The sequence below is a fragment of the Cryptomeria japonica genome, chromosome 3 (assembly GCF_030272615.1).
Source record: "Cryptomeria japonica chromosome 3, Sugi_1.0, whole genome shotgun sequence".
In the NCBI taxonomy this organism is placed as follows: Eukaryota; Viridiplantae; Streptophyta; class Pinopsida; order Cupressales; family Cupressaceae; genus Cryptomeria; species Cryptomeria japonica.
The window spans coordinates 584,920,213-585,055,212 of NC_081407.1; the positions used below are offsets into that span (position 1 = coordinate 584,920,213).

Sequence of the window (135,000 nt, forward strand, 5' to 3'; positions counted from 1 at the left end):
AAAGAGAATCCAAAAACAGACAAAGACAAGGCAATTGTTGTTGTAATCGATCAAGAAGAAAGAGAATTCTCTAAAGAGAATGTTGATATGGATAGAGGAAACATAAATATACTCTCCAATTAAGCCTAAAAAAACAAAGGAGATTCCTATGATCATGTGAAAGGAGGAAGATGAATTATACATTCTTGAACCAAGATCCATTAGCTAGACAGTGGCAAATTCATCCAAAGAAGTACTTGCAAAAACTAGAATAGGGAGAAAAACTACTAATAAGAAGAGAGAAGAGGATGGTCTACTTCCAGACCGGACATCAATTAAAACATATCTTTTGAGATCCAGGGGAGGCAAATCCTCCTTTGGAGGGCAATGAAGATTCTCATTTGGAATGTTAGGGGCCTAAACACCCCTAACAGAAGGCGTATGGTAAAGCGCCAAATAGATAGTTAGTTAATTAACATAATAATATTGCAAGATACAAAAATATCTACAGAAAATGCAGAGGCTTTTGTGAAGTATTGTTATGAATGGTTGGGATATGTTCATGGTGCAGTGGGTGCTTCAGAGGTTTATGTATACTATGGAAGCCCAATAAGTTATAAATTTTGATATTGTCCTCAAATCAAAATTAAATAAAATGTGAGGTCAAAAGCTTTCTCTCTAAATTAAGATTTATACTATATAATGTATATGGTCTGTCTAAAACATTAGAGAAACAAGAATTGTGGAGAACATTGAGTTTGGATCTACAAAATCTCCAGTTTAAAGCAATTTTGGTAGGCGATTTCAATGCCATTTTTCATCCTAGTGAAAAAGTGGTTGGTTTAGGAAAAAGATTGCTAGCACAAGTTGATTTATATCAACTTGTTACCTCGGCTAGCTTGTCGGATATTATTCCTCCAAATGGAAAGTTCACATGGACCAATAGGAGGTCAGGCTTTTCCAAAATTGTGGAAAGACTAGACAGGTTCTTCATGACAAATGAATGGATGGGAGATGATATGGTTCCAAGCACTTTGATCAGGCCAATCCCTATATCAGATTACCTTTTGGTAGAATTGAATATAACTGAAGAAGTGCCATGGGAGAAGTCGATTTAAGTTTGAAAGGATGTGGTTCAGATGGCCCAGTTTAACAAATATTATTGCTAGTTGGTGGATGGAGTTGAACAAAGTTAGAGGCACAAAGATGTTCCAATTTTGTAAGAAATTACAATTATTAAAAGAAAATTTCAAAACCTGGAACAAAACAACCTTTAAAAATGTGTTTGAGGAATAAAAGAGCATTGAAGGAGAATTGGGGCAATCGAGTGAGAATGTCATACATCAAGGAATGTCCCAAGAGCAATTCGTTAGAGAGAAAGAATTAATGGAGAATGAAGAAATATTAACAAGGGAAGAATGTTATTGGAGATCCAAACTGCGGGAGACTTGGCTAAAGGAAGGAGATCGAAATGCAATTTTTTTTCTCAATTCCACGAAGATGAAAGGAGGATGGAATAGAATCACACAAATTGTGAAGAATGATGGGGAGATTATCATGGAGGAGGCAAGTAAACAGGAAGAATGGTTTAAATTTTTCAATAACCTTCTTGGCAGAGAGGGAAAGGCAGACGTACTGAATAACAATTTCATAAATGAAATTCCAACGCTAGTGTTAGAAGATGATAATCAAATGTTAATGGCACCAACCTCTATAGAAGAAGTCAAAGATGCTACATTAGGCTCCATGGCCTGATGGGTTTACTACATTGGTCTTTCAAAAATGCTAGACAATTATGAGCAAAGACATTGTTGCGGTGGTTGAAGAGTCCAAAAAGCGAAGATTGATGCTGATAGAGATGAATAACACCAACATTGCTTTGATTCCAAAGAAACAAGAGGCACATGATTTCTCTAATTATCGCCCCATTTATTTACGTAGTACTATTTATAAGATAGTAGCAAAGGTATGGCTAATAGATTAAAAAGTATACTCCCTATTATAATATCGCTCGAGCAAAGTGGGTTTGTTCCAAATAGAAACACAACAAATAGGGTAATTAGTGCACATGAGATTCTTCATTCAATTAAGACAAGGGATATGAGGAGCATGATACTAAAATTGGATGTAAAGAAAGCATATGATCATGTGCAATGGAGATTTTTGGTGTTAGTAATGAAAGAATTTGGCTTCTACAATCATTGGATGGAGTGGGTTTTTAGTCGTATTTTAATGCCAAGGTACTCTATTCTCATTAATGGTCTTCCATGTGGGTTCTTTCATGGAGGGTGGGGACTATGCCAAGAAGACCCTTTCTCTCCATTTTTGTTTGTGATAATGGTTTATGCACTCAATTTGGAAAATAGTAGCTCTAAGGAGATCATAAATCTGGGAAAGCATTAATGTAGTTTCGTTGATGATACGATCATGTATGGGAAGGCTTCATAAGATTAAGTGACAATTACTAGCAAAGTATTAGAAGAAAATTGCATAATGTTTGGTCAACCGATAAACAAGGATAAATCTAGGATATATTTCTTCAATACGAGCAAGAATGCGCAAAGGATAGCTTCAATCTTGGGTTTCGAGGTGGAGAAACTACCTAACACTTACTTAGGGGTGCCATTTTTTGATGGGGTTGTCAAGAGAAGATTATGGAAGGAGGTGGTGGAGAAGTGTGGGAAAAAGGCTGGAATTTGGAAGGGCAGATGGCTTACTCTGGTAGGCAGGATAAAAATGATAAAAACAGTTTTAATAGCAATCCCCATTTATATGTTGTCTACTTTGAAGATTACCAATTGATGCTCTGCAAAAAGGATTAGAAAATCTGTTTGATGGCAACACACACAAGAGCACAAGAAACAAACGTTAGTGTTAGCAACAAAAGATTATCCTAAACAGGCATATCAAGAGAGATATTAAGCATGAAATAGAAAGCATATAAACATAAAATGAAATAGCTAATCAAGATGCTCATAGTTGCTCCTCCCTTGTTCCTCTCCTCTCCAAGTCCCAAATGAGTGTAGCTCTCAGCAGCTTTTTGCACTATGGATGCTTATGGAGGATTGAGATTTAATACTAAGCTTCAAATATGAAATGAAAAGCTAAATACTATGCTAGAGTAGATAGTGATGCTATGAAAAAGCTCTATGCTAATGCCAGTATAACAACAATACTCTAAAATGCTTTTTCCTTTGCTTGAGGAGAAGGGTTCTATTTATAGAAGAAATAGGGAAATGAAGGGTTAAGATTGAGAAATCTTAACAAGGGTTAGGATTGAAAGTTGGGGATCCATGTGCACAATTGGCACCAATAAAATGGTGACAAGTTTCAACATAGGATTGGGTTGAGAGAAGAGGTTGGAGGCATTAAAGGCCTGAGAAGACCTCATGGTTATCTAGAAGGTAAGGGTCAAGTCTAAATTAAGATTACCCATTGGATTAAGAGTTAATCCAAGGATAAACCTTTGTGCAAATGTTTAAGAGATAATCATGGTCAAAGCATTAAAGGCTTGATGAGACCTTTGGGTTGGGTAGAGGTTGAGTCAAAACAAATGTTTTAACCATGTGGGAGGGTTTGAGGTAACCATTAATGGTTATTGGAGACTTTGGGGATTAAGTGGTTGAGGGTTGAAAGCCTTCAATGGTTATCAAAGACTTTGAGCCATTTAGTGGTTGAAGGTTGGAAGCTTTCAAAGGTTATCCAAGACTTTGAGGGTTAATTTGTTGAACACACAAAGCATTAATTGCTTTTCAAAGACTTTGGAGTCTTTGAGAAGTGACTCCAATTTGCTTAGGAATGTGACAATATTTAGGGGATGGATTAGGCTAATTAGGAAGGGTTTAGAAGAATCTAGAAGGGGTTTAGGCATACAAGTGGATTTTGTAGGAAAATGCAAGTGGGAGAAATTTTGGTATTTTCAATTAAAATAAAATCATTTATTTCAATTAAATGGTGTAAGTTGAATTTGGATAAATATTTAAATAAATATTAATTTATTTAAAGGAGAAAAAGAAGATAAAGCATTTAAAATGCTTGAAGACTTTGAGGGAAACCATTAAAGGCTTGAAGACTTTAAGGAAAACCATTAAAGTCTTAAGAAGACTATAGAAGGAAGCCATCAAGTTTGAAGACTTTAAAGCCATCAAGTTTGACTACTTTAAGGGAAACCATTAAAGGTTTCAAGTGGGTGAGGATAAATAGGATTTTAAATAAATAATTTATTTAAAATAGTTGTGCAACTTGCTTTTGTAGGAAAATACAAGTGGGTGGAGGATAAAGGTGATTTAAATAAATTATTTATTTAAAATAATTGTGCAACTTGCTTTTGTAGGAAAATACAAGTGGGTGGAGGATAAAGGTGATTTAAATAAATTATTTATTTAAAATAATTGTGCAAGGTGGGATTTTGGGGGTTTTAAATAAATATTAATTTATTTAAATGTGAGAGAAGATTTAATTAAACAAATATGATTTATTTATTTAATTAATGGTCTGAATTTGGTTAAGTGAATTAAATCAAATAAATTGAATAATTTATTTAATTAATAGGAGAAGAGGGTTAAGATGAATTAATTAAATATTAATTTAATTAATTATTAATTGATGGTTAAATAATCAAATAAATACTAAGTATTCATTTAATTAAGTGGACAGATTTATGTGACTACACCAATAAATCTACCAATGATATAAAAAAACAATGTAGAAACTTTCTATGGGTTTGTGCTAATGATCATAAGATACCACTCATGGCATGGGACCTAGTTAAGAGACCAAAACAAGAAGGGGGAGCAGGTATAAGGGACTTGAGAATCCAAAATAAAGTGCTAGTGGCTAAGCTAGTTTGGTGCATGTTCAAAGAACCAAAAGCTCTTTGGAGTAGAATCCTCAAGAAAAAACACTTAGATGAGGATTCACAGGAAAGAATATTCACAGAAGCAATTCCCCCATGGATCTTCTTTTTGGAATTATATGATTATATGTAGGAATGTAAGTATGGATCATCTATCTTGGAGAATTAAAGATGGAGGTAAAGCAAATTTCTGGTTAGACTCTTGGAACGGTTGCAAACCAATCATAGATATACCCTAGTATGGTAAGATCCCAAGAAGTATTATCTCCAATATGGGGGAATAAAGTTAAGGAGTATATGATCACATCAGAGGACTACGATCTTATTTCCTTCAAATGGAAAGAATTTGGAATGTTAGGAGAGATAAAGGTTATTCTAGAAGAAGAGTTAGCAAAAGGACATATTATTTTGGCTAAAGGAGAAGATGAAATCTTTTAGTGTGCTGCAAAATCGGGAAGCTACACTCCAAATTCGGGATATAGTGTTATTTGGGGTGATAGGGAACAATATGAGTGGAATCTAGGTTTATGCTAGAACTCTAATATTCTCCCGACAGTCAGAGCCTTTGCGTGGCTAGCAATCTAGGGTAAGATCTTGTCAGGCGATAGATTGATGAAAATGGGGTTTGCAAGCCCATTTAGATGCCCAATGTGCTCCAATCATGAAGAAACTCTAGACCGTTTGTTTGTGCAGTGCAAAATAGCACAGGTTTGTTGGCAACATATTTTAGGGAAAATAAAATATCACACTCCATTGGCAGCAACACTTAAGGAGATTTTTGTGAGTTGGCCACTTTTAAATAAAGGAGCGATTTGGGGGGGATTGTGGTACGCCATTTCGGCAACCATAAACCGGAATTTGTGGAAAGAGAAATCAACACATATTTAATAACATGGACTTAAGCATGGGTGCACTGCTAAATAAAATAGAAATTGCTATATGCGAACATTTAAATGTGGCTATGAAAGGTATAGTTCACAATCTATATTGCATGGGACGACAACATTATTCTTGATTGGCCTCATCTAATTCCTCGAAAGGTGGAGAACATAAAAAATGGAGTTCAAACGAATGTCCATTGGATGTTTCCACTGAAAGGCCGACTAAAATTGAATTTTGACGATGTAGCCCAAGGGAATCTGAGACTTTCGGGAGCCGGGTTTATTGTTAGAGATGATTTTGGGAGACTTGTCTAGGCGAGTTCAGTCAAATTGTCAGTGGGTACCAACAATGACTCAAAATTTGCTGCCCTGTTGAAGGGTCTATTGTTGAGCAGAGAGAAATGATTAAATAAGTTAGATATAGAAGGTGATTCCTTGAATGTTGTCCATGTTATTATTACGGGTAAGGTTCCTAGCTAGAAGTCAAAAATGTGGGTAGAGGTGATATGGAAGATTTTGAAAGATTGCGAAGAGTACTCCATCAAACATGTTAATAGAGAGGCAAATTCGGTGGTGGATTTCCTTTCAAACCACGCTATTGATCAAAGTGAAGAGATGATTATAGCTAATGATTTGTGAAAGTGGCAAGGATTAGATAAGCTTATGCAAATAAAGAGATAAGGTTGAAGTAATATTTTCGAAACAAGAGATGGCAAGAGATTCCGAGGAAGATTAGACACATTTTCTTGTTTTTAGAAAACCGTAGATAAAATTGAATGATCTGGTTCTTTCAAATTTATAAATCTCACCAAATCAGATATCGAAAGCAGTTTCTGAAGAAGAGTAATGATGGCGAGAGAGTGGGTTACTATACAGAGAGTGGAGTGTCGTTGTGATCGAGATTCAATGGAAGAATAGTTGAAAATGTTGTTTGCATTAGAAGGAGATTTGCGGAGGGAGTTGTCAAGGATATCATAGGGGAAGGAGCGCTGCGAGGACAACATGACCATAATGCAACCTTGTTGGAGCGATTCATATATAGTATTGCTAGGACTATGGCGAAGGCCATTAATCTCTTGGTAGTAGATCAGTTTAAGGAGCAAGCACTAACAGCCCTGGGGGAGTTGAATTCGGCAACATTTACAGGTTTAGTTGGGGATGCCTTCAATGTTGAGGAAGAATGGGCACATGTATGACACCATAATGGTGTTGAGAGATGGATTGGAGAGGAACAAACCTGAAGACTTATGAGTATATGATGTCTAAGAATGGACATTTGTTCCCCCTTAAACAAATTGAGAGAGCTTAGGTGGTCATTGATACTATCAAGATCTCGCTGTTCTCTCTTTGTGGCTAAAATATAATCTTTTTCTCTAAATTAATAGAAAGATAGCTACCCCTAGGTAGTAATTTGCTGAAAAAAAATAAAATTGCCACATGTAAAAGATGTTAATCACCTAGCTATATTTTACATAAAATAAATGTAAAAATGGCATGACAAATGAAAATTATACTTTACAACCTAATAGATCACATTATCACCATAATTAATCCTCTCATGATGAATCAAATTTAGAGGAATGGAGTTGTACGTTGTTACTGTTATATAGATAGATAGGCAGAAAAGCAAATTCTTCATTGCAAGAACCTATAAAGCCTGTCCTTAAAAGTTATCACGAAATATAACAAATCGTCTGATACAAATTTTACAAATAATATCAGTTAAAGTAATTTACATGTGAAAATATGAAACATATATTAATCGGTAATGATTGGAAAGAAGGTATAAGATGTTAAGACTAATAACCTATATTTATTTATATTTTCTCTTGTGCACCTACTACCCGAAACATAACAAAATTGTGCAGAGTTATGCAGATAGGCCTATAAATTGAGGTGTCCAGGAGTCTTTTGTATAGCTGTAGATGTTTCTGTTACAACAATCAAATTGCCATTGAAAAATGTGTAAAACTAAGGGTTGTGCCAAAAATAAAAAAATGAAATGGATTTTGGGCATACTATGGAAGCTTCCTTACCAATAGAATCACCAGAAATGACATCACTTCTTAGAATTTTAGTCTAAAATAGATCTTGTCCTCCAAAAAGAGAACATGCACGTGGTGAGCAAGTTTTTATTTTGCATCATAAATGATTTTATCACTTACAAAGACAAAAGACATATTGATGCGAGTAAAGCAGATAAACGAGATGCATTATGAACATGGTGTTTATGACAAAATTTAAGAGTTCCGTTCTGGAGAAAAACATATAACCTCAAAAGCTTACTAAATATGAATTCAGTAACATATGACACTCAATGCAACCATCCTTTTCCAGCTGTATTTTATATTTTACATCAATGTAATATGAATAATCATATAACTCAAGTTCTCTGATGTTCGCAACCCAATTGAGGAGAACAAGTTATCATTGGATGTTTGAGGACTTGGAGCTTTCTCACTATGCACGTTCATAAACACTAGAAAGGTCAGCATTTTGGACTATCCATGGATGTTGAAGAAGGCCTGTTAAGGGAAGACGCTGCCAAGAATATTTAACCAACAGCTGCAGCATAAATTGGTCACCAAGTTACTTTCAACTATTCATATATGTGGATGGGTACATCAATGCCATGGGAATTCATACTCACCTTAGAAATAAGGTCCTTGGCTGCATCAGAGACTATTGGGTTGGGAGGAAAATTCAGATCCACTTTCATAATCCTGCACAAAAGTTTACTAGCTTTAATACAATCCAAAAACAACAAATCACATTCAATATCATGAAATGTCTAGCTCTCAAATTATTGCATGCAACGTATATTGATCATATTGTTCTATACAGTGATTTCCCTTGACCTTGGTTGCAATCATATAAGACATTTTAGTAAACATTTCCAAGATGTAGAGGAAAAGCAAGATTTCTGCCCTTATGTGAATACCATGGGCTTAGAAACTCTAAGATAATTTGTACCTATGTATAAGGTATAAGAAACAAAATTATTCAAACAGTTGAAAGAATATAAGAAAGTTTCATACAGCACGTTAAACTAACATTGTTAATAACAAAAAAATGAAAAATTGTTCTCAAACTATACCTACATTCTATACTGATAATTATAAACAGTGATTCTCTGCCTTTGGTCAGAATCAGATCTCAGAAATTTTTAGTAACATTTCCATGATGTGGGAAAAAGGATATATATCCAACCTTAACACTTGGCATTTAGAAACATTAAAATTGACTTAGAGTGGAATGTGAGGGTTTATGGGCCTAAGCGCTTAAGATTTGGGAGGATTTATTGCTGGCTTGGAGGCATCCAGGGATGCTAGATGCAAGGGGAGCATTTGCTGATGGAAAAAGTGCAGATTTGAAGGGGATTGGAGCCATTTCAGAACCCTAGCTTGTTCAGAATTTGCTTCAGACCTGTTATGTTTGTATTATCATTTAGAAGCTATTTGACCATCTGGGTATTGTTAGTTTCATTGTTATTTTGCTGTCCAAACTTTATAATAAACCTGAAAGCTATTTCCAGCTTGTGGGTGTGTGAATGTCAAATATTAAGTATTTGGGTGTTTATTTTCTTTCAACATTATTGCAAAAATATCTATTGTTCCATCATTGTATTATCTTCAAAACCCTCACATTCAGCATTCAGAAAACAAACAAAACCCCCCCAAAAAAGGTTGCTTACAAGTACCACCATCCATGAGCATCACCCTCCAAGTGCAAAGTGGTATGCTTGATGTCTTTGATTTCAAACACGAGCTTTAATGAAAGATAGGCATCAAATTTCTGAGACCAAGACCTAGCAGCACATTTGTAAGCATCAAAAGTGGGGACGGATAGTTTTACCCAATTTCTTCTGTAAATCCTAATTATATGGACCCCTATCCCTTCTAGGTCAATTTATCAGTTTAAGTTGATAGAAATCTGGTAGAGACATGGCAACATGAAATTTCTCACCAAAAAGTTGATACTTATGTAACCAGTCCAGATACCCCTCTTCTGCATTTTGCTGATTTCCTCCTGCTACAACTTCATTCTGCAAAAATGTAGGCATCAAAGGTCTTGATGTTGCTTCCCTAGCTGCCCTCAAATTGTTATTGGCAGGTCTGTTTGTGTTACTAGATTCCCCATTATCTCCTTGGTTGTCATTATTGCATCCATTGTTCTAATTTGCACTCATATTTTGCATCATCTGTGTCATCAACTAAACTAACTGCTGTTGTCCCCTAGCAAGATCATTAGGAATTTGGCACATGTTATTACCTTCTTGAGAATCCCTTCTTTCTAACGTGACTTCTTGAGCTTGTCCTTCAACTAGAAAATCAATTAGGACTCCTTGTACAGTATTATCTAGAGGGTTTAGAGGTCTTCTTCTCAAATAATACCTATACAATCCTTCACCTGGCTGCATATGAACCTGTTGATTGCATAAAACTATTCAAAACCCACTGGCTGGCAGGATACATGGCTCTGATAGCACTGTAGTATTCTGCCTAACTTACTCTACATGATGTTTGTATTCCTCGTGACTCATTTCACCAAATGTTTGCAATGGTTTTCATTATGTAATAAATATTCCATTACAATAGAACATAATTCGAAGCACTCAATATGTAGTGACAGTATTGTTCTAACCTCAAATGCTAATTGGAGAATGATACAAAGATCACTACACAATCAAATGCAAGCGGCTAAGAACTTCCATCACTGGATATTAAGATAGATGTGGTGGTGCCTCCAATGTCTTATGGAATTGATTTCTGCAAGCTAATAAGACTCTATAGATGTCTCATGGCCTTATTGGATTGCTGGTGTGTTCCCTAGATTTGTTGCAACGCCTTCCTCTCTTACTTCTTGGTCCTAACACTTTCATTTAGGGCACTTTGCTCTATTTATGGCTACACTAGGGGTTTAAACAACCCATTCCCAAACAAGGGCTGCAACTAGTGTTAGAGATGGTGGCTTGCCCTTCCACGAGCCCCTACAAATTTCCCTTTATTTGGTGACTATGATATCAGGGCCTTCCTCAATGCAGAAACTCATTTGAAAAGGATTTCCCAACAAAACACAAGATAAATATTGCAATATTGAGCAGTTTCTTGGGATTGAATTGCACCTACCATTAAATATCAACTCCATTGTTGTTCTCCTTCATGTTAAGCAAACTATATTACCATATAATGATTTTTATTGTAACTAGCCTTGTAGCTTTTCAATAACTATAAAGTCTTGCAAATTCATCCAACTCCCAAAATTGAAATCTCCAATTACAATTTTTAAATTGCTAACTTGTTTATGCACATTTGTGAATTTCATTTGAATCCACCTCTGCAATTGGCTAGGGAAGATCTTTCACTCCCAAAACCAACTTTCACCTTAGGGTTTTCGTCCTAGGTTGGTAAAGTCTATTCAAATCCACAATTGAGGTTTCAATAAAATTTCAATTACCAAGAATGAGCTTCTTCCTCCGAATCCCCTTTTATTAGCACTTTTTGGAGTAATAAATATTATTATTTGAGTCCTCTTAACTTTGCTTCCAAAATTGACTTGAGACTCTATTCTAATAATTAACAGAAGTTGTCTTTTAATTTTTACCTTTTTGATAACTTAATATTTAATTATTTACTTATTGAATTATTTACGCACATCTAGCCAAACTTATGGAAAATATTAATAGGGACCAAATATGAATTCCAAACATTCCAAAATAATCTTAAGTTCTCAAGAAATCAAATCTTATGAAAATTGGTATTTTCTAAAAATAGAAAACTTCTCCAAGAAATGTAGAATGCTCCCTGAATGTCCAAATGACATTCAGAAAGTATCATGAAACTCACCTTGATTTTTAGAACTCCTTGCCACTATTGAAATTCCACTCTAAAGAGACTAGCACTCTCCAAGAAAGTCGAAGTGCTTGAAGATACTGGAAAGTCCATAAAAAGGGACATTACAGTGAGTACCCATTTATAATTCCTTCTTATTTATTGCTTCTTGTAGTTACAAAGAAGGGAACTTTATTGTGTGGTTTAACCGCTGATTTCTTATATTTAACATCCAAAATTCATGTGTTGTTGTTATAACTTAACATCAAAGCAAGTTACACAACTCTTATATAAAATTAAGAAGAGCATGCAAAATGAGTATATCAATGTCCTCATTTGTCTCTCATCTACTTTTAGAATATCATTCGAAAACAAGTAGAAGCCAAACTCTCATATGGTATTTATGACACTAAATGATTAACAAATTTAGAAAGATTGAACCCGTCATTCACTCAAGTATCAAATATTGGCTTACAAAGATTATTTGGTTGAATCTAGCTTGCAGGACTCATTGGGTCCAACAAGGGACTTGCCGAGCCTTGGTGATTTCAAGGAAGTCTTATAACACTGATATCAATCAACATCTTAGCTATACAATTGATCAAAATTGGTTGGACAATCTGGTGCAATACCCTGAGGTCATGCAAGAGATACATAGCAGATGTAGTGTGGGGTTTGGATTGATGCTATACAATTGATCAAAATTGGTTGGACAATCTGGTGCAATTGGTTTAATTGCCCCGGTCAAGTCAAAGCGTGACAGTTGATGTCAGTTGGTCGCTTGAACATGATAAAGTCTGAGTAAGTGAATCAAAGTGACCTGATGTGACTTAGACAATTGATATAATTGCCCGATGAATTGTGTTTGATTGGTTGATCAATTGATAGTGTGTGCGTGTGATGGATGGTTGTCGGGAATCATGGCAGCCCCGTTGAGACTAGGTCATTATGATAAATGCCTGATGTAGTCTAGGATTACCATAATCGATTACCTGTTGAGACCCGAAGATACTTGATCAGAGTATCTGTTGATAGTCTAGGTGTGTGGGAGTCGATGTATCTGTGTAGAAAGAGCAACTTGCTTGATTGTGTGGATGAATGAGGATGGGAAACACAATCCCTCCTATTAGAGATGGATGGTGATGAACGTGGCTTGATTGGGTTGATGGGAAATGATGAAGGATATGTGATGCTGATTATCGAGATGGGGAGGGTGGGGGGGTTCAATGTTAAATAGAAGAAATGGAGGACCTATTACATTCCTATGGAAGAAGAGGAAAATAGAGTATCCATTGTCATTACTATGTATGAATGATATGCAGCTATTTATGAATGTATGGATGGATGGAATGCAATGAAATGCAATATATACAGATGAGATGAAATGACGATCCATGGTGCATTATTTTTCATCATTGAGCTTTAAAATGTTGTAAGAAAATACAAGCAACTTGACATAAAGATTCAAGATGACCAGAGTATTTCTTACATGGATTTTGATATAGCAAGTTAATACAAGCAACTTGATATAATGGATCAAGTTGACCTGAGTATTGCTTGCGGAACAGACAAGGATTATCTCCTTTCATGCATGACTTGGATCGTCCTCCTTGATCTTAGACTGATCATATCCTGAGACAAGTGCATACCGTACAAAGAAATAAAACCTTTATCCAGTTTGGACGAGGTAGGAGGAACCAAAGGAAGAGCATTGTACCTGCAAACAAATAGTATATACATAAAGAATAAAGAATATGGATCCTTGGTAATGGTTCATGCTCATATGGTAGAGGTATACGCTGTAGTCAGCAAGTCGTAGTGATCTATGACTGCATTTTGCATAAGATCACGTAGCTTGGTGAACTTCCCACGTAGACACCATTAGTACATGTCCCAGAACTTCATCGGAAATAATGCGCAAACGATACAAAACAATGCTGAAAGATCCCGATACAGATAAACAAATGAATTACTCACGAATCAACCAAGCATTTGATAGCTTAACATAATTTTCTTGTCAAAGAAAACGTCACTTTTGTCTTTGTTTTGGTAAGGAAGGATGCATCCTTGTTTTTAAAGACAGTTTCTGATTTGTTGGATGTGGATTGTGTGGTCGATTGATAAATGGTCATTGTGTGAGTACTGTGTTAATGTTGGATTTTGTATCTGATCGGATAAATATGTACAAGGTGTTGCCATGTTTTTGTGTGATTTTTGATGGTTTCTCGATGTTTTTTTGGATTTTGTGAAACAATTTTGAATGTTTTTGGTATTTTGAGAGTCATTTTTGAATGTTTTTGGATTTTTGATGATTGTTTGAATGAAGAGCGTAATGAATCATATGAGACAATGTAGAATCCACTTCCTTCACGAGGGTAAGGGTATTGCCCCCAGTTTGTAGACCTGACTATGAAAAGGTGGGATGCTAGACGCATGGAGTACTTTCTTAATTGTAGATCAAATAACAAGCCATGGTTGGGATGGATGGATGTATGTGTGCATGAATGTGATCACAACGAGCCTGAAAGATACTGGAGCCATTGCCTTTACGAGTGGCGCCTGTTTGCCAGGTTTTCACCATCGCACTTACCCAAGGTGCCACTGGAGTGGTTGTTCACCGTTTGGATGCATGATTTTTCTTTACTTTTTTGAATGTTTTTGTATTTTCTTCAGGACATTTTCTGAATGTTTTTGATATTTTCTGATATGTAGGGGAGCCTGATGCTCTGTATACCTTAGGTATAAAACCGTTTGAGGTGCATGCTATTGATTGGATCTGCGAGCGGTTCTCCTTCTGAAGTAGCCAACTGATATGCCCCGGACCCGAACACAGCAGTGACAACATATGGGCCCAGCCAGTTTGATTCAAACTTACCCTGATGTTCTCTGTTTGGTTGGTTGCGAGGATTCTCTCGTAGAACAAGATCACCTACCTCAAATGTACGAGGTCTAACTCGGTGATTGTAGCTTCTACTCATGCGCTGCTGATAGGCTTTGAGATGGTTGTATGCAGCTTGTCGCTTCTCATCAAGTAGCTCCAAGTCCTGAAGGCGTGAGACTCTGTATGCTTCATCATCAATGAGATTGTGCAAGGAAACCCGTAGTGACGGTATCTCGACCTCAATAGGCAAGATAGCTTCTGCACCATAGACCAATGAATAAGGAGTTGCACCTGTAGGGGTTCGAATGCTAGTTCGATATGCCCATAGCGCTGGATTCAATTGAACATGCCAATCACGACCGGCATCATTGACTGTCTTCTTTAGGATCCTCAATATGTTTTTATTGGATGTTTCGGCCTGACCATTGCCTTGTGGGTAATAGGGAGTGGAAAAGCGGTGTTGGATATGAAATTTCTCACAAAGCTCACGAACATCCTGATTTTTGAAAGGAAGACCGTTATCTGTGACGATGGACATGGGTACACCATACCGGCAGATGATGTAATTGAGGATGAATGAGGCGATCTGCTTGCCGGTGACTTGGGTAAGTGGAACAGCTTCGATCCACTTGGTGAAATATTCGGTGGCGGTAATAATGAATTTATGGCCATTGGATGAAGATGGATGGATTTTACCCACAAGGTCAAGGCCCCATTGACAAAAAGGCCATGGTGTTGTGATTGGTTGCAGTTCTTGAGCTGGTGCATGTATTAGGTCGCCATGAACTTGACATTTTTTGCATTTCCTGACAAAGTAGTAGGAATCCTTTTCCATAGATGGCCAATAGTATCCAGCTCGCATGATCTTCTTGGCTAGTGATGGACCACTTGAGTGAGTCCCGCAAATTCCTTCATGTACCTCTTCCAAAGCCTTTGTTATCTCACCTTGTTCTAGACATCGAAGGAGAGTACCATCAAGACTGCGTCGGTATAGGGTTTCGGCAATAATGGTATATCGAGCAGTTTGGCGAATGAAGGTTTTACGTTGGTTATTTGATTGGTTGGGAGGAAGGGTGTGATCGCGGAGATAGGTGTAGAACTCACCGTACCATGGGGATTCAGAACCAACAAGGCAATATATCATTTCAGATTCGGGGATATCATAAGCAGGAATCCAAAGTTGTTCTACCAAGAACTCGTAGCGTGTTGAATTCTGTGGAAGATCTAGTAGAGATGCGATGGTAGCCATGGCGTCAGCAGCTCGATTCTGATCTCTTGGTATCTGCTCAAAAGTGATAGTAGTAAATGATGTCTTTAGAGTGTCCACCATTTGCTTATATGGCATGAGTTTATCATCTTTGGTCTGATATTCATCTGTTGCTTGTCGAATGACTAGTTGGGAATCACCATATACTTGTAGTTCTTGTAATTTCCATTGTACGGCTAACCTGAGTCCTGTGATCAAGGCCTCATACTCTGCTATGTTGTTTGTGCATGGAAATGTGAGCCTGTAAGACTTCGGGATGCTATCACCTTGAGGTGTGATAAACAGAATGCCTGCCCCCGAGCCATGCCTAGTGTATGAACCATCAAAATATAGCTTCCATGGTTGTACTTCTGTGAGCATGAATATCTCTTCATCTGGAAAATTGGAAATGAGAGGATGATCGCCTAGGAGAGGTGCATCAGCCAACTGATCTGCAATAACTTGACCTTTGATAGCTTTACGGTCCACATACTCAATGTCAAATTCACTTAGAATCATTACCCATTTGGCCAAGCGACCTGTCAATGCTGCTTTGCTGAGTAAATACTTGAGTGGATCAATCTTTGCAATGAGTTGTACCTTGTGTGTTAATAGATAGTGCTGCAATTTAGTGGCTGCCAGGATTACTGCTAGGCAAGCTCGCTCAATAGGTGTGTAATTGAGTTCATAGCCAACCAGTGTACGAGAGATGTAGTATACAACACACTCTTTTCCTTCTGCATTATGTTGTGCCAGTAATACACCTAATGCTGTACTTGTCGCTGAGATATAAAGTAACAACGGTCTACTTGGATCTGGTGGCATCAGCAATGGTGGATTTATGAGATAGTCTTTAAGCGCCTGAAATGCTTGCTGGCATCTGTCATCCCACTGAAAGCGGATGTTCTTGTGTAGCAGGTGTGTGAATGGGTGACACTTATCAGCCAATTGTGCAATGAATCTGCGGATAGATTGAAGCCGTCCTTGTAGTGTTCTTAGCTGACTGATATTCTTTGGAGGTGGCATGTCCATGATTGCTTTAACCTTTGCTGGATCGACCTCAATGCCTTTGCTTGAGACAATGTATCCTAGAAGCTTCCCGGAGGTCACTCCGAAGACACATTTCTTTGGGTTGAGTCGAACATGGTATTGTTCCAGTCTATCAAAGATTTTATCTAAGATGTGAAGATGTCCTTCTCTAGTAAGTGATTTTGCTAGTAAATCATCCACATAATCTTCCATTATAGTATGCATCATGTCATGGAAGATGGTGGTCATTGCTCTTTGATAGGTCGCTCCTGCATTCTTTAGACCAAAAGGCATTACATTCCAGCAGTATGTGCCCCATGGACATGTGAAGGCTGTCTTATGTTGGTCCTCTGGTGCGATCTTTATTTGATTGTATCCTGAAAAGCCATCCATGAGTGAAAGCATGGCATGTCCTGCTGTCAAATCTACTATGATGTCGATATTTGGTAGAGGGAAGTCATCCTTAGGACATGCTTTATTTAGATCTCTGAAGTCTGTACAAATGCGGATGCCCCCTTTTGGTTTGCCAACTGGCACAATGTTGGAGATCCATTCTGCATAATCAATTGGTCTAATGAAACCAACATCCAGGAGTTTCTTGAGTTCTGTTTTGACTAGCACGGCAATCTGAGGATGCATCTTACGAAGCTTCTGCTTGACAGGTTTGGCTCCTTTTGCTACTGTGAGATGATGCATGACTAAATCCGGATCAAGCCCAGGCATGTCTGCATATGACCATGCAAAGTTGATCTGACGATGCTGGAAGAACTTGATAAACTTAGGCTGTTCCTCTGGAGTGAGAAGAGATGCCAGATGTATGATATGAGGGTTTTCAGGAGTCCCCACATTGTATTCTTTAGTCTCCTCAATGAGAATCGTCGATCGTTCCTGTTGTGTACTAGCAGGGAGAATGTCAAACCCTTCATCCTCAAGTGCCTCAGAGAGGTTTTCACCGTTGGATACGCTCTTTCTTTTTACTTTTGTTGGATCAAATAGTGCCACAGTGTGGTTTTCACTGGAAGATCCATGTTTTAATGTTATATTTTTGCAGCTGAAGGGTTTGGCATCCGCTCCGAAGTATGCTGTGCTATTAAGTTCAATGGCGAATCCAGCTTTGTGATCCCCGCTTGGTAGATTATCCCTTAATTCCAAAAAGTCAATGATAGCCTCATCATTTTGGAAGAGGTCAAGACATGGGCGATTTGGTTGGTTCCATTCGATGAGTTCAGGGTGGATAATGGGCATTACTTCATCGATTAGGTTAAGTGCAGGAGATGTATCCGTGAGGGTTAAGACAGTGTGGTGAAGGTCGTTGATGGTACTCTCCCTGTCAGAATCAGGCGTAGGATGAGACGTAGGGTCTGTGGAAGATGTTTCCAGCTCAGGTACCCAAGTGGTCTTTATCTGTGCTTCTCCGTAAACAGGGATGTCTTTGCGTGGCGGAGGTGGTGATGTGTCTTCCTCATCTGAAGTGTTAAGCTGTACAGAATCAAATTCCCACTCATGTGAGTCGGTCTCTGAATCACTTTCCAGCATCCGATTGCTATACCATACTGGGATGTCTTTGGAGTTGAACACGGCAGGTGTGATTGGTTTATGTATCTTTGTGGTGATCGGTGCTGCAGGAACCGTGATGGGATTTAAAGGATTGGTTACTGGAAGTATCGGTAATGGTGACTCAGTGGCTTTTGCTGGAATTACTGGCGCCATAGATGTTGCTGCGGGTTCTGATACAGTTGCTGCTGCTATTGGTGTTATTGATGGGATTACTGGTTCGTTTGGTGGGATGATTGGCATTGTAGATGGTTGTGGTGGGTTTGTGAGCCTCGATGGGGCAGTGGGGATAGTGTTTGATGGTGCTTTGATTATGAAAGGTGTCCTCTTTGCAGTAGGTGGGCAAAATGGTTTGCTAGGTTTTCCTTTGAATCTGAGTTTAGGAAGGATCTCTTTTTCAAAACCTAGGCCTGTATTACCTTTGGGCTTGAATTCCGGCAGCAGCGGTTCGTGTCGTCCTTGTTTGCAGTATCCCAAAGCACTCTGACCATCATATCCCATTCTTTGCATAATGAGGAGGCCTTTGCCATACTGGTCCGTAGGAAGTGTAACTTGCGGTTTGTCAGTGGTGATGGGATCTTTATAGATCCAGTCTGCTAGGTCCTCATCTTGTGTCTCTTCCTCTTGACTCTTTCCAAGAATGAAAGGCATTAAGGCACATGCAGGCGTGATTAGTGGTTGCTGGAGCAACTGCTGTGGTTTACCATGTGTTCTAGGAGAAGTGGGCATTTGTCCCACACAAAAGAGTTGACTTAAGTTATATTCCCCGGGACCTTCCTCTGCGACTTTCATCTTAAGCTTTTCTTGCTTGGGTATAGGGGTGTTCGAACTGGCAAGAGAGGTGGGATTTACATATGATGTGGAGGAAATGGCTTCCCTATTATTAGGAACAGTAATCTCTGGTTGATGGCTGATATTATGGCAAAATGCAAAGGGATTTGCATCACCCAGGATTGTGATCTCTGCACCATTATGTGGGAACTTGATACATTGATGGTAGGTAGATGGAACAGCTTGCATGGCATGTATCCAAGGTCTCCCTAATAATAGATTATATGGCAGAGGAAGGTCCAGAACCTGACAAATGATATGCTTTACCACAGGGCCCACTCGGATTGGTAGTACCACAGCTCCTTTGGATGAACGCTCTGCATCATCATAGGCTTTGATGGTGATCTTCTTGCGAGGATCCACTGATTCTATTGCATATCCCAATGCTGTGACCAACTGTAGTGTACAAATGTTTAGGCCTGCTCCATTATCTATCAAGACTCGCTTGATCCTGTGTTGGTTGACAAAGCCTTCAATGTGTAGCGAAGCATTATGAGGTTGTTGGAAAGAAGAGTTGTCACTTTCGGAAAAAGTGAGACAAGGTGATGACTTTAGATTTCCAACCATGGCTTGAAACTGGTCCGTATTCAAGTTTGCAGGGACTGACGCCTCTTGGAGTGCTTGATCCAAGATAGTTTTATGAGATGGTGATAGGCGCAATAGTTCTAAAATGGATATGAGCGCAGGTGTTTTGTCTAATTGTTCCACAAGATTGTACTGCTTTGGGATGGAGGTGGTGCCTTGTGGAGCTGCCTTGATGGTAACTTTGCCGCGACGCGTAACAACATTGCAATTTGAGGTGGGATTTTTGAAGGTGATAGTTGCAATTTGTTCACTGGCATCATACAGGTGATTGACAGTGTAATTATACGTAGCCTGCGTATAATCAGTGGTATCAGGACCTCGTCTGGAAGTGGAAGGACCCCTTTGATCTTGTGATGGAAGTGGATTCTTGAACATCTGATGATCATTATTGGTTGTTTTTGGGTCATGTCCTTCAATTTCAATTTCTCCTCGGTCAATAAGATCCTGAATGAGATCTTTCAATCGATGACAATTACTTGTCTTATGTCCTCTTCCTTGATGGAACTCACAATGTTCAGTATCTCTCCACCATGCCGGTTTGACTTGAGGCTCATAATTTGATAACTTAGGTAAAGTGATCAAATTCTGAGAAATGAGTTGTTGCATCACTGTTTCAATGGGTTCCCCTAAGGGAGTGTATGTGCGTTTTTGTTTTTGTGGACGAAGTCTTGGTTCATCATGATATGTGATGCGACCTTGATTAAGAGGAACATTTGTGTTATTTTGAGATGGAGGATTTTGTCCTGCAAACCGAACCACAGGTTGTGCATTTTGGACAGTCCGAGCATCCACAACCCCATCGTTGACGATATTTTTATTCTTGTTCCAGAAGTTTGGTTTGTCACTATTGAAGCGCGGGCGAGGACCATCTTTTGGTTCATTAAAGATTTTGATGAGCCCTTTCTTGATGAGTGCCCTTTCACATTTTATACCCTTGGTGATCATATCGTTAAAGGAGTCTGTATCTTTGACATCCAGGTGAAATTCCATTTCTTCATTTAAGTTGGAAATGAAAATTTCCACTAGTTCTCGTTCAGGTAACTGAAGAGAACGTCTGCTAGACATTTGGCGCCATCATTGCAGGAATACTGCGAATAATTCACCTGGTTTTTGTTTGGTGTTGCATAGATCAGCCATGGTGATGTCGCGTTCAATATTATAAGAGTAATGAGATAGGAACTTCTGGATGAGTTCCTCAAATGTTCTAATGCCACCTGGAAGTCGGGAAAACCATGATGTGGTTGTTCCTCCCAAGCTTTGGGGAAAAAGGCGCATTAGGTATGTGTCCTCATAAGCTACTTCAAGACAAGCAGAATGAAATTCTCGGACATGATCACGGGGATCCCCCTTTCCTCTATATTTTTCAAATTTGGGTGTTTCAAACCCGCGTGGAAAGGGTGGCATATAAAGATTCCTATCAAACGGATAGGGACAGATGTCGTTAAGTGAAAATTGATTGGTCTTAACACCACTATGAAGTTGTTGGGCGAGATTCTCGACTTGTTGCCGCAACATCTCCATTTCATTTGGAGGAGGAGGTGGTGGGTTACCTCGAGGGATGTTATATCTGATGTGATTTCTACCTCTTTCCTCCTCATGGCGACTTTGTCTTTCTGATGCTTGTCTTAATTGGGCAAGATCAAAGTCTGAGGGGAGTTTGGCTCCTTCTTGAGCGAGTCTTAAAAAGTGAGCATCCGCATTGCTCCTTAATATTTCATCAAATAATCTATTAAAATGAGGGTTATGCTGAACCCTTTCGATTGTTGAAGGAGTGGGAGTACTTGGGTTTTCGTCATTCACATTTCCTCCAAGTGCTTCTTGAAATTCATTGAGGTTGTCCTCTTCTTCCTCAATTTCTATTTCTCGTTGCCTTGATCGCGATCGGGTTTGAGCCATTTTGTTTGCAAGTTTGTGTTGAAGTTGATTGAAGATGATGATGAGTTGTTCGATGAAAGGTGGATGATTAGTGGATTGTAGATCTCTAGCACTCTAAAGGTAAATGTAACCAGAATTGTTTCTTTGAATTGCTTGTTTGTTTTGATGAGTTTGGATGTGATAAGGTGTAGAGAAATCTGAGATGTGTTACAGATTTTGACTACCTAGCAATGAGAGGATTCACTCATGAACTAGTTTTAACCTGCGTAGATGTGTCTCTTAGGATGAGCTTATCCTAGATGTAGAAACAATCTAAAAAGTGATGTGATGTGTTTGATTTCAAGCAATATCTAAAAAGAGAATTTGGGACAAGAACCTCTTAATGCTTTGAGAATTTTTGGAATGGATTGATGATGGAATAATGATGTATGAATGAGATGATGGATGTTTTTGTTTTCAACTTTCAATCTTTCAATAAAAACTTTGTGTCACAAATGGAACAAACTCTTCTTCTTCCCTTTCAGGTGTTGGTGGCACTTCTCAAGCTGTGTTGTAGGTGATACAAATGTTTGGGAAGAATTTGGGATTAATCTTTCCTCCTTGATTTTTGTGATAACTCAGAGCTCTATATTGCATAAAAGCTCTGTGGTTCAATGATTTGGAATCAAACTCGTTTGTTTTACCTTGAAGATAGAGACGCATGCGATGTAGAAAGACTCTATGGGAGACAAAGATTTGTCGATTGATATAGAAGAATTTCCTCCTTTTGATCAAAGCCTTTGAGCTTAGTGGTCTCCTTTTCAAGGTGATATTCTGATGACACTTCTTCTTTCGCAAGATGTGAAGAATGGTCATAAATTTTTGATTCTTTGTTTGTTTGTACCTTGTTTTTGATGTTTTTGGTTGTGTTGACAGATGTTGGATGAATACTTTGTTTTTGGGATTGATTTTCTGATTTTTCTTTGACAAGAAAACAAAGCAAGCACACAAACACAAGAATGTTGCCTCAAAAGGCACAAATGAGTATGGGTCTAGATCAACCCAATCCTTGGACTTGTATATGACCCTTCCTTTAGATTTATTTTAAAGTGTATTTCCAAAGCTTGAAGTCGGCTCAATTTGCACTAGGTCTGTAAAATGAACACACTTCAAACATTTTTTATCCCTAAGGTCAAATGGCCAGTTGTGATAAATTTAGCCCACATCTTGATATTTCTTCGACTTTGGTACTACATACCTTATGAATCCCGCCGTGGCAGGTAAGGATGTGATATACTAAGTCTTGCACGAGCATAACAAATAGATGATCCCTATGATGGGGGAGTCACCACTTTTATCAAGCCACAAGTGACCTTTCAAAAAGCTATGTTTCTACTCAAGGAAATATGTATGGTGAGTATCTTGGGAGCAAAACCATCTATGCTCTTGCACTAAATTATACCTCAAATATCCTCAATCAATAGAACGGGTGGGCTACTACTTAAAGGTGTTTAGTCATGTTCGATGTTTTTGGACATAAGTTCATTCTGCAGTGACTCACTTAAGAGCCTTGTAACTGGTGGTGGGGCCCATTTGTCCTTTCAGCCAGTTACACTGTAGGAACAGCTATACCCAAGGCTACAGCTTTCGCTCACACCTGATTTCTATAGCGGCTCGAAGGATTTACCGCTCAAGGTCGTTCCCAAGAGTGATGTGTCTCTTGGCAGGCCTCTCTTAAAAAGATAAAATTTTGAGTGTTACTAACACTTTTCTCTTGCACCTAGGACCACGAAAGCCAAGGGAGAGGATAGTGTGTGTTAGAAGTAGGACCACTCGACCAACTCTTTGCACAAGTGTGCCAAGCACGAAAAACACTTGTTCTTTTTAATCTGTCATTGCAATGTGATCTAACTATTTGGAGATGTTGCTCCAACAATCATGGTGTTCTTTTTAATTTTCAAAGGCAATTGTTTGAGTAAACTAGAATTTGAAATCCTGGTCAACTTAATGAAAAACACGTTTGCATGAAGTAAAATTGCTTTGAAAATGAGACAAGTTGATTGTGAATTTTATTTGCACCAAAAATGGAAGTGTGGATTGTGAGTTTTATCTTGATGCAAGAAATAAAATTTGCCTTGTTGATTTTAAGCACCAAAACGAAGTTTGTTTCCTAACTTGCAAAAAAAAAAAATAAAGTTGTTTTTGTATAAGTTTGTGGTTCTTTTTACCTTTGAACAATGAAATTCTTTTTAAGAGCCCCAAACAAATGTGTGATTCTTTTTCAAAAGCCCAAATTTGAAATGTGAAGTTAATTTTAAACCAAAATAAAAAGTGAATTCATTTTTAAAACCAACTTCAAAAACAAGTTAGTAAAAAATATAAATCTACTCTTTAATCTAATTTAAATCTGCACAAAAGAGAAAAATAGTTAGTAAAATCTGCCTATTTGGTGGGCTTCTACAAGCCTAAATTTTTTATTTTTTTTTGGTTACAAGGTGATTTGTACAACGTTTTGTTACAATAGCGCTAGTCTGCGTTTGAACAGAGGCACTATTTAACACAAACGTATTAAAAGAAAGGGAAAGACAGAGAAGGGAAAAGCACTGAAACAGGGGGAATAGCGCCAAAATAATGTCAAACGCACCAAAACAGTGTCAAAATCGCAACCTGTGTGACATTTTCAACATTCAAACATGTTATTGGTTAAAAAAAAAATGATCTTTTTGGTGTTTGGATTCACGTCGGGTTCACCAAATGATGCTCTGCAAAAAGGATTAGAAAATCTGTTTGATGGCAACACACACAAGAGCACAAGAAACAAACGTTAGTGTTAGCAACAAAAGATTATCCTAAACAGGCATATCAAGAGAGATATTAAGCATGAAATAGAAAGCATATAAACATAAAATGAAATAGCTAATCAAGATGCTCATAGTTGCTCCTCCCTTGTTCCTCTCCTCTCCAAGTCCCAAATGAGTGTAGCTCTCAGCAGCTTTTTGCACTATGGATGCTTATGGAGGATTGAGATTTAATACTAAGCTTCAAATATGAAATGAAAAGCTAAATACTATGCTAGAGTAGATAGTGATGCTATGAAAAAGCTCTATGCTAATGCCAGTATAACAACAATACTCTAAAATGCTTTTTCCTTTGCTTGAGGAGAAGGGTTCTATTTATAGAAGAAATAGGGAAATGAAGGGTTAAGATTGAGAAATCTTAACAAGGGTTAGGATTGAAAGTTGGGGATCCATGTGCACAATTGGCACCAATAAAATGGTGACAAGTTTCAACATAGGATTGAGTTGAGAGAAGAGGTTGGAGGCATTAAAGGCCTGAGAAGACCTCATGGTTATCTAGAAGGTAAGGGTCAAGTCTAAATTAAGATTACCCATTGGATTAAGAGTTAATCCAAGGATAAACCTTTGTGCAAATGTTTAAGAGATAATCATGGTCAAAGCATTAAAGGCTTGATGAGACCTTTGGGTTGGGTAGAGGTTGAGTCAAAACAAATGTTTTAACCATGTGGGAGGGTTTGAGGTAACCATTAATGGTTATTGGAGACTTTGGGGATTAAGTGGTTGAGGGTTGAAAGCCTTCAATGGTTATCAAAGACTTTGAGCCATTTAGTGGTTGAAGGTTGGAAGCTTTCAAAGGTTATCCAAGACTTTGAGGGTTAATTTGTTGAACACACAAAGCATTAATTGCTTTTCAAAGACTTTGGAGTCTTTGAGAAGTGACTCCAATTTGCTTAGGAATGTGACAATATTTAGGGGATGGATTAGGCTAATTAGGAAGGGTTTAGAAGAATCTAGAAGGGGTTTAGGCATACAAGTGGATTTTGTAGGAAAATGCAAGTGGGAGAAATTTTGGTATTTTCAATTAAAATAAAATCATTTATTTCAATTAAATGGTGTAAGTTGAATTTGGATAAATATTTAAATAAATATTAATTTATTTAAAGGAGAAAAAGAAGATAAAGCATTTAAAATGCTTGAAGACTTTGAGGGAAACCATTAAAGGCTTGAAGACTTTAAGGAAAACCATTAAAGTCTTAAGAAGACTATAGAAGGAAGCCATCAAGTTTGAAGACTTTAAAGCCATCAAGTTTGACTACTTTAAGGGAAACCATTAAAGGTTTCAAGTGGGTGAGGATAAATAGGATTTTAAATAAATAATTTATTTAAAATAGTTGTGCAACTTGCTTTTGTAGGAAAATACAAGTGGGTGGAGGATAAAGGTGATTTAAATAAATTATTTATTTAAAATAATTGTGCAACTTGCTTTTGTAGGAAAATACAAGTGGGTGGAGGATAAAGGTGATTTAAATAAATTATTTATTTAAAATAATTGTGCAAGGTGGGATTTTGGGGGTTTTAAATAAATATTAATTTATTTAAATGTGAGAGAAGATTTAATTAAACAAATATGATTTATTTATTTAATTAATGGTCTGAATTTGGTTAAGTGAATTAAATCAAATAAATTGAATAATTTATTTAATTAATAGGAGAAGAGGGTTAAGATGAATTAATTAAATATTAATTTAATTAATTATTAATTGATGGTTAAATAATCAAATAAATACTAAGTATTCATTTAATTAAGTGGACAGATTTATGTGACTACACCAATAAATCTACCAATGATATAAAAAAACAATGTAGAAACTTTCTATGGGTTTGTGCTAATGATCATAAGATACCACTCATGGCATGGGACCTAGTTAAGAGACCAAAACAAGAAGGGGGAGCAGGTATAAGGGACTTGAGAATCCAAAATAAAGTGCTAGTGGCTAAGCTAGTTTGGTGCATGTTCAAAGAACCAAAAGCTCTTTGGAGTAGAATCCTCAAGAAAAAACACTTAGATGAGGATTCACAGGAAAGAATATTCACAGAAGCAATTCCCCCATGGATCTTCTTTTTGGAATTATATGATTATATGTAGGAATGTAAGTATGGATCATCTATCTTGGAGAATTAAAGATGGAGGTAAAGCAAATTTCTGGTTAGACTCTTGGAACGGTTGCAAACCAATCATAGATATACCCTAGTATGGTAAGATCCCAAGAAGTATTATCTCCAATATGGGGGAATAAAGTTAAGGAGTATATGATCACATCAGAGGACTACGATCTTATTTCCTTCAAATGGAAAGAATTTGGAATGTTAGGAGAGATAAAGGTTATTCTAGAAGAAGAGTTAGCAAAAGGACATATTATTTTGGCTAAAGGAGAAGATGAAATCTTTTAGTGTGCTGCAAAATCGGGAAGCTACACTCCAAATTCGGGATATAGTGTTATTTGGGGTGATAGGGAACAATATGAGTGGAATCTAGGTTTATGCTAGAACTCTAATATTCTCCCGACAGTCAGAGCCTTTGCGTGGCTAGCAATCTAGGGTAAGATCTTGTCAGGCGATAGATTGATGAAAATGGGGTTTGCAAGCCCATTTAGATGCCCAATGTGCTCCAATCATGAAGAAACTCTAGACCGTTTGTTTGTGCAGTGCAAAATAGCACAGGTTTGTTGGCAACATATTTTAGGGAAAATAAAATATCACACTCCATTGGCAGCAACACTTAAGGAGATTTTTGTGAGTTGGCCACTTTTAAATAAAGGAGCGATTTGGGGGGGATTGTGGTACGCCATTTCGGCAACCATAAACCGGAATTTGTGGAAAGAGAAATCAACACATATTTAATAACATGGACTTAAGCATGGGTGCACTGCTAAATAAAATAGAAATTGCTATATGCGAACATTTAAATGTGGCTATGAAAGGTATAGTTCACAATCTATATTGCATGGGACGACAACATTATTCTTGATTGGCCTCATCTAATTCCTCGAAAGGTGGAGAACATAAAAAATGGAGTTCAAACGAATGTCCATTGGATGTTTCCACTGAAAGGCCGACTAAAATTGAATTTTGACGATGTAGCCCAAGGGAATCTGAGACTTTCGGGAGCCGGGTTTATTGTTAGAGATGATTTTGGGAGACTTGTCTAGGCGAGTTCAGTCAAATTGTCAGTGGGTACCAACAATGACTCAAAATTTGCTGCCCTGTTGAAGGGTCTATTGTTGAGCAGAGAGAAATGATTAAATAAGTTAGATATAGAAGGTGATTCCTTGAATGTTGTCCATGTTATTATTACGGGTAAGGTTCCTAGCTAGAAGTCAAAAATGTGGGTAGAGGTGATATGGAAGATTTTGAAAGATTGCGAAGAGTACTCCATCAAACATGTTAATAGAGAGGCAAATTCGGTGGTGGATTTCCTTTCAAACCACGCTATTGATCAAAGTGAAGAGATGATTATAGCTAATGATTTGTGAAAGTGGCAAGGATTAGATAAGCTTATGCAAATAAAGAGATAAGGTTGAAGTAATATTTTCGAAACAAGAGATGGCAAGAGATTCCGAGGAAGATTAGACACATTTTCTTGTTTTTAGAAAACCGTAGATAAAATTGAATGATCTGGTTCTTTCAAATTTATAAATCTCACCAAATCAGATATCGAAAGCAGTTTCTGAAGAAGAGTAATGATGGCGAGAGAGTGGGTTACTATACAGAGAGTGGAGTGTCGTTGTGATCGAGATTCAATGGAAGAATAGTTGAAAATGTTGTTTGCATTAGAAGGAGATTTGCGGAGGGAGTTGTCAAGGATATCATAGGGGAAGGAGCGCTGCGAGGACAACATGACCATAATGCAACCTTGTTGGAGCGATTCATATATAGTATTGCTAGGACTATGGCGAAGGCCATTAATCTCTTGGTAGTAGATCAGTTTAAGGAGCAAGCACTAACAGCCCTGGGGGAGTTGAATTCGGCAACATTTACAGGTTTAGTTGGGGATGCCTTCAATGTTGAGGAAGAATGGGCACATGTATGACACCATAATGGTGTTGAGAGATGGATTGGAGAGGAACAAACCTGAAGACTTATGAGTATATGATGTCTAAGAATGGACATTTGTTCCCCCTTAAACAAATTGAGAGAGCTTAGGTGGTCATTGATACTATCAAGATCTCGCTGTTCTCTCTTTGTGGCTAAAATATAATCTTTTTCTCTAAATTAATAGAAAGATAGCTACCCCTAGGTAGTAATTTGCTGAAAAAAAATAAAATTGCCACATGTAAAAGATGTTAATCACCTAGCTATATTTTACATAAAATAAATGTAAAAATGGCATGACAAATGAAAATTATACTTTACAACCTAATAGATCACATTATCACCATAATTAATCCTCTCATGATGAATCAAATTTAGAGGAATGGAGTTGTACGTTGTTACTGTTATATAGATAGATAGGCAGAAAAGCAAATTCTTCATTGCAAGAACCTATAAAGCCTGTCCTTAAAAGTTATCACGAAATATAACAAATCGTCTGATACAAATTTTACAAATAATATCAGTTAAAGTAATTTACATGTGAAAATATGAAACATATATTAATCGGTAATGATTGGAAAGAAGGTATAAGATGTTAAGACTAATAACCTATATTTATTTATATTTTCTCTTGTGCACCTACTACCCGAAACATAACAAAATTGTGCAGAGTTATGCAGATAGGCCTATAAATTGAGGTGTCCAGGAGTCTTTTGTATAGCTGTAGATGTTTCTGTTACAACAATCAAATTGCCATTGAAAAATGTGTAAAACTAAGGGTTGTGCCAAAAATAAAAAAATGAAATGGATTTTGGGCATACTATGGAAGCTTCCTTACCAATAGAATCACCAGAAATGACATCACTTCTTAGAATTTTAGTCTAAAATAGATCTTGTCCTCCAAAAAGAGAACATGCACGTGGTGAGCAAGTTTTTATTTTGCATCATAAATGATTTTATCACTTACAAAGACAAAAGACATATTGATGCGAGTAAAGCAGATAAACGAGATGCATTATGAACATGGTGTTTATGACAAAATTTAAGAGTTCCGTTCTGGAGAAAAACATATAACCTCAAAAGCTTACTAAATATGAATTCAGTAACATATGACACTCAATGCAACCATCCTTTTCCAGCTGTATTTTATATTTTACATCAATGTAATATGAATAATCATATAACTCAAGTTCTCTGATGTTCGCAACCCAATTGAGGAGAACAAGTTATCATTGGATGTTTGAGGACTTGGAGCTTTCTCACTATGCACGTTCATAAACACTAGAAAGGTCAGCATTTTGGACTATCCATGGATGTTGAAGAAGGCCTGTTAAGGGAAGACGCTGCCAAGAATATTTAACCAACAGCTGCAGCATAAATTGGTCACCAAGTTACTTTCAACTATTCATATATGTGGATGGGTACATCAATGCCATGGGAATTCATACTCACCTTAGAAATAAGGTCCTTGGCTGCATCAGAGACTATTGGGTTGGGAGGAAAATTCAGATCCACTTTCATAATCCTGCACAAAAGTTTACTAGCTTTAATACAATCCAAAAACAACAAATCACATTCAATATCATGAAATGTCTAGCTCTCAAATTATTGCATGCAACGTATATTGATCATATTGTTCTATACAGTGATTTCCCTTGACCTTGGTTGCAATCATATAAGACATTTTAGTAAACATTTCCAAGATGTAGAGGAAAAGCAAGATTTCTGCCCTTATGTGAATACCATGGGCTTAGAAACTCTAAGATAATTTGTACCTATGTATAAGGTATAAGAAACAAAATTATTCAAACAGTTGAAAGAATATAAGAAAGTTTCATACAGCACGTTAAACTAACATTGTTAATAACAAAAAAATGAAAAATTGTTCTCAAACTATACCTACATTCTATACTGATAATTATAAACAGTGATTCTCTGCCTTTGGTCAGAATCAGATCTCAGAAATTTTTAGTAACATTTCCATGATGTGGGAAAAAGGATATATATCCAACCTTAACACTTGGCATTTAGAAACATTAAAATTGACTTAGAGTGGAATGTGAGGGTTTATGGGCCTAAGCGCTTAAGATTTGGGAGGATTTATTGCTGGCTTGGAGGCATCCAGGGATGCTAGATGCAAGGGGAGCATTTGCTGATGGAAAAAGTGCAGATTTGAAGGGGATTGGAGCCATTTCAGAACCCTAGCTTGTTCAGAATTTGCTTCAGACCTGTTATGTTTGTATTATCATTTAGAAGCTATTTGACCATCTGGGTATTGTTAGTTTCATTGTTATTTTGCTGTCCAAACTTTATAATAAACCTGAAAGCTATTTCCAGCTTGTGGGTGTGTGAATGTCAAATATTAAGTATTTGGGTGTTTATTTTCTTTCAACATTATTGCAAAAATATCTATTGTTCCATCATTGTATTATCTTCAAAACCCTCACATTCAGCATTCAGAAAACAAACAAAACCCCCCCAAAAAAGGTTGCTTACAAGTACCACCATCCATGAGCATCACCCTCCAAGTGCAAAGTGGTATGCTTGATGTCTTTGATTTCAAACACGAGCTTTAATGAAAGATAGGCATCAAATTTCTGAGACCAAGACCTAGCAGCACATTTGTAAGCATCAAAAGTGGGGACGGATAGTTTTACCCAATTTCTTCTGTAAATCCTAATTATATGGACCCCTATCCCTTCTAGGTCAATTTATCAGTTTAAGTTGATAGAAATCTGGTAGAGACATGGCAACATGAAATTTCTCACCAAAAAGTTGATACTTATGTAACCAGTCCAGATACCCCTCTTCTGCATTTTGCTGATTTCCTCCTGCTACAACTTCATTCTGCAAAAATGTAGGCATCAAAGGTCTTGATGTTGCTTCCCTAGCTGCCCTCAAATTGTTATTGGCAGGTCTGTTTGTGTTACTAGATTCCCCATTATCTCCTTGGTTGTCATTATTGCATCCATTGTTCTAATTTGCACTCATATTTTGCATCATCTGTGTCATCAACTAAACTAACTGCTGTTGTCCCCTAGCAAGATCATTAGGAATTTGGCACATGTTATTACCTTCTTGAGAATCCCTTCTTTCTAACGTGACTTCTTGAGCTTGTCCTTCAACTAGAAAATCAATTAGGACTCCTTGTACAGTATTATCTAGAGGGTTTAGAGGTCTTCTTCTCAAATAATACCTATACAATCCTTCACCTGGCTGCATATGAACCTGTTGATTGCATAAAACTATTCAAAACCCACTGGCTGGCAGGATACATGGCTCTGATAGCACTGTAGTATTCTGCCTAACTTACTCTACATGATGTTTGTATTCCTCGTGACTCATTTCACCAAATGTTTGCAATGGTTTTCATTATGTAATAAATATTCCATTACAATAGAACATAATTCGAAGCACTCAATATGTAGTGACAGTATTGTTCTAACCTCAAATGCTAATTGGAGAATGATACAAAGATCACTACACAATCAAATGCAAGCGGCTAAGAACTTCCATCACTGGATATTAAGATAGATGTGGTGGTGCCTCCAATGTCTTATGGAATTGATTTCTGCAAGCTAATAAGACTCTATAGATGTCTCATGGCCTTATTGGATTGCTGGTGTGTTCCCTAGATTTGTTGCAACGCCTTCCTCTCTTACTTCTTGGTCCTAACACTTTCATTTAGGGCACTTTGCTCTATTTATGGCTACACTAGGGGTTTAAACAACCCATTCCCAAACAAGGGCTGCAACTAGTGTTAGAGATGGTGGCTTGCCCTTCCACGAGCCCCTACAAATTTCCCTTTATTTGGTGACTATGATATCAGGGCCTTCCTCAATGCAGAAACTCATTTGAAAAGGATTTCCCAACAAAACACAAGATAAATATTGCAATATTGAGCAGTTTCTTGGGATTGAATTGCACCTACCATTAAATATCAACTCCATTGTTGTTCTCCTTCATGTTAAGCAAACTATATTACCATATAATGATTTTTATTGTAACTAGCCTTGTAGCTTTTCAATAACTATAAAGTCTTGCAAATTCATCCAACTCCCAAAATTGAAATCTCCAATTACAATTTTTAAATTGCTAACTTGTTTATGCACATTTGTGAATTTCATTTGAATCCACCTCTGCAATTGGCTAGGGAAGATCTTTCACTCCCAAAACCAACTTTCACCTTAGGGTTTTCGTCCTAGGTTGGTAAAGTCTATTCAAATCCACAATTGAGGTTTCAATAAAATTTCAATTACCAAGAATGAGCTTCTTCCTCCGAATCCCCTTTTATTAGCACTTTTTGGAGTAATAAATATTATTATTTGAGTCCTCTTAACTTTGCTTCCAAAATTGACTTGAGACTCTATTCTAATAATTAACAGAAGTTGTCTTTTAATTTTTACCTTTTTGATAACTTAATATTTAATTATTTACTTATTGAATTATTTACGCACATCTAGCCAAACTTATGGAAAATATTAATAGGGACCAAATATGAATTCCAAACATTCCAAAATAATCTTAAGTTCTCAAGAAATCAAATCTTATGAAAATTGGTATTTTCTAAAAATAGAAAACTTCTCCAAGAAATGTAGAATGCTCCCTGAATGTCCAAATGACATTCAGAAAGTATCATGAAACTCACCTTGATTTTTAGAACTCCTTGCCACTATTGAAATTCCACTCTAAAGAGACTAGCACTCTCCAAGAAAGTCGAAGTGCTTGAAGATACTGGAAAGTCCATAAAAAGGGACATTACAGTGAGTACCCATTTATAATTCCTTCTTATTTATTGCTTCTTGTAGTTACAAAGAAGGGAACTTTATTGTGTGGTTTAACCGCTGATTTCTTATATTTAACATCCAAAATTCATGTGTTGTTGTTATAACTTAACATCAAAGCAAGTTACACAACTCTTATATAAAATTAAGAAGAGCATGCAAAATGAGTATATCAATGTCCTCATTTGTCTCTCATCTACTTTTAGAATATCATTCGAAAACAAGTAGAAGCCAAACTCTCATATGGTATTTATGACACTAAATGATTAACAAATTTAGAAAGATTGAACCCGTCATTCACTCAAGTATCAAATATTGGCTTACAAAGATTATTTGGTTGAATCTAGCTTGCAGGACTCATTGGGTCCAACAAGGGACTTGCCGAGCCTTGGTGATTTCAAGGAAGTCTTATAACACTGATATCAATCAACATCTTAGCTTTGCAAATATTCTCGTTGGCATTGTGTTGTCATTGATGTCAACCGGTATAGCCTGTCACTAGTAAGATGAGGATGTCAACCGACATTGTGGTCATTGGAGTCACTGGTACACAAGTTAGTGTTGGCTTGTGGTTGAGACATAATTTGAGATGTTGACCGGTGAACAAGTATTGAAGACAGTTGGCATTATGGTAATGCCAACCGGTAAGCATGTGATCGGTAACAAAGCAAGGAGGATCCATAAAGAATGTGCAGACAATTGGCATGTAGTTGGATGTTTGGATGTGAAACAACAAGACTCCCAACGGATAAATATGGTGTCATAGGATGAAGAGAAGACTGACAGAGAGTGCGCCCAACCGGATCATATGTCAGGTTGAAGTTGTGTCCGCTCAAACAGGGAAGTCATATTGGTGTAACACCGGAAGCAGACTGAGCACAATGTAATGACAACTGGTTCTCACCAGTCATTGGTCAGCGGGTGACAAGGATCCACTTCCACTGGTAAGTGGTCATACTAAGCTTATCTCTCAACATGCATGGAATGCATCATAATCCTCTGAGATAAGACAGTCAGAGAAGTTGAAGGCATGATGAGTTACCGGTACAGAAAAGGAAGGATAAGTTTGTCACTTTGACAAACCAGTTGAGAGGAGAATCGGTCTAATGAAGAAAAGGAAAGATTCAACATTGCAGACAGAGAGTGCAACCGGAATGTTGATGGAGACAGTTGAAGATTGATGGCATGGTGTCATCAAGGTGGTTGCCGGAAGTGTATCAACCGGTAAGCGAGCAAAGTGCAAAAGTGAAAGGCTCCTATCTGATGAAGATGACCATGCTGTGAGAAGCAAGATTGGTGACCGGTTAGTGTATAATCGTCAAGGTAAGATGAACCAGTAGATGAACACCGGTAGTATGTTGGTCGATGGCTAAGCCTAAACCGACATAGTGGCCTGAGCTGAGTTGGATGCCGACAATGATGACACATAGACTCTAGGTGTCAAACATGTTGTGGTTGGTGAGGTAGTTGCCGACTGAGTTTGTATTTATGGTTGACCCCAAAAATCACAGGTGAGTTGTAGAGGTTTGCGGCTCGATACAGACTGAAGGTCTAAATGATGCACTGATCGATGAGGTTGTGCAAGTGCATATCAGATTTGGTGAAGGGGACCACAAACTCATTCATCGTGATTGACAAGTGCAGGCCGACATACAGGCCGTGTTTGCTAAAGATAGCAAACGTGTTTTGGACGCAACGGGATTGGCGGAGTTGAGTGATCCGTTGCAGGTGGTCAATCTCTGGGACAAGATCTGATTGGGTTTGTTACGCCTCGTGGTCGATGAAGAAACCCTAGACATGTGAAGTTTGAATGTCGGTCATGGCGGGAAAACTCCCATATAAATATGCCGATTAAAGACCAAAGTTGATTGATGCTCCCAGATGATTAAGAGCTGGATATTGAAGAGCAAAGTGTGAAAGTGTTAGAAATTAGGATTTTAGGATACTAATCATTATAAACAAGATCATAAAGAAAATGAAATGAGAATCATACATGCATAAATGTACACATTACACAAGATATACATGGGGAAAACCCTTTCGGGTAAAAAATCCCATAAAGCATCATTTTATTAAAACACTTACAAATATAGTCTATCATAAAATAGACTCGAACCTGGGGACACTCCTCCAATACTTCCACATGGCCAATAATACCTCATATGTATAGTGATACAACTCACCATAAAGCTCCAAATTCTCACACCTCCCAAATGAGAGAGGACCTCCTTAAATATAGGAGGAAGGGTGGTTTCACTAGTCACACCTTTTCAATAGCCCCCACTCAAATAATTAATAATCTAATAGTTATTAGATTATAATTATTTCAAATGGGATATGCTTATAAAGCATATAATATATAAGATTTTATAACCTTATATTAGAACATTATATATAAATATTATAAGGATGTGATCCCTAATAACATTATGTTCTAACACTCCCTCTTAATGTTAATAGGGGATCACGTGTCAATTTCTATAAAAGAAAAAAATGAAGTACCCCAGTAATGTAGGTCTTCTTTGATAGTGATAAATAGGGACACAAATATATGCCAACATGAAGATCATGCATTCCGGACTACATGAAAGTCATCTTGTCATAATTTATAATCCAGTATTTTAAAAATGATGCTATGAGGTCTTAAAAAATTATATTGGAGCCGCGGTCTCTTCAAATTAGCCTCTCCCCAGGTTCATTACATGGTGCCTGTAGGACTTAATACAATGCCTTCACGAGTGGAAGATTTACAATATGCCCGTAGGACTTAAACACAAATGTGCCTATAGGACTTACTAATGCCTATATAGGTCTTATTTCATACCTATTAGGACATATGCCTACCCGTAGGATTTAAAACTAGGATTTAGCCACTAGGTGGTGTCATTGACATGCACACTCCCCCTCAATGGCATCACCTAAGGCCAATCATTACTTGAATTTGGAGCATATAATGCCTAAAGGTCTTATGCCTATTAGGTCTTACATCTAGGATTTAGCCACTAGGTGGTGTCATGTACACTCCCCCTTAATGGCATCACCTAAAGCCAACCACTGCATAGAGGATTTCAAAGTGATGGCTAAAATTTCAATATATAGCATGTGCCCATGATCTTCAAAGTTTCTTTATTATAGAATGATTTCACTTGAGTGAGGTACCCATGATCTTCAAGGTGCCTTTATTATAAAATGCTTTCACTTGAGTGAGGTGCCCATGATCTTCAATGTTCATTTTGATCTTTAGAAATGATATTCTCTAGAAAGAGTAAAGTAACTTCAAGTAATATGGTATTTTCATATGTATTCAAATGGAACTCTTCCATAAATCTTAAAGGCCATAATGATTCTTCAAGAGCTACATTCATATTTTGTCCATTTGATTCAAAGACACATAGAAGATAGTCTTCTTATTAAAGTATTGCACCATATGTTTTGAAGGCATAAACTCGCCATAGAAGAAACAATATAGTTAGTAACATAGTAATCAACTTCATTTTTGTTGCAAAGAAAGAACATAATATTATTTTTTTGTCATTTGCCAAAGATCATTTAATATTCCTCATAAATGTAAAATATAGTCCAATAATTCGTAGCAAGGAGATCAACATATATTTTCATGAGAATAAGCATGAATAATTAGTTGTCTTGTTTAAAAAATAGACATGCTACTACATATGGTAATGATCCTTAAAAAAAAATTAGGCAACGGGTGAGCTATCCTTTCCAGGTTTGCTCCCCAGACAGTTTATAAGGGCGATAGCCACCCATTATAATAAGGTCCATTAAACTCAAGAAGTATTAGAGGGTTTTTTCAATACATGATATTATGTATAAGAAAAATGTGAAATATAGGTAAATATTTTACCCCTTATCATATTTAATCTTATAGTCGATTAACAATTAATGAGATATCATGTTATCTTTTTTATTTAATGTGGTTACAAATTTTGAGAAACTTTCACACTCCAATAGTAAAATGGGGGCAAGCTTAAGTCTTTTGTTATATTTAGCACTTTCAGATTAATCTAAACTCAGAAAATCAGAATTTAATTACTAATTAAATTGATTAGATGAAGGGTTTGTTATTTTCCAGATTTAAGCATAACAAAGAAAGGAACAAATAAACACAAGACAAGGTTACCCTGGGAAAAACTCCTAGGAGGAAAAACGCAGCCAAAAGATCCTCAAATCTGATTATGAATTATGTTCATATGAGGGTTACAACACTTATCTCAAGTACTTGAAGGTGTTTGATAATGTCTTCCACAAGACTGGACTTTCACACGTATCAAGGAGTCACATCTGCACCTTTAACCCTTCAAACAGCAATCAGGTCCAAACCCTAGGTTGGTAATGTATGAAGTATGTTCTTTGATTGACTGCAACTTCAATTTGCCCTCCTTCACATCAGTTCGCTCTTCACATGAATGAATTTTACACTTTAATTGGCAGAAGTAGTTCGCTTATGTAACTGAGGTATTTCGCTGTGATGGCAGATCTAATATACTTCCTTTAGCTTGCATTGGCAGACATATGATTATTCCTCCTTAACTCGCAATGGCAGACATATATTTCTTCCTCCTTAACTCGCAACTGGCAGACATATATTTCACATAGGATCAAATGAATAATGAATGTGTAATTTGTGTTTTGCAATTGATCTTTATTTATATGAGCATTTAACCCATATAACCCCAAGTCGGCCTTGATAGAATATATGCATTTTGGCGCCAAGTTAATTTAGTGTGGCGTGGAGTTATGGGGCTGGTCCTATCTTGGGGGCACGTCACCCTTTTAGGATAGGACCCAGTCCTATATGGGTTCGGATGTTGCCTTGGGGCAATCCGAACCCTCTTACCTAGTTATAAACAACATCTTTAACTTTTTCCTTTTGAAGAATATTTCATGGATTTTTAAGTTGTAAGATTAAGAGACTTTCTCATGCAATTTGGCCTCTTCTTATTTCCCATATATTGACCATAAGCCTTGCCTTATTAGGTATGTGATAGTCATCAATAGTGCAATTTTCTCTAGATTCATGGGGCAAAATCAATGTGATTAAAGTGCCTTTTTACCCACATATTGCAATAATTTCATATTTACTATATACAAGTAGATACTTCTTAAGGCTTGCACACACAAGAATACTAGTTCCTTGAAAATAATTTACAATCATATTTAATAGCATGAAGTTGGAACTTAAGTTTATTACCAACTATGTTTATATAATCCATATTGTAAACATTCTCTTGTAGGTGCTATCTAAGATCATGCTCCAATTTAAATTACCAAGTAACCTCACATGTTCATATATCATGATTAGGAGTGTAGACCAATATTTTATTGAACATGAAGTTAAAAAGTATTTAAAAATTTATAAAATTTTGAAATGAAAAATATTGTCACTTCTCATTAAGGAGGTACATGACCAGCTATCAAAGATGAGAAATTATTTTGATGTGGTGAGAGTGCGAGAATGATCTCAATATATTACCCATTCATTGTATCCATTGCCACATGGCCACTATGGTCCTTATTGTCACCCTTGTCCTCGTGCTTCTCCAAAAAACTGTTATAGAAAAATGATCCCTTGCCAGCCAAAGGTCTAATACACATTTTAAACTAGATATTACTCAAACAATAAATTGATCTTATCTAATATTTTAGGAAGGTAATGATCAAAAGTTTTGTTGTTTATGGATGGGTTGGTTGTCTTTAGCTCCCTAGTCTTAGGAATCGTTTCCATTGCTTCAACATGGTGATGTATTCAAAATATTAAAATAGCAACATGATCATGTTAGAGAGGCATACGATTGGGGAAGGATTCAAAATGAGACATACCCAGTCATCTTAACACGAATTGTTCTTGATTATGACATGGTCAAGGCATAAATCATTGAATGATTTTCGACTTTGTTTGTAGTTCCATAGGCAACAATTTTTCCATAAATCTGATTTTTTTTATAGAGATAGTGTTACCATCCGATCTGAAAGGAATGTGTTTGTCTTGAAACAAGATGAACAAAAACTTAATAAAGGTTATTAGCACCCAAAATGTAGAACTTTTTTATATTAGTTACTGGCGGCTCGATAAGATTCTTGAGCAACAAAGCGTGGATGAGCACAAAATTTGAAATACATGTGCATGGATAAGAATATCTATGCAATAACCTTTTTTAACACTACACATTGTACTATAAAAAAAGTGCAAATCCATGCAGATTGACAAACAAATGAAGTTTCCTACCCAATATATGTGTGCATTACTTGGTGCTTCTAGGATTATCATAAAACTGTAAAAGATAATCATTCACCATAAACAATAATAGCCTTCGGGAAAATGGTAGCGTGAAGGAGGACATAGAGAGCATGGTCGGGGTGTTTCTCAGATAGAAGACTTTGACAGAGGCAAGCATTAATAAGTGGAAGTCGGCTGATATAAGTAGAGGTTTGATCGAGCTTCTTTCACCTTAGCGTGTATTTCCTTGTTGTATTGACATCTTTGCAAGCATTGTATACTATTGGCATGAATATCTAAAGAGTATCATGGGCCTACATGAGCGTTTTCTGTCATTGCTTCATATTCTAGATGCAAAGGGTGAATGTTATCTCTTCTTCCAGCGATATTATTGGCCATTAGATTTGCATGGTAGAATAGTGGAATTGCTTTCAAAGTTGCTTTTTCTCAGCGATCCCTTCCATAGAATTGGTGATATAATTGAGAGGTTTGAAGTGCAAATGTTAAATCCACATTTTTCAACATCATGCAAAAGGTAAGCGAACTGTTTGAAAGAATTCCTCAAATGGATTATATCTCACGGACTGCGATGATATCTCGATAGGTACAAAATAAATGAATTTGATTTCCCTATATAGGGAGTGTGAGAAAGGAGATGTCAGTTGGGAAGATAGCCACATGGGGAAAATGAATTAGTAAAGGTTGCGACTCATTTACCTTGAATCGGTTGCAAAGAAAGCCCTTTTTGACTTTTATAAGAATAACTGCTATTTCCTTGAGTAATATAAGGACACAAACTTGTATGAAGAATTACATGAAGATAAGAAATTCAACATAGATGAAGGCTTCAATAAGTGGTTCAATTTCTTTGAAGATTTCATTTAACAACTCCTATTTAAATAATGGTTTGATTAAGTTTATACTTAACAAACTTAAATATATGGATAAATTAAAATGTTGATTGAATGTTGTAATGTATTTCATATTATTTCATAAACGAAAATGTCATTATATTTTATCAATTATGATCAAATTACAAGTAAAATGGTGTTTTATTGAAATGTCATGTTCAAGAGCTATGAATTTTATTTTTCTTTAATAAGTTGAAAAACAAGTTTTTGACTTTTATAAAGACATCAAATTTAATAAAAGACTTCATGAATTCAATTTTAAGGTTAAACACCTTAAATTTCTAAGCCTTATATCAAGCTATTTTTTTTTTAATTGCTAATCTCACATATCTCTCTAAAGAGAAACAACATCCAACTTTCTAAAGGACTTGATCTAGTAACTAAAGCACAACTTTCTATACAATTGGCACTAAAAAGGGTTTTGTGACTATGTATTTTTCTTATAATGGACTAATTTTGAGTTAATAATATTATGGAATTTGATGTTATTAAAAATATACATGTTATACTTCACTTAATAATCAAATATTTGACCCTCACAATCCAATGCTAAAAAAAAAGAAATATTATTGAAAATATCACACTTATAAAAAGGAATAGTTAGAATTTCCTTGACCTTGATAAATTGATTTTAAATCAATAGAGAAGGCACACTAAATATATAGCACAAATGGCCTTGCACGTGTGTTGATTTAGCATAAATAATTTTTCCATCAAGTTTTATATGTCTTCTAGTATAACCTGTAAAAATGATTGATACTAGCCTAGCCTGCTCTGATACCATGTTAGAAATTAGGATCTTAGGATACTAATCTTTATAAACAAGATCATAAAGAAAATGAAATGAGAATCATACATGCATAAATGTACACATTACACAAGATATACATGGGGAAAACCCTTTCGGATAAAAAACCCCATAAAGCATCATTTTATTAAAACACTTACAAATATAGTCTATCATAAAATAGATTCGAACCTGGGGACACTCCTCCAATACTTCCACATGGCCAATAATACCTCATATGCATAGTGATACAACTCACCATAAAGCTCCAAATTCTCACACCTCCCAAATGAGAGAGGACCTCCTTAAATATAGGAGGAAGGGTGGTTTCACTAGTCACACCTTTTCAATAGCCCCCACTCATAAATATTAATAATCTAATAGTTATTAGATTATAATTATTTCAAATGGGATATGCTTATAAAGCATATAATATATAATATTTTATAACCTTATATTAGAACATTTTATATAAATATTATAAGGATGTGATCCCTAATAACATTATGTTCTAACAGAAAGTGCATCAGAGAGCCAACCAGTCAAAGAGTTCATAGAAAATCATAGCGACTGAGTGTTGGAAGGTGAAACCGGTAAGAGAGTTTAGCAGAGGTTTAACCAGTAAGGTCAGAGTGATCGGTAAGTTGCAAAGTGTGTTGCAATCAAGTGAACCGGTGGCGCTAGAACCTGCAGGAAGGCAGCAGAGGGTGTTGCAGTGCAGTGGGAGTGTAGGTGAAGATCTGACAAGGCAAGATCAAAGTAGGGCTTGACCGGTAAGCTGAGAACCGGTAGTGATCGAAGAGAACAATAAACCGGCAGAGAAGAGGTGGAGTCTGAACCGATAAGGCAGCAGCAGCAAGCAAAGAAGAGTAGAGAGAGAGAGAGAGTGAGAAGAGAGCAGACAAGGCAGAGACATAGTAGAGGAAGAGTTAGAGAAGGTGAGAAAAGAACCAACAGAGAACCGAATAGAGATGAACCGGTGAAGAGATATGTGTGAGAGTTACAAAGCTCATTTGTAACAAGGTTACTACTTTTGTATTGATATATGTCATTGTAATCATTGAGTTGGAGCTCGGTGCAGGGGTTGGTGCCCTAAATCAGGGGTTGGTGCCCTAAACTTTGTAACCGTGTTTATTGTGAGGCTGGACTGGAGCAGTAGACTCCAACTGCATTTCTCACCGAGGTTTTTCCCATGTTGGGTTTTCCTTGAATATCCGGTGTTATGTGATGTTCCTTTTGTGTGTGCTTGCATTTGATTCATCTCCCTATCTCACCGGTATATCCACCTTGTGTTAGATCTGCTAACCGATACACATAGTCAAGGTTCAATAAGGCTTAAGTTGGAAACCACTGATTCAGCCCCCCTCTTAGTGGCATCTTGTGTTCTACAATTCTATCTAGGAAACTAAAAACGATTTCTTAACACTACCAAGTTGAAATGCGGATGAGGAATAATTTATGAGCTACTCCCTCTTAATGGGTTCTTGTTTGGATACAAGTACTTTTTTGTTTGCTAACTCAGTCCTGTTGACGTGGCTAAGGTCGGATAACCAACTCCTTCCAGTCAATGCAGAATAGAATGCTGAGTATCCTATCCTCTCTTGCGTAAGGAAATCCCTAATGCTGTTTTAGATGATCAAAGGGGACAACCTCAAGGCTCCAAATGTAAGGTCATGACTGCGGGATAGCTCAGTGGTTTGATGTGTTTTGCTGGTAACACAAGAGGCCTTACATTTACAACAAGTTGCTCCGCATCCAACGATGCTACGATTTTCAAGCTGGGAAATAAAAGAAAAAGGGAAGGGTTTAGGGATCCTAAGTGCAATGATAGGAACGACTAGTGTTGCGGGTAGGCAGATTTCCACAAACTGATTCTTGTTTCGTTAGAGACACCCTCACAACTCGACAAGAACAATGCAATCTCCAAGGGGATGAAGGATATTCAGACCGAATACTCATCTAGGTGCTCAACTCTGGCGCAGCCTAAAACGAATACATACGATTGAACTAAGCACAGGTAAGGTGTTGGCAACAACAAGGAAGGAAAACTGAGAATGGGGGGGGGGGGTGAATTAGTTTTCACCGGATTAAACAAATTAAGCATAATCTTAGATCTGAACAACAACATCAAAAAGAAAGATAACAACAATAACAACACACATAACACCAATATTTTTGACATGGAAAACCCACGGTGGGAACCTACCCACAATGAGATGATACTCTGCATTAGAATGTGTAAATATTACAATGGGGAATGCACATGCATTCAGGCACACTGCTCAAAATACAATGACCTAGAAGGCTACAACCCTTAGGGAAGGTTCACTACTTACAAAGATATTCAGACTACAATCCGGCAAAGATGAATTGCAAAAATAGCATTTGCTAATGCCTGATGACAATTCTGGTTAAGCTCATTTGTCTACCCTTCACCAATCTCTACTCAACACACCACACCGAAAAATGAATTCACTTGATCGCACATACACCACTCTTTGATAATGCAGACTCAACACCAACACCTCACCAAACCACCAATTACATGAATATTACACCCATTTATACAAATCATCAACCTTGACTACAAGGTTGGCCAAACCCTTAACACCTGATTACAAAATTACATCACACAATACATAAACCAACCACCGGACCAATACAATATCCTAAACAACATAGCATAGACCTAAATCAACTCCTCAAACACGCACCACCACTGGAAATCTCGCCAAGATCAACCACAACATGTTACACCACCAAGAATACCGCATAACACGAGAATATCACCGGACCCATAAGATCATCAAGAACACGCACAATGATCAATGCGGACCATCAGAAAAAATAGGACATGATTAGGAGACACCAACAATCACGTTAGAATCATCCGCAATAGCTGCATCAACACCACTTAATCAAATCTTCATCAAACAACACGCTAACACTCAAGAACACTTAACAGAAGCAACTCGGACAAGAAAGATAGCTTGCGGAGCATCAAATCACGAACCATTTGAAATGAAGATATACACGAATATACCAAACACTCTCCCAAATCCGCAAAACAAGATATGATCATACCGGAGGACAATGAATCAGACACTAGAACATTGCAATACTGAACACTGAAAACCAATCTCCATATTGGAATCCTCAACTCGATCAAATCATCACATAGCATCATGAAATCAATAAAGAATGAAGCATCTCCAGTTGATTCAGCATAGCAAGCAAATAAACCAACCAAATCAACTCACTACAATTATCGGATCACCAAAACAATTCTCTGCAACACCAAAACACAAGAATATGTTGACATTAGTGACAACAACATATCCTAGCAGCAACAATATCCAACAATCTCCCCCTTTGGCATTGATGGCAACATATGAATGAGAAAAACAATCAATGCAAAGGAATAAATCAACACCAACAAACTCCCCCTAAGATCATGCACACAAAGCTCCAAAGATAAGGCAGTTTTTCACATGCTTCTCTCCCCCTTTGACAGCAATGCCAAAGATATAAACAGATCAAGCTTCTCTCCCCAAACCAGATAAACTCTCCCTCTTAGGATAAATTCACAAATTTGAACAACAGTCTGACTACTCCAACTGATTAGTAGCACCGACTCATCAACCCGGATAAGAGGATAAGACTGTGAAGTCCACCGGATTGATGCATCTCCATGCACCTAGTTCTCATCAGGAGGGGCAGAGACCCCTAACTTGTCTCTCAAATACACAAATGTATCTGCAGGCAAAGGCTTAGTAAAAATATCTGCAATCTGATCCTTTGTAGATGCATACTCCAGTTTAACTTCCTCATCATTGACCATCTCCCTCAAGAAATGATACTTAATTGATATATGCTTTGTATTAGAATGCAGTACCAGATTCTTGGAAATATTAATAGAATTTGAATTGTCACAATAAATAGCAGTAGGCTCATCATACACAACTCTAATGTCTTTCAGCATCTGCTTCATCCAAACTACCTGAGTACAATTGCTAGGAGCAACAATGTATTCAGCTTCAGCAGTAGATAGAGATATAGCGTCTTGTTTCTTACTTACCCATGAACCCAACTTCTTCCCAAAAAAGAAAGCTCCATCAGTAGTGCTCTTCCGGTCATCTACATCACCTGGCCAATCAGCATCAATATAGGCACATAACAAGAAATCATCATTCTTCGGATACCACAACCCATAGTCAACAGTTCCCTTCAAATATTTGAAAATCCTCTTCACAACAGTAACATGAGTCTCTTTAGGATAAGCTTGAAATCTGGCACAAAGACAAACATCTTGCATAATATCTGGTCTAGTATGAGTCAGGTACAACAGTCCACCAACCATAGATCTATACAAGGTCTGATTAACATTCTGAGATTCATCTTGCTTGGACAACTTGCATCCAATCACCCTAGGAGTTCCAACAAGTTTAGTATCAACTAACCCAAACTTCTTCAACAGTTCCTTCACATACTTAGATTGAGAAATAAAAAAACCTTTACTTGTCTAAGTAATCTGCAATCCTAAAAAGAATTTCATCTCACCTATCATAGAAATCTCAAATTCCTTTTGCATGTCATTAGCAAACTCCAAATCATCATTTCCTCAAAAAATAATAGCATCCACAAATACTTCAACAATCAAAATGTTATCATTCTCAACTTTAAAGTATAAGTTATTGTTAGAAGTACCTTTACAAAATCCCAACTTCATCAAATACTTATCTATTCTTGCATACTAGGCTCTAGGGGCTTGCTTCAGTCCATATAGTGCTTTCTTCAATCTACATACCATGTCTCCTTCATCTGATAATGAAAATCCTTCCGGTTGCTCAATGTAGACTTCCTCCTCAATATCACCATTCAAAAAGGCTGACTTAACATCCATCTTATATACCTTGAAATTCTTGTAAGCAACATATGCAAGCAACAATCTAACAACTTCAATTCTAGCTACAGGAGCAAAAAGTTTCCTCATAATCAATACCTTCCATATGAGATCATCCCTTATATACCAACATTGCTTTATTTCTCACCACTTCACCGACTTCATTAAGTTTATCTTGGAACACCCATTTAGTACCAATCACATTCTTGTCTTTAGGTCTCGGAACAAGCTCCCATGTGTTATTCTTCTCAATCTGATTCAACTCTTCCTCCATAGCTTTATCCAATTCTCATCCTTACATGCTTCAGCAACATCTTTAGGCTCAATCTTGGAAATCAGGTATATCTCTTCAGCAACAAGACTTCTCCTAGTCATCACACCTTTATTTTTGTCACCAATAATCTGATTCTCAAAATGATTCAATTTCACATACCTTAGAGTCTTCTGATTGTTCTGATTCTCAGGCTCTTGAACTTCTTCACCGACAACAACAATATCCGGATTAACTATCTCTATCGGATTATTTTGCTTCAGGATCTCAGTTTGTGCAGGATTAGAAACAATATCCTGATCATCAATCTCATATCTGCATGCTTTGATCTGTTTCCCATGATATTCATCAACTTTCACATTTGCACTTTCCACTATCTTCTTCAACCTCTTATTGTAACACCGGTAGGCCTTACTCTTAGTAGAATATCCCAAGAAGATTCCTTCATCACATATTCCATCAAACTTTTCTATATTCTCATCTCTTTTGATATAACATTTGCTTCCAAAAACTCTGAAATATCTAACTATAGGAACATGACCAAACCATAGCTCATAAGGAGTCTTACTAGAATCACCTTTTATATGCACCCGGTTGAATGTGTAAACAACAGTGCTAACAACTTCTTTCCAAAAGGTTTGCGCAACATTTCCTTCAATCAACATCGTCCTAGAAACATCCAAGATTGTTTTGTTCTTCCTTTCAACAACTCCATTCGGCTGAGGGGTTATAGGAGCAGATAATTGTCTTCTAATTCCATTCTCTCATAGAATGTATCAAACTCACTGGATGTGAATTCTCCTCCTTTGTCAGATCTCAGACACTTCAGCTTCAACCCTGTCTCAATCTCCACCTTTGCTTTGAATATCTTGAATTTCTCCAGTGCTTTTGATTTCTCCCTTAGAAAAGTCACCCACATCATTCTAGAGTAGTCATCAATCAGCAACATGAAATACCTGTCACCCTGCATGCTTCTCACTCTTGTAGGACCACACAAGTCAGTATGCACAATATCTAATACTCCATTAGATGTATACAACTTACTTTTAAATGAAGTTCTTGTTTGCTTTCCCAACTGACATTCTTTACATACCGGATTAGAGGGCTTCACAATCTTAGGCAAATCTCTAACAGCTTGAGTAGAACTTATCCTTATCATGCAGTCAAAATTAACATGACACATCCTCCTATGCCACAACCAACTTTCATCTATCTGAGCAATCAAACAACTTTTCTCACCGGCATTCAAGTGGAAGATATTACCTTTAGTCTTAGTCCCTGTTGCAATCTCTATACCGGAGGTATTTAGAATCTTGCATTTACCATTCTTGAATTGCAAATCATATCCCTTGTCAACCATCTGTCCAACACTCAAAAGATTATGCTTTAAACCTTCAACATATAAGACATCATTAGTATTATTCTTCCCGTGAAAAGATATAGAACCTCTACCACAAATCACACAAACTTTATCATCTTCAAATCTTACTATACCACCATCATACCTTTCCATATTCACAAATTTACTTTTATCACCTATCATATGATGTGAACAACCGCTGTCAATTACCCATTCATCTTTCTCTTCAATCTTAGCAGCCAAAGATTTCTCCTCAACAATGCAGCTTGTAGGATTCGCTGGTACCAAATCATCTTCCTTGATAGCAATAAATACAAATTCATCTCTTGAGTTCCAATTCTCTAATTCCTCATCTGTCACACTATTGATGTGTCTAAAGTCGCATTGCTGCAAACTCCATACGGCCAACGCGCTGAGTATCCTATCCTCTCTTGAGATAAGGAAATCCCTAATGTTGTTTATCGTTTGATCAAAGGGGACGACCTCAAGGTTTCGTTTGTTAGGTCTTGACTGTGGGATTACTCAATGGTTTGATGTGTTTTTGTTGGAGACACAAGGGGACTTACGGTAAAATAGGCAATTGCTGGATGAGTTCCCTAAAACTTCAATAGTCTCGTTTATCGAATGGTTTCAGTTGCATGATACTGTTTCAGTAGGGCTGCGGATTCTTTTTGGTAAAAAAAGGAAAAAAAGAGGGATAGGGAAAGAGAGGTACAGAAAGTCTAAATTATTTAACTAGGATAGCATATTCAAAAAACAGACAGACACCTCCAAATAACTAGACTAAGCATTACCAGCCATTTAAGTACAATACTTGCATCAATCTAGTGTGATCTTCAAGGGAAAATTGAGTTTTCATGCTATTACATACAACATCAGAACTTTAACATTCATTCAGTGAGCATTCAATAACCGAACTAAGCATATGAAAGGTTCAGATTAACCATACAGAAGAAAGACAATCAGTCATCCCCTAATGGTATGAATAGCGAGGATTCTATCAGATGTTTATCTAGAAAATGCTATAGAGAAATGAAAGAAACATAACTGAAAATTCTAAATTAATGAAGAAGGAGACCATGCACTCACAAGGAAACTTGAAACAATCTTAACTTTGCATTAAATCCTGTAAATTTCGCCAAAGCTTCAACAACAATCCATGAACTTCTTACAAAATGAAGGAAAACCAGTCCCCTTAAATAGGCTTCAAAGATGGATGAATGGCCAAGATCTAATCTAAACAAGTGGCCCAGATTCATCCTTTACAAAAGAGTACCCATACCCATAAATGGAGGGTAAATATCAGCAACTACCCCAAAGGGAGTAATAACTACCCAAAAAGGTAATTAAAACCTATCCAAAATAAATCAAAAAGGTGCACACACATAAAGTTTACATTTATAGTTGACTTGGAAGTCAAATATGACCCTTTGGCCAAAAAGTGCACTTTTCAAAATTCAAAAGAAAAAAGCACTTTCTCTTTTCTAGTTTCATATCCCTTTACCAAAAATTGATCCTCTCCATGCAAATATTCTTGCCACAGGTCTTGACCTGCAGCACGTTCTTTACGAACTTATCTCTGGAACCTGATGCACAACTGGAACAGCAAACCGAACTGAGGCATAGGGGGATGATGAATTTTATACCGCATGCTCTCCAGATGATGATCTATGCGTTTCAAACCATCCTACCAACTGGACCGATTAGCCTAAAAACTAAAGATATCAGAGTGTAATTTACTAGCAAAATCTCGGTCCTCTATAGAGTAGGCGACCTTGTCTATTTTTAATCTATCCTCCCAGTCTGGATGGATTATGGGATCGGACAAACTATTTTGCCAACCCAAAACCATTGATCGGAGGATTATTCCACCAAGGTCCCTTGTGCTCTTCAGAATTTCCTCACATATCTCTTGCTCTTTGTTAATAGTGGTCTTTGTGTCATTCTTCATGCTGATGGTCCAGTACCATTCTTTGAAAGTGTTAATGTCATGGGGGTCCAAGATGTCGGGCAATATAGGAATCCGCGGATGGGTCCAAAAAAGAGTCGTCATGAGGGGAAGAGTTGTAGTAACAACTTCATGAATTATGAGGCATTCTCGCTTCATCTCGTACAATTTGACCAAAACGGTTTCTTGGTGGTGGGCCATTTTCTTTACATCCTTAATGATTAGCTCTCCCTTTTCCTTAAGGTCTTGCATCTATTCCCTGACGGCCTTTGTAGTATCTCGTACTCCTTCAAATTCTGTTGTGGTTCTTTGTGCCAATGTTGTCGGGGGAATGTGGGATGCAGAATCATTGTGCAATGGTCTCAGGAGTTGATCAATGTACCCCTCAGCCTGCTCAGCACGAGCTTGATACATGTCCTTTTCAGCTGTTATTTCTTCAAGTTGCCTGAGTATGTTCTGCACTGAGTCTTTGAATTCCTCCTTTTCCTGCTCCTTAGTGGCTCGTCTGATGGGGACAGTCGTGATGCTATAATCAGCCAGTATAATCTGATCCGCTGGCTTGTCTACAGGCGGGGTGGCGATGTGAAGAGTACGGTTCCTTTTCTCATCTTTGGTTATTCTGGAATATGCCTTGGGCTTTTTCTTCCCCTTGGCTTTAGCTCGGTCTATGCGTGAAAAGATGTCCTCCAAATTGATGGGTGGCTTGGTGGCGGCCTTGCGTTGGGCTCAGGCAATTAGCCATTCTTGAGGTACAGTCTGGGCTGATGCTATGGTTAAATTTGCACTCTGTTCTTTGATGTTCTTAGCCGTCTCATCACAAATTTGCAGCTGCTTCGTTACTCGCAGCTAAGGAGGTGTCAAGTTCCTTGCTCGCAGCCGAGTTTTCTCCCACTTCACTGAACAATTGTCTGGTGCCTTCGTGCGATGGTTGTTCTTCAGTCTTTTCAGGCCCGCGGGTATCATCTGTCTTTTGTTCTCCTTCAATAGTGGAAGTCATCTTTGGTAGTATTATGGAGCAACAATTCATGGCGGCTCTGTTGGGTGAGATCATGTACTTCGATCCCTTGAGTGGATGGAATCTCTCCTTCCTCTATTTGGTTATCCGATTCGGCTGATTCAGCGGCTCTTAGCTCAGATTCCAACATGTCGGGTGCAGGAGGATCATCAACTCCAAATGCATCAATATCATTTTGGGAAGGCGGAGCAGGTATATAATCTAATTCTACTACATCATTGGAGGAACTAGGGTCCTTTGATGATGAAGTGACCTCTGGTCTCCTAAAAGGGAACTTTTCCCTTCTTGTTCTTTTGGATGTCCGAGTTCCTCTGCTGGCCTTAGCCTTCTTCCTTTTCTTAGGCTTTTCAATCTCTTCCTTAGGTGCACTAGAAGTTCCCTCATCTTCGGAGGATTGAGAATCAAGGTTACCCATTAAGTGGTAAGTGAACTGGACTCCTTCATGAATTAGTCACTCAATCTGCTGATGCAACCATTGGTCAGTATATCTTCCTGGGGCTGCCATAACTGCCTCAAAATCAGTGATCGGGTCCTGTTGTGACCATTTCACACATCGCCCCATTGAAATGGGGACCCGCTCTTTTTGCTTTTGTTTTGCTTGTTCTTCTCTCTGCTTGTAGGGTTTTGAGTGAGTGAGTGAGTTGTCTGGGCTAGGGCTAAGCCTTAGGGGTTTCTGTTGGATATTTTCAAGCCGAGTCCAGTCAAATTTTGAAAGTTATTACGCATCCTCCCGAAGATTGAGATTTTTGAAGTAAGGTGAGTCTGTCACGAAGTCGGATGTCTCAGGTTAGGTCTAGTCAGAGTTCTTTTGGGAAAATTCAAATTTTGTCTAAGTGTTAGCATTTTGAAGATGAAATTGTACATTTTTGCCTAGGTAAATTTTGATCAAATTTTGGAGGCAAGATAATGCTTGAAACACAAAAAGTGCTCCCGTCCCTCACTGAAGGACCATGCCACTTTTTCAAGATAACTGATTCCTGGCCTTGAAGATGACCTAATTCTGCCTTGTAAAATGATTGGAGACCTAAATTTTGAATATTTTAGCCAGAAAGGACGAATGTGCTCCCGTCCCTCTCCAAGGGACTAGAGCGCAAATGTTATTTTATGCATATTTGTCACTGACTTTTCTATTTTGTTTTGTGCAAGGTCTTCCGGAATGATAATTGGACATGACTTGATACTTTTGAAGATTTTGAAGGCACAAAATTGGTGAATTTTGAAGGTAGAGGGAAAAAGTGCTCCCGTCCCTCACTAAGGGACCAGGGCGAAAAGACTTATTTGAGCCATTCCTGGCCTTGTTTGGTTAAATTGAGACATCAAAGATATGGTGAGGGACGAAATGAACATGATAAAGCATCCAGACTTGATTGAAAACAGAGAAATGATGAAGTTTTGGCCTAGAAGGTCAAAAGTGCTCCCGTCCCTCACTGAAGGACCAGAGCACTTTTCTTTATATGCACAATTTTAGACCTTTCTTAGACATTAACTTCTATTCATAGCATGAAGTAAGATGAAATCTTCCCTAGCAAAGGAATTTCGAGGTGGGAAGTGAGACAATTTGGCTTAGAACGCAAAAAGTGCTCCCGTCCCTCACTGAAGGACCGTGCCACTTTTTTCAAATTTGCACTATCTTTGCAAGGTTAAGGTGATTTTATGATTTGAAGAGGTTAAGGGAAGCATGTTTTGTCCATTGAATATAATTTAAGCGGATCCCAAAAGAATAAATCAACCCAAATGACAAAAAGTGCTCCCGTCCCTCACTGAAGGACCGTGCCACTTTTTCAAGTTTCTCCTATTTGTTTGATATTTTATGGCAAAACTTGACTTGGATGGGAAGGACGAAGGATGTTTTATGCCTTGGACGCAATTGAGAGATTTAAAGAACAAAAGGGTACGCCAAGATGTCAAAAGTGCTCCCGTCCCTCACTGAAGGACCGTCCCACTTTTCTAAAAATACAAATTTCTTGCAAAGGCAAGGCAAGTTGCATGATTGAAATGAATGAAAGAGGGCAAGATTCATCCATTGAAGATAATTTGGAAGACTAGCAAAGGACGAATTGGCTTAAAAATGAAAAAGTGCTCCCGTCCCTCACCAAGGGACCAGAGCACTTAACATGTTATCTTGCCTTTCTCACCAATTTTGGACGAATTGAGACCAAGGCGCAAGTTTGAAAAAATGTTTAAAATGCCTTGAAGTTGAATTGAGATGCGAGAGTTGTAAATTTTGACGACAACTGGCAAAAGTGCTCCCGTCCCTCACTGAAGGACCGTGCCACTTTTTCCAAATATGATCATTTACCTTGCATTTTGAAATGATATTTTTATTACCAAGGCTCAAGATGGTGTGAAATGTGATATTCTACACCTTGAGGGTAAATTGAAGATTAATAAGATCAAGAATTCATACAATGGATTCAAAAGTGCTCCCGTCCCTCACTGAAGGACCGTCCCACTTTTTTTTGAAAACAACAAATTCCCTCCGAGATTATGCTAAGGCAACATTGTATGAGATGGGAAGAATCTTCTAAGGCGTGGTGAACAAAGGTTTGACTTCAAAATTGAGAATCCTAGCCTAAAAATGAAAAAGTGCTCCCGTCCCTCACTGAAGGACCGTGCCACTTTTTCAAAAGTGCTCCCGTCCCTCACCAAGGGACCAGAGCGCTTAACATGTGCATTCTTTATTTTGCAATGTCCCAACGTTAACATCCTCCAAATCGCATGAAATGCCAAAATCATCAACTTCGAAATATTTGAAAAAAGAATTAATTAAATTGGCATTTAATAAAAGCGCATAGCATTTAATAATTAATTTTAAGCCTTGGAAGATCGATTTTTTTATTATTATTAAGGCATTTAAAATTAATTTTTATTAAATTAAAATTAAAAAAGGGAGCGCTTGAGGTATCATTTTTATTATTTTATTAAGTCGGCCTTTTCCTTTTTAATTTTATTTATTTTTTTGGCCTATTTTCATCAAGTCGGCCTATGGGGAGGTGAAATGGTGAGCGCTCTATATATTTGGGGCATGTTTTCATTATTCAAATCATTCACTCATTGTTTCAAGTGCGATTTGGAGAAGCAAAGAAGAAGTGCGAAAGCTGGTCTATTTGGAGCGAATTTTCCTCAAGTGTTGAAGACTAAAGGTGGTGGAGTTGATGCTTGTGAAGACTAAAGGAGGCGCATTTTGCTAAAGGAAGGACTTCAATCTACATTTCGCCTAGCCAAAATTCACCTTATTTTGCATCATTTTTTTAGAATTAATTCTCAAGTGGAGGTATGGCGAGATCATCCTAGTCCCGATGTTGAAATTTTGAATTTTGAACTTCAAGTTTTGAAAATTGCGTAGTTAATTAGGAAATGATAACTCAAGATTTATCATGAAGTTTCCTAATTTAAATCTTGAATCTTCCTTTCTACTCTATATTTCTACGTTGCAAAATATATTACTCATTATGAAATGTTGTGTAGGTGTCAAGATGGCGACCCCAAAGGCAGGAGCATCCACTAGTCGTCCAGCTCTCATGAAGGAAGATTAGAGGAATGAAGAATTGGAGACCAAGATTGTGTCAAAGTGGAGCAACATTGGAGATACCAACTTGGGAAACTTCAGTGTGAAGAAGTTTCGAGAGGTCCCTTACATTGGAAAGCCATCACCTGTCACAAAGAGAATAATTGAAAGTGGCATCATCAAGGCGGCCGGTTTCCCTCCAGCAGTCTAGTGCCATGAGCTGATGATCGAGTGTGCTCGCCATTATGACCCACAATCAAGATCAATCGTGTCCAAGGAAGGGAACACTTTGGCTTACCTTTCGGAGGAGGCTATAAGTGAAGCTCTCCATCTTCCAGAGCATAAAGATATGATTTACAAGAGCCTAGAGGGAGCCAGGTCCATGTATGAAGATGATCCAGACTCTTGCTTAAACATCATCAATAAGAGTTGGTTACTCAAAAGTCGTCCTCGCCTGAGCAAGATTCCCAACACACCACATAGGATCGACTTCCAGGAGGAGTACAGAGATTTGATAACTTTGCTCAATCGAGTTACAGGGGCTCCTCAGGCCTTTTATTTTGAGAAGTGGATGTTCTACTTCATCCAAGTGATAGTTCAAGGAAAAGGAACGATTCATTGGGCTAGAATTATTAGCCATTGCTTGGACGTGCAGTTAAGGAGACTGAAGGCTACCAAGTCCTTCCACATGAGTTCATACATCATATATGCCTTGATCAGGAGTTTCGAATATGTAGGACTACCTCACAGAGGAGTGATTGGGAGAGGACCTGGGGAAGTCAGAGTTTGCGAGTCTTATGTTCATTTGCATCATCCACCAGGAAGTGACTACAAGTTAGTCAATGATACCTTCACGATGAACATCGCCAGGATATTGCAAGGCGGGATTCACAATCGGTTATCTCAAGATGCACAAGAACTTATAAAGAGGTACGGTGCTTGGTTCATCCAGTTTCAAAAGTTTACATATATCAGAGTCCATGGATGTCCTTCACCTCCCTACATGTTGCCGAGATATCCGACAGACAAGATAGTGCTACTTGAGGTGGCTAGGCAGTTGGCAGACTATGCGAAGACATTCAGACACAGGCATAGAAATGGAGCTCCCGTGCCCATCATATTGGGGAATTCAGTTGAGGTATGTCCTAATGCTCTAGCCTTGGAGGATGCAGAGAGGGAGTTGGCCTCATTAACATTCGCATTTTTTGCCTCAAGGGAAAATTTTGATCCTTATGGGTATATAGAAGAGGCATATGGTAGGAAGTACAAGCACAAATTTCAGGTAGAAGACTTTTGGATGAATCTCTCAAGTGATTTAGAAGTGAAAAGAAAAATGCATTCCAGATTACCTTTAGATTTCATCAGGAAATGCAAAGTTTACAGAGTGGCCGATCAAGCTCAGGACAGTGGTAGACATATCCAGTCATCCTATGACAGGGAAGACAAAGCAGTAAAGATAGATTGGAATGAACCTGAGATTACAGACTTGAGAGCTTTGATGGCTCCAGTTCTGTCATGTACTCGCAGATGGGTGGATGCACAACATCAAAAGTTAAGAGAACAGAACATACCAATGACTTATACTTTGGAGGAAAGACCAGAAGAAGGAGGAGCAAGCGCAAGTGAAGACAATTCTCATCTTAGAGGCGCGAAGAGGAAAGAAAGACCTGAGAAAAGGGAACCCTCCAAGAAGAAGCAAGAGGCTAATCGAGATCGCTCATCAGGTACATCATCTCGACATGAGAAAAGGACAAGTCAAGTTGAAGGACAAGAGATGAAGATGCCTGAGGTGGATGAGTCTATGGAGTCAATAGTACAAAATGATAGACCTGAAAAAGGGAAGGCACCCCAGCATTCATCAAGTCGATCTCCCCAAGTCAATGAGTTACATGAAGACAAGAATGATGATGAAGTGACATCTCCTCTCCGAGAAGAAGAACCATTGCCTAAAGAAATACAAGTTAGAGAGACGAGATCTGCCATTCCAGATTGGTTGAAGGAGAGACTAACAAGGGTGATTGTGATCGAAGATGAAGATAATGTGATTGACTTAGAGAGCCTTGTAGGAAATTCTCAGGAAGTAACAGAGAAGAAGAAGGCCATCAAGATGTCCAAGATGATCAGAGATGAGACAGGATCCAGGAAGTTGCAGATAGCTACACCAGCAATGGACAAGTATGAAGGTGAAATCCTTGCAGAGGAGTATGATATAGAAACATTTGAACTTGGTCCACTCACCGCTGAGCAGGCACTGGATGAGGCAACCAATTCATTTGAGGCACTTAAAGACAAGCTTAAGGAAGAAATGGAAAAGAATAGAAAGCTTGAGCGAGAGGTCGGTGCTTGGAGAGGCTACTTTAGCCATCTCAATCAGCCCTTGGGACGTCAGGATCCAGCAATGTCTCCTATGCAAGCACTTCCCCTTGAATCAGTTGGCGAGGCAGAGAGAGTCAAGAGCTTGGTTCAGCTTATGAGCTCTTGGATTGACAAATCCCACACAGTTGTCGTTGAATTTGCAACAAGAATGATGCAGACAATCCACCGAGCTATCCAGGTCCTTGAGATCATCCACAACCTAATGATAACAGTAGCCGCCTTTGCCCACACTAGAGATGTTATCATTCCTGTTCTACAAGTAATCAGGCAAACACCAAGGAAGATCCTAGCACAAGAAAAGATAATGGATGGAGGAGCTCATAATTTACTCCAGTGGTCAACTCTACTTCAGATGAAGGAGGTTCTTTTCGAAGACATCAACACCAAATGCAATCAAGTTGAAGAAGTCATCCATCCAATTCAGGACAAGGTGTTTGAGGTGTTATGTACTACCCTTGGCAGGAGGATCGAAGTTGAGATAGATGTGGATCTTCAAGAGTTGGAAGAAAGAGTCAAGGTCATCTTTTGCAAAGATGAGAATGTCATCACAGATGAGCAACGGGATCAAATGTTCGCTACTATGCTCCTGATTGAGAAGATCAAGGAACTTGAACCTGGATGGGATGCGGCTCTTCTCAAGGCCTTTGATCAGGTTATCCACTTGGAGGAACGAATGAGGAATCTTCCCGAGATTCCTATTGCTGAGATTGAAGGAATTGTGTCCATATTTATTGCATATGCTAAGAAAGAGCATTGGAAAGGGAATAAGGTTCTAGAAGAGAGGTTGTTGTAGATGATGTGGCACCTTAATTATCATTGGTCTATGTTTCCTAGATTTTTGTGCCAATTAATATTTGGCTATGCATTTAATATTGTTCAATAAAAGGGGAACTTTTTGTAACAAACCCTAATTAGGGTTTAGGTGTCAGAATCTCAGCCGTTGATCTTCTTTTGATCTAGACCGTTCATTGTAATTGAGGATGCTATATATACCCTCACTCATTTTCATTTTGTAATTAGAAATAGATATTAGAGTGGATAGTTAGAAGTTAGAAGATTAGAGCTTTTGGAGAGAAGAAAGTTATTTTGTAGCAAGATTGAGCATTGAGGAAAGAATTTCAAGCAATTGTTGTCTATTTTGGCTTTGAGATCAATAAAATATTGAAGTTATGGTGTTTTATTGCAATTCTTGTGGCTATTTTCATGGTTGTTTACTTTCTTGAATCATTCTCGGTCGAAGTAGTATTTAAATTTGAAGGACTAAGTGTTGGGCTTGATCTTTGGTGAGATTCACGTTCCAAACCACTAGCTTCTTGCTGATTGTAAGGACGCCTTGTGTGGTCAACTGGAGATAATTTGGATTGCTTAAACCTTCAATCATTATTGAACTATTGATATGTACCTTCATGGTAGTGTCTATGATTCTTGATGAATTGAAAAATCATTAGTCACCCTAGAAGATCGCATCAATTTTAGTAGAGTTGTTATTCCTTGGCAATACTGAAATTGGTAGAATCTTACCAAGTCTAGCCTACATTGAGTCATTCTTAGGTTTAGATTAGAATTCATCTCTTGCAAACCCTACCTTTTGATCTTTTTGAGAACTTGCTAGTTTTAGGAAATTATGTTCCTACAATTAGGAAACGTAAGGCCCCTTGATGAAACAGCATTCACAACGACCACTGGTGCTTATCCACACGTAGAGACCCTACATCGAAGAACCTTGGAGTCATCTTGATTGATCCTTTTTTGCGATATCTTCAGCAATCAGAGGCTTTATTCAAGAGAGGATAAGGTACCCTTGGGTATTTTATTCTGTGTTTGATAGTGTACAAAATACACGTCAACAGGTCCTGCGACCAATCAACGCCTGGCAAAAGATGCTTTACTGCCTCAAATTCCCGGATTTGTAGGGAATTTCCTGAATCTGTGAGTTGATCTGGGACTCTGCGATATTCAAAAAGTTGCATTTGCTACACACTCAGCCTTGAATACTCGCGTCTTCGGACTTCATAGTCATCAGAGCAGTTCTTCCAATAATCTTCAACTGATTCTTTTGCTTTGTATTGCCTGCCATAAGCTCTCTTTGCCAGATTGTCGTGATCAAAGCATTTCCTTGGAAAATGCTCCTGTAGGCCATAGGAGGCTAGTTCTGCAAAGGATTCCTTCGCTTGGGATGGGCTCTTTAGATGGACATCCTGGTTGCCTATAATCATGGGGAATGCGAATCCAGCCTACTTCCTGTCCCTGAGTAAGTTGCCTGCCGGACGTGACTGCCTTGCGACCTCCATAAGAACTATCTTGTCGGTTGGGTATCGTGGAAGTCGGAGAGGGGCGCCATCAAAGCTAGCTATCCGGATGTAGGAGAACCTTGGGAACTGGATGAACCAGGCACCATATCTCTGTACTAGAATAGTAGCTTGCTCTGAGAGCCTTATGTGTAATCCTCCCTGCATTAGCTTGACCAGGCGCATTGTGAAGGCATCATTGACGCGCTCATATTGACCAACGGCATAGGCCGGGCTGTTCTTTTCTCTTTGAGCTATATCCTGATAGTGAAGCTGTGGGTAACAATCATATACTTTTACCTGATCAGGTCCATTCCCAATTTCACCCTTCATGATCAAACCTGGCAGTGGCTGGTTCCTGGCGAACATGTAGACCAAATAGGAGGTCATAGTGAAGTACTTCTTTGTCTCGAGTTCGATCAGCTAAGTATGGATGTTGTCACTTATGATCTGGGCCCAGTCAAACTCGGATTTCCCAGCGAAGACTTGCTCTATGAAGTAAAACATCCACTCTTCAAAGTAGTTGGATTGGGGAAGTCCCATAATCCTGTTGAGCAATGTGATCATGTCCCCATGCTCATTGTGAAAGTCGCTTCTAGGGCTCTTTTTCCCAATCCTGACGCTTGGAGGTCTTCTCTCCTTGTACCACTCTTCATTCATTAGTGTTCTGCACCTGGCGAGATTCATATCATACACCCCCTGCGCTTCATCTATAGTCATGGCTGTGGGATTGTTTGGGAAGGGAATGTCGAATGCGTCGCCAATGGCTTCAGGGGTGAAGTTAGCGAGGACCATGCCCTCGAGGAGCACCAATCTGGAACCTGGTTGGTAGTGTCGGGCAACCTCTACTACTAACTCGTAGTTTTGCACTGCCGAAGGAAATCCTATCGCCTGGGCGATGCCACTTTCCATCATCTGCCTAGGCCTGCCATAGGCATTAGGGGAGAAGACTCGGTTCCTGAAATCTTGGATATTAATATGGCCCAGGTCAGTATCATCGACACTGTCCCAGACACTCTGAACTTTTGACTCCCTCAGTCCCCCTCTTTGATATTGATACTTCATCCTTTCGACTTTGCGAGGGATATCTGATTTGGATGCTTGCGATGTCTCGCCTGTAGCAGGCGTCTTTGATGATGCTACCGCCGATTTAGGCATTTATCCTGCACGGTCGGACGTGGATTACGAGGCGATATAGGGGAAGTAAAGCAGGTTAGATAAAGGATATGCCAGCATACAAGGATCAATTCAAAAACCGAATTGAAAGAGCAGCATGATATCGTTAGCTAAAAGCTTGATTGATTTAAACATAAATATTTATGAAGCTTTTCGATGGCGGATTTACACCTAGGCATTAATTTCAAAATGGACAAAACTTGAGAAACTTTCCTAAGTCTGAAAATGCATTTTCTGGTTAATTCCTAGACTCTGTTTTTAATTGCTTTGCAGGACGTCTTACAAACGGAAAAATATGCGTTTTTCAAGACTTAATCATTTTAACCAATTTTTTGCACACACATCTATCCAATTTGCAAATACTTCAAAAGATTGAGAGAGGTGAAGCACACTTACCTGGCAAAAATAAATGACACGAATCCACACAACTTGCAAATTTGAATGGAAGAGTTCTGCAATTTTTGAATTTTAACGGTTAACTTCCCATTCAAATTTTCCCCGCCTATGGTTTCAAAAGAACTTGCAATTTTACACTCAGACTTAGCAATTTTATTACCTTGGTGATTTTGGCGATTTACTTCAGCGATTTTTTTTACTTTGTGCGTTTTCTCTTTTACGGCTTCAAACTTGGGCGATTTTACCTTATGCGAACTTTTAGCAAACGGAGGGGGTTTTCAAATTATGAAGATTCTCCTGCAACTAACCCCTAAATCGTGGTTTTCGGTGCCTCATAAGTTCTTGAACTTTGAAGGAAAATCGCGCCTTCCAAATCCGCGGCTCTTCCCTTTTGCTTGGACGGCGAACTTTGGTAATTCGAAGGGTTTTACAAGTTTGCGTGGACTTGAGCCTTCGCCACTTCTCCCACAACGCGATTTTCGGCGGAATGGGGAAATTCTGCAGACTTCAAACACTTCGCACTTACCCTTATTGTGCAAACTTTGGTGTTTTCGGGGGTTTTGGAAACTTCATCTTTTGCACCTTTCTTTCATAACGCGATTTTCGGACCTTTGGGACATTTTGTCAACTTAAAAAAAAAACTTCGCAGGGTTTCACATTTCGCGATTTTCGCACTTCATCTGAACTTTGGTGGATTGAGGTTATTTCTCAACCTTTAAGCACTTCGCATTTACCCTTGGTCATGCAAAGTTTGGCGTTTGGGCGTGGTTTGAAAAGAACTTCGGCAATTCCTCTTACCTTGCAAACTTCAGACCTTTTGAATGTTTTGCCAACTTTGCCTTTTCTCACATTTTCACTTAAAGGTCCGAATTTCGGCCTTTTGAGGCATTTTGTCAACTTTCACTTCTAACATTTTCACTTAAAGGTCCGAATTTCGGCTTTTTGAGGCATTTTGCCAACTTTGGACTTTTTCACATTTTCGCTTAAAGGTCCGAATTTTGGCCTTTTGGGGCATTTTGCCAACTTTTCTCTTTTTCACATTTTCGCTTAAGGTCCGAATTTCGGCCCTTTGGGGCATTTTGCCAACTTTTCTCTTTTTTACATTTTCGCTTAAAGGTCCGAATTTCGGCCTTTTGGGGCAATTTGCCAACTTTTCTCTTTTTCACATTTTCGCTTAAAGGTCCAAATTTCGGCCCTTTGGGGCATTTTGCCAACTTTCACTTTTTCGGACCTTTTGACAACTTTGTCAATTTTCAAATTCTACTGCGTTTTCACTAAAAAGTGCGAGTTTCGGCACTTGGGTGAGTTTAAGGCTTTCGCCCCCCTCTTTACCTTTCAGCTGGTGAAAATCGGCATTCATGCAAATCCTGCAAACTTCTAAAAACATCATGTAATCTCTCATTCAGTGCAAATTGGCGTCTTTTGGGTCCTTACGCGACTTTCAGACGCTTTATCCTTCACTTGGCGGATTTCGCCAGTCTCTATCATCCCACGCCTATTTAAGGCGATTTTACAAGTTTAGATCATCTCTTGGAATTCGTGCCCGAGGGATCAACTGACCTCATGGATTCACAAGCTCCTTTGTTCAACATCATCATCTTACGGACTGATCGTGAGCTTGCTCGAAAGGACGCGAGACACTCTGCGCGAAACTCAACAAGGCGAAGACGGAAAGGCCCTCAAAAAGGAAAGGGGACCCTGTCGGCAACAAGGAGCGTGTGCAACGCACAACACACACCTTCATCAGCAACATAATAACATCTCTTTTGATTCCTGTACTTCCAGTTAGGCTTATCATGCTTATCAAATCTATCATGTCTTTCATGCTTATCATACCTAAACATTCTTTCAGGACACCTAGAAGCAAAATGTCCTATCTTATTACAAGAGAAACATTTCAAAGGTAACTTCCCATCATACTTATTGGCTCCCTTAGGCAATCTTCAAGCAATAAGTGCTTCAAGCTCATCCAACTCTTTCTCCTGCTCTTCCATCTCTCTCATTTCTCTTTCATATCTAGAAACCCTAGATGAACTCTCTCCCGGATCATACAGCTTCCTGGATACAGAGGCTTTAAATGCAATCTCAGATTTACCATGTGATTCTTCAAATTCGCTCAACTCAAATGCAGCTAGCTTACCAACCAACATGTCTTTTGTCACAGTAGTCACACTCCGGATCTCATCAATAGCAACAACTTTAGCTTTGTAAGCAGAAGGCAAGGATCTCAACACCTTAGCAACAATCTCATCTTCCTCAAGAGTTCCACCGACACATCTGATGTTCATAACAAGTTCATTCACTTTAACCATAAAGGATGTTATATTCTCATTTTCTCCCATCTTCAATGTCTCATACTTTCCTTTCAAACTCTGCAACTTAGCAACTTTAACTTGTGCATCACCTTCATACAAGATTTCTAACTTTTTCCATATCTCATGTGCAATCTGAAGTTCCATCACATTAGTCATCTTTGAATCGGTCAAGGCACTCAACAATGCTTCCTTAGCCCTTATGTTATGTTCATCTTCCTTGATTTCATCAATAGTAACCGGTCCATTCGGAGGAACATTGTAGACATTCTTTGTAATCTTCCAATAATCTTCTCCAAGACACTTCAAGTGAACTTCCATCCGGTCCTTCCATACAGTATAATTATTGGTGCAGTCACGATTAGGAGGGACCCCAATGAGATCTATCCAAACTGTGCAACAAGAGTAAACACAATGAAAACAAGACAAGATGATGGAGGCTATGCAGAACTGAATGAATTAGATCATGAAACTAATTACAAATGACCTGTAACATCTGGGCTACAAGATTCAGCGCACTGGCGTGCTACATACATGCTCAATTACAGAGTCGATCAACTCTGGACCTCTAAATCCTAAGAAATATCTTCTATATTTTTCCGGAAAATTGATTTCTAATGCTCAATTACAATGATTTATATGATTCAAGGAAATCCGATCGGCCCAAGGAGAATCAAACAATGATGAACATGATGAAACGTGAAAGACCACCAAGTCGGCCTCCGCCAAAGAAAATCCTCTGGAAAATCCAAAGAATGAAGTGCGGATTAGAGGGAAGGTCGGCCACACGCCAAGGAACATTGGAATCAACGAACTAAAGCTCCGTAAGCTACGGAAAGGATTCGCAAGATTCACCAATAGTGAATAGGTCCAAGTGGTTCCGATGTTCTAAGCCAAAAAACTGTCTCGGAATCCAGAAGCGATAACGTGCTGCAAAATGATCCAAACGTCCTGCGGTTTAGGAATAAGGAAGATGATCATGTCCACAAGCAAAATCCAGCTCCGCAAGATCCGATGAGCAAATGCAAGAAAATGTAGAAAAAAATGCTGAAACTACAAAACAGAAAAAAAACTAAAAAAGAAATCTTTTTGGTTGATGCAAGATTGCCATGAACCGGGGATGCTCCTGCATCAGACATCCGGGGTTGTTGAAAAAAAGTGAGTCCCTCACTTTGCTGGGGTTAGAGGAAAGCCAAGGCGGTCCACCTCGGCTTGAGAAATCCAAGATGAATCTTCAACCAGTCTGCCCTTCCATTTCACAAGATACTCCTTGTACCGACTGCTCCAGGTACAACGTCCAATCCTACTGTCCAAATGTCTTCAATCTGATCTGGTTCCTTCCGAGGCAATTGTTTCTCCAAGTCTGCAATACTGTCTTCACTGAATTCCGATTCATGATAATGATGTAGATCTGCAATGTTGAATATAGGTGAAATGCTCAAACTATCCGCTAGCTCCACTTCATATGCATTTCCGGAACTGAACTTTCTCAAGATCTTACAAGATCCAAACTTCCTCATTTGCAACTTGTTATAGGTTCCAACTGGAGATCTTTCTTTTCTTAGATACACCATCACTTCATCGCCAACTTCAAATTCTTTATGTCTTCTCTTCTCATCTGCTTTCTCCTTATACTTGTTGTTCATATCCTCCAAAGGCTGCTTAACCTGAATATGTAAGGCCTTCATATGATCTGCAAATTCTTCTGCTTCTGCACTCCGCTTGTCTTCAGTACTGATATCCATCAATTTTGATATACCTCTAGGGTGTGCTTCAGTAATAATCTCAAAAGGTGTTCTTCCGGTACTCCTGTTATTGACTTATTGTAGGCAAACTCTGCTTGTGCAAGAATCAAATCCCAACTTCCGGTCTTCTCTCCAACTAAGCATCTCAACAAATTTCCTAAGCTCCTGTTTACTACCTTTGTCTGTCCATCAGTCTGTGGGTGAAAAGTAGAACTGAACTTCAGATTTGTCTTCATCTTCTTCCAAAATGTTCTCCAAAAATAACCAACAACTTATGTCTCTGTCTAAAACTATGCTCTTAGGTAATCCATGTAATCTCACCACTTCCTTGAAAAATGAGTCAACTATATGCACTGCATCTGATGTCTTCTTACAAGGTATGAAATGAGCCATCTTTGAGAACCTATCCACCACCACAAATCTAGAATCATTTCCTCTCTGTGTCTTAGGCAATCCAAGTATGAAATCCATGCTTATATCCTCCCAAGGTCTCTCCGATACCACCAAAGGTTTATACAATCCCACATTCTAGCTACTACCTTTTGCAACTTGACAAACTCTACAACTCTGCACAAATTTCCTAACATCCTTATGAATCTGAGGCCAAAAGTAATGTTCACTCACCAAGGCCACTGTTTTGTCAACACCAAAGTGTCCGGCTGATCCTCCACTATGCTTCTCCTTTATCAGATTCTCCCTCATGGAACTTTTAGGTATACACAATTGAACTCCTCTTAATAACATCCTATCCTGAATGAAATAATCTAACCACTGACTTCTGTCCACCATAACCGGTTCTCTACATGCTCTTCGAGGTTCTGCAAAATCCGAGTCATCATCATACAAGGTCCTCAACTCTTCAAATCCTAATATTGTCACTCTCATCTCTGTCAGCAAATTCCTCCTTCTACTCAATGCATCAACAACTTTGTTTGACTTCCCACTCCTATGCTTCAACACAAAGGTGTAACTCTGCAAGAACTCTACTCATCTCATGTCTCTGATTCAACTTACTCTGACTATTCAAATACTGCAAGGCTTGATGATCACTATACAACACAAATTCCTTAGGCAACAGGTAATGTCTCCACTTCTTCAAGGCTTGAACTATAGCATAAAATTCCTGATCATACACCGAATATCTCCTTCTTGCATCATTCAACTTCTCACTGAAATAAGCTACTGCTCTCCCTTCCTGACTTAACACGGCTCCAATTGCATTCCCACTTGCATCACAATCCACTTGAAATACTTTGTTGAAATCCGGTAAAGCTAACACAAACTGCTTAGTGACCTTCTGCTTCAATAATTCAAAACTCTTATTTGCTCTGGTTGTCCAATTGAATTCCTTCCTACCTCCACTCATTGTCTCAGTTATAGGGCTACAAACTGAATTGAAATTTCTGATAAACTTCGGATAGAAATTAGCCAATCCATGAAATGATATTACCTCTCCAATGCTTTCCGATGTAGGCCATTCAACAATTGCTCTTACCTTCCCAGGGTCCATCTTCAATCCATCTGCAGATATTACAAATCCCAAATAGACCAACTCTTCCTTCATGAAAGTACATTTCTTAAGATTTATTAGCAACTTCTCTCTCAACCTCTGCAAAACTTGTCTTAAATGCAACAGATGCTCCTTTTTTGTCTTACTGAAAATCAGAATGTCATCCAAAGATACAATAACAAACTTAACCAAAAATTTCTTTAATACCTCATTCATCAATCTCATGAAAGTACTTGGTGCATTAGTCAACCCAAAAGGCATCACCAACCATTCATACAATCCTTCATTTGTCTTGAATGTTGTCTTCTACTAATCTATCTTTGTGTAATATTTGGCTCCACTCAAACAATCCATTATGTCATCCATCCTAGGTAAAGGAAACCGGTACTTCACTGTGATCTTGTTTATTGCTCTGGAATTAGTACACATCCTCCATTCTCCATTCTTCTTAGGTGCTAACACTGTTGGTACTGCACAAGGACTCAAACTTTCTTTGATCAAACCTTTCTTCAGCAATTCCCGCACTTGTCTATTTAATTCTTCATTCTTTGTCGGTGTCATCTGATGTGCAGCTTTATTAGGCAAACTAGCTCCAAGAATCAGGTCCATGCAATGACTGATACTCCTCACGGGTGGTAATCCATTAGGCACATTATCCGAAATGATGTCCTCATACTTTGTCAGCGACTCTTTTATCTCCTTTGGTTGTTCTTCATGCTTCGGGTTCTTAGTCTTCTTAGGAACTAAGGCAAAACACACATTCTCATGTCTCATTCCATCCAGGAATTTCCTTCCATCCACCAAACAGATTCTAGCATTCGTATAGACTTCACTCTTTAGGGGTTCCTCCAAGGGTAACAAGGTTTGTTTCATCCCATTTGCTACAATAGTGTATATGTTCTTCCTTCCATCATGTATTGCCTGTCTATCGAACTGCCAAGGTCTTCCCAACAAAAGGTGACAAATATCCATAGGCTTAATATCACACAAAACTTCATCATGATAATTTCCAATTTTCAATTTCATCAAGCATTGCTCACTCACTAACAACTTATGATCATCCTGAATCCATGCTATTTGATAAGGCTTAGGGTGTTTCAATCTTTCCAACTTCAATTTATTCACCGTTTCTTCTGAAACAAGATTATCCAAACTACCACTATCAATGACTACTTTACAACACTTACCGGATACCTTACACCTGATCTTGAAAAAATTTCTCCTCTGCAAGGGCTCTTCACCCTCTTCGGTATGACACAAAGCTCTCCTCATCATCAATAGTTCTCCATCTTCCAGTTTGTTAGGTGATTCGGTGGGGCTTTCTTCAACCAATGTTGTTCTTCCAATGTTCTCTGTCTTCTTACATTTGAAAGCACGATGTCCTTCTCCTCCACACTTAAAGCAAGTTCCTCTAAACACTCTAATCTTGTCTTCTGTCATCTTTTCCAAAACTTTCATTCTGGTAACCATCAAGTTCTCTTCCCCGGTAGAAATTTCTATCATCCTTATGGTATGAACTACAATCTTTGCTTACTTCCTTGTCCTTGTTCTGATTTGTACAGATTCCTCTTTGTTAAAGTATATTAAATTTATCTCAGACTAATGCAATTCTTACAATATACAGATTATAATGTACTGATTTCTTCTTTTGATTTCAAGGTATATATTCAGAATTTAATCCTTAACAAATATGAATGTTAATATTGATAATGTATTGATGAGATGCTGATGTACATCTTTTCTTCAAGTCTGAGATTGCCGATCAAAGGGAGAGAGAGCATTTTCGTTTCTATATGTTTCTCTTTATGATATCGGCATGTATAAATGTGTGGAGGGACATGTCTCCACAATATGGAGCCATGTCCGCTCATGACATAGCCCTCTCTCAAACAATACAACACTTGCCAAAGGGTGCTTTCAAGAGGCCCGATCCTCAGTCGGTTTAGTTAACATAAAAACCAAAAACAATATTATGAAAGCCGCCGATCTGCTGTGCATTACATTTGATCATTACTCGATCCAGGTATGTTTGATATAATAAATATGATCATTTCTTGATCTGTTATATATAAAACAATGTTGTCGTCAATGATCATTGCTCGAAACATGGCAAGAGAAGATGAAATAGAATCTGATTATACAGATTAATATACTTGCATCTGTATAGTATTTCGATCAAATACAAGGATGATGGTTTTACAAAGCATTTGAAATAACTATTCTTATAGGCACAAGAAATGTGTATGTGTGTATGTATGTCAGTTCACATAGTGAACTGACATACATACATACATACTTATATATATATATATATATATATATAATCAATATAAATGATCATCCTTATATTTAACCGAAGCTACTATGCATCAACACTCTTCCTCTTCCTCCTTGGAATTTTCCTCCGGAAAACCTTCCACCTCTACCTCTTTGTCTCTACTCATGTCTTTTGTTCAACTTTTCTTCTTCTTTCAAGACATATTGGTAAGCTTCTTCAACACTCTGCAACTTGATCAAACTGGGTTCATCTTGTATAGACATTTGTAGTCCATTCAAATATCTTGCAACTTGTTCAACCTCATCATCAACATGTCGGGATCTGATATTCAACTTGTAGAATGCTTCGGTATACTCCTTCACGCTTGATTCTTTCTACTTCAAGTTCTGCAACTTCCGGATTAGATTTACTTGGTAATCGATTGGCATAAACTTCGATTTTAACTTGGCAACCATCCAGTCCCATAATTTGATCTTCTCTTTACCTCTTCTCTACCTATCAACCTACAAATGTTCCCACCAAAGAGATGCATGACCTTTCAATTGGGTACAGGCATATTTCACCTTTCTTTCTTCTGCGGTGTTCTCAAAATCAAAATACTTCTCCATCTCTGAAATCCAATCCATTAATTCATCCAAATCCAATTTTCCATCATACTTCAGTGGGGTAAAATTGGGTTTAGTGTTCGCCATACTCAAAACCCTCAAGAATCTTTCTTCATCTGAATCAACCGCCGGTGGATTTACTACTTGTTCTGTTGGTGCTTCTTCTTCTTCATCTTCGCTCACATCTTCAATATGTTGACCTCTTCTTTGGGTTGTTTCAATGGCTTCCAACTGGGTTGCAATTCCTCTCAACATTTTGTTGTGCGTTGCACATGCTCCCTATCGCTGACAGGGTCCCCCTTCCCCTTTTTGACTGTCTCGCATCCTTTCGAGCGAGCCCGCGTTCAAGTTGAGGCAGTGATGATGTTGAAAGAAAAGAAGCCAGTGATCCCATTAGGCTAGTCTAGCCCTCGGGCAAGAATTCCAAGAGATTGTTCAAAATTGTGAAATCGCCCTGAATAGGCGTAAGATGATAGAGGTTGGCGAAGCCCGCCAAGCAAAGGACGGCGCGTCTGAAGGTCGCATGAGGACCCAAAGTTGCCTTTTTTTCGCGTAAGAGCGATGAGATAGATTGCATGATGTTTGTTCTTAAAGAGTTTACAAGATTTGAATGAAGGACGATTTTCGCCAACTGAGAAAGAGGGAGGAGCGGATTTCGTTGCAAAATGCCAAAGTTGACAAACTCGCTCAAGTGCCCAAGCTCGCACTTCTTGAGGAAAAGTTTAAAATCGCCAAAATGCGTAGGAGGGGCGAATTTCGGACTTCCTGGCCAAAATGAGAGAAAATTCACAAAAGTTAGCAAAATGGGCCTAAGGTCCGAAAAGTTACAAAGTTTGCAAAATCGCCTAGGGGGCCGAATTTCAAACCCTGGGGTTAAATTTCAAAAAAGTTAGAAAGTTTGCAAAATCGCCCAGGGGGCCGAATTTCGGACCCTGGGGTTAAATTTCGAAAAAGTTACAAAGTTTGCAAAATCGCCCAGGGGGCCGAATTTCGGACCCTGGGGTTAAAATTTTAGAAAAGTTAAAAGGTTTGCGAAATTGCCCAAAGGGCCGAATTTCAGACTATGGGGTCAAATTTTCAAAATCCGCAAAAGTTCGCAAAACCTCTAAAAGGTCCGAAAATTAACAAAGCTGGCAAAAGGTCCGAATTTACCTTTAAGTTGCCAAAAACCTCTAAAGGTCCGAGATTCACTTTAAATTCGCCAAAATTGCCAAAGTGCCTTATGAGCCGAATTTCGGACCCTAAGGGCAAATTGAGAGAATTTAGTGAAAAGTTGCCAAAGCGTTTAAAAGGTTCGAAAAGGATAAAAACACCGAAATTCCCCAAGGTGATAACAAAGTCTATGTTTTAAAGGGCTTCCATTTCCCCTAAATCGCGAGCTACAAGAAAGATGCGAAGAAGATGCAAGGGTGAGTTTTGGGCGAAATAGCCAAATGGTCCGAAATTCGCCATCAATGTCAAAGTCGCGACGCGTAGGGCAAGTAGAAGGATTTCAAATTGGTAAAATCCCCCCATTCCTCCGAAGAACACAGCGCAGAAAGTGTAATAGACAATAAAATGTGAAAGAGCACTAAGTTTGCGATTTAAGAGAAGGAGATATGGAGTTTAAAAGTCTGCAAAAACCCCTCCATACCACCGAAGTTTACGTGAGAGAGGATCGCGTTGGGTTTTGAAAGGGAAGCCAGAAAGTATAATTTGCATTCAAGGTAAAACGCTGACATAAACCCTTCCAAGCGTCCAAGTTCAAATTGCTAAATCGCACAAGGTAAAAATCGCTTAGTCTAAAACTCAAAATGACAAACTCAACATTGCAAATTCTTTTCCAACCACAACCGCGAAAATTTGAATTAGAGGATAACCGTTGGAATTCAAAAGTTGCAGAACTATCCATTTGTCTATGCACAGCAAGTCGGGCAGTTTCTCACCGTCCATTTTCGTCAGGCAAGTACGCTTTGTCTCTCTTGATCATCTGAAATATTTACAAATTGGATGCATGTCTGTGGGAAAATTGATTAAAATACTTAAATCTTCAAAATTCGCATCTTTTTTTCGATTATTAAAACGTCATGCAAAGCAATCAAAATTACAATTTGCTCCTAAGGATCAACTAGAAATTGTATTTTCAAACTTAGGAGAATTTTTCGAGCTTTGTCCCTTTTGAAAATTAATCCAGAAAATGCTTGAGTATAAATTCGCGATCAAAAGCTTCATGAATAAATGTTTTGCTCAATCAAGCTTTCAGTTAGCAGTATTTCATTGTTTCCAATCCAATTTTTGAATTAATCCTTGAATGCTGACATATTCTCTATCTAACCCGCCTTACTTCTTTTATATCGCCTCGTAATCTGCGTCCGACTGTGTAGGATAAATGCCTAAATCGGCGGTGGAATCATCAAAAACACCTGCTACAGCCAAGACATCGCGAGCATCCAAATCAGATATCCCACGCAAAGTCGAAAGGATGAAGTACCAGTATCAAAGAGGGGGATTAAGGGAGTCAAAAGTTCAAAGCGTCTGGGACAGTGTCGGTGATACCGACCTAGGCCATATTGATATCCAAGACTTTAGGAATCGGGTCTTCTCCCCTAACGCATATGGCAAGCCTAGACGGATGGTGGAAAGTGGCATCGCCCAAGCGGCAGGATTTCCTCCAGCAGTACAAAACTATGAGTTAGTGGTAGAGGCTGTCCGGCATTATCAGCCAGGTTCCAGATTGGTGCTCCTCGAGAATATGACCCTCACCAACTTCACTCCTGAGGCCATTGGCGACGCATTCGACATTCCCTTCCCAAACAATCCCACGGCCACGACTATAGACGAAGCACAGGGGGCGTATGATATGAATCCGGCCAGATGCAGAACACTGATCAATGAAGAGTGGTACAAGGAGAGAAGGCCTCCAAGCGCCAGAATTGGGAAAAAGACCCCAAGAAGTGACTTTCATAATGAGCATGGGGATATGGTCACATTACTCAACAAGGTTATGGGACTTCCTAAATCCAACTACTTTGAAGAGTGGATGTTTTATTTCACAGAGCAAATCTTTGCTGGGAAGTCTAAGTTTGACTGGGCCCAGATTATAAGCAACAATATCCACACTCAGCTAATTGAACTCGAGAGCAAAAAGTACTTCACTATGACCTCCTACTTGGTCTACATGTTCGCCAAGTACCAACCATTGCCAGGTTTGATAATGAAAGGTGAAATCGGGAATGGGCCTGGTCAGGTAAAGGTATATGATTGTTACCCACAGCTTCACTATCAGGATATAGCTCAAAGAGAAAAGAACAGCCCAGCTTATGTAGTTGGCCAGTATGAGCGCGTCAATGACGCCTTCACAATGCGCCTGGTCAGGCTAATGCAGGGAGGATCACACATAAGGCTCTCGGAGCAAGCCACTATCCTGGTACAAAGATACGGAGCCTGGTTCATCCAGTTCCCAAGGTTCTCCTATATCTCCTAATACGATGGAGTAACTAAAGCTGAGAAAAGATGTCTGAGGCTAAAATGGGAACTTACTATAAATAGACGTGCTCCCCAAGAAGTGTGGAGCAGCCCAAGAGGCAAAAAATGCTTCAAAAAGTGTCGTTGGAATCCAAATCACAAAATGAGCTCAATGCCATCATTGGATGCCAAGAAAAACCAATCCCTAGCTGTCAATGTTCTTTGGAGTTCTCCCCAACACACCTAGAGGCTTACAGGAAAACCTAGATTTGGCCAAACGCTCATGAAAGAACATTGGGTAAAAATGGGGGCATTATAGTTAAGCTTCCCAAAAAAGATTTAGCTATGTTGTTTTGTCAAAATTGTGACAGTAATTTGTATCCCATCCATGTGTGATGTTCTTGCCTCCTAACAAAACAATAAGACCATTTTGTCCCCAACTGATTCTGTAACTTATTGACATATCATTCCATTTGAAGTGACCCACAAATCTTTGTCCTTTTTTCTGATTCTGATTCTGCAAATCTGCCTTTGAAACCGTCAAGCTAAAGTTGACAGTCTTTTTGACAATTTCAGTTCAGGTACAACTAGACTATTGTTGAAAAAAAGGTACACATCAGCTGAAGTGAAGTAATAAAAACGAAAGGTAGGAGATGCTCATAATCACACAATCAACCACGAGAAGGCACAATGAAGTGGCTTTGATGTTTCTTAGAAAAATAAGAGGTGCTCGTCACAATACAAGGATACAATGTGAAATTTTCTAGAGAATTTGTTGTTGCTTGATTAAAGAATTGCCCTCTTTAATATCTGATTCATCATGCATTGCTATGGCAAATGGTTCCTATGAAAATAAAACATATGGTCATCTTAGTTAAGAAGTTTGTCCGTATTGTCATGTGCAGATTTTGTTCCTCTTAGTCATGATATACTTATTTAGCTTTGTTGGGATGGAATGTTAATTTGGGAAAATCATATCTGATATTGGTGTGACACATTTAGTAGGTGGCATGTGGTCTCATAGGGTAATCCTACTGTTCTTTCTAATTTGAGAATTTAAATTGGTCTTATCCATAGGATTTTCCCGCTTGTCCTTGGGTGTATTTACACATGTACGGTGAAGTCACTGCTCCAGAAATCATCTTGGAGAGAGATGGGCTTCATTTGAATCATTATTTCTTCTTGTTGATGTACACTACATTTTTGTTTTGTTCTTATTTATGTGCACACTTTTCCTCATTTCAGTATGGCTGCCACATTAAATGCTGATATGTTTATAGTAAGTTCATACACTCAACCATGATCTTTGGTATCTGTTGACGTGTTTGGAATCGCATTGCTACAAACTCCATACGGCCAACGCAGAATAGAATAACCAGCTGAGTATCCTATCCTCTCTTGAGATAAGGAAGTCCCTAATGCTGTTTTTGGTTTGATCAAAGGGGACGACCTCAAGGTTTCTTTTGTCAGGTCTTGATTGCGGGATTTCTCAGTGGTTTGATGTGTTTATTGCTGGAAACACAAGGGGGACTTACGTTGGATGGGTAATTTATAGATAAGTTCCCTAGAACTTTTATAATCTTTCTATCAGATGATTTCGGTTAAGTTGATACTGTTTTAATGGGACTGCAGATTTTCTGGATAAAAAAGGGGGAAAAAGGAGGGAAGGATAGGGAGAGAGAGAGATACATGAAATGTAAATTCTAACTAAGATAACAAATTCAGTCAAGCAGACAGACACCTCCAAGAAACTAGATTAAACATCACCAGCTACTTAAGCACAATGTTTGCATAAATCCAGTGCAATCTTCAAAGGAAAACAAGATTTTCATGTTATCAAGTACAACATTAGAACTTTTACATTCATAGTTAGTGTTCAATAACCGAACTAAGCATGAAAGGTCCAGATTAACCATGCAGAAAGAAAGGCAATCAGTCATTCCCTAATGGTGTGGACTGCAAGGATTCTATCAGATGCTTGCTTGAAAATGCTATGTAAAAGAAATAAACATAACTGAAAGATTTCTAAATTAAGTGAAGAAGGAGACCATGCACTCACAAGGAAATTTGAAAACAGTCTTAATCTTTGCATTAATTCCTGTAAAATTTCACCAGAGCTTTTGCAACAATCCAAGGACTTCTTCCAAAATAAGGGAAAACTAGTCCCTTAAATAGGCTTCAAAAAGGATGAATGGCCTAGATTTAATCTAAACAAGTGGCCCAGATTCATCCATAAAGCATGGCTGCCCATACCCATAAATGGGATGCAAATATCAACAACCACCCCCAAAGGAGCAATAACTACCTAAAAAGGTAATTACAACAATTCCAAAAAACAATCCAAAAAAGTGCATTAATAAATTTTTACATTTGTTGACCAAAAGTCAAATGTCACCTTTTGGTGCAAAAGTGCACTTTTAAGATTTAGAGGGAAAAAGGCACTTTTGAGAAATCACTTTCTCTATTTCAGTCTCACACTCCTTTTCTAGAAATTGATCTTTGCTATGCAAATATTCCCGCCATAGATCACGACCTGCTGCCCGTTCCTCACGAACATATTCCTGGAACCTGATGCATAACTGGAAAAACAGACTGAATGGAGGCATGGGAGGATGGCGAATTTTGTATTGCATGCCTTCAAGACACTGGTCCACGTGCTTTAAACCGTCCTTCCAGCTGGAGCGATTACGCTCAAAGCATAATATGTCTGAATGGAACTGACCAGCAAAACTCAAGTCCTTAGCGGAATAGGTAATCCTATCCATTCCCAATCTTTCTTCTCAGTTCGGCTGGATTGCATCATCGGACAAGTCGTTTATCCATCCCGAAACCATTGATCGGAGGATTGTCTTACCTAGTTCTTGCATGTTTCCCAGAATCACCTCACATGCGTCATTCTCTTTGTCAATAATTTCTTTGGTGTCGTTTTTCATGGTGATAGTCCAGTACCATTCCTTAAGAGTACTGATGCTATGAGGATCTAGGATGGCGGACAATGTAGGAATCTACACGTGTGTCCAGAAAAGAGCTCTCATGAGGGGAAGGGTAGTGGCAGCCACTTCGTGCATGTGGAGGGATTCCCTCTTTACCTCTAATAACTTGACTAGAGTGAGCTCTCGATGGCGGGCCATCTATTTTACTTCCTTAAGGATTCGCTCTCCCCTTTTCTTGATGTCTTGTATCCATTCCCTGACGGCCCTTGCGGTGTCCTGTACTCCTTCAAATTCTGTTGTGGTCCTTTGCGCCAATGACATCGGGGGAATATGGGATTCAGAGTCATTGTGTAGTGGCCTTAGGAGCTGATCGATGTATCCCTTGGTTTGCTCAGCACAAGCCCGATACATGTCCTTTTCAGCTGTTATCTCTTCGAGCTGCCCGAGTATATTCTGCATTGAATCCTTGAATTCTTCTTTTTCTTGCTCTTTAGTGGCTCGTCCGATGGGGACAGTTGTGATGCTATAATCTGCCAGTGTAATCCGATCTGCTGGCTTGTCTACAGGCGGGGTGGCAATGTGAAGAGTGCGGTTCCTTTGCTCGTCTTTGGTCACTCTAGAACATGCCTTGGGCTTTTTCTTCCCCTTAGCTTTTGCTTGGTCTATGCGCGAGAAGATATCCTCTAGATCAATAGGTGGTTTGGTGGCGGCCTTGCACTGGGCTTTGGCAATCAACCATTCTTGAGGCACTGTCTGGGCTGATAATAAGGTTAAGTCTGCATTCTGTTCTTTGACGTTCTCAACCGACTCACCACAGATTCGCAGCTGCTCTGCTACCGGAGGAGTGAAAGAGGTGCGAAGTTCTTTGCTTGCAGCTGAATTTTCTCCTATTTCACTGAACAACTGTCTGGCATCTTCATGTGATGGTTGTTCTTCAGTCCTTTCGAGCTCATGAGTCTCATCTATCCTTTGCTCTCCTTCGACGGTGGAGTCATCTTTGGCTGTATTGTGGAGCAGCAACTCGTGGTGGCTCTGTTGAGTGGATTCATGCACTTTGACCCCCTGGGTGGATGGAAGCTCTCCTTCCTCTATTTGGTTGTCCAGTTCGGTCGATTCAAGGGCTCTTAGCTCAACTTCTAGCATGTCAGGCACGGGAGGATCATCAGTTCCAAACGCATCAATGTCACTTTGATAAGGCGGAGCAGGTATATAATCTAATTCCACTACATCGTCGGACGAACTGGGGTCCTTTGACGATGACGTGACCTCTGGTCTCCTTACAGGAATCTTCTCTCTTCTTGTTCTTTTGGACGTCCGAGTCCCTCTGCAAGCCTTAGCCTTCTTTCTTTTCTCTGGTTTCTCAATTTCTTCCCGGGGTGCACTAGACGTTCCCTCATCTTCGGAGGACTGAGAATCAAGGCTACCCATTAGGTGGTAGGTGAATTGGACTCCTTCGTGAATTAGCCTCTCAATCTGTTGATGTAACCATTGATCTGTGTACCTTGCTGGGGCTGCCATGACTGCCTCGAAATCAATGATCGGGTCCTGGGACCAATCAACGCCTGGCAAGAGATGCCATGACCTGGAGGCAATTCCCTGAATCTGTGAGCTGATCTGGGACCCGACGGTATTCAAAGAGTCGCATTTGCTGCACACTCGATCTAGAATATTCCTGCCTCCTGACCTCGTAGTCATCAGAGCAATTCTTCCAATAGTCTTCACCTGATTCCTTTTCTCTGTACCGCCTGCCATGGGCTCTTTTTGCGAGATTATCATGATCGAAATATTTTCTTGGAAAATGGTCCTGTAGGCCATAAGAGGCCAGCTCTGCAAGGGATTCCTCTGCTAGGGTAGGGGTCTTCAGGTGGACATCACGGTTGCCTATGATCATGGGGAATGTGAATCCAGCCTGCTTGCTTTCTCTGAGTAAGATGTCGGCCGGACGTGACTGCCTTGCGACCTCCATAAGAATTATTTTGTCAGTTGGGTACCGTGGAAGTCGGAGAGGGGCGCCATCAAAGCCCGCTATTCGGATATAGGAGAACCTTGGGAACTGAATGAACCAGGCTCCATACCTCTGTACTAGGATAGTAGCTTGCTCTGAGAGCCTTATGTGTAATCCTCCCTGCATCAGCCTGACCAAGCGCATTGTGAAGGCGTCATTGACGCGCTCATATTGGCCAACTGCATAAGCTGGGTTGTTCTTTTCCCTCTGAGCTATATCTTGGTAATGCAGCTGCAGGTAACAATCATAGACCTTTACCTGACCAGGCCCATTCCCGATTTCACCTTTCATTATCAAACCTGGCAGCGGCTGGTTCTTGGCGAACATATAGACCAAATAAGAGGTCATGGTGAAGTATTTCTTCGTTTCAAGCTCTATCAGCTGGGTGTGGATGTTGTCGCTTATGATCTGGGCCCAGTCGAATTTAGACTTCCCAACGAAGACTTGCTCTGTGAAATAGAACATCCACTCTTTAAAGTAGTTGGATTTAGGGAGTCCCATAACTCAGCTGAGTAATGTGACCATATCCCCATGTTCATTATGAAAATCACTTCTTGGGGTCTTTTTCACAATTATGGCGCTTGGAAGCCTTTTCTCCTTGTACCATTCTTCGTTGATCAGTGCTTTGCATCGGGCCGGATTCATATCATATGCCCCTTGTGCTTCATCTATAGTTGTGGCTATGGGATTGTTTGGGAAAGGAATGTCGAATGCGTCGCCCATGGCCTCAGGAGTGAAGTTGGCGATGGTCATGTTCTCAAGGAGCACCGATCTGGAATTTGGCTGATAGTGTCGGGCGGCCTCTACCACTAACTCATAGTTCTGTACTGCTGGAGGAAATCCTACCGCTTGGGCGATGCCACTTTCCACCATCTGTCTAGGCTTGCCATATGCATTAGGTGAGAAAACCCGATTCCTGAAGTCTTGAATGTCAATATGGCCAAGGTCGGTATCACCGACATTGTCCCAAACGCTCTGCACTTTTGACTCCCTCAATCTTCCTCTCTGATACTAATACTTCATCCTTTCAACCTTGCGCGGGATATCTGATTTGGATGCTCGTGATGTCTTGGCTGCAACGGGCGTCTTTGATGATTCTACCGCCGATTTAGGCATTTATCCTGCACAACCGAATGCAGATTACGAGGTGATACAAAAGAAGTAAGGCGGGTTAGATAGAGAATACTCCAGTATGCAACATTTCACATTTTCCAATTTTTGCCCCAAGGTCTGAATTTGGGCATTTTAAGTGATTTTCGGACCTAAAGGGTCTTTTTGCAACATTTCGCATTTTCCAGTTTTTGCCCCAGGATCCGAATTTGGGCATTTTAAGTGATTTTCGGACCTAAAGGGTCTTTTTGCAACATTTCGCATTTTCCAGTTTTTGCCCCAGGGTCTGAATTTGGGCATTTTAAGTGATTTTCGGACCTAAAGGGTCTTTTTGCAACATTTCGCATTTTTTCGAACCATTTGGGAAACATTGAATTTTGAAATTTTCGCACCAGGGTCTGAAATTCGGCTCCTTGGGTGATTTTAGCAAATTTTAAATCTTGTGAAATTTTAACATTTTGGCCTCTGGGTCCGAAATTGGGCCCATAAGGCAATTTTGGGAACTTAAGCAAAATTTCGGACTTTAGACCAGTTTTCGCCAGATTCTACAAATTTTGGATTTTGGAGGTTACGGAACTCTAAGGCATTGGGCAAGTTTCGCAACTTTAAAAACTTCGGCATTTTGGCCAGGAAATTCGCTCCTTCACCAGCAGGCGAAAATCATCCTTTATTCAAATTTTACAAACATCGTGGAGACAAACCTTATGCAATCTACTTCGTAGCTCTTGTGCAAAAAACGACGACTTTGGTCCTCGTGCGACCTTTAGACGCACTGCTCTTGCTTGACGGGCTTGCCAATTTCTATCACCTTACACCTATCCAAGGCGATTTTCAAAATTTCGAACAAACTCTTGGCATCGTGCCCGAGGGCTGGATTAGCCTGATGGGTTCATCGGCTCATCACTTTTGACATCCTCACTTAACGGACCAGTCGCGGACTCGCTCGAAAGGACACGAGATACTCTGCGCGAAACTCAACAGGGCGAGGACGAAAGGCTCAAAAAAAATGAGAAGGGGGACCCTGTCAGCGACAGGGAGCGTGTGCAACGCATGACAGTATCCCATAACTAGAAATTGTCAACTCATGTATTCATTCACCATTGACATTCTACATGTGTAAAGCTCAAGTGACAAATAAACTAACTCCTATACTTAAACTTAGTACCAGAAAGTTACATATTGTAATGACAACATTCCTAGTGCTCTACTCCTGCAATAGAGAGCATAAAACTATGATCAAGAAGGACCACAAAAGCCCCCACAACTGGAAACAGAGGGTGCAGAGAAAAACAAAGCATGCGGGATACCTATAATATATCAGGGCATGAAACCATTTCAATAATTACATATCTCTGGACTCAAACCACTGTATGTTACTTAAAAAATTACCCATTAAATGCAGAAATAATTATGTAAAATATCATAAGGCAGAATTTTTTTGTCAAGCCCTCATCCAATTGCTTCAGAATCAGTTATAAATCATCAGCATTTAACAGATGGTAAAGGAGTAATCTATTATTTACTATTCTCTTATACTAGTCAGACCCCATAGAGCATGATAAAATTGGCATAAACCCCGAATTTTCAGGCACACTGGATTTACGAGCATGAAAGTAATGGGAAATTGCACTACATGTGTGCTAGAGTACATTGATTATAAGATCCAATAACTTGGTATCCATGATGGATAATTTTGGTGGCTAACATCTACCAACGGTCTATTAATCCCATCATTCTTTGCAAAATAAATTTTTTTAAGATAAAGGCTAGCAGCCATGTCTGTAAAATGTTTGATTTTGTTTAATGATTGGCCAACTTTTACATGAAGAATTATCTATGTTCGATGGAGTTTCAGAACAGGGGAATGATATGTTCGATGGAGTTTCAGAACAGGGGGATGGGAGGACACAGATGGTTTTCAAGGATGGGGAAACTGTGGGCCAACAATGGCAGGGAGAGGGCAGCTGGTGGATATATATATATATATATAACTAATTAATAATAATACATTACTTCTGACCAAATATATGCTTTCCCCATGATTCCCAAGTATTCTCAAACACAATATCCTCATTATTTCTGACCAAACATTCATTCTTCAGAGTACTTAGGTGAAGCTGGGGAATCTAACTGGTCTAAGCAGTGAGGGCTGTGCCATTAAAGACAGGAATATCAACATTATTGAATCTTTTATTTATTTATTTCTCTGTTTTCAGAAACTCCTCCTTACAGCAGTCAGCAGAAACTTGCAAACATTTTTGGAAACTGGATAACATCCACTACCACCCCACCCTCGCCTATTCCTCCACTCACCACTAAGCTCAGGGTGTCTATGATGTACAAATTAAAAAATATTTGATCAATAACTTCCTAAAGTTAAGAGAGCATGCATCCAAGTAAACAAAAACAATAACAGCTATTTTATAATCTATTGTGCCTCCAATACCAAGTAAAGGTTCCTTCTTCCCAGGTTAAACATTTCTGCATGCTATCATATTATCTGTTTGTTCAAAGCTTTGACACAGATCAAACTCGTTAGATGACATAGAGCAAGGGGACTCCCTAATCTCCCCGGGACAGTCAAGGGACCTCCAAGGGTCTGGCTGTCTTGAGGATTTTGAGGAGTTTCCTCAACATCCCCAATGGAGCAGGAGGCACCCAGGATGTCCCCAACTGAAGGTGGTGATTGGGTGACAAGGGGCCATTTTGTCCCTATCCTCAACCTTGAAATGCTCCTTTTTTGAGGGTATAGCAGTGGTGGGGAAGTCCCCATTGAGAAATGTAAAAGAATTCAATATTAAAAAAGACTTGCCAAGATTTCTAACCTTACCTCCTGTAAGTATCTGAATGCTCTTTTGCTTCAAAAGGAGGAGTACCATACAGAAATTCATACAGCAACACTCCCAAGCTCCAAATGTCCACTGCAGTATCGTGCTCCTTGTTCTCCACTGTAATATTTTTAATTTATTACATTAAATGTTTCAGTTTTATAATTTAGTGACTGAAGAACTAAAGCAGGACTAGAAAAGTCTATAAGCAGAGTAATAAAGGCATTTGACTCACCCATTTCAGGAGGCAAGTAATCTAAGGTTCCACACATTGTTTTCCTTTTATCAAGCGTGTGAACAGACCATCCAAAATCTGCTATTTTGAGCTCACCCTGCAAATTTTTTCCACAAAGATAAGTAAAAAATGTTTGGGAATTGGAATGCAGTCGTTAACAACAAACCTGAAATTATGTTAAGTACCTTGATGTCTACCAACAAATTCTCTGGCTTTATGTCCCGATGTATAATATGCTTATCATGCAAGTATATCAAAGCTCTTGCTAGTGATGCAATGTACTATAAGAATAGAGGAAAAAGTAAGAAGGCTTTACAAATAATTCACTGTAAGAATAGAGGAAAAAGTAAGAAGGCTTTACAAATAATTCACTGCACCTTAAATTTATGTGTATAAAAAATCACTTACAGTAGCTGAACGCTTCTCACTGAAGTATTTACAGCGTCGAAGCTCTTTATATAGCTCACCCTTTGCAGCATATTCAAGAACCAGATATACACGACTCTGTAAAAAAGTAAGAAAACAATCAATAGACGTATAATAAACAAAGAAATTCAAGATTAGGCCATGTTTTCTAATTTTTAAGTACATAAAATTGGATGTATCCTTTACCTTATCATAAAAATAACCATATAGGCGAAGTATATTGGGATGCCGAAGGTGACTTTGTATTTCAACCTCCCTTTGTAGTTGGTGTTCTACTTGAGATGCTTCAAGTTGGCTTTTGAATAGAACTTTCATGGCAATAACATACATACTCTGCACAAACAAGGAACCTATATCAATTCAATCATTTCCATCTGGTGAATCATTAACTAACTTTTTCTTTTTTCATCTCCTATTGGCCAAATTCATTGAATAGCTATAGGAAAATACTAAATAATTTGTTTTTACTAGAGCGTTTTTTCACTTGAAATATAAGATTGCAAAAGATATTAAGAAGATCATGCTAACCTTCATATTTTGAGAAAAGTAATCATATAATTGCTCTTAGCTTGAAAGATCGTGCTAACTATCTTTAATATAATTTCCCTCAAAATATCGCCTATGTAAAAGTTCTTGAATTCTAATGTTTCTAGTATCCTAGAAGAAATGTAGTAATAAAATGTGAATGGCCCACTGATTCTTGCATTCAGTAAGGGCATTCCCCAATGGAATTGCTTAGACTTTGATTTAGGTTGATTGAAAATGGCCTATATGGATGTTCAATGAGTTTTGTTTTAGGCATAAAATGATTCTAACTAAAATGGTCAGTTCAGGCAAAATTTCATATGCATGGAAAAGACATGTGGTGGAAGATACTATTTATTATTTGCATCCTCTGAGGATTTCAGTCTGTTAAAAATACTTACACTATAAAGACTAGTGAGAAAAGCTTTAGGAAAAAACTGTGTATTTTGCTTGCATAAACATTTTGAATCACACTGCGATCCATCACCAGAATGAGGAAGGAAAGATAATAGGATTGCAGAATTAGCACATCATAAAGGCATGGGATGCCTAGGGAGACTTGGGAAGTGTGGAAATCAATAAAACTAATTAAAAATATTCAATCAAATGACCAAATAAAATAATGAAATGGGACAAAACTATTATTAATAAAATCAAGCAAGTCATTTTTCAATGCAAATGGAGACAAGAAGGGAATAATTAGATAGAGATGAAAAACAAGCATTATAATATAATCCCTGTTTGAAAGATATGTGGGATTGGATAAAGGGTAAAATAGATAAAAAACTGAGTCAGTGGAATAAACAATACCTATCTTTGGCTGGCAGAATTCAGGTGTGTCAAAAAATACTCTCAAAAAGCAAAAAAATGTGGTTTAGTAAATATGATTTATTAATAAAAGGAGTGGACTGGGGAGGATCGCTTGCTAGAAAATTCAGAGTTGAAACACTAATTTATTGATGAGATTTAAAGTGCCAAAAATTATAAACTTCCTTTAATTTGTCTCTTGCAAGACAACACAAATGCAACAACACATATGGTAGAATTATTCTTCGACTTGGGAGAAGCTGTTTGAGTCCTAAGTCCTAACTAAACTTAAACCAACCCTAGACTAAAACTATAGACAAAATTTACATATATGCACATTATATATATGATTTCATGGGAGTTTGGATAAAAGAAATAATAAATTGCCCATGTTTTCACCCCAAATGCATGCATTCTATTGTCAATATTCAAGTCCTATAGATGAGATTTTTAGATACTAAGGAGAGTAAACAATTTGAGCACAAATAACAAACACAACTTCCTACAAGCTAAAGCTAAGACAAGTATTTCGTTGCAACAAGATATTTGAATGGAAAATAAATTGAACGATACATGAATTCGAGAAGTAAATAAATAAACCCAATACAGAACTACAATTTAGACAAACAAATTTTGATAATGCAATGCAATCTTGTTTTGATTTACTTAATGAAATTACACAGTCACTTTAGTTGAACAATAGTTTATATAGCATAAGCCCAACTTTGACTATCATATAAAGTTTATGTGCTCTATGCACTTATTTATAAGTTACAATAGACAATTTTTAGGGTTTTAAGAAAGAATAATAAAATATCCCCATAAAAACAGAAAGAAGATTTCTTTGAAGTGAATGTTGTTGATACATGATAGCTTCGGTAAGATAAATGATTGAATGAGAGATAAATGAAGTCTCTCATTCAATCATCTATCTCATCGATAGACTATGATAAGACTTCATTTATCATTCCTTTGTCTGATGATTATTATAATTGCTCTTCTATATGTTATTGCATTATCAGTTTTTCTTATACCAATAATGATGATCGTATGCATGATCATTCAAACTTATGTTGATATTTAAATATACGATCTTGTTGTGATCGTATTCCTTGATTTGTATATATATAACCTTGCAAACAAATCTTGATTAATTTCGGGTTCTTAACCAATGCATAAATACTGATTAGCATCGGTCATAATTCGTAATGCACAAACACCGATTAGTATCGGTTGTATTTGTTAAATACATTCACACCGATTGGTATCGGTAAAGTACAATTATGGTTTTGAAAAGGCACGATCAAGTAATATCTTGATCGGCCATGTCTAATAGACATGACCGGTCAAGGTATTACTTGATCCCCTTGCTTGCATATATATATATACCGATTGATGGATGCTTGAGAATCATTGAAATTATTAATGCTCTCTCTCCATCTGCAACATAGAATATAATAATCAGATTTATTAGATAGTGAATTGACAATTACATGAAAAATACAATAGCATTATATATCTTACTCATTGAATAGAAAATTGAAAACATTTACATGGTATCAGAGCTATAGTAAAATCGAACCTGCGGCTTTTCAATTTTGTGTAAAATTCAAGTCAAGAATATATCCAACATCACATTTCTCCAAATGGCCAGCACTATCAGATTCGAAGATAGACTTGGAGGAGGCGATGATTTCTCAGCATGGAAGTTCAGAATTAAGATGATTCTAAGAGAAAATAAAGTTGAATCATTTGTAAAAGCTGAAACTACAGAACCTGAGACTGAACCTGACAAAGCGACATGGATAGAGGGAAATGAAAAAGCCATCAAAATCATAGTTGATGGGGTGAGGAATAATATTATGCCCTTCATAAGGAAACATGAAACAGCCTACAACATGTTCAAAGCACTTGAAGATGCATTCGAGATGTCCAATGCAAGTAGACCCTTGGCTTTAAAGAGAGAAATAAATCATATACCTATGATCAAAGGGGAGTCAGTCAATGCCCACTTCATGTGGATATCAGCCCTAAGGGATGAGCTAGCAACCCTTGGATATGAGATCCAAAGCAAAGAATTAACACTCATTGCTCTAGATGGGTTGCCTAGTATATGGGAAACGTTCATCCAAGGCATCAGTGCAAGGGCTAAATATCCAAAATTTGAAAGGCTAAGGGCAGACTGTCTCCAAGAAGAATCAAGGTTAAATAACAAAATGATCAAACAAAAGAATATAGATGAAGATATCCAAGTCCTAAATACAAACTCCAATAAGAAAAGCAAGAAGAAACAATTTAGGAAGAGGAAAGGTCGTCAAGGCAAGAATACCTCCCAGAAGGATCTCTCTCATATTCAATGTTACAGATGCGACAAATTCGGGCACTATGTTGCTAAATGTCCGGAAAGAGCTAAACAACAAGCCACATTTGCCAGAACTGGAAAATCAAAGGGAGGAGATGACTCTGAGAAGTATGTACTCTACTCGGCACTTAAAAACCAAGCATCAAACAAGGCTAACTCATGGGTGATCGACAGTGGCTCATCCAGACACATTACATGGTTTAGAGAAGTGCTAGAATCCATGATAGAGAAGAATGATGAGGAAGTGACTATCGGAGATGACTCTACACATCCAGTCAGAGGAATTGGAACCTGCACCATCAAACTGAAGTCAGGCGTATCATTGCAGATTAAAGGAGTACTATATGTACCAGGCATCAAGAGAAACCTAGTCTCCATCTCAGCACTAGAGGATAATGGGTACAGAGTGGCCTTCATGGACAACAGAGTGTTGGCTTGGCCAAGGAATTCATCCATTAAGAAAGCTAAAACCATTGGTCAAAGGCAAGGCTACTCATATGAGCTGTGCACAGAGCCCAACCTAGCCTTAATCCATGAAGTTGCAGATGCTAATGAAGTTTGGCATAGAAGACTAGGTCACCTGAATTTTAGAGCTTTATCATCAATGGGAAACCTTGTCACAAGTCTACCCAAGTTAAAGCAGTATCATTCAGGGGCATGCAAGGGATGTGCCCTAGGTAAAAATACAAAGGGTTCTTTTCAAAATAGTACTAGGAAAACAAGTAATGTTTTAGAATTAGTCCACTCTGATGTATGTGGACCTATGTATGTACCCTCTTTAGGGGGATTCTTGTATTATGTAATATTTGTTGATGACTACTCTAGGAAAACTTGGATCTACTTTCTGAAATGTAAAGAATCGGAAGAGATCCTTAATAGGTTTAAAGAATTTAAATCAATAACAGAAAACTTCTCAGGAAATAAAGTTAAAACCTTAAGAATTGACAATGGGGGGGAATACACCTCAGATTTGTTTAAAGATTTTTGTAAAAATGTTGGGATTGAGAGGGAGCTTACTATACCTTATAATCCTCAACAAAATGGGGTAGCTGAGAGGAAAAATATAACAATTGTAGAAGATGCCAAAGCTATGATCCTAGATTAGAACCTCAATACCAATCTTTGGGCAGAAGCAACCAGCACTGTCATGTATATACAAAATAGATGTCCTCACTCTCATCTTGAAGATAAAACTCCTGAGGAAGCTTTTACTAAAGTAAAGCTAGATATCAGCCATCTTAGGATATTTGGGTGCCCTGTTTATTTTCATGTACCTAAGGAGAAAAGATCAAAACTAGAGCCTTCAGGAAAAAAAAAAAGGGGAATACTTGTTGGGTATAGTTAAACCTCCAAGGCTTACATATCTATATACCTGGTCAAAGGCATATTGAACTTAGTAGGGATGTAATTTTTGAGGAAGACTTAGCCTTCAAAAGAGCCCAAAGTTCCATGGAACCTGAAGTCCATGTTCCTGCCCCTAGCATAGATGAAGATCCTACCCCTGAGCTTCAGACGGAGAATCTTGAGGAAAATGAAGGTGAAATACAAAACCCACCTAGAGAAAATCTCAAGAAAAGACCACTATGGGCCACCAAAACTGTAGAAGAAGCTCAAAAGTATGCTGCCCCTTCAGGAACCTTCAGAGAAAGCAAAAGGCCTAACAAATTCACCAGCTATGTTGCCCTCATGAATGATCTTTCAAAAGTTGAACCTACCGATGTATCAGATGCACTCAAACATCAAGTATGGAATGCCATGTCTGAGGAATACCAGTCCATTAGGAAAAATGATGTTTGGGAGATTGTTCCTAGGCTAGCTGGAAAATATGTTGTCTCCTCCAAATGGCTCTTCAAGATCAAACATGTTGTAGATGGCAGCATTGAGAAACACAAGGCTAGATTTGTAGCCAGAGGGTTCTCACAAAAGGAAGGAATTGATTATGAAGAAACCTTTGCACCTGTAGCCAGATATACCTCAGTAAGAGCAGTCTTAGCCATTGCAACAGCAAAAGGATGGAAAGTACATCAGATGGATGTAAAGACAACATTTCTTAATGGAAAGATTGCACAAGAAGTATACCTAGAACAACCTGAAGGGTTTGAGATTCATGATGTAGAGTCTCATGTGTGTAAACTCAAGAAAGCTCTTTATGGGCTTAAACAGGCTCCCAGGGCCTGGTATGAAAGAATTGACACTTATCTCCCAGGGCTAGGCTACTCAAAGAATGATGCAGATCCAAATCTCTACTATAAGCAAGACAAAGGTGATATGCTGATATTGATTTAATATGTTGATGATTTGTTACTCGCAGGAAAAGATGACCTCATAGATCAGTGTAAGAAAGACCTTGCTAAAGAATTTGACATGAAGGACTTGGGACTCCTTCATTACTTCCTAGGTTTGGAAGTATGGCAAAATTCTGATGGCATTATACTAAACCAAGGTAAGTATACCTTGGACATTTTGAAGAGATTTGGAATGCTAAACTGCAGACCCATAGCCTCTCCAATGGAAACAAACCTTCATAAACTTAAGGAAGCAGCAGCAGAATCACAACCCTCAGATCCTACTCTATACAAGCAAATGATTGGGTCCCTAATGTATCTGGTAAATACGAGACCAGATATCTGTTATGCAGTTAATGCCTTGAGTCAGTTTATGTGTGAACCAAAGGAGATACACCTGGTAGTAGTAAAACGTATCATCAGATATCTACAAGGTACCCTAAACCTTGGTCTCAAATATGAGAGAGTTGAACTAGTTTTACACGGATTCACAGATTCAGATTGGGCTGGAAGTGTAACTGACAGGAAAAGCACCTCAAGATGTTGTTTCAGTTTAGGTTCAGCCATGATATCCTGGATCAGCAGAAAACAGTCATCGGTAGCACAGAGTTCCACCGAGGCTGAATACATTGCAGCTTCCATGGCTGCTCGAGAGGCAGTATGGCTTAGGAAGTTGCTTGTGGAGTTATTCGGTGAACCAATGAAACCTACAGTTATTCATTGCGACAACCAGAGTTGTATAAAACTTTTAGTGAATCCGGTGTTTCATGACAAATCCAAACATATTGAGATTCCATATCATTATGTGCGAGACATGGTAGACAGGAATGTGATCCAGTTGAAATACATTTGTACAGGAGATCAAACAGCAGATATTCTTACCAAACCACTTTCCAGGGTGAAAGTTGAGCACTTCAGAAAAGGTCTTGGTATGATTGAAATTTAATTTGCTTTGTATTCCTGTACGTATATTATTAAGATGTTTAATGTGTAAACTTCTTTGTCGTGATATGACTTTTATGGGCTCCACCCCCTCTGTACATTTCTAAGAGGTGACGATCTCTCAGATAATGAACACTTGTATGTAGACATTATAAGGTGACGATATTATAATGATCAAACCAGATATCATGTGTGATTCCTGGTATATCATGGATGTGTCATGATTATGTTGTGGTAAAGACATTTGGAAATGTCAGTGCACATACCACAATTTGGATAAAATGAGAATTTAATTACTCTTATGTATTTATCCTTAGTATTGCTTACTTTGCAATACTGATATCACGTGCTTAGGTGATATCTTGTCATCACAAGTTGATGTGATGAACTTTTGTATCACGTGTTTAGGTGGTACTTCATATCACATGCTTAGGTGATATGACTTCTTGTATCACATATTTAGGTGATACTTCATGTCACGTGCTTAGGTGATGTGATTTCTTGTATCATATGATTGATGATACTTCATGTCACATGTCTAGGTGATATGATCCTCTGAAGAGTGAGATTATAAGACTACATAAGGAATACTGACCATCATGAGAAATGTGATGCTAGATATGCTGTCTTTCATTAATCTTCCCTAGCTAAGAGGGAGTGTTGATACATGATAGCTTCGGTAAGATAAATGATTGAATGAGAGATAAATGAAGTCTCTCATTCAATCATATATCTCATCGATAGACTATGATAAGACTTCATTTATCATTCCTTTGTCTGGTGATTATTATAATTGCTCTTCTATATGTTATTGCATTATCGGTTTTTCTTATACCAATAATGATGATCGTATGCATGATCATTCAAACTTATGTTGATATTTACATATATGATCTTGTTGTGATCGTATTCCTTGATTTGTATATATATAACCTTGCAAACAAATCCCGATTATTATCAGGTTCTTAACCAATGCATAAATACCGATTAGCATCGGTCATAATTCGTAATACACAAACACCGATTAGTATCGGTTGTATTTGTTAAATACATTCACACCGATTGGTATCGGTAAAGTACGATTATGGTTTTGAAAAGGCACGATCAAGTAATATCTTGATCGGCCATGTCTAATAGAGATAACCGGTCAAGGTATTACTTGATCCCCTTGCTTGCATATATATATATCGATCAGTGGATGTTTGAGAATCATCGAAATTATTAATGCTCTCTCTCCACCTACAACATAGAATATAATAATCAGATTTATTATATAGTGAATTGACAATTACATGAAAAATACAATAACATTATATATCTTGCTCATTGAATAGAAAATTGAAAACATTTACAAATGTATCCTTATTGTTGATGATTTATAGCTTCAGTCGGAGTAATCTCATCAAATCATATGTATAAGTAATGCTGATTATACCATCAGCATGATTAATGATTTGTTAATATGTATATATACACATTAATATATGTAATAATAATAAGTGTTCTTATTATTATTATATATATGAATATTTATATATACATAATAGGAATATTAAATCATTAATCATGCTGTTGATAAATCAATGAGATTAAATTCATGTTGAATTGATAAGTGATATCGATCATATTAATCTAGTGATTAAATTGAATATGAGCACCGAATTATTTATCATTTGCTAAATGATCATAAGTATCGATTATATTGATCAAATGGAATGATCAATATAAATCGATCATCCACATTAAACAGTTCGATATTATTAATCGCTGTTTGAATCGACTATGGTCGATCTTCATATCAAAACGATTATGTAAATCGTTACCTTCTGTTAATAATAACCAACGATTATGTGAATCGTTACCTGTTGTTAATAATAACAAACGATTATGTGAATCGTTATCTTGCTAACAAACGGTTATATGAATCAGTATTTAGAGAGGCATCTCGATGAAGAGACATGTCTCCACGTACGTGGAGGCATGTCTATTCATCGACATGTCTCCACGTCCATAGAGGCATGTCTATTCATCGACATGCCCAAACCGTGTTATATATATCATGATAGATTTCGATTCTAAAGGCAAGTACATAAAATCGAAAGTGCAAGCCAATAAGACATCGATCTCCTTCATTTGCAGTCCAGCAAATACTTTGTGAATTAAGTTGTGTTCTCCTCATATATGCAGCAACCTGCACATAGAGTTCATTGTCGTACGTGGAGGCATGTCTATTCATTGACATGTCTCCACGTCCGTAGAGGCATGTCTATTCATCGACATGCCCAAACCGTGTTATATATATCATGATAGATTTCGATTCTAAAGGCAAGTACATAAAATCGAAAGTGCAAGCCAATAAGACATCGATCTCCTTCATTTGCAGTCCAGCAAATACTTTGTGAATTAAGTTGTGTTCTCCTCATATATGCAGCAACCTGCACATAGAGTTCATTGTCATATAGCTTAGTTGTGAACTAGGTAATTAAAATAAAATTAAAACTACTCACATATCAAATCTGATCCAAACTTAACACTTATTTGTATTAAAAAAAGGAATGAAAATTCCTTTAAAACAAACTAATCCTAAAATAATTAATAAAATACAAATAGCCTAAAATAGGCTTTTATCAACTACTTCAAAATAGAATGTTGAAAATAATGACCACCTAATATAGGCACTAATAAAATAGTCATCTGCACATAAGTGATTTTATGATAAATCCAAGAACAACTAATCTTCTACATTGAAACTGGTGAATCTTTTGAAGAACAATAGAATTTCATTCCTCTAATCCAATGACACTTTGATTGAATTTTCTTTGTGACAATTCATTTTCAACACATAAGACAACCTCATCTTTTGCTGTGTGAATCAGTCCCAGGGTTTTGGTACGCAGATTTGGATCAATTCAGTGTACTGAAAATAAAGACTGCTGTTTGGAAACAAGGAACACTCAGTTTAGGACTATATTGTACTAAAGAAAAGACAATGAGGGAGATTATGAAGGATGCTGCTGAAAACCCTTGACACACCATTGCTACTTATTGAATTTTTTTGTAAATGATGATAAAATTCCTAAATAATGTCTTCACCTAACCATCTATTTCATCCACTCACCACATAATCCATCACCTTATCACCTAGGAGTCCTTACGCCTAATAATTTATTAAATAATTCCTAAGTTATTTAACTGTGTTTGGTTAATATTATTCATTTACTTAATTAATTCTTTATCCATATATTATCCATTAATAAATTATTTTAATATTAATTTCCACCTCATGTGCACCAATAATTCAATTAGATTAAATTAATTAATTCTACTTCACCTAGTTGACTATTTAATCTAATCAGTTCACTCAGACTTACTCCCAGTCACACTCTGCACCTCTCAATTTTATGCTCTCAAAAGCTATAGGATGCTTATCTTGCATTAAAACTGCACCTATCCCTTCTCCTAAAGCATCACATCAAGCTCAAAAGGCCTGGAAAAATCAGGAATTGCCAAAACGGGATATGTACTCATGATTTGTTTGAACTGATCAAAACATTGCTGCGCTAAGTGGGGCAGCCTTCTGTGAGAATCCCTTTACAAACCTCCTATACAACCCACATAGACTGAAAAACCCCTTAAGTTGTGATAGGTTTGTAGGAGGAGGCCAATCAACTATTGCTCTATTTTTTCTAGATCCACACACACACCCCTAGAGCTGATTATGTGACCAAGGTAAAGTAACTCTGTCGATCCAAACTCACACTTTGACTCCTTTGCAAATGGGGACTCTCTCTCAAGAATGCTTAGCACTTCTTCCAAGTGCCTCATGTGCTCTTCCCATGTCTTACTAAATATCAATATATCATCAAAAAATATGAGAACAAACTTACGGAGCTGTTTATTGAACACCTTGTTCATGCAAGACTAGAAAGTAGCTGGTGCATTGTTTAAGCCAAAAGGCATAACCAAGAACTCATAATACCCAAAGTGACAACGAAAAGCTGTTTTCTCCACATCCTCCTCTCTAACTCTAATCTGATGATAACACGATCTCAAATCAATCTTGGATTAGTAGCATGCACCCTACAACTCATCTATCAACTCATTGGTGTGTGGGATTGGATGTAGTTGTGACCTTTTCACACATCACCCCATTGCAAATGAGGACCCCTTTGTTTTCGCTTTCCTTAGTTGTTTTGTCGTAGGTGTTGCTTGATTTTGCTTAGGTTCAGCAGTGGTGTCAATCTCTCTTGCTTTAGAATGAGAAGGGTTTTATTTTGTCAAGTTCAGGAGTGTCTTGAAGGATAAAATTATGAAATCAAGACTTGTGTAAAATTGAATTTTAAGGGTGAGCATTGTGACATTTTGATGTGGAGAAGCGATAATGAAAGGGTTGAAGTTTGAAAGAGTAGAATGAAAGAATAAGAGTATGAAAGTGATATGAAGAGAAATTGTTTAGAACTTGCAATAAATTCCTAAATTCGTGAGGTATAGTGTGTAAAACTGCAAGTCAAGGGTAGAGTTCTAATATATATTGCAAGATCATTTTTGAGTTTCATCAAGGGTTGATGCATATTTCAGCCATACACTGTAATTCTAACACATGCATAATCCATATCTCTACTTTGCATTATTGAAATTTTATTCATGCAATGATGTTAATCTCACCAGGGAATGCATGCACAAGTGAAAAAACCGATCAAAATGCATAGACAAGGTTAACTTTCACAAATAATTGCAAGGATAAGGTTGAGTTTTGTGCGAAAAAATCAATACATGAACATCAAAAATCCCCCCAAAAAATCAATACCTGAACATCAAAAATCCCTGAAAAAAATTGTGCATGCACACTCAAAATCTCCGATTTCAACAATGCATGTATTCCTTAAAAACCCAATCTCTACAATACAAGAATGCCACTAGATCCTCACCAAAGATAGAGATGAACAGTTTCATGACAAGGACAACTTGGATTAAAAGCATAAGATCCCTCCCCAAACGTGTGAAACAAGATGCAATTTAAATACAATGTGATGTAAGGAAGGAGCTGACCTGATTTTAAATTGGAAATAACTTGAAATGTTAAAGGGAAATAAAGGAGATACCTTATTTGGCCAACCCCCTTGTGAAGGTAAGTGTTTGCTTTGAGCAAATATAAAAGAAGGATTAAAACAATCATTTTCACACCAATACAAAGCAATTCAAATCAAATTAAAAGCAGAGAAGGTGTGAACAGCAGCAGATGCATGCGAATTATAGCAGGGATAGTGAATTCAATACAAGAAAATTAGATGCCAAGCCAGGCATTGAATGAAGAAGGGAAGTGTTGATGTTAAAGGCTGAAAGGGGATAACCATTTGAAGGAAAAACCAAGTCATTTATACCTAGATCCGAGTGTTTTCTTTCACCATTTTGGAGTGTTTTCCAGGTTTGTAATATCAATTCTAGAAAATTTGCAAGTATTCCAGAATATCAAGGGAAATCAATTTTAAGACCAAGTTTTGAAGGAGAAAGAGCAGAAGTGAATCATAGTAGAAGCGTGCAAATTTGGTCAAAGAAAATCAGGTTTCAAGTCCAAGTGTTGAGTAGGAAAGGGTGAACTTTGCCAAGAATAAATCATAGGTGACTAAAGTAGGCAAATTGTGAAGGAGAAACAAGCTATTTGCACACTAATCTAAGTCGATTTCTTCCTGATTTAAGAATTTTCCAAATCTAAATTTTCAGATTTTCAGATTTAAGAGTAATATTGCAGAATTTCGAAGGAAAATCAGAAGCTATTTAGGTTCTTTTTTTTTTTTGGAAATGTTGTGTGAAAGGTAAAATAAAGGGTTTTTCAAGGATGTGAAAGATTTTATTTCTTTAAGGATTATGAATGATATTGTGAAAATCTGAATGAATTTGTTGCTTTGTTTCATGATTTTCCATTGAAGACTAATTTTTATGCAATCTCTCTAAGGATTATTCAATATGAATCTAGAATGCAAAGTTTTGAATTATCATTTTCTTATCATTAACATCCTGCACTTCACTCAAGCACTTTGAAATTAACTTAGGATCTATTCGCAATAGTAATACAAATTGTTTTTCTTTCAGGAATGGATGTCAGATGCTAGGACCGGAGGGATGTCAATGAAAACTCAAATCAAGAACGATTCCAAGGGATAACTTATGGAGTCAAAGATCATCTCATGATGGAAGAAGGTTGGGGATACCAACTCAGGGCACATAAACACGAAGAAGTTCAAGGGATGAGTGCATTGACACAATCCATCCAAAATAGCTAAGAAGATGATATGGAATGGAATTGTGCAAGCTACTGGTTTCCCTCCTACAATACAATGTAGTGAGCTGATAGTAGAATGCGCAAAACGTTACAATCCCGAAGAGAGACTTGTAGTAGCTCCTGATAGCAGAGTATTGGCTTATCTTACAAAGGAGGCTATTGCAGAAGCATTTGATATTCTAGAGTACAATTCCACCAATTACAAGACAAAAGAGGAAGCATTGAAGATGTATAATGATGGACACGATACTTGTGCAGAGATTATCAATAATACTTGGTTGTTGAAGCCAAGAACTCATCATTCTAGGATGCCCAAGAGACTTCATAAATCGGATTTCAAATAGGAATATGGAGATCTTGTCACATTATTGAACAGAGTCATGGGATGAACTCAAGCTTCTAATTTCGAGCCATGGATGTTCTATTATGTTGAAGAAATATTATTTGGAGTGAAGATGATCAATTGGGCCAAGATAATCAATGACAATCTAGATGACCAACTAAGGAGGTTGGAACGTTCCCGATGTTTTTATATGAGTTTACATATTGTCCATATGTTGGCAAGGAGCTATAGGTATAAAGAATTAAGATGCAAAGGACCAGTTGGGAATGGTGAAGGACAAGTCAAAGTGTATGAATGTTACCCTCAATTACACCTTCATGATACTACTCATTTTAGAAGGGTGAATGATGCCTTCTCAATGCATATTGTAAGAATTTTACAAGGAGGCACCCATATGAGATTGTCACAAGAAGCTAACGATTTGGTGAAAAAGTATGGTTTGTGGTTCATTCAATTTCCTAAATTCACTGCTATCTTTTACTTTAAAATTGCAATATTCAAGAAGCATCTTCATTAACTGCAACATTACTTTAAAAAAACTCCAAAAAGCAAGAGCAAGAATAAGACAACATCAAACTAGTTCTCCTCTTAAGGAGCTTATAGGGACCCATTGGCTAAAAAATTGTTTATAATTATCCATGATCTCATAATTACTCCTAGAAGCTCTGATACCAAGATCGACAGGTTGAGGCTAGAACCAGAGCTGGGCTCAGTCCGAGTCCGGCCCTGGGTTCGAACTGGATTCGACAAATTAAAAAAAAATTCATTTTATATTTCAGATTGGAAATTCATCTATCTTTCTTGCCTCCATCAGTGCCTCCCTGTCTTGCTTGCGTCTGCCATTGCCAAAGCTTTCCCTTCCAATATAATTGCCTTTGTGTCTTGTTAAACTTAGTTTATAGACATATTATATCACGACATTAATCATAATTTACAAAGCAATTTCAAAGTTTTAGGGAATTAAATCACAATTAAACTATAGACGATTATAATTTATTAAATTTATGGGATTTATAAATGTCTATAGTCTATTGTCTAACTCTATATATTAATGTTTAGTAATATTTAAATTTCAAATTAAAGTTTAAACTTATATATATGGATATAATCAGTATTAAGTGCACTTTTTATTTATTATTATATATTTATTTTATTATTCTAGCATATTAATATTATTTTATTACTCATTTTAAAATTTTAAATGTTTTACTTGTGTGTATGGACATAACCATCCCCGTACCCAAAGAAAAAAAAATTGTTTGTAATGTCCCCACTTTGAAATATAATTTAATAATAAATAATGATAATAAATTTTTTTTAAAAAGAATAAAAATAAAAATTAAATTAAAATATAAAATAATATAATTAAAATTTGATTAAAGTTAATGAATGGTCACAAGGGATGAAATGATAAGTTTTGACTTCCCCAAATATGAGGTATAAAAGGGAGAAGAAAACTCATTTGAAGTGGAGGATAATTTGGGAATCAGAAGTGCAGATCTGATTGTGAAAGGTTGTGACCTTTTCAAAGGGCAGAAATAATGAAGAGTTGCACTCTTTCAAAAGGTGCTCATAGTGAAAGGGTGTGTCTCTTGCCAAAGCACATACATGATGAAGAGGTGTGACCTCTCCCTCACATTGAGAGATATAAAGGAAAGGAATCAAAGCATCCAAGACATGACCATCGATCAGATCAGATCAAAACTGTTATTAAGTTACAGGCAGTAACATCTTTGCTCTTGGTGGTATGCATGGGAATGTGCTTAATATGTATGCTTAATATATGAAGCATGATAATGTTCTTATGCAGAATTTAGTAGTAATATTAATGTAGACTGCAATATGTATGACAGTCATACCTAATTTCATATATATTCATAGCACATGAGAAGTTAGTATACTCATAGCCTAGTCCTTGATCTTTCGCTAATGCGTTCATGAGGATAGGTTGGTTTGTGTAGGGAAAGGTGGAGTAATTCGGTCACTAGATGGGTAAGGACATATATTTCTGAAGCCTTGGGAGAGTCCCAAGATGGGCATAAACATATGTTCCTAAGAAACCTTGAGGGAGCCCACTTGTAGACTGTTTCCAAGTGCCCTAGCATAGTAATTCCACCATATTCTGTTATGGTTAGGGAAGAAGTGAAGGCAAACCCTAAATTTAATTGGTTATTTATTGCATTATATACACTTCTAATCTCAATAACCTAATTTAAGGGATAATGATGTTAAATGATGTATGTAACTATTGGGAAACAGGTAGCGTTCTAATAAGGGACATTACATTGTCGTAACCACATACCTGAATCCGTATCCATATTTGTACCCGAATTGGCAACTTAGCCTAGAAGCAATCTGTCACAAGTGATTATGCTTTTGGATGACATTGTTTTCAGTCATTATTCACATTTTTATTGGAAATTTGAATGAAAATGGCTCTGCTGTAATTTACTTCATTGTTGTGCAAATTTTAATAGCTTGACTGTTGACATGGCTTTCCAATGATGTAGCTGACCATTATAACTTTCTCTATATATATCATACTGCCAAAAAGGGGTGCCTATCAGACACTCTAAATCATATAAGTACTCTTAGCACACTTTTTGAGGGTAGGTGAGTTTATCTCTGAATTCAATGTATTTGTTAAAGTTTCAACCATGTTAAATACAATAAAAATATTCTAATTATTGTCAATTGATATATGGTCTAGTGGTAATATAGCATAATTAACCAAATAACGACACAGGCAACAATGGCCACCATTGTCCATTTTAATGGGGCTTCTTCTTGAATATGGTAAGTGAAGTTGGATTCCAATGAATCCTTGATAAAAGGACAGTCTGATGATGGATAATGAGGTGGTTGGTTTCTCAGCTAATTATATCCTATATTTCAATAAAGAGTACAATGTAATTGTTAAGGTGTCTATAAACGTAGGGTAAAGAAGCCTGATAAACTTACACAAATGAAGTAATGCATACAAAACCTCAAGTAAGAAACAAAACACTATGAAAAAAAAAATTGGATAAAAAAACCCATTTCTTCACTATTGCATAAAAACTCGACTATTCACAATACAACAGTAGCATATGTCATTATCGAAAGACACATTAAAAGCGGTTCATGAATGCTATAAAACCATAGGAAAAAATTGAAAACCCAGTGGAGCACCCAACAAAAATTAAATCTTGATTGCTAGTGGTTAGCCCTGTTTGACTATTAAACATAGAAATCATACAACACATTTCCAAAAATTTGGAGAGAATTAATGGACTGAAGCACAGTATAATGAGATGGCTGCCATCTTACAGAGAAAAGAATATTGTACTCTGACAAAGACCGTAAAGTGTTGGGGAGAAGAGCGGAACAGCAGGGTAGACTAACCAGTTTGTCATCCAGAAATGATGCATACCTTCTTTTCTCTAGCAAGGTAGACACTTCCGAACTTGCCTTTTCCGAGGGGTTTTCCAATATCAAAATCATTGAGAGTCCACCTTCTGTAAATGTTGATGTCTTTATCTTCCTCCTCCTTTATAGCCTGTCCCTTCAAATTATATATCCAATATACATTTGTTAGCAGGTAAACGTAACAGCAATCGAAATTAACACCTATGTTTACAGTCCAAAGTAAATCTCATCTAATATTTTAAGTACACAATTCTATGTGCACAAATAAAAATGGAAATTTAATGAAAGTATATAATACTGAAGTACGCTTATAAGGTTTAATCTGACATCTAGCATTTCAGCAAGGTTTGAGCATAAAAACTGGTCATCATTACAGGAGTTGCAAGTACATTAGCATAGAACTATGGTCCGCTAGACTTAAAAAGGTACCGAATTGCTATTAAGAAAAAGGAGTACTTGAAACCAGAATATAATTCGAAACCTATCGAAAGAATTATGGAAATCTAAATTGATCACTCCAATTCAAGAAAGATATCCATTTGGGCAATTCAGGTTAGTTAGGAAGAGGCCTTCATCAGAGTAGACCAATCTTTCATTTTATAATGTATTCTACGCAACATTTCTAAAGCTCCGGTTCTTAGGTTACAATTTAAAAATATTATTAGAATTAATTTAAGTTTTACCAGTTTGTCTGGCTGAGAACTCCTTTCTTGGCCTGTAACCATCATCACCATGCGTAGGAAGATGAATCAATCGAGAGAAAACGAAGATTGTATAATTGTTGAGTTTGAAAGCGGAGACGGGCTTTTGTATTTCAAATACCAAATCAATTGTACCCGTTTACCTTTTCCCGGGTTCGCTCTTGCCCATGTACCTATTCCGTTAATCTTGTTTCTATTCTATTTAATAATTCAATCAGTTGAGGACCAAAAAAAACTCAAAATTGATGAAAAATAAGACATGTTTTTGTTTCTCAATCTTCCTTGTCTTGCACTTAAGATGATGTGTTCTAATTCTTAATTGCATGCAATTAGCAAGTCTTTTTCTATCATTTTTCTATCTTTTTTACATGAAAAGCTTTTTTGTGATCGATTTGTTTGTCTATATGACAGTTTTGAATTTTTCTCACTTATTTTTTTCATTCCCTCATTGTTGTTAAGACACTAATAATTTAATGTTCATCTTTTCATCCATTTGTTGTTTTGTTTCATACATGTCTTCTTCCTATGACTTAATCCTCCTCCACAACCATTATGAGTCAAGAATGGTTATCGTTTTGAATTGTTTTAAAATAACTTACATATAAGTTATCATCGATACCTCAAGAAAGTTTTTCATAACAATTTGTTATTTTAGTACTGCTTATGTAATTGATTGTAACATGATTTGGTGTATATGCACTTCAAGCTCTATGAAATGCAATCCAAACTCTTTATATTCAATGTCCACCTTTAGCATTTCAAAAGTTGCTCAATTTCAAATGATATTAATGATATATCTTTATTTTTATTTTTAGACTATTTTTTAATTTACACCTTTTACATAGGAGTTATGTTAATATTTCATATTGTTTCAATTTATTATTTTAAAATATAAAAAATAAGTCTTCAAAATTTAAATTTGGTGATAATATGACCTTATTTAAGCTTTTTAACTCTAAAATGTCATTATTATTCTATAAATTGTATCAAGTGAATAGTGATATTTTGGATGTTCTTAAAAATAGAGAAGGATTTTAATAGATATACAATTTGTTATATCTAATTCTCTATTTTAATTATAAAATATTTTAATATGTAGAGGACAATGTCAAATAATTAATTGTTATAAAAAATTGTTTGATAAGTAGAATTAATTGTCAAATTTATCCTCTCTAACTTGTGTTCTTTATTGATAATGGTAAAGGGGATGAAATGGGAGGGAAGGGTGGTAGTAGTTTGGATTCAATAGTCTAATGATTGATTTCAAACTTTTCTTGGGTATGTGTAGGATCATGGTGGGCCAAAACAAGCCCTTAAGTGGCAATGAAATTTCAGAAAAAACAAAGTTAGGCAACTTGATGTAAAAATTTGAATAAGTTATTAACTTATTTTTAAAAAATGTAAGAATAGAATTTGTGGCAAATTGAATGTAGTTTCTAAGCTACTAGTTGTTTTCTTAAAAAAAAAAACTATTTGACGAAAATTTGAAATTTCAATGCAGTAGTACTAAAATTTTAGGAAAAAGATAAGAAGTTGGTGTATGTCTGACCACCTAACCACAATCAAATCACAATATTTTTTTCTAAAATATTTTAAATATAAGTAGTAGACTCATGTCCGAATGTGACACCTATTTTTTTATAATTTTTTTAAGTAAATAATTAATTATGATTTTTGTACTACAACTTTTTAGAAATGTAAAAACTCGTATGTCTGACCACCTTAACTTGGTCAAAACTTTATGAAATTTTTTTTTTTAACCCTATAGTAGGCGAAACATAGAATGTGATGCATGTTTCAAATTCAAAAAATGTGATATCGTTTGAAAGTTACAGATTTTTTTCAATCAGTCTATCAATCAAGACTTTAGTCAGAATTCAATTAGAAAATGAATAATAATTATTTATTAAAGTCAAAATAAGGAAAATCTTATATTGTTGGAAAGCTAAGAATGTCCTTAAAAATCCCTTTTTATTTCATCAATTTTGACTAAAAAAAAAAGTCGTCGGCCACTAAGGCGAAGTCTGGAAAAGCAAGGAAAACTCAAAAACATGTTTTTTGTGTTTGACTTTCCAGCCTTGGCATGTCCTAGCCAAATCCCAAAGCAATCCTGAGTGGAAAATAGAGGGAAAAAAATCATGTTAGAAAAAATGGATATTCGTTTCTTGACGTCATTGTTGTGATGCCATATTTTCCAAATTGGATATTCGTTCAAAACGGATATCCGTTTTGGAAACCAAATCGGATATCCATTTAAAAAACACATTTTAGTAAAATGAAAAAAATTAAAAAACACATTTTAGTAAAATGGGCATAACTTTTACGTTTGATATCGAAATTTTGATTTTTTACAAGTGTTGGAAAGGTGATTCAGAGATCTATGATATGGAATAGATAGTGTTTCTAAATTTTGTATGAAAAATAATTATAATTAATTTAAATTCATCCTTCATTTTTAAAACATAAAAAACTCACAACTTTTTCATATGAATTCCCTCGTTCATGATTTTTTTGTAACAATCATTTCAAAATACTTGAAACACTAAATAAGTAATTAATAATAGAAAATTTAGGAACTTTACTGAGTTTAATAAATTTTGGTAAACCATGTTATCTCTCTTTGTTCCTTTCTCTACCTCACTCTCTTAAGATCTAAACCTTTCACTCCACCTGCTTGCTGCTCCCTCCCTCTCTTTTGTCCATATTTATGCATCTCTCTCTAGACCTGTCTCTCTAACTTTCATTGAATCCCTCATTCTTTCTCTCTCTCAAGCTCTACACTTATATTTCTCTCTCCATCACTTCCTCCTCTATCTCACTCTCTCTCCCCCCTAAGATCTAGACTAGTCCCTCTACATCTCCTTCCCATCTCTAGCAACAAAATTCAGAGGGGAGGAGGAGAGGGGCAAAGGGAAGTATCAACAAAAGGAGAGGAGGAGAGAGGTGATAAGGAGAGATTAATCGGGGGAAGATATAATGAGAGAGAGAGGGTGATTAGGGTGATGAGAGAATGAGAGGGAGAGTTGGGGATAATTAGGGGGTAGGAGGAGAGGGGGAGAGGGGAAAGTATCAACAAAGGGAGAAGAGAGATGGGGAGAGAGGTGAAGAGAGAGAGAGAGAATAATTAGGGGGTGGGGGAGAGGAGGGAGAGGGAAGTATCTGTAAAGGCATAGGAGGAGAAAGGGGAGAGAGGGAGGGGAATTGAGGGGAATAAATAATGAGAGAGAGAGTTGGGTGTAATTAGTGGATAAGAAGAGAGGGAGAGGGGTAAGTATCAAAAAAAGGAGAGAGGGAGAGATGTGGAGAGAGGTGAAGAGAGAGACGGAGAGAGGATAATTAGGGGGAGGGGGAGGGGGAGATGGAAGTATCAGCAAAGAGATAGATTGAGATAGGGTAATTAGGGGTCTCTCTCCACATCTCTCTCCTCTCTTCCTTTGTTGATACTTCCCTCTCCCCCCTCTCCCCCTCCCCCTAATTACCTTCTCTCTAAACCTCTCTCCCCATCTATCCCTCTCTCCCTTTGTTGATACTTTCCCCTCCCCCCTCTCCTCCTATCCCCTAATTACCCCAAACTCTCTCTCTAATTATCTCTTCCCCAATTACCGTCTCTCTCTCACACACTTATCTCCCCCTCTAACTTTACCCCAACTCTCTCTCATTCTCTCTCCTCCCAATTACCCTCTCTCTCAAAACTCTCTCCCTCTCGATCCCTTTGTTGATACTTCCCTCTCCCCCTCTCCCCCTCTCCCTTAATTACCACCTATCTCTCTCTCTCTCGATAATTGCTTCTCCCCCCTCTCCCCCTCCCCATAATTACCCTCTCTATCTCTCTCTTTACTTCTCTCCCCATATCTCCTTTCCCTCTATTAATACTTGACCCTCTCCTCGTCTCCTCCTACCCCCTAATTTCCCCAATTCTCTTTCTCATTCTCTCCTCCCCACAGTTACCCTTTCTCTCTCTAACATCTCTCCCCCTCTCCCTTTGTTGATAATTTCCTCACCCTGCTCTACACCTCCCCTTAATTACTCTCTCTATCTCCCTCTCTCTCTCATTCTCTTTCCCCCTAATTACTCTCTCTCTCTCTCTCTCACCTCTTTTCCCTCTCCCACTCCCCCTAATTAATCTGTGTTTCTCTCTTCACCTCTCTCCCCATCTCTCCTTCTCTCTGTTTGTTGATAGTTGCCCCTCTCCCCTCTCCCCTCTCCCCTCTCCTTCTACCACCTAATTATCCCCAACTCTCTCTCTCTCTCTCTCTCTCTCTCTCTCTCTCTCTCTCTCTCTCTCTCTCTCTCTCTCTCTCTCTCTCTCTCTCTCTCTCTCTCTCTCTCTCTCTCTCTCTCTCTCTCTCTCTCACACACACACACACACATTCTCTCTTCCACCTGACAACCCTCTCTTTGTCTAACCTCTCTTTATCTCTCCCTTTGTCGATACTTCCCTCTTCCCCCTACCCCCTCCTCTTAATTATCCTATCTTTGTCTTTGTCTCTCCCTGTCTCTCTCACCACTTCTCTCCCCATCTCTCCCTCTCGCAGTCTCTTTTTATCTATTACACATCTCTCTCCCCCTCTCCCCCTCTCCCTCTCTCTCCCTAGCAACAAAATTCAAAGGGTAAATATACTCCACACACCTCATCAAGAACTAAGATCCAAATATAGCTAACACAAAAATATATAAATTAGAAAGATAATCATGACCCATTACCAATAGGGAGAGAGATCTCTACATCTAGATGAAATTAGAGATAAAGAGGGAGACGGAGATAGGGAGGGAGATACAAATAAAGAGAGAGGAGAGGGATAGAGAGAGGTAGAAGAGATAAATATATAGAGAGGGATAGATAGAGATGTATAAATATAAAGATACAAATAAGGAGAGATATAAGGGTGAAGAGAGATGAAGAGATAGAAGGAGAAATAGAGAGAGATAGACATGCCTAGAAAATAAATAGAGACATAAATAGAGATATAGATATTGAGGACTATGAAGAGAGAGGGAGAAATATTGAAAGACAAGGATGGATAGAAAGAGGGAGACATATCTAGAGATTGAATAGGAGAGAGGAAGATAGAGATAAAAATGAAGATAAAGGGAGAGGGAGATGAATAGAAATAGATAAAGAGAGACGTAAATATAAAGATAAATATATATATATATATATATATATATATATATATATATATAGAGAGAGAGAGAGAGAGAGAGAGACAAAAATGAAGAGATAGAGAGATACAAAGGAAGATGAATATGGATAGATGGATGTAGATAGTATGAGAGGGTGATAAAGAGAGAAAATATGATTATATATATATATATATATACACAGAGAGAGAGAGAGAGAGAGAGAGAGAGAGAGAGAGAGAGAGATTAATCATGTATAGAGGAAGAGATATAAAGATAGAGGGACATTTAGAAAGAGAGATGGATAGGGAAAGATAGAGATGTGAAGATGGAGGTAGAGATCTAGATATGGATAGGAAGTGATAGAGAGAGTAGGACAAATGGAGGGAAAGATGGAGTGAATAAGTGAGATTTACATGAGATTTAGAGATAATGAGATATAAATATACATGGAGATAGATCTATAGGAAGATAGAGATAGAGGGGACAAGATAGGGAGATAAAGGAGGTGATAGAGACAAATAATAAATAGGTATAGGTAGGATAACATAGAGGGGGGAGATAAATAGAGAGAAGAGATATTACTAAAGAGATAGAAATAAGTGTTGGCCATTTGGAGGAATTGATTATGTGTTGCATTGATGTTTTGTCATTGATGTCAACACTGCCTGTTTTGGATGCTTTACTGGCACCCTTCTGGTCCCGGTAGGTTGTGTGGTTTCTGGTTGGATTGGATCTGACATGATCCGGTATGCTTCGGTATGATTTAGTTATGGAATTGGCTTACTCGTGTTCATATTCAGTCAGTCGGTTTTGGTCTAGTGATCAGATGCTATCCTATTTACTTGGAAGCTTGGTTTGTGGTTTCGGCGAGGGTTTCACCGACAAAGCTTTGTTGAAGATCTTTGATGATATGCATAAGTGGGGCAGGTGCAGCTTCTGGTGGATATTCAGGATCCTGATGGTGATCATATTCGAGACTTGGCAGATTGGGATCATTGCTTTAGCGTGTGGACCTATATTGGGTCCTGGTGTTATCTAGGTTATGGACCGACTTAATGTAACGTGTGGATTGAACCTCTCGATGTGTTTCTGGGATGTCTTATGAGTTGGATATTATTTGTTTGGTCTAAAGCCAACATGTTTTTTAATTATGTAATTGGTTTATTGTCTAGTGGTTGATCTGATTGTTTATGATCGAGGGTTGTATATATGATGTAAGATCTCATTGTAGATCATCATGGTCATAGGAATGGGATATGGATATGTAATGTGCGAATAATATAATATCATTCAAGCAGAGGATTTGGTTAATCATTGGAGATTGAGTTGGGTTTATGTAAGAGGATTTAATCCTCTGGTATTGAGCTTAACCAAAACTGTACTCAGGCATAGGAGATGTTATCTTTGCAGTCCATTCCTTCTTCCAGATTGTAGTCTGGATTTTTATGTAGTCAGTGAGACTCCTTTTGTGATGAGTAGTGTGCTCTAGGCTACTGTCCTTCCTGCAAGTGCAGGCCCCTCAATTGTAATTCACATACTTACTGCAGAAGTATTATCTGACTGTGGGTAGGCTTCCCACCGTAGTTTTTCCCTTTATCGGGTTTTCCACATATAAATCTTGGTGTCATGTGGATGGTATTTATTCTCTGATTATTGTTTATTCTTAATTGGTTTATCTGTTATTCAAGTATTTGGTTTAAGCATTCTGGTATTTGGTTTAAGCATTATGGTATTAATGTTTGGGTTCCAGTATTAAAGTTTTAAATTCTAAATGTTCTGGTAATCTGAGACAACTGATTCACCCCCCTCTCTCAGTTGTCTTCCAATTATTTGAACTATTTAACAATTGGTATCAGAGCTCTGGTCCTCTCTGCAGAAAGCTTAATCGCTTGAGGAAGATCCTATGGTGACTAACAGTTCAAGTTCATCTAGTTCATCTGGAGCTATCTTTCAGAGAGATATTCCTAGGCTTGATGGAAGAAATTACACAGTATGGAAGATTCAGATGGAGACTCATCTGAGATGTCTCAGTAAGGAGATTTGGGAGATCACACAGAATGGTGTTACACCTCATAATCTGGCATCTGGAAACCCTACTCTGACAAACTTGGCTAAGGAGCTTGAGAATGATTATAGAGAAAGAGAAGCCCTCTTGTGTGCACTTTCTGATAAGCAAATAATGGGATTAATTGACAAATCATCTGGAAAGGCTATATGGGATAATTTGGAGACTCTTAATGAAGGTGACCCTATTGTGAAGATTGCTAAACTTGATGGTTACTGGTTGAGATATGAAAACTTGAAGATGGAAGAAGATGAAAATATTACTACATTCATGGAAAGGATAAATGAGATTGTTATGGGAATTCAACGTTGCGGTGGAACTCCGAGTGAAGATGAAATTGCTTCTAAAGTTCTAAGAGCCCTACACCGACTTACAAGATGAAGGCTACTGCAATTAATGAATTGAGAACAATGGTTAATACTTATGTCAACAAAGATATCTTGGTTTGGGAAATTATCTGCTTTTGAGCTTGAAGAATTTGGACCTTCTGGAGCTGTGAAGTCTGAACCTTCTTTTCATGCATATGCATCATCAACCAGTAAGCAAGATTGGAAAGCTTTATATGCAAAGGAATTAGATGATATGAAGAGAGAAGATGATGAGTTTGAGAAAATTGAAGCACTATTTGCTAGAAGAGTACGTAAAGGACCGATGGGAAGTAAGTATGAAGGAAAAACACCTTTTAAATGTTTTGCATGTAATAAGATTGGTCATTTTGCATCTAGATGTCTTGAAAGGAATTCAAGATTTGAAAAAAGAGTTAGAAGATCTTTTAATCCTAACCCTGGATATTAGAACAAGTATAAGTACAAGAAAAATAGAGACAAATCATGCTACATAGCGGATGAGGAAAGTGTTACTGATTCTGATGATGAACTAGCAAAAGACTCTACTAGTGGTTCTAGCAATGGGAAGGAATGGGTGTTCCTAGCTATCAAGGATGATGTTCTGGCACTGGAAGAGAATGTACCTGAAAAGAAGGAACTTGATGCTAAAATTGAAGATAAGGATGAATGGGTAAATGACAATGGTTGTTCACATCATATGACTGGAGATAAAGGGAAGTTTCTATCTTTGCAAGAATTTGATGGCGGTTTGGTTAGATTTGGAGATGACAAAGCATGTATGATCAAAGGAAAAGGAACTATATCATTGGATGGTAAGCACAATACTGATAATGTTTATTATGTTGAACGTTTAAGGCATAATGTTTTGAATGTAGGACAATTGGTGGATAAGGGATATCAATTACAATTTAAGGATGAAAAATGCAAAATCATTAACAGATCTGGTTTGGAGATTGCAACAGGTACATAGACAAAAGATAATATATTTCATCTAAATTTTGGTGAGAAGACATGTTTGATTGCACAAATTGATGAGAGTTGGCTATGGCACAAGTGGCTATGTCATGTAAATTTTGATTGCATTGTGAAGATCAGTTCAACTAAGGTAGTTAGAGATATACCTAAGATTGTGAAGCCCTATAATCTGGTATGTAAAGAATATCAAATGGGAAAATAGGTTAGAACCTCTTTTAAGAGTATACAAGATAAATCTATTGATGTTCTTGATCTTATTCATATTGATTTGTGTGGCCCTGCTAGAGTTAAAAGTTTTCAAGGTGATAGATATTTTATGCTAATCATTGATGATTATTCTAGAATGATGTGGGTTACTTCTCTAAGGGAGAAATCTGAGGCTTTTGAAAAGTTTAAAATCTTTAAAGCTAAAGTTGAGACAGAGACAAGATTGAAGATTAAATGTTTGAGGTCAAATCATGGTGGAGAATTCACATCCGGTGAATTTAATAACTTTTGTGAGAAGCATGGTATAAGGAGACAATTTTCTGCTCCAGAATGGAGTTGTGGAAAGGAAGAACAAAACTATCTTGGATGTTGCTAGAAAAATGATGATGGAAGCTAGTCTACCACATATCTACTGGAAAGAAGCAGTGAGCACAATGGTTTATACATTCAACAAAGTACATATCAAAGGAGAAATCAGTAAGACACCTTATGAATTATGGTTTGGAAATACACCTACAGTTAAGTATTTCAAAATATTTGGTAGTAAATGTTATATCAAGAGAGATGATAGCATTGGCAAATTTGATCATAGATGTGATGAAGACATATTTCTTGATTATTCTAATGAAAGAAAGGCATATAGATGTTATAACAAGAGATTGCAGAGAATTGTGGAGAGTGCTAATGTCAAGGTGGATGAGATGAATAGAAGTCAAATAAGAGTTTATGACCGAGAACCAGTAGTAGAAATGATTATATCTGAACCGGTAGCATCTTTACCAAAATAGAGTGTTGAACCATTTACTTCGGTAGTATCAAAAAATTCAACAGTAACTGAAGAATCGGGAAGAGGAACAGAGAATTAGAAGACTCCTAGGTATGTGAGATTCAATCACTCAGAAGATCAGATCATTGGGGATAAGAACAATAGAGTGATGATAAGAAGAAGACTGGCATCTAATGAGGTATGTTTAATTTCTCAAGTTGAACCGGTATTAGTAATTGAAGCATGTAATGATGAATTTTGGTTGAAAGCTATGGAAGAAGATTTAGATCAGATTGAGAACAATAACACATCGACATTAGTTCCCCGACCTAAAAATAAGAATGTTACTGGAACTAAATGGGTTTTTAGGAATAAATTGAATGAGGATGGTCAAGTTGTAAGGAACAAGGCTAGATTGGTTTGTAAAGGATATTCTCGTAAGCAAGGAATTGATTATGGTGAGACTTTTGCACCTGTAGCTAGGATTGAAGCTGTAAGATTATTTCTTGCCTATGTTGCCCATAAAAACTACAATGTTTATCAGATGGATGTCAAGTGTGCATTTTTGAATGGGGATCTTGATGAGGAAGTTTATATTGAGCAACCTGATGGTTTTTTACTTTTAGATGATACAAACATGGGTTGCAAGTTTTGGAAAGCTTTATATGGATTGAAACAGGCACCTAGAGCTTGGTATGCAAGGTTGGATAAATATCTTTTGAAGCTTGGTTTTACTAAGGGTAATGTTGACAGTAATTTATATTATAAGATCACTAATGGTGATATACTGATTATTAAATTATTTTTTGATGACATCATTTTTGGAGCTGAAGATAAGTTGTGTATAGAATTTTCTAAGAATATGGAGAAAGAATTTGAAATGTCTATGATTGGGGAAATGAAATTTTTCTTCGGTTTGCAGATTACTCAAACTGATAAAGGTATTTTCATCTATCAAACTAAGTATGTGAGGGAATTGTTGAAGAAATTTGGTATGAGAGATTCTAAACCGGTAAGTACTCCTATGGTTACAAGTGAGAAATTGACAAGGAAAGATGTTTTTGCACTGGTAAATCCTATAAGATACAAATCTACGATTGAAGGTCTGCTTTGTTTGACTCAGACTAAGCCTGACATAATGAATGTTGTTTGTATTGCATCTAGATTTCAGAGTGATCCTAGAGAAAATCATGAGAGTGTGGTGAAAATAATTTTTAGATACTTGCAAGGTACATCTGAATATGGTTTGTGGTACCCTAAGGATGATGAATTTACTTTATGTGCATATACAGATGCTGATTGAGTTGGAGATGTTGATGACCGAAAAAGTACTTCCGATGGAGCTTTCTTTCTTGGAAAGAAGTCAGTTTCATGGATCAACAAGAAACAATCATGTACTTCTTTATCTACTGTTGAAGCTGAGTATGTTGTTGCTGCTACTAACTGTACACAGGTTCTATGGATGAAGCAAATGTTGAAGGATATCAAAGTGCATTGCATTGGACCGGTAATTATTCAGTGTGATAACTCTGCTACTATTGACATATCAAAGAATCTGGTATTTCACTCCAAGACAAAGCACATATCTATCAAGTATAACTTTTTGAAGGAGAAGGTGGAAGAAAATGAAGTTAGACTGGTTTATGTGAACACTAAAGAGAAGATTGCAGATATTTTCACTAAACCTTTGCCTAAAGAATCATTTAAGTACCTGAGAGATAGGTTAGGGGTTTTTGCCCCTCCGACAGAGAACTGATTAATGCTTTTTGGCATCAGTTCAATGTGTATTATCAGAGATATTATTCATTCCGGCATTGATGTGGGGATGCTACTGCTCAGGGGGAGTAGTTAGCTTTGTGATTCAGCGGTTTATGTTTTTGCTTTGATATTTTTGTCAGATTTTTGGCATTGATGTCAAAGGGGGAGAGATATTGATGTGAAAAACTTAAGGAGTTGTATACATTAGGGGGAGTAATATTTGTGTAATATAGAGCTTTATGTATATATCATTCACAGGGGGAGTTTGGTCTTTGTTTCAGAACTTCATTGCTATATCTTTGAGTGGGAGATTGTGGGTTGTCTTCCATTGGGGGAGACTTGTTTGGCATTTCTTGGTACTTAGATGTTTTTCACATCTAGTGTTTCCATCAATGCCAAAAGGGGAGATTGTTTTCCATTTGGAGGAATTGATTATATGTTGTATTGATGTTTTGTCATTGATGTAAACACTAGTTGTTTTGGATGCTTTACCGACACCGTTCTGGTCCCGGTAGGTTGTGTGGTTTCTGGTTGGATTGGATCGGCATGATCCGGTATGCTCCGATATGATTTGGTTATGGAATTGGCTTACTCGTGTTCATATTCAATCAATTAGTTTTGTCTTGGTGATCGGATGTTATCATGTTTACTTGGAAGCTTGGTTTGTGGTTCCGGCAAGGGTTTCACCGATAGAGCTTTGTTGAAGATCTTTGATGATATACATAAGTGGTGTTGGTGCAGCTTCTGGTGGAGATTCAGGATGCTGATGGTGATCATGTTCGAGATTTGGCAGATTGGGATCATTGCTTTAGCGTGTGGACCTATATTGGGTCCCGATGTTATCTAGGTTATGGACCAACTTAATGTAACGCGTGGATTGGAGCTCTCAATGTGTTTCTGGGATGTCTTATGAGTTGGATATTATTTGTTTGGTCTAAGGCTGACATGTTCTATAATTATGTAATTGGTTTATTGTTTGGTCGCCGACCTGATTGTTTATGGTCAAGGATTTGTATATATATGATTTAAGATCTCATTGTAGATCATCATGGTCATAGGAATGGGATATGGATATGTAATGTGCGAATAATGTAATACCATTCAGGTAGAGGATTTTCTCAATCATTGGAGATCGAGTTGGGTTTATGTAAGAGGATTTAATCCTCTGGTATTGAGCTTAACTAGAACTGTACTCAAGCATAGGAGATGCTATCTTTGCAGTTCATTCCTTCTTCCGGATTGTAGTATGGATTTCTATGTAGTCAGTGAGACTCCTTTTGTGATGAGCAATGCACTCTAGGTTGTTGGCCTTCTTGCAAGTGCAGGCCCCCTCAATCGTAATTCACATACTTACTACAGAAGTATTATCTGATTGTGGGTAGGCTTCCCACCATGGTTTTTCCCTTTACCGGGTTTTCCACATATAAATCTTGGTGTAATGTGGATGGTATTTATTCTCTGATTATCGTTTATGCTTAATTGGTTAATCTATTATTCCGGTATTTGGTTTAAGCATTCTGGTATTAATGTTTTGGGTTCCGGTATTAAAGTTTTTAATTTTAAATATTCTAGTAATCTGAGACAATTGATTCACCCCCCCCCTTCTTAGTTGTCTTCCGATTATTTGAATTGTCTAACAATAAGGAGTGACAAGGATAGAGTAGGAGAGGGAGAGATAAGAATAGAAAGAGGGAGATATATGTAGAGATAGATGTAACTTGGGAAATATCTAGAGATGGGAGGAGAAAAGGAGTGAGATAAGTAAAGAAGGAAGAGATAGATAAAATATATTTATAGAAGTATAGATAGACATGTGATAGATAAAGGAGGTGATACGAAAAAAAAGAGACTTTGTATGCAAGATTTGTGAGTATTTAAAGTTTTAAAAATGAAGGATTAACTTCAAATGATTATAATTATTTTTTGGTTTATAATCTAATAAGATTACCTTATGCATTTGATAGGTCTTTGAATTACCTTTCCAATGCTTGCAAATGATAGAAATTTTGATAAGAAACACAAAAGTTATGCCCATTTTACTAAAGTATGTTGTTTATGTTTACCAAAATGGATATCCATTTTGGAAAATGAGACATTACAATAATGATGTCACAAAATGGATATCTGTTATTAACGGTTATCCATTTTAGTTTGGTATTACCAAACCAAATTCATATTTTAGCCAACCCATACAAAAAGTCAAAGTGGATTTTGGCGTGTTTGGCAAAGTTTAAAACACATTTTTTCCCCATTGCCACTCTTGGCCCCTCATGATCCTGCACATACCTCCTTCTTAGTGTGCATGATTAAATGTGAAATAGGAAAATAGTCCTAAACAATACAATGAAAGTACAAGATGCACATTCAACAATCACTCAATAAAGCATGAGACCAATGCAATAAATCAAATAATTAAACAATTATATTTTTACATAATCTTATCTTGCTCCATTATTCATGTGTGTATTCCAATGATTGGATATGTGAGAAATTTTTCAATTCTCAATCATAACCTTGATAACAAAATAGATGATAATGATAGCATGCATTCTTAAAAATTGTGGAGGATTAATGTGTTTATCAATCAATGATGGAGATTGATTAGAAGAACCAATGGATGAGAATGATTGAAAGGACAAGAAGAATGTGCACGTGACATGTGTCCTTGAGAAGAGCTAAACTTGAGAGTAAACTGACTACATGGATGAGTCGATGGATGATTCATCTTATTACATTGATGAATGAAGTGGATTTGATTGATAAGTAGACTCGAGTGACTCTAAGTGAATTGATAAGTAGACTCAAGTAACTCTTGATATTGAGTATGTAGAGATGGATTTATGGTGAGCTATGGAGAGGTTCAACACTTCATTTGGTTGTAGGAAGGGTGACCAATGAGATAGTGGTACCTAACAGGAGATCAAGATGATTTTTAAATGCATGAGGGGAGAGTGGTAGAGAGGATGATAGCAGATGGGGTCAATTCTCCCTAGGGAACTTGTGCTCTAGCTCCTTTATACCATAACATGATCACATTTTGTACAGTGGTAGAGCCAATTTGGTGTGTAGTGTCCCATTTTTTCATATTTGGGCTTGGAAGCATATAATAGTCATGAAAGGGTTGAATAAGTAGAAACAAATCTCTAGCCAATCTACTCTAGAGAGGGTTGCAAAATTTTGTTCAAACTTTCAAACTATTATAGAAGTAAATAGATGCACAATCAAGATTAAATAAAAGTTGGTGAACTAGTTTTTCTACCTCACTAACTCATTCGGGTGCATTTTCCGATGAACATTTCCGACGAACTATGGGATTTCTTTCATTTTGTCAAATCTTACAAGGAAATTTGTGTCAAATTTGTTTGTTTTTTAAAATATTGCCCAACATTCGTCGTAATTCCAATGAACACAGTTATCGTTAGAATGTTGCCCGATGTTTGTCGGAATTCCGACGAAAAAACTAAAAAGCTAAAAAAGTGCGTGCGAACAATGTTTTTCGTACTTGCAACATCGTTTTGCTTGGTTTGTGAAGGTTATAGACCGAATTTTACATGGCCCAATTTTTTTGCCTGTGAAGAAAAATCGTGTCAAATAATATCAGCAAAGAACAAAATAAGGAGACAATTGCTAGATTGTGGTCTAGCTTGAAAAGAAAACGTGATGGGAAATTTTATTGTCCTTGCAAAAATTGTAAGGGATTAAAGACTAGAATACTTTTAATCACAATAGCTGAGAAACATTGTAGGCAACATGGTCACATTGAAGGGGGGCATGATTATCGTCCATTGGTAAGTTGTTCATTATATGTGTCTATATTGATTGCATTTGTAAATGTTTATATCGTTTTAACAATTTGTATACATAAAAAATCACTTGTTAATGAGATCATGATCATGGTTTATTTATGTTAATCATTTTTATATAGGTGGGGTGCCCTAGGGCACATTTTATGGACTACCACGACCCAGAGAATGTGGTTTTCCAAGTGGAGGAACATGGAGGTGTGAATATCGAAGCTGAAGATAATGATCCTATCGAAGAAGATGATCATGCGCTAGAAAACACAGTTGAAGATGATGGTATAAATACATTGATCCATAACACATTTAGTACTGGTGTAGCTGATCATGATCATCAAGATGACTTTGATGTTGTTCATGATTTACCTGTACTTGAGAAGGCATACACGCCCCTTTACAAAGGCTCCCAAATAACTCTTCTCTCTGTTGTATTGTTGTTGGTGAACTTGAAGGTTATGAATGGTTTATCCAACATAACAATCTCACATATGTTAAGGTATGTCATATATGTCATCTTTTTTCATCTATTTTTGTTGTTATTTCATCACTAGTAAAATAAAAGGTGAAATATGTACCATTAATATTCTTTATATAACAATTTATTTTTTTTGTTCTAGATTGATAGGTGATTTTTTGTTACCACCATCAAATATTCTACCTCACTCATATCAAGAATTATCTACCATCATGAAAGATATTGGAATGGAGTATCAAGCAATAGATGCATGTCCTAATGATCATATTATATAGCATAAACAACATGAATTTGCAATAGAATGCCATGAATGTCATATCAATAGATATTGAATAGATCAACTGACAAAAAAGGTGCCTCGCAAGGTTCTTTGTTATATTCCCATTATTCCATGTTTGCAATGATTATTTAGGTGCAAAAGCTTGGCACAATTTATGGATTACCATGCATGCAATAGAAGTCGAGATGACATTCTTTGAATGCCTGCGGATGGTTTTGCAATTATGGACATAGAGGAAAAATGACCACACTTTAAAGAAGAACCTCGTAATCTCAGGCTTTCATTGGTAGCAAATGGTGCTAATCCATTTGGAGAGTTGAGATCTATTTACTCAGTGTGACCTGTTTTTGTTATCAACAATAACATTCCTCCATGGATGTCAATAAAGAGGGAGCACATAATGTTGGCAATGATTGTTCTAGGTATTTTTTTCATTTTATAGTCATGTACATTAAATTACATATTGCAGTAAAATGGTTAAATAATTATGTAATGTTTTTATTCATTCAATTAGGTAAGTACCAAGTTAAAGATATGAATGTATATATCGAGCCTCTTATCGATGAGTTGTTGGAGTTATAGAATGGTGTCACTATGTATGACGTCTCTAGACTAATAGGACAAAAACAATTTCAATTCCATGCAATGCTTGTATGGATAATTCATGATGCCCCAAGGCTAACACATTTTTGTGGTATGTTATAATGTTCAACTTGCGCACTTTAATAATGTTTAATTTTTACAAGTACAAATCATGGATTTTTTTTTAAATCCATTCAACATATATAATTATAAAAATTAACATATTTAATCCAATTATACATGATCTTGCAGGTCTTCAAACAAAGGGAAAATTTGCATGTCCTGTTTGTGGTTCAAAGACAAAATCTCGTCATTCAACAAGTTTAGGAAAGCAGGTGTTTGATGAGTATAGGCACTTCCTCCACAAAAAAACATAAGTATCGAACTACTAAAAAACATCTTTTCAATGGGAAAGCATAGACTACATCAAAACCATGAAGGATGACACCTCGCCTATGGAAGTTGGAATATAATACAATTAATCATCAAGGTAATGTTATTCAATCTATTTGTTTATCTATCATATATGATATGTTTGGAATTTATATTTTTATATTGTGTTTTATTTACTCGTGTTGTAATTGATGATTATTGTCATTGTTAACTTTTTAAACTTATATGCTTCATGAAGGTCGTCAAGGCATTAATTACCACCTTCCAAGGGACTAAAAAGTTATCCCAGATAATTTAGTAGACTGCCCTACTATGATCAGCTACAAATTGTGCATTTGTTTGATACTATGCATATTGGAAAGAATATAACAAAGACGTTATGAAAAATATTGGATGGAAGGCGTGACAAATAAAAAATTGTCAAAATTTGTAGTGACATTCAGGAATCCAATCATGCAATGAAAAATGTCATTCAATTAAATAGCGATGGAGACCGAATTAATATAAGTGCCCTTCCTTGGTTATTAACGGAGCAACAAAGCAATACTATAAAAGAGGTCATACGAAAAATTCATTTTCCCACAAGATTTGTTGCGAACATAAACAATCTCATAACAAAGAAAAATGAATTTGGGCCAGGGGTGAAAACGCATGATTGGCATACCTTCATTAAGGTAATTCATGTTCTTGTATATTTTCTATATATTTGTATACTACATGTACTTTTCATTGTATTATGTTTAGTACTAGTTTTGGAAAAACAATGAAAGGATCATTTTATAATTGTTGTAGTATGTTCTACCTCTATCTCTCCCATACCACTTCGAAAATAATGTCAAGCAAGTTATATATGATCCTGGAAAATACATGAGGTAAGTAGTGTTATTTGTTCAATTTGTTGTATAGGATTTATATTTGCCATTTGTTTTACTTGTTATATAATATATTGTATATTATTTTGTTAATTCTCGTTAATATATTTGCATCTCGAATCACTTATAGATGGTTGTCATCTAAATAAATCCATAAAGAAGATATAAAATATTGGAAGACAAAAAATCCTCATCTAATGTGTGAAATGCAAAAGTGTCTACCTTCAACATTTTTCAATGCACAAGAACACTACCTCATACACCAAGTTGAGGATATTGAATTGTGTGGACCTATACACACAAGGTCAATGTGGATGGTTGAGAGACACTTGAAATTTTTGAAGGCTTTGGTTCGACAAAGAGGACATCCCGAGGGTTCTATGGTGGAGGGATATATGGTACACCAGACTATGGTGTACATTACTGAATATCTTCCTAAGTTTGTGGCAAAGATCCATGTAGATCGCATTTGGGATCCCAACTCCATTAAGAAATTCGAAGGGGAGTACCTGATGGGGAAAGGTAGATTGAGGAAAGTGAGAGGTAATTATTGGATGTTCATAGACATTAATCTGAATATATTTTATATTTGGTTTTGATATATATTATAGTTAATTAATTTTTAATCTTCAATATACATCAGTTATAAATTTCTAGTTATTTTTTCTATAGTTGCTCGAGAGTGGGATGCACTACATTTTTATGTCATAAACAATCTTGATTGGATGATGGTATGGATTGAACGATGTGAACAATTTGGTCGCGCATTAACATGGGAATGTGTGGCTTCATTGGTTAAATAAGCTCATCGTAATGGAGATTCCAATGTTACACCAAGGCAAATTGATTTGGCATATGGTTTAAGAGATAAACAGGTACATATAAATATATTAATCAAGCATATTATTTAATTTTTTTCAATTGTAATGATGTATATATATATATGTGTGTTGTTTTATGCATACATTTGACCAAGAATAAATATGTTTATCAACTGGCGATGCAATAATTTTTACATTTTGACATATTTTAGGTGAAACACCACAAGGCTATGTGGTGCAATGGTCATAAATTTCGCATCAAAGAGTTGGATGACACAAAGAAAACTTGTGATTCTAGGATAATTGCATTATTTCAGGTGACTAATGTTTCATTTAGAAGCGACATACATCCTCAAGTCTCAGAAAATCGATACCATGGGATTTTGGATGATATACTTGAGTGTGACTTTGGGTCCTTCAAATTAGTTCTTTTCATCTTCCAATGGTACAGTGTCATGCCCTAACTTTTGGGCAAAAACACAACAACAATTTTTTTTTTAATACACTTTAATTACTTGCGACCCACATTTAATTAGTTGTGACAACTTAACAAGTTGTACTAAAAGAAATCTTAATTGACATTAAGAAAGGGTTTCTAAAGTGAGCGATGAATTAAAATTTAACTAGAAATCTTAGGTCTCATCTCTAACTCCTAAGCGATCGAATTAGATTTTTTTTTTCTTTTTTTACGTAATAATTACAATAACTCCCATCATCAAACGTCGAATAAATTAATTTTATAAGGACAATTTTTCCTTTTAAATATTAAATAAATTAACCCAATGGTCCTCCAATTTTAATTACATTTTACAATATTTAAATAGTCCAAATTCCACTAAATTGACATTAATACAATTTCTTGAATTAATATCAATTATTTATCTAAGTAAATGAATATCAAGTTTTCCCCAAATCATTGATAATTTAATCTCTTCTTTAATAACTTAAATAATTCTAGAATCCATTAAGTTGATGTTAATACAAATTCAGTGTATTAATATTAATTAATTGAGCAAATAAAAATAAAGTGTCAAACGTCATTATAATAATTAAATTATTTAATAAAAGATTTCACTTAGATTAAATAAATTCATAAGATCAAAGTCCATTATCGTATTTTAGAAATATATTATCCCTCTACAATACCCCCTTACAAACAAAATAATCATTTAATTGTTGGTATTTTGGTATGGTTTTGTCATTGATGTCAACACCTACTAAACCTTGTCAACTCTAGCACTTTGGAGAATCAGCAACATTCACCGACAAGCAAATGACTTATGCACAGTCACCGATATCTGGTACACCGACAGGATATAATGATCACCGACACTTGGAAGGGCATGGAAAACACTTGGTTATGTCGAAGACATCATGTGGACACCTTGTCTTGGAGATTTTTTAATTGGTATATTCGTAATTGCATATTTGTTGTTACCGGCAAATGGGTCTTGGTTATACACCGACAGGTTTATCTTTTCCAGACCAGCATGGCACGCTATGGAGATGACTTATTATTGTTGTAAATGCATTAAGATGACATGTTGAATCGGTTATTGCATCGGGCATTAATTTATTTGTAAATTGATTTTATTGCAATATCTTGTAGAGCCGACCTACTAAAATTGGTCCTAGGTTATGATATAAAAGTAAGATCTTATTTGTAAGATCAGTGGTGAAATGCAAAGAAGAATTGTGTGAAGGTATATGCGAGATTAAGTAGAGCTATACACACAGACATCATTTGAAGGTGAAGCAAGGTTTTTGTGAAAGCATATCAGAACTACACTGGTACTGAATCCAACATATGAAGATGCTATTTTGAGAAGTACATCCTTATTGGATTTAACCATCCAATTGTAGTCAGTGTGACTCCTATTTTGTGTTTGAGCAGTGAGCTCTAGGCGCTTGGCCTTTCTGCATGTGCAGACCCCATTTGTATACACTTACTATCTGCAATAGTATCATTTGATTGTGGGTAAGGTTTCCCATCGTGGTTTTTCCCCTTACAGGGTTTCCACGTACAAATATTGGTGTTATGTGTTGTGGATGACTTTGTCCTTTTGTTTCATGCATTAATCTTTACCGATATTGCAATTATCTAATAAAACTGTTCATCGGTATTAAGCAGTAAGTTGGTTATGTTGTTTTGTTTTGAAATTATTTTGACAACTGATTCACCCCCCCCCCCCCCCCCCCCTCTCAGTTGTCTCTGGAACCTAACATTAATAACCTCTATTAAATTATTCCATCTAATTATATATACCATTAAAACTCCCAAAATATATTTATATAACTTAAATCAAGTTGTTATGAATGACTCCTTAAGGAATATATCAATGCCTTATTATATTTTAAAACCTTCGAAGATAAAAGTGAGCACATTATTTCATTATAAATTTTCCTTTATTTGAAATGGGGTTCCCCATTTAACTTCATTTTTAAAATAAAACCCTATTCAAAATTATATTCTTATTGGGTTAACCCTATTTAGAGTTTCCTCTTTAAAAAAAAAAATGAAGAATCTAATCTCTTCTATATTCTTTTTACCAACCCCTTAACCCTAAGTCGGATTAGGGTTCCACCATGAAATATTTTCATGGTGGATTATTTTCTTGTTATTGCAGGTATGGATGAAAATGGTGGCAAGGAGGAAGTGGGGAGGTGAAGGACAGTGGAGAGTTTGCACCGACAGTGGGGAGTACGAAGGTGGAGCGGAGGCCTAGCCCTTCCGCAGGTGTCGTTCCCTGTGACGGCGCCACAGTCTATGGCGGTACCACATACGGCGGTGTCTGCCACCTGCTGCGGCGCACCACAGTCTGTGGCATCCATCACAGATGGTGACGACACCACAGATGGTGGTGTCTACCACCGGCTACGACGGTGCCACCGACTGTGGCGTCCGTCATAGGTGGTGATGACACCATCGACTTTAGCGGTGCCACCATAGGTGGCCGCCATGACCTAGCAAGGGTGACCATCAAAACCATTTTTTTAAAATTTAATTTTATTGTTTGTTTTTTTATATTTTTTTTATTAATATATATATATATATATATATATATATATATATATATATATATATATATATATATATATATATATATATATATATATATATATATATATATATATATATAAAACTGTGGATATTTATATATAAGAATCCAATAATGAAAAATAATGCATATATGTTCAGATTCCAACTCACTATATTATTATTATTATAATTATTTTTTTTAAACAAGTTTACTTATTTTTAAATAGCAGCATTTGCATTTCTTTATTTTCATAAATATATATATAGGTTTTTAAGATTATACACCTACTGTTTTCATAGTGAACTTTCAGATTTGTATGTTACAACAATGTTAAATAAATTTGCATGTAAAGCATATATATATAAGCCAGAATATTTATTTTCTTAGAAATGCACCTACTGTTTTTCCAAAAACTAGTTTATTTATAGCATAGATTTTGTTTTATTTTGTTGCATTACATATTTTTAAATTTTCAGTTAAGTCTAATAGGAGACCATGCACACGATCTTGACTTTTCTTCATCCTTAATCCCAATGAAAACCTACAAATAAAGCTTATATGTTGTGACCATGGAGGCTTACCTCCCAACCTAGGCTTACTTGAAGCCACCCCCGAGCTAGGAGAACCAAGGCTAAAATAGGTTAGAACAAACTCAACCACAAGCAAGTAAAAACTCAACAACACATGAACTCCCAACCCAAGGATAAACAATGTCACCAAGTGATTAATTTTTTTTGGTGGGGTGAAGGTGGACCAAGTACCTAGAGGAGATCTGTAAGAAAGAGGAACAAATGCCTTCACAAGGCTACCAAAATATAATCAACTCAATTCACATACTTGACCCAAAACAAACCTTATGTCCCCCATGGCTTAAAAGCCCATATCTCCCCTTATGACCCCCCTTTTGCATAAACATAAAAATAATGCAGCAAGGGTCCCATAACCCTTGTGTATCTCTCTCTTTCAAGAAGAGAGTCTCTACACTTATAGGCTATCAAGCAACCACACACATTCAAGAATTCATATTTACAAATAAAACACATTACACACGAGGTGTTGTATCTCCAAATGGACAACCCTTAGCTTCACAAACACACATAGGTTTAACTTGATTCTCCGAATAGTTTCCATGGTCACATGTATTAGTTTTCCTGCACAACTTACTTTGCACATTAGTAATCCCAAATAATCATATGCAATATTAATATATGGAAATAATACAAATCATACGCTTTGCAAACACCTTAAATCATAACAATCAATTTATCAATTATCCAATAAAATCCACATGAAATAATTTACTCAATGGCATCATCATAATCATCATGAAATTCAGTCATTAATAAGGCATGCATCCATGTTTTCTAACATCATAATGAAGTACTGCAAATTTAGAGATAATTGACATACATCATATCAAGGTTATCCAGTCAGTGGATCATATAAGATCTAAATCCATAACACATCAAAATGTGCACCGCAAGGTAAAATAATTCCATAACATGGTTCAATTACTTTTCTCACTAATTTATCCATCTAACATAGCCCATCCTATTGAATTATAACATCTATTAATAAGGTCAACCATGGTTAAACTAGGTTAACTGGAGCTTAATCAGGGAGGGGCTCTACATCTTCCCCCTAGGGTTTGACTTACTCCTAGAAGTCGCATGTCTAGGATACGAAATATAACATTTCTCACAATTTCACTAAATTACTCTAAATCTTATCTTACCTACCAGAAAGATGCAATACTACAACCAACCTACTATCGTAGCAACTTATTACACATTCCTTACTCACTTTACGTTAATGCACCATCCAAATCATAACAATACAACACATCATCTTCCATAATCTAGATTACACATATTAGTTTACTTATTAAATTTCTAGGAGTCATATTTTGTTAAGGATTTGTTTAAAACATGTTTATCCCACTGCAATTCTCATACATTGTATGTTACTAAAGAAAATTGACATCATACTTTATCCAAAATGAATCTACTTATTTTTTCATCAAGGTGCCTCATAAGGGTGTTAATTAACTATTTGTTAAACCACCCTATGTGCACGATTTCTTCCCACATCATAAGGCAACAAGGTATATTCAAGTTTAAGCTCTTCAAATCCGCCCATAAATCGGGTAGTTTTCTACCTCTAGGGTTTACAATGTTTAGACATCTAGTCACAAAGGTTTAAGTTACCTAGGTCACATTATTCACAACCCCAAATATTAAGGCACATAACAATCCCATTCTAAGGGAGTGATGGAAATAATTACACTTAATTTAGATAGCATCTGTGTAATCATCTCCAGGCATGTGCCAACACATGAGTCTGCATCCTATTAACACTTTCACAATTTATTAGGTCTAGGTCACACTTTTTGTTATTTTTTTTTTCTTGCTTAGATTAATCGCAAAAGAATTTCATCTAAGAGGATATTCCTTCTATTATCTTTATTTGATATAATACTTTTTATTTATTCCTTGTTCCTAATTTCACTCCTCGCGGTATTCTCCCTTGACACACTATCAGTGGTTCAACGAACATGATAGACGTTACACTAATCACATTACTAGGGCTAGCTAAATCAAACATTCAAAATGACCACTTGACTCCTTAAAAGATAGAAGTAAAAAGTTAAAATTGCTAAGTCCAATCAGAAAGAAGAAAAATGTCGGCAATCAAAAAATATTAAAATTAGCAACATGGCAAGCGCCATAGCTCAAATGAAAAGAAACAGAAATTTAGTGGTCCTTCTGTCATAAAAAAAATATATAAAAGAATGTACTAGCCCCAAGGTCACAAAATGCTATTCAAAAGATAGTCAAAACACCATCGAAATCAAAACTCAAAACAAGGTGACCATTTTAGCCACACTATAGGGAGTAACCGCAACACATCACCCAAGATCACACATCCTAAGTGCGTTAGGAAGTGATTATTAGACTCTTAAGGTTATTAGATTATTTAAACTTCTTTATTATCATGAAATATCTTATACACAAGAGATTACAATCATTGTATAGATCATGTTCCATTAACATTCACGTGATTACTATTATAGGCAACACTTTCCGATATAATCTGCTATCCACTTAGGATTATCAACAACCATAGTTATATTCTAACGGATGGATTCACTAATTCTACCATCCTTCATCCATTCTTCATGGATTTCCATTAAATATCTTAATATGTTAAGTCTTGGTTCAATGATAGATGGTAACACATGCATCGACACTTTATGTCTCACTTACTAATGGGGTCAGTAGTTCGGTACAAAACCGATACTTATATACTTAGAACCACTTAGGATTCGTCTAATGCAATCATATAATTTCATTAGAGACAACATTTGTTCTTTTATCACCTTTTACTAGCTCCTTACATCTTCATATCTAATCATCTATTTGTTCCCATCAGGTAGGAGCATGTTGCCAAATTACTAACACTTATGGTTAAGAACAATCAAGGTTGGAATAATTGTCAAGTACAATCAATAACGCTTGACAACTAATTCCTACTCCCTACATACTATGACTATTCTCAAATGACGCGGAGAATTGACTTATTCTCACCTACTCCACTTATGCAACTATGAAAAACAAGGGGGTGCGCACTTGAGAAGTGACACGCATAGAAACCAACACCCACCTTTTAATTTAAATTTTGATACAAAAGAAATTATCATTTTCCATATTACTTACTTTATATTTACTTGCTAGCCGATCATGACATATCACAATTTTTTATTACCTTCAATCCAATAAAATCACCTTATTATCATAATATCAAGTTACCCCATTACGACATAACATAAAGGTGTACAATAATTACTAATTTCTTAAGACTCCCATAATTTCCAAGTTCTCCCTTAGCTAACCACATAATTCAGCTCCTTATCATTGTACGCATGAATCCTTGTATTAGAACAACATAAATTACACTGCCAACTAATTCTCATTAAAACTTTGGTATTAAATATACTATCATACTATCTCCTTCCATATGCCTTATCCAAATTTTTATGTTGACTCATCCATACCTAATGTTTCGCATACTTTCACACTTAAGTGCCATAATTTTGCAAACCTCCTTTGGTTGTGCCAAAGTAGTAAAAATATGCCAAACTATCTTGTATCTAGTTACTAGTCATGATTGGGTTGCACTTTTCTCCTTAAGTCCTGAACGAATTCCCCTTTATTTTTACCTGATTATCTGATCATGATTCTTCTACAATCCTTGCACTTTAATAGGGATTCTGTGTGATTTCCAAACCATCTCTACTCTCTTCACAATTTACTTAGTCCTTTCAATATTATCTTCCCATAAATGAACTAGTTGTGACTTTATTTTGCTTGATTCCCCAATTATAGGACATAACTACGAAAGGACTTTAGGATTTATTGCAATTACGTGATTTAAACCAAAGAGGTTCATGTCTTCTTTCTTCTTATTTCAATTTATCTATAGTATTACTAGGGTTCACTTATCAAGGAGATTGTCATTCACCATTTCAGTCCTCATCCTCAAAGTTATCCATCACTAGCTTCTTTGCATTTATACGTGAATTCTCTAACAAATGTTCTCAATAAGTAACCTAGCATGGCCACATGCTTAAGGTACCTATCAATTAGGATAGGTTAATGCTTCTTCCCGAGATTTGTAAGAGTACATCTTAACTCTTCTTCATTGGTGCCTCAAATGGCAGTCATGATTTTCAAACCACCACAATTTCGCATAGCTTTAAATGTTAACTAGAATTGTTTCTATCTCAATGGTGCAGGAGCACCTAGGTCCTAGTTTTCTTGTTTTTAAAAATTTTGGTGTGTACTGACCTTAGCCAAGTCAGTAGTGAATAAGGACTCCAGGAGGGTCCAAGAGTGAGTATTTTGTCAATGTAGGTCTAGGTGGAGTTCATTTTACCTAGGGTTGCATTTTTGTGTAAATAGTGAGTTTGAGTAAGTGTTTGGCCTTTTGTTGGTCAAAAGTGCTAAAAGTTGGAAAAAAAATTAGAGAGGGTTAAATAGGACTTATAAATTTTTGAAATGTCATATGTGATGACTGGATATAAGTCTCTTAGGTGGGAGAGATCAAAAGTGCAAAAATCATAAAGTTGCAAAAAGTTGTCATGACAATTTTTGTCCTGAAATTGGTTAGTGGTTGATTTAGAGATTTCCCAATGCCATGGAAGGACTCCACACGTGGGAAAGATTTATAAACCCCCTCTTGCACATTTATCAAGGTTGGTGTACTTGGATTTTGAAAGCAATAATCAGAATACAAGATTTTGGACTGCACTTTTCATTGTTTTTGCCAATTTTTGCATTCTTTGAAGGTTTAATGGATTGAATCCATGAATCCAATGATGGATTGAGTTTTAGTAGTGTTTTTAAGGGTATTATTTTCATTTTCAAGCTTTGTATTTAGAATTTACTACTATTTAAGTGATTTGGTTCACAAGTAGCCAATTTTGGCTTGTAAATAGCAATTTCCTTGTAAATATGGTTGCCCCATGAGTCCCACACGTGCTGCCATCACGGCTAGTTGGGTTATGGTTGGAAACCTCCTTTACATTGTAAATATGTAGGCTCAAGTGCTGGAGAAATGTTTGGATATGACTGTCACCTCATTCTAGGCGAGTCCAGGAGCAACCCGGTTAGAGAAGTAAAGGTGAAAAAGTGGTGAAGAGTGCAGGGGTGAATGCAAGATCACCATTTCTAAATTTGGAGGAGTCAAAGGGGTTGGGGAAGACTTGTATATACAAGGAGGAGTCTTTAAGAATCCATTTAATAGCAAAACCCCAAGTTGCCTACTCACTACCGGTTAAAGGCCTTTAAAACCCTACAAACCCTCATTTTGGGGTTCATACCTTGTACGGTTAGACCAGGGCCTAAAACCTCAAAAATCTATTAGGCATGGGTGTATCATTGAAGAAAAGTTAAATTTTTTTGGGGGTTATTTGATTCATTTTCCTCCAAGCCCTAGAAAACTGGTCTTGGAGGCCTAATTAAGCCTAATTCCTTGTAGCCCTTTTCCGGGCAAGATTGTGAAACAGGTAGGAAATATTAAGGTTACAACCCACCAATGGACTCCATATGCACTAAAATCATGTTAGAAGACCTTATTACACCTCTACAACATCTCATATCAATTGGGGGTCATTATGACAAGTTGAGGCTAAGAGGCCAAAATTGAGCACCTGAGAAGCATAATGAATTGATAGGGTTCCTAACCAAAACACTTGAAGAAATCACCCTAGTAAGGACAAGAATCAAGCCCTAGAAGAGAGTGAGAGGGACTTGGAGGCCTAAAAAGCAACTAGGCTTGGTGATTTGGTGGAATTGAGCAACATCAACTTAGGGAAGTGTTGAGTAGGCTAAGTTAATCCTATCACATTGGTATCAGAGCCTACAAGATTTGGGCTAGTAAGGTTGATGTACTTGTTGTCAGGAGAGTCAGTTGGAGACAACATGGTGACCAATGTAGAGTTGGCCAAGAAAGTGGATGATCAGGAGGAAGAGAATAGACTCCTGAGAGAGAAATTGATTGCGTTGGAGAGTAAGCTTGGTGCAATTGAAACCGAGGCGGATGAAGTGTTGATAAAGGTGGAAGGAGAAAAAGGGAAGCGTAAAGAAGTGGCAAAGATAGACAAGATACTTGAACCTAATCCTATCTTAGAGCAAGAACCTTTCTTGAAGGCATTGAAGGCCTTGAGTGGCAAGTCACTAGAAGGGTTGCCATTGTTCACTGGCAAGATGGAGGCAGAAGTGGTCCTAGAATGGATAGAAGGTATGGAGAACCACTTTGAGTGTGAATGCATAACTAAAGCATAGAGAGTTAAGGTAGCCAAGTCCAGGATGAGAGGAGCTGCTCTCACATGGTGGCAATTTGTACAAGATGAGAGAAAGAAAATAGGCAAAGCACCCATCTCTTCTTGGAAATGGATGTTAGTTAAAATCAAATAAGTCTATCTCCCTAATGACTATGAAGTACAAATTCATAGGAAGAGGCAAAACTTAAGGCAGAAAGATTACCTAAATGGCCTACGGTGGAACATCCAAGAAGAAATCAGTTTGATGAGCCCAAAAATAGTCCATCAAACTTTTTAACTTGCCCTTAAGGTGGAGGAAAAACTGAAAAGAAGACATGACTCAAGAAACAATAGGGGCAGAGGTAAAGGAAAAGACAATAGAGGCCATAGAGGAGGCTTTGGTGGAAGAAGTTCTGAACAAAGAACACAAGGAGTGTCTAAATTCGCTGAGCAACAAGATAGTGGCAGCAATAGAGGAGGATTCAATAGAGGAAGGGGATCAAACAGTGGTTCCAAAGGAAGATCTAGTAGCCAAGGTAGATGTTCCTCATACTTTGAAACAATGAAGTGTTACAATTGTAACCAACTTGGTCATCCAGCATATAGGTGTCCAGAGAAGGGATTATCATCGCATGGTGGTGAAAGAAGAGTGAGCTATCTTCAAGAAGAGTCTTCAAGCAGCAAGACTTCCGAAGTTGCCTTGGAGTCAGAAGTAGGTGACAACTTGATGATAAGGAGAACTTTGATCAAAGAACCAGTTAGAGAAGAGCCTAGCCAAAGAAGGTCCTTGTTTACGATCAAATGCAAGATTTTGGATAAGTATGCAAAGTGATAATTGATTCAGGGTCCACAGACAACATTGTGTCAGAAGAGGTAGTGAGCAAACTCAAATTGTAGAGGATACCTCACAACAACCCTTATAGAGTCACTTGGTTGAATAAAGGACAACATGTTCTTGTTAATGAGCAAGCATGGGTGGATTTTACCATTGGGAGGTATACAGACAAGGTGTTATGTGATGTCCTACCCATGGATGCATGCCATCTTCTATTAGGAAGACCATGGCAATTTGATAGACAAGCTATCCATGATGGAGCCAAGAATGCATATTCATTCAAGAAGGAAGGAGTCACATCAAGATTTAGTCTATCCTTGAGGAAGGTGAAAAAAGGGCAGCAGGTCCTAATGTTCTTTTGGTGAGTGAAAAGTAGTTCTTAAAGACACTTAAGGAAGGTGAAGGTATAGGGTTTGCACTTGTGATGAAGCCCAAAGAAGAAGACAAGAAAGAGCAGCAATATTTACCACTAGAGGTCCAAGAATTGTTGAAGAAATTCAAAGGTATAGTAAGTGAAGGACAACTAGCCACCTTACCTCCTAAAAGAACCACAAGCCATCAAATAGACTTCATTCCTGGAGCATCCTTGCTTAATAAGGCAGCCTATAAAATGACTCCTCAACAAAACGTTGAAATTGCCAAGCAAATCCAAGAGCTCTTAGACCAAGGCCTAATTAGGAAGAGTATTAGCCCTTGTGCTGTCCCTACTGTGTTGGCACCAAAAAAAGGTGGTACTTGGAGATTGTGTACTGATTATAGAGCCATAAATAGGATCACCATCAGATATAGGTTCCCTATTCCTAGAATAGAAGATCTAATGGATTGTTTAGGGGAATCCAAGTACTTTACCAAGATTGTCCTTAAAAGTGGCTATCATCAAATTAGAATTAAGGAGGGTGATGAATGGAAGACTGCATTTAAGACTACTGAAGGTCTTTATGAGTGGCTTGTAATGCCATTTGGCTTATCCAATTCTCCAAGCACCTTCATGAGACTTAGGAATGAGGTGATGAAGGACTTCATAGGTAGATTTGTGGTAGTATATCTTGATGACATTCTCATTTTCAGTAAGGATAGAGTAGCACATATTAGTCATTTTCAAGATGTATTACAAAGATTGTATGATAAAAAGCTAACCATGAATTTGGATAACTGTTAGTTTGTCAAGCAGGAGTTGGTTTATCTTGGGTTTGTGTTGTCTCAAGGAAACCTCAAGATGGACCCCAACAAAGTTGAATCCATTGTGCATTGGCCTACTCCTAGATCAACAACAAAGATGAGAAGCTTCCATGGATTAGCCCAGTACTACTGGAAGTTTATTAGGCAATTCAGTGCTATATGTGCCCCAATGTTAGACACCATTAGAGGTGGTATGAAGGCCAAGTTTCAGTGGGGTGAAGCAGAAAACAAAGGATTTGAAACCTTGAAGGAGAAGATAGCTACCCAACCAGTATTAGTGTTGCCTAGTTTTGAGAAACTTTTTATTGTAGAGTGTGATGTAAGCAATGTTGGAGTAGGTGTTGTCCTAAGCCAAGAGGGAAGACCAGTAGCCTTCCATAGTGGGAAGCTATGTGATGCCAAGAGGAAATACTCCTCTTATGATCTTGAGTTGTATGCTTTGGTGCAAGCATTGAGAAAATGGAGACACTATCTCCTACCCAAAGAATTTGTGGTGTATACGGATAACCAAGCATTGAGTTTTCTGAATTCCCAAGACAAACTCAGTCATAAACACATGAAATGGGTGGAGTATATGCAGGCCTATACATTCACCATTAAGCACAAGAAAGGGCAGCTAAACCGAGTAGTTGATGTACTAAGTAAGAGGCTCTTGATAGTCCAAGAAATTCACTTGAGGAGCATAGGTGTGGACAATTTTAAAGACTTGTATGCAGAGGATGAAGACTTCTCAAGTGCCTATCGAGTATGCAAGGAGTATCAAAATCATTTCCATAGTGAATACTCAAATTTCACTTTACAAAATGGGCAATTGTGCAAGGGTGGGAATCTTTGTGTGCCTAAAGGCTCAATGAGAGAAAATATCATACAAGAGAAATACAATGCCAGCCTTAGTCGTCACTTTGGAGTCAATAAGACTCAAGAGTTGGTTCATAAGTTCTATTATTGGCCAAGGATGAATCAAGATGTGAAGAGGCATGTGGAGACTTGCATAGTTTGTCAAAAAGCCAAAGGTACTTCAACAAATGCCGGTTTGTATCAACCACTTCCCATACCAAGTAGACCTTGGGAATGCATTAGAATGGACTTTGTGGTAGGTTTGCCAAAGACAAAGCAAGGATATGACAGTATTTATGTCATTGTGGACAAATTTAGCAAAATGACTCACTTTGTGCCTTGTAAGACCACTCATGATGCATGCCACATAGCTCAATTGTTTTTTAAGGAAATAGTAAGGATACATGGTTTACCATTGAGCATAGTTTCAGATAGGGACTCCAAATTTATGGGTCATTTTTAGAAAACATTATGGCAAAAGCTTGGCACAAACCTCTCTTTTGGATCAGCCTACCATCCTCAAACAAATGGGAAGACTGAGGTGGTGAATAGAAGTTTGGGAAACTTGTTGAGATGCCTTACCAAGGAGTATGGGCAGACATGGGATCACGTACTTTCTCAATCTGAATATGCATACAATGACACCATAAATAGGACTACCAGTAAGAGTCCTTTTGAAGTAGTCTATGGTGTGCACCCTAGAGGCATTTTTGAGTTGAGGGATTTAGGAAGTGAAACAATCAGAAGTGGATATGCAGAGGACTTTTCTCAGTCCATGAATCAGTTAGGCAAGCTTTGAAGGAGAACACAAGCAAAATCAAACAAAAAGTTGATGAAAAGAGGAGAAATCTACAATTTCAAGTGGGGGATCTTGTTATGGTGCACTTGAAGAAAGAAAGAATACAACAAGGAGTTCCAAACAAGTTGCAGATGAGGAGGATAGGTCCATGTGCCATTCTAGATAAGTATGGTGAAAATGAATACAAAGTGGATCTTCCTAGTGACATAGGCTTGTCACTAGTTTTTAACATAGCAGAATTGGTTGCATACAAGGGGCCAGTCTAAGGTGTAGAATGCAGTCCCATAGAGGTTTCAGATGATGTGTATAACTTTCAATTACCGACCAAGCCTAATCCTAAGGCTGAGAAGGTATTAAGTTCAAGAATTGCCAAGAAGACTAGGCATCAAGCCTATTGGGAGCACCTCATTACATGGTAGGGAATGGATGATGATGAGGCTACATGGGTGATGGAGTCAAAGTTCTAGAAGCTTGGCATTTATCCAATAATGATTCCTCAAGAGGTGACATGATCTCTTTTTGTTAGGGAGAATGGTGCAGGAGCACCTAGGTCCTAGTTTTCTTGTTTTTACAAATTTTGGCTTGTACTGACCTTAGCCAAGTTAGTAGTGATTAAGGACTTCAGGAGGGTCCAAGAGTGATTATTTTGTCAATGTATGTCTAGGTGGAGTTCATTTTACCTAGGGTTGCATTTTTGTGTAAATAGTGAGTTTGAGTAGGTGTTTGGCCTTTTGTTGGTCAAAAGTGCTAAAAGTTGGAAAAAGCATTAGAGAGGGTTAAATAGGCCTTAGAAATGTTTGAAATGTCATATGTAATGATTGGATATAAGTCTCTTAGGTGGGAGAGATCATAAAGTTTCAAAAATCATAAAGTTGCAAAAAGTTGTCATGACAATTTTTGTCCTGAAATTGGTTAGCGGTGGATTTAGGGATTTACCAATGCCATGGAAGGACTCCACACATGGGAAAGCTATATAAACCCTCTCTTGCACATTTATCAAGGTTGGTGTACTTGGATTTTGAAAGCAATAATTAGAATACAAGATTTTGGACTGCACTTTTCATTGTTTTTGCCAATTTTTGCATTCTTTGAAGGTTTAATGGATTGAATCCATGAATCCAATGATGGATTGAGTTTTAGTAGTGTGTTGTAGGGTATTATTTTCATTTTAAAGCTTTTTATTTAGCATTTACTACTGTTTAAGTGATTTGATTCACAAGTAGCCAGTTTTGGCTTGTATATAGCATTTTCCTTGTAAATATGGTTGCCCCATGAGTCCCACACGTGCTGCCATCATGGCTAGTTGGGGTATGGTTGGAAACCTCTTGTAAAAGTTTTGGAGTGAGTGATTATTTTCTCAATGTAGGTCTAGATGGAGTTCATTTTACCTAGGGTTGCATTTTTGTGTAAATAGCGAGTTTGAGTAGGTGTTTGGCCTTTTGTTGGTCAAAAGTGCTAAAAGTTGGAAAAATAATTAGAGAGGGTTAAATATGCCTTATAAATGTTTTAAATTTCATATGTGATGACTAGATATAAGTCTCTTAGGTGGGAGAGATCAAAAGTGCAAAAATCATAAAGTTGCAAAAAGTTGTCATGACAATTTTTGTCTTGAAATTGGTTAGCGGTGGATTTAAGGATTTCCCAATGCCATGGAAGGACTCCACATGTGGGAAAGATATATAAACCCCCTCTTTAATTTTTATCAAGGTTGGTGTACTTGGCTTTTGAAAGCAATAACCAGAATACAAGATTTTGGACTCCACTTTTCATTGTTTTTGACAATTTTTGCATTCTTTGAAGGTTTAATGGATTGAATCCATGAATCCAATGATGGATTGAGTTTTAGTAGTGTGTTTCAGGGTAGGATTTTCATTTTCAAGCTTTGCATTTAGAATTTACTACTGTTTAAGTGATTTGGTTCACAAGTAGCCAGTTTTGGCTTGTAAATAGCATTTTCCTTGTAAATATGGCTGCCCCATGAGTCCCACACATGCTGCCATCACGACTAGTTGGGGTATGGTTTGAAACCTGCTGTACATGGTAAATATGCAAGTTCAAGTGCTGGAGAAATGTCTGGATATGACTGTCACCTCATTCTAGGCGAGTCCAGGAGCAATCCGACTAGAGAAGAAAAGGTGAAAAAGTGGTGAAGAGTGCAGGGGTGAATGCAAGATCACCATTTCTGAATTTGGAGGAGTTATGTACAAGGAGGATTCTTTAAGAATCCATTTAATAGAAAAACCCCAAGTTGCCTACTCACTACCGGTTAAAGGCCTTTAAAACCCTACAAACCCTCATTTTGGGGTTCATACCTTGCACGGTTAGACTAGGGCCTAAAACCACAAAAATCTATTAGGCATGGGTGTATCATTGAAGAAAAGTTAAACTTGTTTGGGGGTTCTTTGAGTCATTTTCCTCCAAGCCCTAGAAAACCGGTCTTGGAGGCCTAATTCCTTGTAGCCCTTTTCCAGGCAAGATTGTGAAACCGGTAGGAAATATTAAGGTTGTAACCCACCAATGGACTCCATATGCACTAAAAAAATGTTATAAGACCTTATTACACCTCTACAACATCTCATATCAATTGGGGGTCATCATGACAAGTTGAGGCTAAGAGGCCAGAATTGAGCACTTGAGAAGCATAGTGAATTGATAGGGTTCCTAACCAGAACACCCTAGGAAGGACAAGAATCAAGCCCTAGAAGAGAGTGAGAGGGACTTGGAGGCCTAGAAAGCAACTAGGCTTGGTGAGTTGGTGGAATTGAATGACATCAACTTAAGGAAGTGTTGAGCAGGCTAAGTTAATCCTATCACTCAAGTATCTTGTTTACTACGCCTTCATCTCATGTCTATCTAGCCTGCTTGAATTGCCACATCAAGAACATATCCCGACTGATGGTATTGCCTTAGTTACTATTATGAGTATTCTATTGTAGAATTAACTCCCCATACTCGATTGACTAGGTACAATTGTTGCATTTAGGTTCCAATTGAATGGTAACCTCATATGTACTAATGATCTAAATCTCATTAGTAAACATTGAAAATATTCTCATATATATATATTTTGAAATTTTTGTAGCCTTTGGGGTCCTACTAAGCCATAACCCTTATGACTAATAAGGTTCAAAATTTAGGGCTTTTGGTGACCCTTGGAACCCCCTAAATTGATATATGTTGATCCTTCCAAAAGAATTTCACTTAAGTCTCACTTCATTATTTCACAAGTTTTCACCTAGGTGTTATATTCCAAAGTCATAGTTTGGTTCGACTAAGTTATGAATGAAGCTCATGTTCTCAAGTGTATGAACCTAGAGATTTGATACCAAAATGTCACGCCCAAACTTTTGGGCAAAAACACAACAACAATTTTTTTTTTTAATACACTTTACTTACTTGCGACCTGCGTTTAAATAGTTGTGACAACTTAACAAGTTGTACTAAAAGAAATCTTAATTGACATTAAGAATGGGTTTCTAAAGTGAGCGATGAATTAAAATTTAACTAGAAATCTTAGGTCTCATCTCTAACTCCTAAGCGATCGAATTAGATTTTATTTT

The 135,000-nt window shown here is 37.3% G+C and overlaps 1 protein-coding gene and 1 long non-coding RNA gene across 4 annotated transcripts; both read right to left on the reverse strand.

The window, feature by feature from the left end:
- Positions 1-7,896: 7,896 nt before the first annotated feature.
- On the reverse strand, positions 7,897-8,440 carry LOC131874512 (uncharacterized). Its single transcript, XR_009371864.1, has 2 exons — positions 8,366-8,440; positions 7,897-8,280 (listed from the first exon to the last, which is right to left on the reverse strand). It is a non-coding gene; the product is annotated as an uncharacterized LOC131874512 (long non-coding RNA).
- Positions 8,441-29,399: 20,959 nt separating this feature from the next.
- LOC131042666 (serine/threonine-protein kinase Aurora-2) lies at positions 29,400-99,703 on the reverse strand. Of its 3 annotated transcripts, none has more exons than XM_057975989.2 (9): positions 99,444-99,702; positions 98,765-98,890; positions 81,995-82,141; positions 81,791-81,886; positions 81,568-81,663; positions 81,383-81,479; positions 81,150-81,267; positions 29,869-29,941; positions 29,400-29,783 (listed from the first exon to the last, which is right to left on the reverse strand). In XM_057975989.2, the coding sequence occupies exons 1-9, from the start codon at positions 99,492-99,494 to the stop codon at positions 29,679-29,681; spliced, it is 909 nt and encodes a 302-aa protein (XP_057831972.1). In that variant the 5' UTR covers positions 99,495-99,702; the 3' UTR covers positions 29,400-29,678. The 3 variants fall into 3 exon arrangements, 2 of the variants coding, with proteins under 2 accessions (XP_057831972.1, XP_057831970.1); XM_057975987.2 differs by having other exon boundaries at positions 98,765-98,896; positions 99,444-99,696; XR_009105287.2 differs by having other exon boundaries at positions 29,768-29,783; positions 81,145-81,267; positions 98,765-98,896; positions 99,444-99,703.
- Positions 99,704-135,000: the final 35,297 nt, after the last annotated feature.

Excerpts from the sequence above, each read along its gene's own strand:
- LOC131042666 (XM_057975987.2), bottom strand. The coding sequence starts at position 99,494 with ATGGTGATGATGGTTACAGGCCAAGAAAGGAGTTCTCAGCCAGACAAA. Across the intron at positions 98,897-99,443 it reads GTTCTCAGCCAGACAAACTG|GGACAGGCTATAAAGGAGGA; the intron begins GTAAAACTTAAA and ends TATAATTTGAAG. Across the intron at positions 29,784-29,868 it reads CCAAGGACCTTATTTCTAAG|CTGTTGGTTAAATATTCTTG; the intron begins GTGAGTATGAAT and ends TTTATGCTGCAG.